Raw genomic sequence first — 144,179 nt, forward strand, 5'->3', positions numbered from 1 at the left:
AGACAATTGATAGCAGCATTGACCACATCGGCCCAGTCACCGGGGGGAATGTCCCTGCTGGTGAGTTGCGATGCTGATAAAGCATTTGACCGTGTGTCGTGGTCACATCTGCTGAGAGTCCTTCACTGGCAGAGATTTGGAACTGATTTTGTTACATTTTTCTGCACCATCTATGCCTCTCCGGCCGCATTCCTCATAGTGAATGGAATGAACACTGATATTTTTATGTTGCATAGAGGCACGAAACAGGGATGCCCACTATCCCCACTTTTAATTGACCTTGCCTTGGATCCACTCATTAGACACTGTCACCTCAATACCACCTGGCGTGGGATTAAAATTGGTAATCAGGACCTTAAGGTCACGGCCTATGCCGATGACTTACTGCTATACTTCTCGAATCCCAAAGATGCGTTTCCTAGCTTATTGTCTCTGTTGACAGTTTTTGAATCAATTTCTGGGTTTAAGATCAACAAATCTAAAACTGAAGCTCTAGCCCTCCATCCCGGTGCAACTCACGACTGGAATGACCACTTCCCTTTTCGATGGGCAAAACAGACGATCACATATCTAGGCCTTAAAATACCCATTAACCCAGCTGATCTATATAGATACAACTTCCCACGAGTCATTGCACGCACCCTAGACGACTTCCAGACGTGGAAGCACTTACCCCTCTCATATTTAGGAAGATGTCAATTGATTAAAATGATCACCTTCCCGAGATTATTATATCCCATTCAAATGTTACCTTTACTGATATCTGAGACAGACCTGAAAATTCTCAACAGGGCCTTTAGTGAATTTATCTGGGCACATAAAAAACCTAGAATCTCGCTATTTAAGTTGTGCCAATTGCAAACGTTAGGCGGTGTTAACCTACCCTGCATCAGAAGTTATGTGCTAGCTGCAAATTATCGTTACGCAGTCGACTGGATACATGGGACGGAGGTCTTCGCTAACACCGGCTTGGAGCAGGCCTTTTGTCCTGACACCCCACTCGTTAGCTTGTTACACACACGTCCGTCCTCCTTCCCTCCTCAGATACAAAGTAACATCCTACTAATGTCAACATGCACAGCCTGGAGACAAGCACGTTCTAGGATGGGCGTCTCCAGCCATAACACCACCTTTCTCCCCTTATCACACAACCTAGATTTTCGCAGGACAACTATACACACCACGTTGGTTGCTCTGTCAAATCAAGACATTAGATCATTGTACCAGTTAATTGACCGAGACACCTATCAGATGTGCACATATACTACTCTTTGCGAGAGCTTTCCAGAGCTTCCAATCCCACTATTCGTATATTTTCAGATTCGTAGTTATCTCCATAAATCATTAGCCACAACGACAGTACAAGACAAAACTAACAATTTAGATGTCATTCTACAAGCCACACCTAGGGTTCACTATTCTACGGCCTTCCTTTATACATTTCTCAAAAAAATCATAGACTGGGAAACTACACAATCAGGAATGACCAAATGGGCAGTGGACTTCCCAACTATTACCACATCTGACATGCTTACAGCATTTAATAAAATCAACAAAACTCTCGTCAGCATCATATGCTGAAATGAACTACCAAATATTGCATCGCTCCTATATTACACCGAAATTACGATTCCAAATGGGCACGGCTCCTGACTCCAAATGCTTTAAATGCGGAGCGCCTGAAGCAGATATATATCACTGTTTATGGAGCTGCCCTGAAGTCCTCAAGTTTTGGGGTTTAGTACAAATCTTTGTCAAAAATAAATTGCATATCGACAGAGCCGGCCCTAACCAATATGATGCCCTAGGCAAGATTTTGGCTGGTGCCCCCTAGCACCACCGCTGGTTCTGCCTCTGACCTTGCACCTCTTTCCCAGCACCATCACCCCTCACCCATAGCAGTCCTTGTACCCCCTATATTTTAAATAGGAACAGTTCGCACATTTGACGCACAGCCCAAAAAGGGGCATCTTCTTGCTGAGAAGGGGCATGACCACACAATAGTAACCCCAATTCCAATTACGCCACACAGTACTGCAACTTTATTCACATTTTATCTTGCGATAGTGTCCATAATTCATATTACATCCCACAGTAGTATCACTTTACCTTATAAACGTTACTCCTCACAGTAGAGCCCCTTATTCACATTACATCACACTGAATTGCTCCTTATTCACATTACACCACACCTTATTGCTCTTTATTCACATTAGACAACACAGTAGTGACACCTTAGACACATAATGCCACACATTAGTAATGCATTTATACACAATTCCACACAGTATTGCCCCTTACACATATGAGACACATTAATGTCCTTATAAACATAATGCACCTTACACATTGACAACTTTATTAATGCCCTTTTACACATAATGTCCCTTACACATATGCCACACATTATTAATGCCCTTATACACATGACACACATAGTGCCCCCTACACATTTGCTGCACATTATTAGTGCCCCTATACACATAATGACACACATACAGTAGTACCCTGTTACACATATGCCGCACATTATTAATGCCCTTATACACATAATGATACACATAGTGCCCTTTACACATATGTTGCACATTATTAATGCATTTTTACATGACACACATAATGCTCCTTACACATATTCCGAACACTACTGCACAACCAACCCACTCACATGCACACAGCACTCACACTTCCACTAACACTGTGACCTCTGCCTCTGCTTGGATACAGATGTGTCCTCACAAATCTTGCATCAATGCTAACGTTGGGCACCTTTTTTTTATGAAAATGCATCTTATTTGCATTGCTATGTGGCTAGGATGCACAAGCAGCTTCTGCTGATTAAACTGATATGCAGCATGCCTATATACTGTGTGAGACTGTGGCTGTATCTGCATATGAAATGCTACATACAGAATATAGGCATGCTGCATATCATTTTAATCAGCAGAAGCTGCTGATGCCCCTAGGCATATCAAATGCCCTAGGCAATTGCCTAGTTTGCCTATGCCTAAGGCCGGCTCTGCATATCGATGTGGTGGCCACCCCTGATTGGGCTATTTGGGACGTCCACTGTCAATCTTCAACACCTAAGCTGTCCCTTGGCCAGCGCAGGTTGTTGACCAAAATAGCAGCTGCAAGCAAAAAGGCTATCCTGTCACAATGGATAGCTACTGATTCATTGTCCCTAGCTTTGTTATTGCCAAGGTTTTCATACCTATTCCATATGGAGTGGCTTGAGATGTCAATTGATAAAGAACGTATAATTGAAAAATTATTTGATATTTGGCTCCCTTATGTACAAATGCTCGATGATGCTATTAAGATCCCCCTTCGACAGACTATAAAACATACTACCTGGTATAATCTTGAATTGCTCATCCTAGGTCACTCCCCTTTCAAGGAACTGTGAAACTGAAATGGTTTGTAACTTTTTTCTTCCTTTGCCTGACCAATGATGTTTAATTTTCCATTATGCCATGATGATTCGCTGTTGTCAAATTAAGCTGTTGTATACTGTAATGTATGCTTATTTTTTGTGGATGTCCAATAAAATATAAAAAAAAAAAAAAAATAGAAGTGTTTATAGTTTTTTAAATATATACATATGTAAAAATAAGTATATATATATATATATATATATATGTGCAATGGAAGGCGGCACTCAGAGGCTGTCATCAGGTGAAAAACATGTGCTTTAAAGCACATGTTTTTCACCTGATGACAGCCTCTGAGTGCCGCCTTCCATTGCACATACATTGAGCTTTCACAGCCTAAGGAGGGCACCGGAGCAGGTACCCAGCAGGGACGAGGAGTGCCGGACCTTTTTGCACAGTGTATATGTATATATATATATATATATATATATATATATATATATATATATATATATATATATATATATGGAGAAAGATTGGCGGCACTCTCAGGACTTAGTAAGCAAAGAAATTATGAAGGCAATTGCAGCCTATCGGTCATCAACGTTTCAGTTTTATTATAAAAACTTTCGTCAGGATACAACACAAAAATAAACACATACCTTTTATAGAGTGAAAACCCTCACAATGTGGACTCGTGGTTCCGAGGCTGCGGCTGGGGTCGATGACGTCACACCAAGTGCGACGGGTGCCGGGACCGCACCGGATTCCCGTAAGCCGTTGCCAGGAGTCCTTACAAAAACAGAAACACAAACCCATGTGGAAAAAAACACAAAACATATATACATAGACATAGAATCAAAAATAAAAAAACAGGAGAATCCTTAGCAGGGTGTGATGATGGTACTGAACAACTTGTAACATGAAACACACTTCTTTGAGAACAAGCCGAGAACATATCTCAACAAGAGCGGTATCTAGTCTGTCTAACCACAGTGCAAGTTTCCGTATAGGTTAGACATAACCATGGCTGAACTCAATGCTCCACATGCATTTGTATAACAATTATGAGGCCCTCAAAAGGGTGGGTTGCGCCAATGTAAATGAATACAAAACATACATGTGGAATAACCGCAACATAATGAAACTGTGTCAATGCTAAAGTAAAAGAAGGTTACTCGATAACTGTTTGCATGGCATAATCGAAACTATACAATAAAAGTTGTTCCCACACAAAAATATAAATGGCAAAGGACTGATAGTGAGTCTGGAGCATACCAAATATTGATACTAAGCCCTTCATAAGAGTGACAACAGATGTTAGGTGACAATGACAACTGATTGGTAAAGCAACTCAGACCAAATTACATATAGCAATTCCATGAAATGTACTCATTTAACCCAGCTGGTGATACAGTGTTTAATCTGTGTATCCAGTGGGTTTCTAGACGTAAGAGCTGTTTCGCTCTGTTTCCCCCTCTGATATTAATTGGCACATGGTCAATAATCTTGTATTTGAGTGAAGATAAATTATGTTTAGACATTTTAAAATGTCTTGCCACTGGTTGATCTTGGTTTGCCCCTTCCAGGGCTTGTCTTATGGCCATTCGATGTGTGGCCATTCTTTCTTTGAACATACAGGTGGTTTTACCTATATAGAGCAATCCGCATGGGCATCGGATATAGTAAATGACAAATCTGGTGCTGCAGGTAAGGATGTGTTTTATAGGGATGCGAATCCCCGTGTGTGGGTGATTGAAATCTTTGCCGGTCTCCATATAGCTGCAGGTTATACAGCCTGTGCATCTATAGCAACCCGGCTTGCAACTCAAAAAGTGTGACTGATGTGTGCTGCTGGTGGTGGAGATGTCATTTTTAACCAGAATATCCTTTAAATTTTTGTTCCTAGTGAAACTAGGTAAGATGCTTGTTTTTTTAGCAAACTGGAGATCAGGATCTAGAGCTATTGTTGGCCACAATTGTTTTGCTTTCCTAGAAATCGAAGTACTGGGCAGATGGTATTGCTGCACAAACACCTGTTTATTCTGTAATGCGGTTCTGGATATGGTTGGCGCTAACAGTTGTGCCCTGGGGAGAGCTAATGCTTTCCTTTTAGCCTGCTGTAAATCTGCATGTTTGTACCCCCGTTGCATGAATTGTATAATCATGGCATCTATATCTGCAACAGCTTTGTCTTGTGCATCTGAGATTCTGCACACTCGCAAGAATTGTGAGTATGGCAGGCCTTTGATGCATGCTGGTGGATGTTGGCTATGTGCATGCAGATAGGTATTTCTATCTGTGGGCTTCTTGTATAGGCCAGTATGTATAACGCCTTGCTCAAGTGATATGTTCACATCAAAATAGTGAACCTCTGTTTCACTTATGTCCCAAGTAAATTTAATTGTAGGGTCCAAGGTGTTGATGTGCAACAACTGTGATTCTAACTGCGACTTGGTGCCTGTCCAAATTAGCAGAAGGTCATCTATGTAACGGATTATCCAAAGTAGATTATCCGTAATTTCTCTATTAGAGAAAATTAAATCTTGTTCTACTTTGAACATATAGATGTTCGCAAACGACGGAGCCACGCAAGATTCCATTGCGCAGCCCTGCCGTTGGCGGTACCATCTATTGTCGAAAAGAAAGTAGTTACGTTTTAGAGTGAGATCTAGTAAAGTCAGAAAGAAAGACAAATCTGGTCCTGTGTATAGCTCATTATCAGTTAGGAAAGATCTGACAGCTTGAATGCCCAAATCATGCGGAATGTTAGTGTATAGTGAAACTACATCTAACGTGCAAAGTATGCTATGCTCTGGAACTGGTGAGACCGAGATCAATTTATTGATCAAGGTAGTGGTGTCTTTCAAGAACATTTTATGTGACTGTATGAGGGGCTGAAGGTAATGATCCAAATACTGAGAGATCTTATAATAAATGGAATCCCTTGCCGATATAATGGGACGGCCCGGAGGGTGTTCTGGATTTTTATGTAGTTTGGGGATAGTGTACAAAACCGGGGCAATTGGAAAATCTTGTGTCAAATTACGGCTGAGCTGGTCAGTGATAATACCTGTAGAAACAGCTTGTTTCAGGATTATCCAGTTCAGTCTTATATAGTTGTGTCGGGTCTCCCTGCAATGCTTCATATACATTCGAGTCCTGTAATTGTGAATAAATTTCACTTTTGTAGTCAGATAAATTTTGTACCACAATACCGCCTCCCTTGTCCTCGGGGCGGATAATTAAATTAGAGTCCTTTTTCAGATTTTGTAGAGCTTGTCGTTCATCCTTAGTTAAATTATTAAAGACAACAGAGTTCTTTTTGATGTATGTTTCCACAGATCGATCTAAAGTTTTTGAGAAACATTTAATTGACTGGTTGGTCGAGGTAGGATCAAATCTTGATTTCATCTTTATACAGGCTGGAATCTCATTGCATTTGGGATGCACATCTGGCGGTGCTTTTTCAAAGTACTCTTTAATACGTAAAGAACGTGCAAACTTATACGAATCAATTTTCCATTGTTGATCATTAAATCGTCCAGATGGAACATAGGACAAACCTTTACTTAGTACTGACATTTCGGCTGTACTAAGTACGCGGTTGGATAAGTTAAATACAGATGTTATTTGTGACCTATTTGCTTCTTTGACTCGGTCCCTCTGCCCCTGCCCGCCTCGCCTCGTGCGGGTACGGTTTTGCCCTCGCGCTGAGCGCATGTGCTTACCCCTAAAGGGGGTTTACCTGTAGTGGCAGAGCTGCTTTCTTCAATTTCGCTCTGAGAGGCGTATTCTCCGCTTGATGTATCTGTATCCAAAGGTCTAAAACGTCTACGGGGTTGTCTGAACCGGGGTCTTGAATTGCCTCCTGGATTTTGTGCCCAAGCATACACGTTACATTCCTGGTAGTCTCGTTGCACCTTTGTCAGTTTTTCTCTTTTGTATTTCACCAAGTTTCGTTTGTAGGTATCTACTTGTTCTCCTAATTTGGATAGCCAGTCAGTATCAGTGTCCTGTACCAGTTTATCCTTGTGTGTGGATTCAAAAGTAGTAATTTTTGCCTTAATTAGATTCAATTCTCTTGAGGATTCCTCTATAACAAGTAGAATTAAATCGTAGCTGCACTTATGTAGTACAGCTACCCACCTTCTACAAAATTCAGGGTTATACTTCCCTATGGTGGGAATATTTTTCACCCGGAATCCTCTTGGGATTTGTTTCGTACGGTGATAATCCGTAAGTGTTACCCCATGCATAAAATAATCGACCTCCTTTTTCTTTAGACGAAGTAGTTCATGATACAGCTGTTCGGTTGGCAAATCTCCGCCAGAGGTCTGGAAGTCTTCCTTGAAGTATATGTTATTCGCTTCTATATCGGAGAAGCTGAGGGTCTCCCCATGTGGTAGTGTGATATTTCTAAAACCACTTGCTTCCGAGCTGGTGTTCTCCTGTGATATCGCCCAAACGTGAAGAACAAACTTGTGCAAAATCCCTGTAGACAATTCTGTCTGTGCAGTGGAGTCTTGACTGTAAGTAAAAAGCAGTAGACGGTGCCTTGCCTTGTGCCCGTATCCGGGAGCGGTCCAAACCGATCCAGTTGCGGGAACAGATATGTAGGTGCTGCAGTGGCCGGCACTCAGTCTGCAGTATGGTACTGGCCTTGGTGCCCTCCTTACCACTCAAAGTGGAATTAGATATGGAGAAAGATTGGCGGCACTCTCAGGTCTTAGTAAGCAAAGAAATTATGAAGGCAATTGCAGCCTATCGGTCATCAACGTTTCAGTTTTATTATAAAAACTTTCGTCGGGATACAACACAAAAATAAACATACCTTTATAGAGTGAAAACCCTCACAATGTGGACTCGTGGTCCCGAGGCTGCGGCTGGGGTCGATGACGTCACACCAAGTGCGACGGGTGCCGGGACCGCACCGGATTCCCGTAAGCCGTTGCCAGGAGACCTTACAAAAACAGAAACACAAACCCATGTGGAAAAAACACAAAACATATATACATAGACATAGAATCAAAAATAAAAAAACAGGAGAATCCTTAGCAGGGTGTGATGATGGTACTGAACAACTTGTAACATGAAACACACTTCTTTGAGAACAAGCCGAGAACATATCTCAACAAGAACGGTATCTAATCTGTCTAACCACAGTGCAAGTTTCCGTATAGGTTAGACATAACCATGGCTGAACTCAATGCTCCACATGCATTTGTATAACAATTATGAGGCGCTCAAAAGGGTGTGTTGCGCCAATGTAAATTAATACAAAACATACATGTGGAATAACCGCAACATAATGAAACTGTGTCAATGCTAAAGTAAAACCTTCACTTGGTGTGACGTCATCGACCACGAGTCCACATTGTGAGGGTTTTCACTCTATAAAGGTATGTGTTTATTTTTGTGTTGTATCCTGATGAAAGTTTTTATAATAAAACTGAAACGTTGATGACCGATAGGCTGCAATTGCCTTCATAATTTCTTTGCTTACTAAGTCCTGAGAGTGCCGCCAATCTTTCTCCATATCTAATTTCACTTTGAGTGGTAAGAAGGGCACCAAGGCCAGTACCATACTGCAGACTGAGTGCCGGCCACTGCAGCATCTAATATATATATATATATATATATCGTCAAAATGTATAAGTGTGCGCTCATGTGGATCAAATATAATCTGTAGTAAAATATTAAAATATTTTCTTATAATTTTAAAATATTTTCACATGCATTCCTCACAAACGTGGGTGGCAGCTGATAAATTATGGCGATTAGAATGTGTAAAAAATAGAAGTAATAAGCGCCTAATAATGCCCAGAAAATGACGGTGGGGACATAGAATGAAATTTAGTGAAACAAATGGGACAAGTACTTATCTCAGACAGGAATCTTCGGTCCTCAGACCAATATCATCACAGTGATATGCAAAAGAGAAAAAGAAACCAATAGTGTGTACCGTTTAAACCTATATGTACTTATAGCATTTTTCTACTTAGTGAGTGTTAATTGGAAATGCTCCCAGAATATCACACTCCACAATAGCGTAGTAGAAAGATAATTTTTCACATTTAATTAAGTACATAAAATATATCCACGGTTTAAAACGAGCAGGTATCGCACGTACAAGAAACAAATTATATAGAAGCTTATCTGTCCATAAAAATAGGGTCCAGGATATCTCCCTTCACATTTACTTTAGTACATAAATTAAACCATGGTTTAAAACGAGCAGGTATCACACGTACAAGAAACAATTGATATAAAAGCTTATCTGTCCATCAAAAGAGGGTCCAGGGTAACTCCCGACGCGTTTCGTCCCAATGCAAAGGACTTGATGAAGTCCTTTGCATTGGGATGAAACGCGTAATTCTCTGGGCATTATTAGGCGCTGATTACTTCTATTTTTTACATATATATATATATATATGTATATATATATATATATATATATATATATATATATATATATATATATATATATAGCAAATGCAAGCACTCGGCACTCCTGAATGGAAATAGCACTATTCAAACTGCCCAGTGCCCATAACAGCAAAAATAAGCAGCACTCGTGGGTCTTACTTATATGAATCAACAGGCTATTATCCTGGAAAGTGTGTGTGTGTGTGTGTGTGTGTGTATATATATATATATATATATATATATATATACACACAAACTTCTAGGCAGGTGTGTAAAAAATGCTTTAAAAAATAGAAGTGTCAATAGTTTTTTGTTTTTTTATTGACTAACATAATGAAAAGTGAATGAATAGAAGAGATCTAAATCAAATCAATATTTGGTGTGACCACCCTTTGCTTTCAAAATAGCATCAATTCTTCTAGGTACATTTGCGCAAAGTCATGGATTTTGTAGGATTATAGTCAGGTCTATAATTAATCAATCATACAGAACAGATGATAATGATCATCATTAACTGAAACAGAAACAGCTGTGTAGCAGGTTTAAACTGGACGAGGAACAGCCAAACTCTGCTACAAAGGTGAGGTTGTGGAAAACCTTTTCATCTCACAGGTCATACACCATGGCAAGCTTGAGAACAGCACAAGACACAAGGTAGTTATACTGCATCAGCAAGATCTCTTCCAGGCAAAAATGTCAAAGCAGACTGGGGTTACAAGATGTGCTGTTCAAGCTCTTTTGAAGAAGCACAAAGAAACGGGAAACGTTGAGGATCGCAGATGCAGTGGTCCTCCAAGGAAACAGTGCGTCAGAAAAAAGACATCATGCTTACTTCCCTTCGAAATCGGAAGATGTTCAGCAGTGCCATCAGCTCAGAACTGGCAGAAACCAGTTGAACACAGGTACACCCATCTACTGACTGGAGAAGTTTGGCCAGAAGTTGTCTTCAATTGTGACCAAATAGCCATACCATCGACATGGAAACAAGGCCAAGTGACTCAACTATGCATGAAAACATAGGAATTGAGGTGCAGAAAAATGGCAACAGGTGCTCTGGACTGTTCAGTAAAATGTTTTAATATTTGACTGTGACAGTAGGGAGTTTGTTCGCTGAAGGGCAACAGTGAAGCATGGTGGAGGTTCCTTGCAAGTTTAGGACTGCATTTCAGCAAATGGAGTTGGAGATTTGGTCAGTATTAATGGTGTCCTCAATGCTGAGAAATACAGGCAGGTACTTATCCATCATGCAATACCATCAGGGAGGCATCTGAATTTATTCTGCAGCAGGGCAACGACCCCAAATATACAGCCAATGTCATTAAGAACTATCTTCAGCCTAAAGAAGAACAAGGAGTCCTGGAAGTGATGATATGGCCCCCACAGCGCCCTGATCTCAACATCATTGAGTCTGTCTGGGAAGAGACAGAAGGATTTGAGCAAGCCTACATCCACAGAAGAACTGTGGTTAGTTCTCCAAAATGTTTGTAACAACCTCCTTGCCAAGTTCCTTTAAACACTGTGCGCAAGTGTACCTAGCAAAATGCTGTTTTGAAGGCAAAGGGTGGTCAAACCAAATATTGATTTGATTTAGATTTTTATAATACTCATTCACTTTGCATTTTGTTAATTAATAAAAATAAACTATTAACACTTCTATTTTTGAAAGCATTCTTACGTTGCAGCATTTTTTCCACACCTGCCTAAAACTTTTGCATAGTATTGTATATAATATAGGGGGTCATTCCGAGTTGTTCGCTCGCAAGCTGCTTTTAGCAGCATTGCACACGCTAAGCCGCCGCCTACTGGGAGTGAATCTTAGCATAGTAAAATTGCGAACGAAAGATTAGCAGAATTGCGAATAGACACTTCTTAGCAGTTTCTAAGTAGCTCCATACTTACTCGGCATCTGCGATCAGTTCAGTGCTTATCGTTACTGGTTTGACGTCACAAACACACCCAGCGTTCGCCCAGACACTCCTCCGTTTCTCCAGCCACTCCCGCGTTTTTCCCAGAAACGGTAGCGTTTTTTCGCAAACACACCCATAAAACGGCCAGTTTTTGCCCAGAAACGCCCACTTCCTGTCAATCACCCTACGATCACCAGAACGAAGAAAAAACCTCGTAATGCCGTGAGTAAAATACCTAACTGCATAGCAAATTTACTTGGCGCAGTCGCACTGCGGACATTGCGCATGCACATTAGGGACTAATCGCTCCGTTGCGAGAAAAAAATAACGAGCGAACAACTCGGAATGACCCCCATAGTTCACAGGTGTAATATGTTGCATACTGTGCACACCTGCAATGGATGTAGGGTATATGTAAACAAAGTAAATTAGTTTGGGACTATACAAAGGAGCAAATACATTAACTTCCATAACCACAGGACATACTAGTGTAACTTTTATGAGTTCATACCTCATCAGTGTTTTTTTTTATAACTTATTGCTGGGCATGGTGGCATCATCAAGGTTTATTTATTGGGTGCTAAAGATTCTGTATCACTGACCACTCACCATCAGAATGTGTGATGCATTAATACAATAAGTGATACATGAAGTACAGTAACACATTCACACTAGCACAGATACAATTCCATACGTTTGCGTGAGCAAACAGTATTCAGTTTGTGACAATGGTCATATGAACGAGACAGACATGAGCTCTGGGGTGCAAGGGACCCTGCCATAACAATCTGGTGATTATATTTTACCAGGATTCCCTCCTTTTTTTGTCTCCTATTGTCTGGTAGGGACTACAGATTCAATATCCGTTATTTAGCGTAGTCTGTCTGTATGCCATTACTCTTTCATTCAACAAAGACTTGGATTTCCTTTGTTCCCTTATGTTATTACACGGTTTCCCCACAAGAGGGGGTCAAAGATCTTAATGGAATGAAATCTCTTTATCTTTCTTAAGTCATTTGTTATTTTTGCCCACTGAAAAGTTTGTGTGCAAGCCAATTAGAAAAGGAGCAGAAAATATTTGCCTTTATATTAATTACATAATCAATAGTATATCGGTCTAGCTCTGTGTCTGTAAGTTTCTTCACTTAAAGAACACTCTGATTAGAGAATTGGTGCTTATTATGCTACTTTTGTATTGGATTTGTTTGTGGCTACCATGAGTCTAACATTTCCCTGGGTAGTCCCCTGAAACCTTAAACTGTGTGCTTATGTTTCTAGTATTCCATGTTACTGCACCCTTATTCATGCAAGAAATGTGTATATGTTACTGCGTCTGTTTTCATTTCATTTGGGACTTTTTAAAAGAAGTACCGGTATACAATGGATTTCAAGGCCCAAACATTTTGAATATAAAGAAGTGTCACTGTTTATAATTTCAAAATAGTACTAATTATTTGGATATTTTACATTTGTCTGAATTGTTTAATGACTTTTTCATAGACCTATGTCCCCAGCACACAGACTTACCCCTCCCTTATAGACTAAGCCAGTGGTTTTCAAACTTTTCTGAATCACTGCACCCTAGAGTATCAGAATTTATTTCATGGCACCCCTAGTCCAAATGTTTCTTACTGAGAAATTTAGAAATAAATATTACATTAAGTAAATTGTGTTTATATGTTATTTCTAGGTTCAGTTGTGTGATGAGGGACAAGATTTGCTTCTGTTTGTCCACATATGTTATGATTGAAAGCCACCAGCACTGGTTTTGCCTATTACATTGACCATAAATAATTTGTCTTGGTCCTGGAGCACCAATCAAAAGCACATCTGCAAGTTTCCCAAGGCACCCCAGGGTGTCACGGCACACAGTTTGAGAACCACTGGACTAAATGCCAGTACTCACTGGCAGATGTGGTTAGAGAACCGCTCCGCACACATCTCTCCCCCCGCTCAGCACAGCGCGATGTGTGCTGAGTGTGCGGAGGGGGCGCTCATTTCACCCAGCGGGTGAAGTGAGCGACCTGCTAGATTGGCCTGCATGCAGGCTAATCTAGCACCAGCGATAGCGATGCGCTGGGCTGCGCATCGCTATCGCTGTGTGGGGTACACACGGAGAGATCACTGCTTAAAATCTAAGCAATCTAGTCAGATTGCTTAGATTTTAAGCAGCGATCGCTCCGTGAGTACCCCCCTTAAGTGATCAAGAAAATAATCCTCTTTCCTTTTGCTACCTAAACCTTCATCTCCTTCACTGTGGTATTCTTTTGCAGTCAGTGACTGTGAACCAGTCTGCTGCCCCCATCAGTGGGAGCATAGGTTATGCCAGCGCAGGTTTTATAGTTACAGGGATTATATTCGCCAAAAAAAAAGTGACGTTATTGACTGACATATACAGTATTAGTGTTTATATCCTGGTATGTGTGTACTTTTGAATGCATTGTGTAGGATAGTGCAGACCCCTTGTGAAGGACGCCCTATAAATAAAGAATAACATTTGCTGTAAAACTGTTGCAAATTGAATCATGTTCGTAAATTAGCACAGTGTTACACTGTACGGGGGAAAAATACATGAGAGTAAAGGGCCCTACACATTAGGCTATATAACGGAACAATATGAACGTTCTCGTTCATATCGTTGGTGCCAGGTCGCTTATGCATGAAGGCCAATATGGACAATCTCGTCATATTAGCATGCAGGGCTTTGGAGTCGGAAGACGGTGGGAGTGAAGAAACTTCACTCCCGCCCGCCGCCAGTATTTGCTGTCGGTGGGTCGCCTAATGTGTAGGGGGCATTAGGAGTATTTTATAGTGCACAAATTACAAGTTTGCAGACCTGTCTAGCCTGATATTTGTGGCGGTGATGTTGCTGGGACCTATGTCTCTGACTGGAGTTTACACTATACTTGCAGTGGGTGTGGATTATAGGGTCAACAGTAACTAGGTCGACCGCTATTGGTCGACAGTGACTAGGTCGACACCTGAAATAGGTCAAAATGGTCATTAGGTTGACATGGAAAAAGGTCAACATGCGGTTTTTAAAAAAAAATTGGTGACGTTTTCTTCGTAAAGTGACAAGGAATCCCAATTAGTACACTGTGTCCCCTCGCTTTGCTCGCCATCCTTCAGGCAAGGTTACTATTCCCAATCGTAGCTCTCGTGGATCATAAAGTATGAAAAAATTAAAACAATGTGAAAAATGTATGTTGACCTAGTGACCATGTCGACCTATAGCGTGTGTCGACCTAATGCAGGTCAACCAATGGTGGTCGACCTAAGTGTGGTCGACTTAAAGACCGGATACCACCTCTTCTAACATCACTGCTTGATCTATTGATTCATTCATTATCATTCAGCTTTCCAGTATTCCCTGGCGTGGTGTAGTTTGGCCATGTTTATTGCTTTGCATATGACAGGTCTATAGTTAAAGATGTATTACCCGCATGCTGCTCTCTCCCCAGTGTACAGTGATACTGAGTATTGATTTGATGATACACCATATCTCCCCGTGTTGTGTATATAGCAGTATTGATTGCCAGGAGTAGTATAGCGGCAGCAGTAGCCGGAGTTGTACACGTTGCGCTTCCCCCGGCGCACTCGGGGAACTGAGCCCTCGGCAGCAGCAGCAGCGAAAGTTTTGGTTTCTTTCCAAGTCACGTGGTCCAGGGTCTTTCTCACTCGCGACCAATCAGAGGCGGCGGACGGGTGCCGGGCGGGTTCAATCCCCCGTTCCCAGCTCTGTGTTCTCTTAAAGAGCCGCGGCGGGCGCGGGTGACGTGAGGAGCTCGGGGAGTAAGGGAGAGGGAAAGTGTACGCGGAGGCTGCATGGGGACAGAGACCTCCAGGCCCGACGCCGAGCGCAGAGCAGCGGGGGCGGCGGTGGCAGCTGAAGGAGGGGGCCGAGCCGGGTGGATGTGGCAGAGTGGGGAGCGGGGCATGTGCTCCGTGTAACGGGACGGTGTACGCGCTGTCTCCGAGCACCGGCAGTAGCTGCGGGGAGGACGGAGATCGGTGCAGCCCTGCAGAGAGAGGGCGACCCCGCTGCCGCCGCCGGCATTACGCAGCCCTACTCCCCAGGGATGGCCGGCCGCAGCCGCCGCTCCTGGCTCAGCGTGCTCCTAGGGCTGGTGCTCGGCTTCCTGCTGGCATCCCGGCTCATCCTGCCCCGGGCCGTGGAGCTGCACCGGTACAGCCGGCGGAGAGGAGGCGGGGGCCGGGGCGCAGCCGGGGGGCAGAGGGGCGGCTGCGGGGTTCAGCCTGGGCTGAGGACTGACTTACACGCGCCCTTCCTGGGAGCCCTGGAGCCGGGCAGCGACGATGACCTGCGCCGGGATAATAACTTCCTCTATGTGGGCGTGATGACCGCGCAGAAGTACCTGCAGAGCCGGGCGGTGGCCGCTTACAGGTGAGAGCCCCCCTCCCTGTGCCAGTCACCCCCATGCCAGCCTGGCACAGCAGCGGGGGACACCCGGCACAGCCTCACTCATTGCATAGAGCAGTGTTACTGGCGGCGTGTCCATGGGCTGCTCTGTGGCCATTCTCCCCAGTATGTGGCTGTGTAGTGAGTGTGGGCAGGCAGGGTGCCCCTGGGTCTGGGTGCTGGGTGAGGAGGATAGGGTGATCTTAGGCTGCTGCTTTCTTGCTTCTATAAATCCCTGTCTTCCTCAGTGTGTGCAGCTTAGGATCTTGCTCAGTGCCGGTGTACTGTGGAAACCCTAATTCTTGTCATGTAATGATGTAGCTGGCTGGTTATTTCTATAGCATATTGATCTGTCTGTTCTTGATTATGCCATTCCTTCTAATTGTAGTCATTTTAAACTAATGGAGTCCTGATGTAAGGCATAGTGTATTCTGGTATTTCATACATTTGAGGGATTTAGTTGTGTTTAAAGGAGTTTTGTTTGAGTCCCTTTTTTTCCTTTTGTTTTTGTTGTTTGTTTTCCCCCCAGATGTACTGGTACTTCATGACAAATATGCTCTAAGGGCCTATGTGCAAAGCTACTGTCTTGGAATAGTGCAATGCTTTTTAGTTATGTCAGCTGTGATAGATTTTCACCTTCAGAGAATCCTGTTGTAGACCTATTTGGCTACTTCCATTACCCTTGAATGTGACAACACGCAAACCTGGTTCTCTGCATTGTTTCGCCTTCTGTAGAGCTAATGTATAGATTTAAGAGCTATGGGGATAGGGTGACACATCTGTTTGCTCTGAAGGTGGAGTACTCCTTTTGAATACAATTTCTCTTCAATTCTAAGCAGTGTCCAAATACAGTTGTGTTGCTAAATGCTTGAGTCAATGCCATGTAGCCGCTTGGGCTATTGTAACAAAGGAGCTCTTCATGAGGTCCAGCGTGTAAGCAGATTTTGTTTGCATATGCAGATTTTATTGCTTTCTGCATATAAATTCTCTGGCCTGCACGAGTTTTGCTTTGAAGGTACCTTGATGTAATATGGCCGAGAAACTTTGTTTTATTGACCTGGTTTATGTAAATTTTTCTATACTGCCTCCAAGTGCCTTGCTCAGCAGCTAACACTTGCTTGTTTCAATCCTTTAATTGGCAAATTTCTTGTTTGGTAGCACACTAAACTAAAACAGTTGGTTTTTATTAGGGGATGTATTTAGGAAGGATTCAATCCGCCTCATGTGAGCCATTTCCTCTTGGGAGGACAGTTTAGCCAAGCACAAGGGCGCTCAGGCAGACCCCTTCTTGAATGAACAACTCTAGAAGCTTAACTGACCTTCAATGATAGACGAAGATGGATGCAATGTGCCGTTCCGGATGGGCACTTCGCACCCACTTGCATTGCAGGTTTTCCCTTGCACCCTGCAGGGAAAACTTGCCATGTTGGCATTATTGTAAGTGGCTGGTGTGTTCACAGCCAGGCACTGCCACAGTGTCTTGCAGAACCTTTCTTTGAACTGAAAATCCCACAAACTAGTCTGTGTATTAACAACAATGTAAAAAAGGCAAACACTGGTTTAATAACCAACCACTAACTCCCTGTACCAAGACTTCCTGGAGCTGTTGTAAATTATTATGTGAACCCTCTTGTACGATGCAGATGCAGGTGTAACGGAAGATATCTACTGCATACATAGGTGACCTATTCTTGTGATCATGCAAACACTGTATTCTGACAGCTACTTAAACATCACTGCAATTGTAATTACTTTGAGTTCAAGGATTATCTCGGGCTGTTTAAACAAGTATTGAAGCACTTATCAAGTATATTGTATTTGTTTGATGCGTTACTGATACCATGGTGGTTTGAGATTGAAGGGACAATACTTCTGCCAATTTCTGATTGATCTATTGTGTAATAGATGAGCATCATCAGTGTCCCCTTCAGATGATAAATGATCTGTGCTTTCGGATGTGACTTTGTTTTTTGCCTGATGTTGCAGTTTAAAGATGTGATCAAAAGCCAATTTAAAGTTACCTGCAATTGTTTGTGATTACATTTTTACCTGTATGGATGTTTAGTTTGGGTTGGGCATGGAATCCTGGTGGTCCGAATACAGACGCCGGGATCCTGGCCGCCAGAATGCCGGCAGCAGGGCGCGCACAAGAAAGTCCCTTGCCCCATGTGTGTTGTGGACACCCACGAGTGGAAATAGCCCTGGCGCAGCTGTCGGCATTTTTGGCAGTTGGGATACTGGCGTCTATATTCTGACTGGCGGGATCCCGACTGCCGGGATATTAACTACATCCCTTTTGGTTCCATGCTATTTAACTTGAACTGCTGTACTTTGTGAGCGCTACAGTTGTTATATTATGGAAAGCTTTTGGCTTGTATTTGGTTAGTTGAGGTAATGGAGAAATGCCAGGTCCATGCTGGGTTGAACCCAGGTCAGGCCCTGTTTACACAAACTCTTCAACCTTAGGTTATTCCCAGTTGCAGTTTGTAGTGCACCCGTGTTTCGTCTTCTGACCTCTACCAGCGCTCGGCAGTGACATATCTAAGCACTGGTGATCCCGCTCTGTGTGTAGAGGTACTGGTGACGGATGACCCTGGTCACCCGTTTACACATTGCAGTCTTAAGGTGCCCATACACCTAAAGATTTCTCTTCCAATCTGGCTGGTTGGAACGGAAATGTGATATTGGGGTTGATTCAATTCAGCAACCATTGAATAGCGCTGGGAATTAGCTCCCGGCGCTATTCAATACAGCGACGAGTTACCCTCAATTGTCGGGAATTCTTCTCTCAGCCCCGGGGGGGTGAGAGAAGAAAACCGACAAAAGAGCGTCCGGTTCTGCCGGGAATCAGCATCGCCGCGGGTAGTTAAGTCAGAGAATTCTCATTCTCCCGACAAAACAACCTGTTAAGTCCAAGAGAACGGGCATTCTCCGACTTAACTTTAGCTGAATTGAATAGCGTCAGGAGCTAATTCCTGGCGCTATTCAACTGTTGCTGAATTGAATCGATCCCAATGGATGGGAGCAAATGACAGCTGACCATTTGAAATAGTCAACTGTCATCTGCTCCCATCCATGTCATTTGCTCCCATCCATTACCAGATTTTTGTGCCAGCCAGATTGGAAGATAAATCTTTAGGTGTATGGGCACCTTTTACCTGGGTCCAAACTTGCTCGCTACCGATGTTGAATTCCCAGGTCACTTTGAGACCCTTTTCCGCTGACGCAGGTTATTGCGGCAGTTGAAAACTGGTATGAGTCAAGTTTTTAATCTTCATATTATTCTGTTAAGCCGTATGTTTTATCTGAAGTAATTGGTACTTTAGTCAATGAGCCAGGCTCCCTCCAGTTGTTTTGCATGGCACAATTGTTCATGGTCACTACTTTAGATACATATGACTTTTTAAAATACATGTCACTTCATATTCTCAATACATATATAGTTACTTGACTCCAAGACAGGGAAGTTGTGATATTAAATGTATCATTAAGTTGAACCTTGTTCAGTGCACAGGTGATATGGAATGGGTTGCATGCTCTTAATAGTGTGTTCCATTAGTATACTTTTTTTTTTCTATTGTCGTACTGTTTCCGTCCAGTATGCACTACCTTCTGGTGTAATGTAGCCCCCTACCTCCTAGCTGAAGCAATATTTCCTTCTGCTCCTCTTGCTCAACAACCGTTTGTTGATTGGTCCTCCAAGGAATGTACTGATGTACTGTGCACTGCCACCATTTGTCACCTGCATACTTAGTAGTGCAGCTTCGAAGCTGGAACTCGTTACACTTGAAACGGATGTGAAATGTTGTAGTGGTTTATGTTGCTACTACAAATACTCTTAACTGCAAGCCTTTCTTATGCTTCAAGCATGTACCCCATCCCCCACGAAATAAGGGCCACATAACTCCTGAACTGGTTCTCTGCCTGCAGGCTACTATGACAGTTGGTTTAGAGCCTTCAGTGAAAATTGGAGAGGAATGTTCTGACCTACACGGTAGCGTTCCTTTACCTCTACAGGCGGTGACTAATTGTAAAGTCAAATGCATCTTTTTACATGTGTGATTGCAGGAATTCCATCAGCAATATATATAGTTATAATGTATTACAACTACCTTTAAACAAGATGACCAACATTTGCTGGATAATTGCCTTGTCTCTGATTATGGAAATACATAATGGAGCAATGGGTGTGTCTTGGATCAATTCATTGGGCCCGATTCAGTGCAGCGCTTATTGCATTGCACTGGGAAGGAGGTCCCCGGAGCAATTCAATTCAGCGCACTGTCATATCAAAGAATGCTGGTTCTTGCGCCTTAAACATTGTTTAGTAGCGACAACCGTCATTCTCGGACTAAAGTGCATGACGTGATGCTGTTTCTGCTGCACCGGGAAGAAATCCTCTAGTCGGCATAACATTGCAATGAATTGAATAGCTCTGGGAGCTCCTTCCCAGGCACTATGCAGTTCACGCTAAATTGAATCGAGCTAATTTTATCTGCATGTAACTATGGTGTCAAAATTGACGCAAGTACAAGTCTCCAATTTTGGATTGCTCAATTCCCAGAGCAACCAGTTAGTGATCAGCCCCTGGTTTTCATTGACTGTTAATGACATTTTGTAAATTTAATTTCTAGCTATGCTGAGGTTATCTGGCCTGTAAATCCCCCTTTTTTTTTTCTTTTTTTCTTTTTTTCTTTTTTTCTTCTCCATTTTAAATGGAGACATCCATATAATAAAAAACATTTTTTATGCTTTTTCAGAACGTGGTCCCAGTCCATCCCGGGAAAGGTGGAATATTTCTCAAGTGAGGGCTCTGACACATCCATACAAATTCCAATTATAGCACTGCAAGGTGTCGATGATTCTTACCCACCACAAAAGAAGTCCTTTATGATGCTAAAGTATATGCATGATCATTACCTGGATCAGTACGAGTGGTTCATGAGAGCAGATGATGACGTCTATATAAAAGGTGACCGCCTAGAAAGCTTCCTGCGCAGACTCAACAGCAGTGAACCATTGTTCTTGGGGCAGACTGGCCTGGGTACTACAGAAGAGATGGGTAAACTGGCACTAGAACCAGGTGAAAACTTTTGCATGGGAGGCCCTGGTGTCATCATGAGTAGAGAGGTCCTTCGAAGAATGGTGCCGCACATCGGAGAGTGTCTACAACAGATGTACACCACCCACGAGGATGTGGAAATTGGCAGATGTGTCCGAAGGTTTGCAGGGGTGCAGTGTGTATGGTCGTATGAGGTAAGAGCTGCCTTCAGTTCATTCTATGTAGTTACATTTCATTAAAGAGATGTAAAAGACATTCAGCTGCAGTTATGAACTCTTGTGAACAGGGGATGAGGAGGGCTGGGTGTTCAGTAAGGCACAAGAGCCTTATGGGGGCCTAAATGGATGGCATAGACTGATGTGTGAATGGGCAAATATTCTCTGTACAGCGCTGCGGAATGTGTGTGCGCTATATAAATAACTGGTAATAAATAAATATAGTTTAATAGCTACATGTGCTAATTGTATGAAAAAAGGCAAAGTATAAGGAACTATTACTTTAAAACAAAACTCTGACGTGATTGGTCAACATATGCAACTTTATGTATATGCATCAGTCTGGCAATTTTATTATGTTACCAATGTCTAACTCATCCACACGTTTAGTTGTTCCAAGAATCTGAAGGTGAAAGAAAGTATACTCTGGTGATTTTCAGACAGTATACCCTATTCAGGTCTCTTATCAGATTTTTTTGTTTTTGTTTTTTTTTCCCTCCTCAGAATATTACTATTTTAAAGCAATCCCACCAAATGATAGATCCACATGTGAGACTTATCTCCAACACAATGGAAATTGGGAAGAAGACACTGATTCCTGAGGGGATGATGTGCCGCATATAGAGTAATTCAGTTGCTCCCAAACTCTAGGGCAGATGTATTAACCTGGAGAAGGCAGTGATAAGTGCAAGGTGATAAACGCACCAGCCAATCAGCTCCAATATGCATATTGACAGGAGCTGACTGGCTGGTGCATTTATCACCTTGCGCTTATGACTGGTTTATAACTTCCTTATGCCTTCTACAGGTTAATACATCTGCTCCTCTGTTCTCAAGGCGTCCTAATAGTCCAGGATTTAATGACAGATGGCTTAATTAGTACTGCAGACAGTTTGATTTAACCATCTCTGCTCAAGCACGTGGATATTCTTAAAACCTGGACTGTTAAGGTGCCTTGATGGGTGTAGTATGGTATGCCGGCGGCCGGGCTCCCGGCGACCAGCATACCAGCGCCGGGAGCCCGACCGCCGGCATACCGACAGTGTGGCGAGCGCAAAGGAGCCCCTTGCGGGCTCGCCACGTTGCGGGCACGATGGCGCGCTACGCTATTTATTCTCCCTCCAGGGGGGGTCGTGGACCCCCACAAGGGAGAATAGCTGTATGTATGCCGGGTGACGGGATCCCGGCGCCGGTATACTGTGTGCCAGGATCCCGACATTCGGCATACTGAAAACCACCCGCCTTGATGACAGAGTTTGGATTAATTTTTAGGCATTCTCTTTAATAAGCACACAACATTTTGCCAATCTTTGCCCATTTCACTCCTGCGTCCTACTTCCATTTTAGTTCTTGGTCTGTCTTCCTCAGGTATTTCATATGTGCTCAAGCAGTTAATAGAAGTACTTATAAAGAGGAGTGAGTGATTCAAGGGTGCATTGTGTATAGATTGATGTGGCCAGTGTATGTGTGTGTATAGATAGAGATATGTGTGTGTGTGTGTGTGTATTTCTGTATTTGTAAGAAGCAGGAATTGGTGAGTGTACCACATAGAGCACACCATTGTTGATGTGAGGCATAGGATATGTTTTTAAGTCTGAAATTTACACTGTCAGTCATATTAAAAGTAAAATATGCCTTGTTCTGCTTTTAATATTTTCATTCTAGATTTCAGGGTTAAACATGCCAGGAAGCAAGCTACTGCTTAGTAAATTTACCTGTTAGATGTCCCAGATGAACTGCATGGAACTTTGAGTTCTATTTGGTTGTAGTCTACGTACGGTCACTTGGTTTCCTTTGTTAGCTATGTAACATAGAAAAGAATTGCATTGTTATGTTTATCTTATAAGAAGTATTCATACTGTAGCTTTAGCTGTAAAAAGATATGGGGTTATGACTCTTTGATGTTGGATTAGTTTGACGTGACTTGTATGGATGCATATCTCTTCTCCCATACCAGCCACACATGGAGTGCCCCAATGGCATAATGGGTTATTGGTTCTATTCATAACCTGCCATCCTTTTGGTTTATCTAGTATTCACGCTAGGCTGTTCTAGCACTCTGATTTTAAAGAGTAAAAGGTGCCTTGCCGTTTTAGTGTGGTGGGGTTTTTTTTTTTTTTTTTTTGTTTTTTTTCCTTTTCCTTTCTCACCCATTAGCTTGAGAGGGCCTTGTCATGAGAATATGGAGTGCTGGGCCAAATTACAATCCTTTCTCATTACGGGCTCCCCTATCTCTGAGACAGTGATATCTTGTGACTGTTTCCAGTCCGGTCTGCGGGAAATGAATAAGATATGAAGATGGATCATCCTTTCCACGAGTTTCAACAAATCCTCTCATAAGGATAAAGAGACTTATTGCTGTAGGCAGCTAATTAGAGCACTACTCTGTTTCCAAACTGAGGGCAATGATTGCTAGTTGCTTTTTGTTCAGTCTAATTATTTCTTTAAAGCTAGTGAGAGAGTCAACTCGTACAAATGAGCAGTGCTTGCATGAAGTTCTGCTGGGACTTTTATGTCTGTTATACCCCTTTTCAACCTACGAGCACGGGTCGCAGCCGGGAGCCTGACACGGGTGCTACCCGGCTGCGGCCCGTGCTCAGACCCCTTTCCCATTGCGCTCACCAACCTGGCATATTGCCGGCTTGGTGACGCTGCTAGTGACGCGGCAGGGTCAGCACTGGGAGATCACATGATCTCCCAGCGTTCCCTTCCATACAGTGTAAACTGGAGCGCGACACTGCTTTCGTTTACACTACAACCCTACCCGGATCATTCCCATGTCCTACCCAGGTATTTACCCAGGTAGGATTCACGGGTCACTTGATCCGGGTTTTTGCGGGGGGACCCTTTTCCATTTGCAAAAAACACGGGTAAATATGCGCCCCCGTGTTTTTTGAGCTAGTGGAAAAGGGGTATTAGTAATGCCACTCCAGTCGAGTGTGGGACACTTTACATTGTAATTTTACTTGGATTCTCAAGTCCTCACAACCCCAAACAATTTGTTTTTCCATTTCTCCTTACAGAACCGCAAGTGCAATAATAAGATCCACCTGTGGGTCTTATAAAATGTATCTGAGTAATGAGTACACCTGTGTACCTGCTAGGTGACCTGGAAAACCTGAACTGTTTGGGGGCCTGAGTTTGAGAACCACTGTAATATCGGGTTATTTGTTTTGGGAGTATACAGATAATTTCCCTTTCACATACCAGTGTCCATTTGATCTACCAGTAATCAATATTTCGCACAATAATATAATAGTTGTTGTTTATTATTATGGGTTTGTTTTTTGTTTTTTTAAGAAAATCCTTTATTTCATCTGATATATGTTTGTATTCTAGTATTGCTGAATTATCACGAGACACTTCCTGTGTTGCTACTCACTTTCAGGCAGGATTTCACAAGCTCTACTGCATATCTTGTATTAATTCTTAACTTACATGGCACATTTACAGCATCATAATGGCTAATGAGCATTCCGGATTACACGTCACTAAGGATTAGGTCAGAGAAGGCTAATCTGCCTCGGGAAAGGGCTATGAAGGTTTGTTTTTCTTAATGGAGAGTCAGAAATATAGGTAAAGTCCTCATTTATTAAGGAGGAGCTGACCAAACACAATGGAATGTGTGTGATAGTTATGTAATATATTATCTATCTTTAACTTATCAGTAGCTGCTGTTACAATATGAAATACTGTATGATGTTGCCTGGGAAGCTAGCATTCCGAAAATGATCTTAATTCCTGCCACAAATCTGAGCTGAGTGTACTGGATATGCTGGTCACTGTTATTAATGTGAGGTGTGCTGGTTTCGCCTCATATCTACTATCACATGCAGCCTAACACAATACTTCCTATACGTTGTATGGGTCAGTCCATCCCTGCTTACTGTTGTCTCTGTGACCTTCAGGGTCCCACGTTTAGTAAAAGAATTATTGCCAGCTTAGTGCCAGCCTGACCTATTATCCTGGGAAGCTCTCTTCCTGCAAGCTCCAGCTTATCCACGGTGTTGCAGAAGGAACCTGTCTTCTGTCCATCTGCAGAAGCCTGGGAAACACTGGCTAAATATTGTCAGGAAGTTGGAGATTATCATCTTGACACCATGGAGAGTGAAAGCCTATAAGTGTGTGGGGGCTGTGGAAGTGTCTGAACAGTTGGTGAGCCTTTATTGCTATGTACAGTATGAGGACCTCTGTAGAAGTCTAAGCTGCTGCGGTAACCCTTTATTTGGCATTACTGTTTGCAGTGACCAGTCCATGATGACTTGTGCTAGAGCATGCCGGGTGTTGTTTGAATAGCTGGCTGTAGCTTGTGCTTTGTGCACCTCTGACCAGTGCTAGTTTTTGTGGCTTAGACAAGTAGCCAGTTGCGTGTTGTATGTTTGGTATGATAAAGAAAACCTTTTTTTTTTTTTATTTGTATTTTATTTTTTTTCTTCCTTAAAGGATACAGTGAAAAGCGCAACACCGTGTCTCACTACCTGAAGGATTGGGGTAAAGGCAAACTCTGAATTCCACACCTCCCCAATACAGCTTGGTCTCTTTATTGGCCTGCTGGGGGTACTACTTGCAGGCAGAGCCTTCTTAGGCTGGTGTGTGACTGCACGCCACCTAGGCCCTAATGCACCAAACTGATTGGCGGACAGTCCCCTCTGTACACGGACAGTGGTGGAGTTGCTGAGGCAGTTGACAATACTTGAAGAAAGGGTAACTTGCGCCCTAGCTGCAGCTCGGCACCGACACTCTCGAGCACTACTCCTTGAACAATATGTATAACCAAACAATAGAGTGGTCCACAAGCGCCGCTAGAAAAGACAAATGCCAGTTCCGAAAGATCCGTTTGAATGTCCTAATGTAGAAGACTTTAAACAGAAGAATGGGAGATCACATCAGTTAGACCATACTTAATACTATCTTCATACAGTGGACTGGTATCTCAGGACTGACCTTTTTTCAATAAAATGCGTGCAACAAAAGGTTTCTTTAAATCCTTATGTGCAGTTACAACAGATATGGAATGGACGTCTTGTTATCCCTTATGGACGACACTCGCCTAAACACCTCTCCCTATGTTCCTTGAAAGGTTTCTTTTCCGTGCCTCCAGTTTGGGATTAGGATTAAGACTCTCGTCCACCACCATGTGTAGTTCAGATGATAAATTGCAAAAAGTTTTTATCCAAACAAAGGATATTTATTGTAAAATATAAATGATAAAAATACATCCATGGAAATACTTAACTATCAACATAAAAAATGGGGTCCCCACAGGCTAATGGTTTGTTCCCTCGTACTGACCACTTTATTGTTTGGTTATACATATTGCTGAGGCAGTTGTCTACTTTTACTGCTAATTGTGCATATCTTATAGCAGGTCTTTATAACCTGTCTCCAGTTGCCTGTTTCAAAAGTGAAAAGGCATGCTTGGTCTTGTAGTTCCAACACGGCAAGCTATAGGTTGCCTTTCTGTGCTTTGGTGAGTAACTAACTTGTTCTGTTGTGTATTACACACTTCTTATCTCATATGTCACTCTGTCGTGTTAGTGTGTCTGTTTTGTTCCTGTGACCTTGGTAACATTGGCTCAGTGACTAGAGGAAACTCATACTCTTTATAGGTGGTATTTATTTTACTGTAGATTCATCTGCAGATATTCTGACATCACGGTCATTTGCTAACGTGAGGGTCGCCGAACTGCTTACTTAGCAGTTATAAAATAAAGCAGTGCAACACAGGAACCGTAATATCACAAATAGAAGACTCTTGCTTGTCATTACCTGTTTTAATAGGATTTCTGGCATTTCCCTCATTTTAGACAGTCTGTAAAGTAAAAAAATAATAATTCAGAGCACGGTAAAGTAAGACAACACTTTGGGTCCCAGCTTTATTCTGTGAGCTTGAGCAAGGAGCTTTATATAGTATATATAGAATCCTGTGTACAGCGCTGTGTGGAAATTGGCAGAGTGATCTGAAGCTACTGCTTTCACCGTCCATGTCACGTCATCCTTTCTTAACAGGATTAACATGAGTTGACAAATATTTGCGCTATCACGTCTCTAGAATGCCTTGGGTTATGTTTTGCTACCTTGTTATGTTCATTTGAAGTTTTTATAAAAGGTGAGATTTAATTAGTGTTTAACTTATTACCAGTTATTTATATAGCGCACACATTCCACAGCACTTTACAGAGAATATTTGGCCATTCACATCAGTCACTGCCCAGTGGAGCTTGCAATCTATATTACCTATCACATGTACATGCGCACACACATTCATGCTAGGGTTCGTTTTTGTAGGAGTCAACCTACCAGTATGCCCCAATGGTAGAGATCCATACACTTAATCTGTAGCCCAAGATCTTAGGTATTGAATGTCTAAAAGGTATACGTTTAATTTGCCGGCCCCGGTAAATTTATTATTATTATTATTATTATTATTATTACATTTTATTTATAAGTCTCCACAAGTGTGTTGCAGGGCCGTACAGGGAAACCAAACTTAGCATTACAGTAAATAAATCACAATACTAGAGTACAGGTAACAAAGAGCACCACAATTCTCAATACATAATACAGCTTAGATGTAAGTAGCGAGGGAGTCATCATCGTACTTGGGCTGGCCGCCATAGATGGAGATGAGCCTTTACCAGCAGGAGAAAAAGCGGGTAAAGATGGTCGCTGAGTAGGAGAAAGCTGCGAGTGAAATGTGTCGAAGAGGGCTTTGACAACAGGAGGAAAGAGGGCCCTGCTCTGAAGAGCTAACAATCTAGTGGGAAGGGGCTACAGACAGATGACATGAGGTGCAAGCAAGCGAGAGGTGGCCTGATGGCAGTATGTAAGCAAAACAGATGTTCAAGGCAGGGGGATGGAGGAGCAGCCTCAGGACATTAAATCATACTGAACCCGTCTAAAATACTTGCGTTAGGAAGTGGTGGAAATGTAAGGTACAATTGCTAGGCACTGGGGTCTCTTCACAGTGCACCATGATCTCCTTTAGAGGAGACAGGGGCTGAATGTGAGTTTTGTTTGACCAACAGTGATTTAGTGACTAAGATTTACTGCTATTTGTGTTTTGTGCAAACCAATTAAACCCCCCTTTCAGCATTGTACCACTCATCGCCAGACATTAGAGGAGATGTGGTACTCTTCTGGGTTTCATATGGTCTTATAAGGATTGTTAAACTTGATGCAGTTTAAATAAGCATTAAAATGTTTCATGGCCGAGTGTCTAAATCCGTTGCTGAGGATTGACGGGATTTAATGGTCTAAGTCCCTGTGTAGGTACTTGTGACCATTCCGTGCCCCCTTCCCAGCACAAATGCAGAATTTATTTCCGCTTCTGGCAACAAGAATTTACAAAACTAGACCAAGACTAATCCATAGTTAATTAAACTGCCTTGAATTATAGAACTAATCCCCATAGATGGCCGCTTGGAGATGTTTGAGCACATATGTATACTTCAGCAGCGACCAGTGAGGTGTATGTAAATGCAGTATTTTATCCTTTCTCCTGCTATTGGCAGGTCTGGAAAATGGAACGATTAATCGCTCAGTATATCAGGCTTATAAAATGGATCTAGTTTTTCAAGTTCTTCTGCTCATGATTTACTTTTAAAGGCCTGTTTGAGATTTTACAGCTTAAAGAAATACATTTATAAGAAAACACTGTCAGGGATATTTCATCAACGCATTGAAAATGTGGTTCTGCTTCATTTGGGGTGCAGGATCGCTCAAGTAACTCTGCAAATTGTCCACAGCAAGCGGGCATGTGTGTTATACAGGGTCATCGATTTATGAATTGCTTGTAGACTAGAGCCGTGGCATCAGGACGGATGCTCCTCTGCTCACTGTAGGCAGCATCGTGTCTCTGCCAGTTATTTTATAACCATTTATAAATGGACTGGTAATAATCCTATACATTGACTTACACTATACAGCTTGATTTACAATAGAGCTTGGGACCATAATGGTTACTTTTGTTGGAAATGCGCATATGGGATGACAAGTGGCCTTGGAAGAACAAATTTTAGTTATTGCCTGGGGATATTCTGCAGTAGGAGCACTTGACTATTAAATGTGGTGCTCACATGTGCGCAGCTGAGCCAACAGCGTAGGTCAGGCGCAGGCTACTCAAACCTCTGTGCTGCAGGCCTAGAAAGCGTTGCATATGTATTATTATTAAACTGGTATTTTATTACACATTTGCTTTTTCTACAATTCATGTAAAATGTTTGACTGTTTCGCCATTTGCTAATAAATGATATCACGTTCCCTCTAACAATATCCGCAATTGCCAGATAATCTGTGGAATGCTGCAAATGTATTACTTAAAGGGTTTGATCACTAAGTTTTTAGGAATAAATCTTGGCTGTAAGGCACGAGGGGCATATAATTGTGGGGCAGATGTATTAAGCCTGGAGAAGTGATAAAGCAGTGATAAGTGCATGGTCATAATGCACCAGCCAATCAGCTTAAATATGTAAATTTACAGTTAGAAGCTGGTTCGGTATCACCTTGCACTTATCACTGCTTTGTCACTTCTTTATGCCTTCTCCAGGTTTAATACATCTGCCCCCTATATCTTGTGTGGCTAGCACAACAGTCTATGGGGCAGATGTATTTACCTGTAGAAGGCATAAGGAAGTGATAAACCAGTGATAAGTGCAAGGTGATAAATGCACCAGCCAATTGGCTCCAATATGTAAATTAACAGGAGCTGATTGGCTGGTGCATTTATCACTTCCTTATGCCTTCTCCAGCTTAATACATCTGCCCCTATGTACTGTAGCTGCTTTGTTTTGGAAGTTGCATGGGTTATCCCTGTAGCTCTCTGTTTTATTCTACTGCTTTTGATTGTGTTGCAAGATCTGTAGATGTGTTTGTTGAAGGGCCCTTTCCGAAGGCTTAAGGTGCATACACACGATATGATATGCACTTAACTTTCCTTACGATTTTGACTATATAGTCAAAATTGTTAAGAAAGTTAGTGCATATCGCACCATGTGTACTTAGCTTGCAATGCTGATGCGTGGTCCCGCGGGATCGGCATCGCAAGAAAAAAATAGACTCTGCAGGCAGCCCAACATTGACTTTATTCCGGCCCTGTCGAATAGTCAATGTCTGGCTGTGCAGCACATCGCACCTTGTGTACACAGCTTGAGAGCCTATAAGTAACCACTAACTGTTGTAGAAGACTTGTGTATCAATTTTTTATTTTTTTTTTATTTTTTTACCCCTGATTACAAGGCTATGGGTGGAATTCAATTTACCGCAATCAGACTTTTTACCATTATCTCAGTTATTGCAAAAAAGCAACTTATAGTGTATATGACCGCTCCCACGATTCATATTCCATTGCAAATTTGTTAAATCTGCTTGTACATGAAAACAAGGCAGACTTAGAAGTAAGTCCCTTAGTGGTCATAAGATTTTGGGTACTAAAATTGGGTCAAATAGCTGTTGCATGCATTTAAAAAAATGTAGTATTATTATTTTAATAATAATAAAAATAATAATAAAAATAATAGTAATAATCAAAATAATAATAAAAATTAATAATATAAATAAAATAATAATATTTTTTTTATGTTTTATTATTTTTTTTAAATGCAGGCAACAGCCGTTTGACCCAATTTTAGTACCCAAAATCTTATAACCACTTTCAGAAACCTTCCAATAAATAAAAAGAACATTATTCCTCCCTGCAAGCCTAAACACTCATAGCACCCCAATATACCTGTCCCATACCTTGTACCCCTAATTCAATCATCTTTATTTTTTGACACCCAAAATGACATGTCATTATTGGGCAGCTAAAAATTATTATAAAAAAAACTTCTAAGTGCTTAATTAGGCATTCAGAGGGTTGTCCCCAGAGTTCTGAACCAAATCCTGACGTTTTTACATTTGTACATATTTTTTTTTTTTTTTAGATGGGTATTTTCACCAAGCTTATCACCTGCTCAGAGGTGGTAAACTGACTTTTGCAGTAAACCTATGGAGAATTATTGTGGACAATTGAATAGGGGCTGATCGCGGGTCACAAAATCACAAATTTTTTTTTTTTTGATTTTTTTTCAGTGGAAACATCCTTTCGTGGCTAATTGAATTCCCTTGTGTTTGACAAGTACATAATTTTTATTTTTCCTGCATTTTTAACATTGATTTTCTGTTCTAGTGTGCATTTTTTAGAGAACTGATTGACCTTTTGAGCTCTCCGTTGACCCTACGGCAGCTGACTGCCATATAAATGGACTTGATATGCAGCTAGACTGCCAGCAGGACTTTACATAACAATCCGTTTGATCTGCTTATGTGCAGCCACAATGGTCTGATATTGATGTTCCAATAAAGTGTCATGACTAATGTCCTTTTTTACTAGAGAGGGTTTCATCATCTCTGAGGTTCTGAAGTCACTGGCTTCCTGAAGTTCCATTTGGAGTTGACTTCTGTCATACACAATAAAGGCACCCACAGTAGACTGCCTTTTATCAGTCTTCAGTTGCACTACATGACAGTACATGTGTAACTTCTTACTGGTGGTGACACATGCAGTGTGATTTATTTCTATCCCTTATACTTGTCTTTCCTTAGTAGCACTCCACAAGGGTAAAGGTGTTCTATTTTGCATTATTTTTAGATAATTAGCTGTACATGCTATTAATATCTCTGTGGTCCAAGTACAAGAATCCTGTCTCTCTCTTGCTGAAAGCCCTACAGACCGGAGTTGCTTGCGGCTAGATTTTATGGCCATACGGATAACTGGAGAATGCTAGAAATCAAATGAGGTGAAGTTCAGATGGGCAGAGCTTGATGGGCAGCACTCTTACACTGTAGGGTAGACTGAAATGGCCTGTGTATTAATGAGGGTGTGCTGTAGAAAGTACTTCTTCCACCATGTCTGGCCTATCTTCCTTCTCTTTGGGAAAAGTCCTCTGGTAAAAGGTTTGGTTTTCTTTTCCGTTAGGTCTCTCTGCCCCGGCGTTCTTTCTTCCAGCAGTGTTTTTTTTAACAAAATGTTGTTAGTTTTAAATAGGCTTTTTTTTTTTTTTTATTGCATTCTTTAGAAGTGTAACAGGCTCATCTCTTTATCTTCTACTTGTTACAGTAGCTTCACAATTGCTTCTACCTTTTTCCCCATGCTAGAAAACCTATGGGAATAGGCAATAAGGTCTTGCGTGATCTTATTCATAACAAAACTGCAGGAATACGGTTATTTGTCGGCGCACCGTGCCTGCAATGCTTTTGTGTATTCCTTGCTATTTGCTAATGCTGCTTCTGGTAAGTATGGCTTGACAAGAATGTGCACAAAGGAGAGGTTAAGGGAGCATGACTGGGAGCGTAGTGTTAGAATGTGGCATTTGATTTACCACTTGCTGACTCAAGACTCACACACAAGTGTGGAACAAGGTGAGCTATGAATAACCACGTTTATTCCCCTCTATTTGGAGGGGATCTCTCCACCCCCACCTACCAAAGTTTTAGTCGTACTTCGTGTTCTTGTGTATCGGGAAGAGACCTAATTCTAGGACTAAAACACAAAACTGCCTGTCTTGCACTTTGACTCTCTCATTATTCCCATTTCTTAAACTTTTTTTTTATTTAACATGGTCTGATGGGAAACATTTGTCCTATTGTAATTATTCTTTGTTTTTTTTGTCTTGTATTTGGCTGTTTATATGCAACTGTATAATTTGGTGAAGAGAAGCCGCTATTTTTTTTTTTTCTTCCTGTATACACTAAAGAGTTAAAAGCCTGCCCAACTTCTCTATTAGCATTACAGTGTGGATGTAGTTGGCATCTGCAGAACTTGACTGAGAGCCGACCCACTGCAATCCGAGGTCGACTTAACCAAAGTCTCAATGCCAAGGTTCCCTATTATCAATTGTTCTGCTTTATAATAAGTTTATGCTGCAAAATAAACCTACTCGAATTCTGCCAGTCATGGAGGGCACTTAGTGACTGTTTATGCTGTTCACTGCACACAGGCAGTCACTGGACAAAGTCACTTGCTGATGCCATCTGTGCAGTTCAATTTCCCCTTTTGTAAATGTTAGGGCTTTGTTAAATAGGTCATAGGTTATACTGTAAAATGGTAAATGCTATACAATGGAAGTTGGCATTCAGGACTCGGCCCATAACTCTCCTCTGCCACTCTATCTGACTGCACCTATGGGGTAGCTGCTATTCTGTGCCTGAAACTGTTAAACCAGTGTCCATTAATAAGAGTCATTCAGTCCCAAAGTCTCTCCTTCAGCTGTAAGAGGATATCGCTCAGGATATGGTTTGGGAAGGGGGGTGAATAAAGCCCTCCCATGCATTTACAAAGCTCACATTGTTCAGACCTATTGCCAGCCCCCTGCTCAGCGCTAGCTTCAGCGCTCTCTAGGAGGGGATATTGAATCCAAGTTTTCTCTATCGTCCTAAGTGGATGCTGGGGTTCCTGAAAGGACCATGGGGAATAGCGGCTCCGCAGGAGACAGGGCACAAAAAAGTAAAGCTTTTACCAGATCAGGTGGTGTGCACTGGCTCCTCCCCCTATGACCCTCCTCCAGACTCCAGTTAGATTTTGTGCCCGAACGAGAAGGGTGCAATCTAGGTGGCTCTCCTAAAGAGCTGCTTAGAGAAAGTTTAGCTTAGGTTTTTTACTTTACAGTGAGTCCTGCTGGCAACAGGATCACTGCAACGAGGGACTTAGGGGAGAAGTAGTGAACTCACCTGCGTGCAGAGTGGATTTGCTGCTTGGCTACTGGACACTAGCTCCAGAGGGACGATCACAGGTACAGCCTGGATGGTCACCGGAGCCGCGCCGCCGGCCCCCTTGCAGACGCTGAAGAGAGAAGAGGTCCAAAATCGGCGGCTGAAGACTCCTGAGTCTTCATAAAGGTAGCGCACAGCACTGCAGCTGTGCGCCATTTTCCTCTCAGCACACTTCACACAACAGTCACTGAGGGTGCAGAGCGCTGGGGGGGGCGCTCTGAGAGGCAAATAAAAACCTTATTAGAGGCAAAAAATACCTCACATATAGCCCACAGAGGCTATATGGAGATATTTAACCCCTGCCTAACTTCAAAAATAGCGGGAGACGAGCCCGCCGGAAAAGGGGCGGGGCCTATCTCCTCAGCACACAGCGCCATTTTCTCTCACAGAAAAGCTGGAGAGAAGGCTCCCAGGCTCTCCCCTGCACTGCACTACAGAAACAGGGTTAAAACAGAGAGGGGGGGCACTGATTTTGGCGATATTGTATATATATAAAAGATGCTATAAGGGAGAAACACTTATATAAGGTTGTCCCTATATAATTATAGCGTTTTTGGTGTGTGCTGGCAGACTCTCCCTCTGTCTCCCCAAAGGGCTAGTGGGTCCTGTCCTCTGTCAGAGCATTCCCGGTGTGTGTGCTGTGTGTCGGTACGTGTGTGTCGACATGTATGAGGACGATGTTGGTGAGGAGGCGGAGAAATTGCCTGTAATGGTGATGTCACTCTCTAGGGAGTCGACACCGGAATGGATGGCTTATTTAGAGAATTACGTGAGAATGTCAACACGCTGCAAGGTCGGTTGACGACATGAGACGGCCGACAATCTATTAGGACCGGTCCAGGCGTCTCAGAAACACCGTCAGGGGTTTTAAAAACGCCCATTTACCTCAGTCGGTCGACACAGACACAGACACGGACACTGAATACAGTGTCGACGGTGAATAAACAAACGTATTTCTCATTAGGGCCACACGTTAAGGGCAATGAAGGAGGTGTTACGTGTTTCTGATACTACAAGTACCACAAGAAAGGGTATTATGTGGGAGTGGAAAAAACTACCTGTAGTTTTTCCTGAATCAGATAAAATAAATTGAAGTGTGTGATGATGCGTAGGGTTACCCCGATAGCAAATATTGGCGTTATACCCTTTCCCGCCAGAAATTAGGGTACGTTGGGAAACACCCCTTAGGGTGATAAGGCGCTCACACGCTTATCAAGTGGCGTTACCGTCTCCAGATACGGCCGCCCTCAAGGAGCCAGCTGATAGGAAGCTAGAAAAATATCCTAAAAAGTATATACACACATACGGTGGTTATACTGCGACCAGCGATCGCCATCAGCCTGGAGATGCAGTGCTGGGTTGGCTTGGTCGGATTCCCTGACTGAAAATATTTTATTCATGTAGAGCATTTAATAGGATGCATTCTATATATATGTATGTGAGATGCACAGAGGGATATTTGCTCTCTGGCATCAAGATAAGTGCGTTGTCCATATCTCCCAGAAGATGTCAGGGACACGACAGTGGTCAGGTGATACAGATCCCATACGGCAGATGGAAGTATTGCTGTATAAAGGGAAGGAGTTATTTGGGGGTCGGTCCATCGGACCTGGGGACCACAGCAACAGCTGGGAAATCCAACCTTTTTTACCCCAAGTTACATCTCAGCTAAAAAAGACACCGTCTTTTCAGCCTCAATCTTTCCTTTCCCATGAGGGCATGCAGGCAAAAGGCCAGTCATATCTGCCCAGACATAGAGGTAAGGGAAGTAGACTGCAGCAGGCAGCCCTTTCCCAGGAAAAGAAGCCCTCCACCGCGTCTGCCAAGTCCTCAGCATGACGCTGGGGCCGTGCAAGCGGACTCAAGGTGGGGGGGTAGTCTCAAGAGTCTCAGGGCGCAGTGGGATCACTCGCAAGTTGACCCCTAGATCGTACGAGTATTATCCCAGGGGTAAAGATTGGAGAGTCGAGACATCTTCTCCTCGCAGGTTCCTGAAGTCTGCTTTACCAGCGGCTCCCTCCGACAGGGAGGCAGCATTGGAAACAATTCACAAGCTGTATATCCAGCAGGTGATAATCAAAGTACCCCTCCTACGACAAGGAAAAGGGTATTATTTTTCCACACTATATTGTGGTACTGAAGCCAGACGGCTTGGTGACACATAGTCTAAATCTAAAATGTTTTGAACACTTACATAAAAGGTTCAAATCGAGATAAAGTCACTCAGAGCAGTGATAGCGAACCGGAAAAAAGGGGACTATATGGTGTCCCTGGACATCAAGGATTACCTCCATGTCCAAATTTTGTCCTTCTCATCAAGGGTACCTCTGGTTCGTGGTACAGAACTGTCAATATCAGTTTCAGACGATGCCGTTTGAATTATCCACGGCACCCCGGGCCTTTTTACCAAGGTAATGGCCGAAAAGATGTTTCTTCAAAGAAAAAAGGCATCTAAATTATCCCTTACTTGCACGACCTAAAAAGGGCAAGTTCCAGAGAACAGTTGGAGGTCGGAAGAGCACTATCTAAAGTAGTTCTTCGACGGCACGACTGGATTCTAAATATTCCAAGAATCGCAGCTGTTTTCCGACGATACGTCTGCTGTTCCTAGGGATGATTCTGGACACGGTTCAGAAAAAGGTTTTTCTTCCCGAGGAAAAAGCCAAGGAGTTATCCGACCTGTCAGGAACCTCCTAAAACCAGGAAAGGTGTCTGTACATCAATGCACAAGAGTCCTGGGAAAAATGGTGGCTTTTTACGAAGCAATTCCATTCGGCAGATTCCATGCAAGAATTTTCCAAAGGGATCTGTTGGACAAATGGTCAGGGTCGCATCCTCAGATGCACCTGCGAATAACCCTGTCGCCAAGGACAAGGGTATATCTTCTGTGGTGGTTGCAAAAGGCTCATCTATTGGAGGGCCGCAGATTCGGCATACAGGATTTGATCCTGGTGACCACGGACGCCAGCCTGAGAGGTTGGGGAGCAGTCACACAAGGAAGAAACTTCCAGGGGGTATGGACGAACCTGGAAAAGTCTCTTCACATAAACATTCTGGTACTAAGAGCAATCTAAAATGCTCTAAGCCAGGCGGAACCACTCCTGCAAGGAAAACCGGTGTTGATTCAGTCGGACAACATCACGGCGGTCGCCCATGTAAACAGACAGGGCGGCACAAGAAGCAGGAGTGCAATGGCAGAAGCTGCCAAGATTCTTCGCTGGGCGGAGAATCACGTAATAGCACTGTCAGCAGTGTTCTTCCCGGGCGTGGACAACTGGGAAGCAGACTTCCTCAGCAGACACGATATTCACCCGGGAGAGGGGGGTCTTCATCCAGAAGTCTTCCACATGCTAATAAACTGTTGGGAAAGACCAATGGTAGACATGATGGCGTCTCGCCTCAACAAGAAACTGGACAAGTATTGCGCCAGGTCAAGAGATCCACAGGCAATAGCTGTGGACGCACTGGTAACACCTTGGGTGTACAAATCAGTATATGTGTTTCCTCCTCTGCCTCTCATACCAAAGGTATTGAAGATTATACGGTGAGGAGGAGTAAGAACAATACTAGTGGCTCCGGATTGGCCAAGAAGGACTTGGTACCCGGAACTTCAAGAGTTGGTCACGGACGACCCGTGCCCTCTACTTCTGAGAAGGGACCTGCTACAACAGGGTCCCTGTCTCTTTCAAGACTTACCGCGGCTGCGTTTGACGGCATGGCGGTTGAACGCCAGATCCTAAAAGGGAAAGGCATTCCAGAAGAAGTCATTCCTACCTTGATTACGGCAAGGAAGGAAGTCACCGCGAAACATTATCACCGCATTTGGCGAAAATATGTCGCGTGGTGCGAGGATCGGAGTGTTCCGACGGAGGAATTTCAACTGGGTCGTTTCCTACATTTCCTACAATCAGGATTGTCTATGGGTCTCAAATTGAGATCTATTAAGGTTCAAATTTCGGCCCTGTCAATATTCTTCCAAAAAGAATTGGCCTCAGTTCCTGAGGTACAGACTTTTGTTAAAGGAGTACTGCATATACAGCCTCCTGTGGTGCCTCCGGTGGCACCGTGGGATCTAAATGTAGTTTTAGATTTCCTCAAATCCCATTGGTTTGAACCATTGAAAAAGGTGGATTTTAAATATCTCACATGGAAAGTGACTATGTTACTGGCCCTGGCTTCCGCCAGGAGAGTATCTGAATTGGCGGCTTTATCTTATAAAAGCCCTTATCTAATCTTCCATTCGGATAGGGCAGAACTGAGGACTCGTCCGCATTTTCTCCCTAAGGTGGTATCAGCGTTTCACCTGAACCAACCTATTGTGGTGCCTGCGGCCACTGGCGACTTGGAGGACTCCACGTTGTTGGACGTTGTCAGAGCCTTAAAAATATACATTTCAAGGACGGCTGAAGTCAGAAAATCTGACTCGCTGTTGATACTATATGCACCCAACAAGTTGGGTGCCCCTGCTTCTAAGCAGACGATTGCTCGTTGGATTTGTAACACAATTCAACTTGCTCATTCTGTGGCAGGCCTGCCACAGCCTAAATCTGTTAAGGCCCATTCCACAAGGAAGGTGGGCTCATCTTGGGCGGCTGCCCGAGGGGTCTCGGCATTACAATTCTGTCGAGCAGCTACGTGGTCGGGGGAAAACACGTTTGTAAAATTCTACAAATTTGATACCCTGGCAAAAGAGGACTTGGAATTCTCTCATTCGGTGCTGCAGAGTCATCCGCACTCTCCCGCCCGTTTGGGAGCTTTGGTATAATCCCCATGGTCCTTTCAGGAACCCCAGCATCCACTTAGGACGATAGAGAAAATAAGAATTTACTTACCGATAATTCTATTTCTCGGAGTCCGTAGTGGATGCTGGGCGCCCATCCCAAGTGCGGATTATCTGCAATACTGTACATAGTTATTGTTAACAAATTCGGGTTATATTGTTAAGGAGCCATCTTTAAGAGGCTCTTTCTGTTATCATACTGTTAACTGGGTTTAGATCACAAGTTGTACGGTGTGATTGGTGTGGCTGGTATGAGTCTTACCCGGGATTCAAATTGCCTCCCTTATTGTGTACGCTCGTCCGGGCACAGTACCTAACTGGAGTCTGGAGGAGGGTCATAGGGGGAGGAGCCAGTGCACACCACCTGATCTGGTAAAAGCTTTACTTTTTTGTGCCCTGTCTCCTGCGGAGCCGCTATTCCCCATGGTCCTTTCAGGAACCCCAGCATCCACTACGGACTCCGAGAAATAGAATTATCGGTAAGTAAATTCTTATTATCTTGTGATAAGTGATCGGTTACAGAAGCATTTTCTGCACAATGGCTCAGTCACAGAACCAAAAAAAAAACACCTTCCGCTTCCATTTAACTTGGAGTAAAAGGCACATTGTCATCTTCAGGACTTATCTAAAGGATTCTTTTTATTCAGGAAGTGAATCCTAGTTGCTGTGAGATGCACACGATCCCCAGGAACCTTACTGAAGGCTGTCTTTCTGCATGCAAACCTGATCACGCACCCTATGCAATAGGAGTTTCTGCATCCATGGATGCTCACTACTAGAAAAGTCTTATTTAGGTGGCCATCCACTACTCAGACTTGTCTGAACTGCAGATAGCATCAGATTTCTCTTGAACTCTCCCGGGAGTGTCCCAGGAATCGGATCAGACCCTGGCTTTAATTTTCATTACATTCACTTCAGATATATCTGATGCAATATATCATGTGCCAGATCGCATCAGATATATCTGATGCACACATGCTACATGCGATTGATCTGATGCTGCTGCTGCCGCTGTTCCCCCTCTTGGTGGGTGGGAGTGGCCAGGGAGATGCCAGTCAAGTGATGCTTCAGATGAATCTGATCAGATACATCTGAAGTAAAAAAAAAAACAATCCGATGTGCACCTGTTTTCTTCAGATTCAGATAAATAGTTGGGGCAGCCTCAGAGATCTGTAGTTCAGACATATCTGACACGGGAGTGAGCATTGGATCGGAAGAGCCATCCAATGTGACACTTTTCTTCAGATATGACGGTCAGATGCATCGAAATCTGAAGAAAACTGCCCAAATCTGACTAGTGGATGGGGGCCTTTACTCTGCCTTTTACCTCTCTCTCTATCTGTATATAATGTAATATAAAGTGAGTAGCTTGTCACTCCGCTCAACAGATACCTCTAATTAGGGTGCCAGAGAAGTCTATTGCATATGGCAGAGCTTCTCAAATGCGGTCCTCAAGGTACCCCAGCGCTCCAGGTTGTAGGTATATTTATGGCTCGGCACAGATGGCTAAATTAACTAAGGTGCTAATTGAGTCACTACTCCACCCCTTGATGGGAGAATAAATTAGCGTGGGCTTGCCACTGTGCCCGAAGAGTGGCGAGCTCTTCGGGCACGGTGGCAAGCCCACACATTTATTCTCCGATCAAGTGGTGAGGTGGACCACCCCCAAAGTGGGGATTACGGGCCCATGAGGGGACATGCTGCGCTTGCTGCCGGGATTCCGTCATCGGTCTTATGACTAAATCCGTCTTGAGTCAACATGTGACAGTCCAGTTTAGGCGAGTTCTTTCATGACTGCATGACCAGGAATGGGAGGGGTGACGTCACTGAACGATATTGTATGCACTTTATTTTTAATTCTGCAGCTGGAGAAATTTCAAGGGATCTTTTCTTCAAAGTCGTCTAGTGTGTACAAACTTTTTTTTTTTTTTTTATAGAATTGTCCTCATGTACTGACTGTGTGTGTATGTATATAGATAGAGTATTATTACTCAAACATTGCCCCTGATATCCCGTCTCTAGTGAGTTGAGATTGTAGGTGGCAATATTCATTTGATGCCCCCTATTGCGCCCATTAGTGTCTGGGTTAGCTGTATAAAGCTAAGTGGCGCTATCGCGAAAAGTGGAGTTTTGGCGTCCAAACAGATCACATTTCAGCTCGCCACCCCCAGTGGGTGCGAGCTGAAATGTAGTCGCCGGCAGCCAATCGTGCCTGACCAGAGCTACATTTAAATATCTCCAATCAGTGCCATCTAGTGGCTGCCGGGCAAAAAATCATTTGAATCTCGCCTGTAGGGTGTTGGTCTTATTTTTATGAAAACTAGATTTAAAAGAATGTCTAGTGCTTTTACACTGGTTCTATTTCTAGATTCATATCACCCCCAACACTTACTTGTAAAAGTGTATTTACCACATTTTATTGCAGGCTGAACGTTTTTAGTTGAATGCAAGATTGTGACGTTCTGTCAGTGTTTAGTCATGTAAATGTAATAAGCTAGCAATAAAGTTACATTAGTTTTTAAGTTGATTACACTGTCGCCAATTTTAATTTTTTACTTTAACAAGTAGCAAGGTGTTGCTTTGCCTCGCTGCTCACTGCATCATGTGACATTGGTTGCCGTGGTGCTGACATTCACATGACACTGGAAAATCTGCGGATTTAATCATTGGTAGTAGCAGTCGAAAGAAATCAAAGGGGTTGATTCAGTTTAGCGCAATGTAAATAGCAAGTAGGAGTTCCCAGAGCTATTCAATTTAGCGTGCTATATCCGAGAATGCCAGTACTCGTGCTTTTAAACCGGGTGTTTAGTCACAAAAACAGGCATTCTCTGACTTGAGTGCTTGCAGCGATATTAGTCCCACGCTGAGGCTCAAAACAGCATAGAGGACCTAGTTTTGTCAGATTTGTGCTCGCATCTCAGGAAGGGTGCAATGAAAAACCTTGTAGTCGGGCTTTACAGCGTGCTGAGTTGATAGACTCCAGATTCCTGCTGCTTATTTATATGGTGGGTGAGAGTGCTTATAAATGGTGTGGTGTGTGTGTTTTTTTTTTTTTATCAATTTGCTTTACAACCGTTCTGTTGGCTCCATAATATTGTGACTTGTATTAACCACTGTCTCTCTCTTTACTTGACGAACCTTCATGCCATCTTTGGGTGCACCTGGACACAAAAGCTCTCCTATTTGTGAATAATCACAGATCCCATATCTAAACTACTGTGGCACGGATTTGATCAATTGCTTTTGCAGTTTAGTAGTGTGGTAGTTTGTTTGTATTTTGTTTTTTTTTCCTTTTCATTGCAGAATGAGTCGAGTATCTGTTTTGTAAGGTGTTTCATGCTTGTTTGACAGAAGCTTGGACTATTTTTATTGTGTGCAACGTCTGCCTATACTAGAGGGTGGTGTTTCTGCCCTCACAGCAATCAGCTACTCGGTGAGCTTTAAAGTGGAAGTGGTTTTTACATGTGGGCATGGTTTAAAAGACAACAATATTGAAATTGCTAAAGTCCTGATGTGAAAGTCTAAACTAATGTTCTATTCTGCTGGCACGTGTTCTGTACAATGAATTCTACACAAGTTTGTGATCACCTCTCATCCTCGTGTGTCAGGCAGCAGATTAGTAGTACAGGTTGAGTCTCCCTTATCCAAAATGCTTGGGACCAGAGGTATTTTGGATATGGGATTTTTCCGTATTTTGGAATAATTGCATACCATAATGAGATATCATGGTGATGGGACCTAAATCTAAGCACAGAATGCATTTATGTTACATATACACCTTATACACACAGCCTGAAGGTAATTTTAGTCAATATTTTTTATAATTTTGTGCATTAAACAAAGTGTGTCTACATTCACACAATTCATTTATGTTTCATATACACCTTATACACACAGCCTGAAGGTCATTTAATACAATATTTTTAATAACTTTGTGTATTAAACAAAGTTTGTGTACATTGAGCCATCAAAAAACAAAGGTTTCACTATCTCACTCTCACTCAAAAAAGTCCGTATTTCGGAATATTCCGTATTTCGGAATATTTGGATATGGGATACTCAACCTGTATTATTAGGTGTCACAGCTTTAGAGGGGTGCATTTTGGTTCCGGTACGAATGGTAGACCGTCATTATGTCGACCACTATTGGTCGACATTGACATGGTCAGCACATGAAAATGGTCGACACACGAAAAGGTTGACATCGAATTTATTTATTTTTTAAACTGTTTTTTTTTCCCCCATAGCAAGACCAGGAACCCCAATTAGTGTACCTCATCCCCTTGCATGGCTCGCCATGCTGCGAGCAAGGTGCCTTGCTGCGCTCTGCACAGGTTCCCAATCCTAGTCCACATGGATGGTGGAGTATGAAAAATCTATCATTTTAAAAAAAAAATGTCCACCTATTCATAGGTCGACCTGTCATGTGTCGACCAGTAGTAGTCTACCTAATGACTATCGACATACCATGCTCGACCATCCAAACGGATACCGTGCATTTTACATAAAAGGAAGGCCTCCCCTTGGTGTATACAGCCTATCAATCGTTCTATTTAGTAGATGAAACTGTTTGATATGAACGACCTAAAGCATAGCTAAGATAGATATGTTGTTGTTTTTTTCTAATAAAATTTGAGACAGTCACAATGGCAGAAGCCTATGAAACGCCTACATTCTTTAATAAATATTTGAATACAAAACAAAAGTGCCCATCAAGATGTGACCTTACATAATGACAAGTATTTTAATAAAGCGGAAAGAGGATCAGAATAAGTAGAAGGTGCGGAAGCCCGTAGTGAGGAAAAAGGATTGAAATTCAGAAACAAAAGGAAGGAGATATCTTAGTCATATTTTTAATTTTTTATACTATAAACCTTTTATTATAATACTTCTGCTATAGTGCTTATATAGGGATTGTTTAAGCCTTGTTTATATAAGTTGATGAGACTTTATTGTGCTTTAATAGTATCTTGTAAAATGGATCAATGTAAGCCCCTGATAAATCAATTAATTCAGGGTTAAATGCATCTTTTATGTGTTACTTCCCTGTTCTATCAGAGCAGCCTCTGCTGGAATGTCACCACTTCTCCTTATCTGTGTAACTATAGCAGGTTGCAATCAAGCTTTGCAAACCAGTATAATAGGCAATGGGGTCAATTCAATTTGCCGACAGTTGAATAGCGCCGGGAATTGGCTCCCGGCGCTATTCAATACAGCGCCATGTGACACTTAATTGTTGGGAATTGATCGGAGCTGTTAAGATGCCAGATAATACTTTCTAACACACATTGTACTCTTGTAGGCTAAGCTGTTGATTGGTGCGTGGTTACTTCTGTTTCCGGTCTTAATTTTCTTGCCTGTGTGTGTATATAATACAATTTTGTATGTGTGGATTATACGGGCAAGATTCAATTGTTAGCTTCGCCAGTAGCCAATAGATGGTGCCCAATGGCGCTATCCAATTGTTTGTTTCTTCAGGAGCATTCAGCTGCTGGCGCCGGCATTTCAGCTCACCTCTCAATTAGGGGCATAACTGAACTGCCTGCCTGTAGATAGGTGATTTCATTTGTTTTCCCACTAGATGGCGCCTAATGGATCAATTCAGGTGCGAGTGCCACGTGGAACCCATTTCTTCTTGCAGCCTTCTGAGGTGGCGATAAGAAATGTGCGCAAAGTCCATTGTTTGGTGCCCTAACATAGGTACATAGACCTTAAAATTCCCCATTTGTATTTATTTATTTCTCTGACGTCCTAGTGGATGCTGGGGACTCCGTAAGGACCATGGGGAATAGACGGCTCCGCAGGAGACTGGGCACATCTAAAGAAAGATTTAGGTCTATCTGGTGTGCACTGGCTCCTCCCCCTATGACCCTCCTCCAAGCCTCAGTTAGGTTTTTGTGCCCGGCCGAGAAGGGTGCAATCTAGGTGGCTCTCCTAAAGAGCTGCTTAGAGTAAAAGTTTTGTTAGGTTTTTTATTTTCAGTGAGTCCTGCTGGCAACAGGCTCACTGCAACGAGGGACTTAGGGGAGAAGAAGTGAACTCGCCTGCGTGCAGGATGGATTGGCTTCTTAGGCTACTGGACACTAGCTCCAGAGGGACGATCACAGGTACAGCCTGGATGGGTCACCGGAGCCGCGCCGCCGACCCCCTTGCAGATGCTGAAGAGAGAAGAGGTCCAGAAATCGGCGGCTGAAGACTTCTCAGTCTTCATGAGGTAGCGCACAGCACTGCAGCTGTGCGCCATTGCTCTCAGCACACTTCACACCAACGGTCACTGAGGGTGCAGGGCGCTTGGGGGGGCGCCCTGGGCAGCAATGAAAGTACCTATGCTGGCTAAAAATACATCACATATAGCCCCTGGGGCTATATGGATGTATTTAACCCCTGCCAGGTTGTCAGAAAAACGGGAGAAGAAGCCCGCCGAAAAGGGGGCGGGGCCTATTCTCCTCAGCACACAGCGCCATTTTCCTACACAGCTCCGCTGCTAGGAAGGCTCCCAGGCTCTCCCCTGCACTACAGAAACAGGGTTAAAACAGAGAGGGGGGGCACTTATTTGGCGATATTATTATATATTAAGATGCTATAAGGGAAAACACTTATATAAGGTTGTCCCTGTATAATATAGCGTTTTGGTGTGTGCTGGCAAACTCTCCCTCTGTCTCCCCAAAGGGCTAGTGGGGTCCTGTCCTCTATCAGAGCATTCCCTGTGTGTGTGCTGTGTGTCGGTACGTGTGTGTCGATATGTATGAGGACGATGTTGGTGAGGAGGCGGAGCAATTGCCTGTAATGGTGATGTCACTCTCTAGGGAGTCGACACCGGAATGGATGGCTTATTTAGGGAATTACGTGATAATGTCAACACGCTGCAAGGTCGGTTGACGACATGAGACGGCCGGCAAACCAATTAGTACCTGTCCAGGCGTCTCAAACACCGTCAGGGGCTTTAAAACGCCCATTTACCTCAGTCGGTCGACACAGACACGGACACTGACTCCAGTGTCGACGGTGAAGAAACAAACGTATTTTCCATTTGGGCCACACGTTACATGTTAAGGGCAATGAAGGAGGTGTTACATATTTCTGATACTACAAGTACCACAAAAGAGGGTATTATGTGGGGTGTGAAAAAACTACCTGTAGTTTTTCCTGAATCAGATAAATGAAATGAAGTGTGTGATGATGCGTGGGTTTCCCCCGATAGAAAATTATTGGCGTTATACCCTTTCCCGCCAGAAGTTAGGGCGCGTTGGGAAACACCCCTTAGGGTGGATAAGGCGCTCACACGCTTATCAAAACAAGTGGCGTTACCGTCTCCAGATACGGCCGCCCTCAAGGAGCCAGCTGATAGGAGGCTGGAAAATATCCTAAAAAGTATATACACACATACTGGTGTTATACTGCGACCAGCGATCGCCTCAGCCTGGATGTGCAGCGCTGGGGTGGCTTGGTCGGATTCCCTGACTGAAAATATTGATACCCTTGACAGGGACAGTATTTTATTGACTATAGAGCATTTAAAGGATGCATTTCTATATATGCGAGATGCACAGAGGGATATTTGCACTCTGGCATCAAGAGTAAGTGCGATGTCCATATCTGCCAGAAGATGTTTATGGACACGACAGTGGTCAGGTGATGCAGATTCCAAACGGCACATGGAAGTATAGCCGTATAAAGGGGAGGAGTTATTTGGGGTCGGTCCATCGGACCTGGTGGCCACGGCAACAGCTGGAAAATCCACCTTTTTTACCCCAAGTCACATCTCAGCAGAAAAAGACACCGTCTTTTCAGCCTCAGTCCTTTCGTCCCCATAAGGGCAAGCAGGCAAAAGGCCAGTCATATCTGCCCAGGGATAGAGGAAAGGGAAGAAGACTGCAGCAGGCAGCCCATTCCCAGGAACAGAAGCCCTCCACCGCTTTTGCCGAGTCCTCAGCATGACGCTGGGGCCGTACAAGCGGACTCTGGTGCGGTGGGGGGTCGTCTCAAGAGTTTCAGCGCGCAGTGGGCTCACTCGCAAGTGGACCCCTGGATCCTACAAGTAGTATCCCAGGGGTACAGATTGGGAATTCGAGACGTCTCCCCCTCGCAGGTTCCTGATGTCTGCTTTACCAACGTCTCCCTCCGACAGGGAGGCAGTATTGGAAACAATTCACAAGCTGTATTCCCAGCAGGTGATAATCAAAGTACCCCTCCTACAACAAGGAAAGGGGTATTATTCCACACTATATTGTGGTACTGAAGCCAGACGGCTCGGTGAGACCTATTCTAAATCTGAAATATTTGAACACTTACATACAAAGGTTCAAATCAAGATGGAGTCACTCAGAGCAGTGATAGCGAACCAGGAAGAAGGGAACTATATGGTGTCCCTGGACATCAAGGATGCTTACCTCCATGTCCCAATTTGCCCTTCTCACCAAGGGTACCTCAGGTTCGTGGTACAAAACTGTCACTATCAGTTTCAGACGCTGCCGTTTGGATTGTCCACGGCACCCCGGGTCTTTACCAAGGTAATGGCCGAAATGATGATTCTTCTTCAAAGAAAAGGCGTCTTAATTATCCCTTACTTGGACGATCTCCTGATAAGGGCAAGGTCCAGAGAACAGTTGGAGGTCGGAGTAGCACTATCTCAAGTAGTTCTACGACAGCACGGGTGGATTCTAAATATTCCAAAATCGCTGCTGTCTCCGACGACACGTCTGCTGTTCCTAGGGATGATTCTGGACACAGTCCAGAAAAAGGTGTTTCTCCCGGAGGAGAAAGCCAGGGAGTTATCCGAGCTAGTCAGGAACCTCCTAAAACCAGGAAAAGTGTCAGTGCATCATTGCACAAGGGTCCTGGGAAAAATGGTGGCTTCTTACGAAGCGATTCCATTCGGCAGATTTCACGCAAGAACTTTTCAGTGGGATCTGCTGGACAAATGGTCCGGATCGCATCTTCAGATGCATCAGCGGATAACCCTGTCTCCAAGGACAAGGGTGTCTCTTCTGTGGTGGCTGCAGAGTGCTCATCTACTAAAGGGCCACAGATTCGGCATTCAGGACTGGGTCCTGGTGACCACGGATGCCAGCCTGAAAGGCTGGGGAGCAGTCACACAAGGAAAAAATTTCCAGGGAGTGTGATCAAGTCTGGAGACTTCTCTCCACATAAATATACTGGAGCTAAGAACAATTTACAATGCTCTAAGCTTAGCAAGACCTCTGCTTCAAGGTCAGCCGGTATTGATCCAGTGGGACAACATCACGGCAGTCGCCCACGTAAACAGACAGGGCGGCACAAGAAGCAGGAGGGCAATGGCAGAAACTGCAAGGATTCTTCGCTGGGCGGAAAATCATGTGATAGCACTGTCAGCAGTGTTCATTCCGGGAGTGGACAACTGGGAAGCAGACTTCCTCAGCACGACCTCCACCCGGGAGAGTGGGGACTTCATCGGGAAGTCTTCCACATGATTGTGAACCGTTGGGAAAGACCAAAGGTGGACATGATGGCGTCCCGCCTGAACAAAAAACTGGACAGGTATTGCGCCATGTCAAGAGACCCTCAGGCAATAGCTGTGGACGTTCTGGTAACACCGTGGGTGTACCAGTCTGTGTATGTGTTCCCTCCTCTGCTTCTCATACCTAAGGTACTGAGAATTATAAGACGTAGAGGAGTAAGAACTATACTCGTGGCTCCGGATTGGCCAAGAAGGACTTGGTACCCGGAACTTCAAGAGATGCTCACAGAGGACTCGTGGCCTCTGCCGCTAAGAAGGGACTTGCTTCAGCAAGTACCATGTCTGTTCCAAGACTTACCGCGGCTGCGTTTGACGGCATGGCGGTTGAACGCCGGATCCTAAGGGAAAAAGGCATTCCGGAAGAGGTCATTCCTACCCTGGTCAAAGCCAGGAAGGAGGTGACCGCACAACATTATCACCACATGTGGCGAAAATATGTTGCGTGGTGAGAGGCCAGGAAGGCCCCACGAAGAAATTTCAACTCGGTCGATTCCTGCATTTCCTGCAAACAGGAGTGTCTATGGGCCTCAAATTGGGGTCCATTAAGGTTCAAATTTCGGCCCTGTCGATTTTCTTCCAGAAAGAATTGGCTTCAGTTCCTGTTGTTTGTCAAGGGAGTACTGCATATACAACCCCCTTTTGTGCCTCCAGTGGCACTGTGGGATCTCAACGTAGTTCTGGGATTCCTCAAATCACATTGGTTTAAACCGCTCAAATCTGTGGATTTGAAATATCTCACATGGAAAGTGACCATGATGTTGGCCCTGGCCTCGGCCAGGCGAGTGTCAGAATTGGCGGCTTTGTCTCACAAAAGCCCATATCTGATTGTCCATTCGGACAGGGCAGAGCTGCGGACTCGTCCCCAGTTTCTCCCTAAGGTGGTGTCAGCGTTTCACCTGAACCAGCTTATTGTGGTACCTGCGGCTACTAGGGACTTGGAGGACTCCAAGTTGCTAGATGTTGTCAGGGCCCTGAAAATATAGGTTTCCAGGACGGCTGGAGTCAGGAAAACTGACTTGCTGTTATCCTGTATGCACCCAACAAACTGGGTGCTCTTGCTTCTAAGCAGACGATTGCTAGTTGGATGTGTAGTACAATTCAGCTTGCACATTCTGTGGCAGGCCTGCCACAGCCAAAATATGTAAATGCCCATTCCACAAGGAAGTGGGCTCATCTTGGGCGGCTGCCCGAGGGGTCTCGGCTTTACAACTTTGCCGAGCTGCTACTTGGTCAGGGGCACACCCTGGCTGAGGAGGACCTGGAGTTCTCTCACTCGGTGCTGCAGAGTCATCCGCACTCTCCCGCCCGTTTGGGAGCTTTGGTATAATCCCCATGGTCCTGACGGAGTCCCCAGCATCCACTTAGGACGTCAGAGAAAATAAGAATTTACTTACTGATAATTCTATTTCTCGTAGTCCGTAGTGGATGCTGGGCGCCCATCCCAAGTGCGGATTGTCTGCAATACTTGTACATAGTTATTGTTACAAAATTCGGGTTATTATTGTTGTGAGCCATCTTTTCAGAGGCTCCGCTGTTATCATGCTGTTAACTGGGTTCAGATCACAGGTTGTACAGTGTGATTGGTGTGGCTGGTATGAGTCTTACCCGGGATTCAAAATCCTTCCTTATTGTGTACGCTCGTCCGGGCACAGTATCCTAACTGAGGCTTGGAGGAGGGTCATGGGGGAAGGAGCCAGTGCACACCACCTGATCCTAAAGCTTTTACTTTTGTGCCCTGTCTCCTGCGGAGCCGCTATCCCCATGGTCCTGACGGAGTCCCCAGCATCCACTACGGACTACGAGAAATAGAATTATCGGTAAGTAAATTCTTATTTTCTGTGCCCGGCTGAGCTGGATGCACACTAGGGGCTCTCCTGAGCTCCTAGGAAGAAAGTGTTTGTTAGGTTTTTTATTTTCAGTGAGACCTGCTGGCAACAGGCTCACTGCATCGAGGGACTAAGGGGAGAAGAAGCGAACCTACCTAAGTGGTGGTAGCTTGGGCTTCTTAGGCTACTGGACACCATTAGCTCCAGAGGGATCGAACGCAGGACCCGACCTCGTCGTCAGTTCCCGGAGCCGCGCCGCCGTCCCCCTTACAGAGCCAGAAGCAAGAAGGTGGTCCGGAAAATCGGCGGCTGAAGACTTCTGTCTTCTCCAAGGTAGCGCACAGCACTGCAGCTGTGCGCCATTGCTCCTCATGCACACCACACACTTCGGTCACTGATGGGTGCAGGGCGCTGGGGGGGGCGCCCTGAGCAGCAATACTGACACCTTGGCTGGCAAACTGGCACCATATATAGCCCCAGAGGCTATATAGGTGCTTTTTAACCCCTGCCAGAATCCATAAAAATGCGGGAGAAAGTCCGCGAAAAAGGGGCGGAGCTATCTCCTTTAGCACACTGGCGCCATTTTTCCCTCACAGCTCCGTTGGAGGGAAGCTCCCTGGCTCTCCCCTGCAGTCAATACTACAGAAAGGGTTAAAAAGAGAGGGGGGGGCACAATTTAGGCGCAGTATACAATATATATAGGCAGCTATAAGGGAAAACACTCTTATATGTGATATATAGCGCCCTGGTGTGTGCTGGCATACTCTCCCTCTGTCTCCCCAAAGGGCTTTGTGGGGTCCTGTCCTCTATCAGAGCATTCCCGGTGTGTGTGCTGTGTGTCGGTACGGCTGTGTCGACATGTATGAGGAGGATAATGATGTGGAGGCGGAGCGAATGCCTGTAAATGTGATGTCACCCCCTGCGGGATCGACACCGGTGTGGTTGGACTTATGGAAGGATTACGTAAAAGTGTCAACTCCTTACACAAAAGGTCGACGACACAGAACAGCCGGCTACTCAGCTTGTGCCTGTTCCAGTGTCTCAAATGTCATGGGGGGCTCTAAAAACGCCCGCTACCTCAGATGGCAGAAACAGATGTCGACACGGATACCGACTCCAGTGTCGACGACGATGAGACTAGTGTACCCTCCAAAGAGGTCCACCCGTTACATGATTGAGGCAATGAAAAATGTATTACACATTTATGATAATACCCCAGGTACCACATAAGAGGGTATTATGTTTGGTGAGAGAAAACTACCAGTAGTTTTTCCTGCATCTGAGAAAATAAAATGAGGTGTGTGAGGAAGCGTGGTCTTCCCCCGGTAAGAAATTGATAATTTCTAAATGGTAATTGGCAGCGTACCCTTTCCCGCCAGAGGATAGGTCACGTTGGGAAAGCTTACACGCTTATCAGAAAAGGTGGCACTACCGTCTCCGGATACGGCCGCCCTGAAGGAACCTGCTGATAAAAAGCAGGGGGTTACCCTAAAAGATATAGTCACGCACTCGGGCATTATATTGCGACCGGCCATTGCTTCGGCATGGATGTGCAGTGCTCCCGCTGCGTGGTCAGATTCCCTGTCGGAAAATTACTATGGATAGGGACAATATTTTGCTGACAATAGAGCATATAAAAGACGTGGTCTTATACATGCGTGATGCACAGAGGGATATTTGCCGGCTGGCATCAAAAATAAGCGCTAGGTCCATTGCCGCCAGACGGGGGTTATGGACTCGGCAATGGTCAGGCGATGCTGACTCGAATCGGCACATGGAAGTTTTGCCCTATAAGGGGGTAAAACTGTTTGGGGATGGTCTTTCAGACCTCGTTTCCACAGCTACTGCTGGGAAATCGACTTTTTTGCCACAGGCTACCCCACAACAAAAGAAAGCACCGTATCATCAAGTACAGTCCTTTCGGCCCCAGAAAAGCAAGAGGGCTAGAGGCTCATCCTTTCTGCCGAGAGGCAAAGGTAGAGGAAAAAGCTGCAGCACACAGCTAGTTCCCAAGAGCAGAAGTCCTCCCTGCGTCCGGTAAGTCCACAGCATGACGCTGGGGCTGCTCAGGCGGACCCGGGTACGGTGGGGGCCCGTCTCAGAAATTTCAGCGCCCAGTGTGCTCTCACATGGATCCCTGGGTTCTTCAAATAGTATCTCAGGGGTACAGGCTGTAGTTCGAGACGTTCTTCCCCCCGCCGTTTCCTAAAATCTGCCTTACCGGCACCTCCCTCTGCCAGGGAGGCGGTGTTGGTGGCTATTCAACACTATAATCACAACAAGTGATTGTCAAGGTGCCCCTCCTTCAGCAAGGAAGGGGTTACTATTCCACAATGGTTGTGGTACCGAAACAGAACGGATTCGGTGAGACCCATCTTAAAATTAAAATACTTGAACTTTTATATCAGAAGATTCAAGTTCAAGATGGAATCGCTCAGGGCGGTTATTACGAGCCTGGACGAGGGGGATTACAGGGTCTCCCTGGACATCAAGGATGCGTACCTGCATGTCCCCATTTACCCTCCTCACCAGGAGTACCTCAGATGTGTGGTACAGGACTGTCACTATCAGTTCCAGACGCTGCCGTTGGAGTTGTCCACGGCACCGAAGGTCTTTACCAAGGTAATGGCCGAAATGATGATACTCCTTCGCAAGGAGGAAGTTTTTATTATCCCGTACTTGGACGATCTCCTGATAAAGGCGAGGTCCAAAGAACAGTTGGTAGTGGGGGTAGCACTCTCTCGGGAAGTGCTACAACAGCACGACTGGATTATCAATATTCCAAAGTCACAGCTGGTCCCGACGACACGTCTTCTGTTCCTGGAAATTATTCTGGACACAGACCAGAAAAGGGTGTTTCTTCCAGTGGAAGCACACGAGTCCTGGAAAAAATGGTAGCTTCGTACGAAGCATAATTCCATTCGGAAGGTTCCACGTAAGGACGTTCCAGTGGGACCTGTGGGACAAATGGTCCGGGTCCCATCTACAGATACAACAGCGGATAACCCTGTCGGCAAGAAACAGGTTGTCGCTGCTGTGGTGGCTGCAGAGGGCTCATCTACTAGAGGGCCGCAGATTCGGAATACAGGACTGGGTCCTGTTGACCACGGAGGCCAGCCTTCGGGGCTGGGGTGCAGTCACACAGGGAAGAAATTTCCAAGGAGATTTCGCTTCACATAAATATTCTGGAGCTAAGGGCCATTTACAATGCCCTATGCCAAGCAAGGCCCCTGCTTCAGAACCAGCCGGTACTGATCCAATCAGACAATATCACGGCGGTCGCCCATGTAAACAGACAGGGCGGCACAAGAAGCAGGATGGCGATGGCAGAAGCCACAAGGATTCTCCGATGGGCGACCTACACCCGGGAGAATGGGGACTTCTTCCAGAAGTTTTCCAAATGCGGGTAAACCGTTGGGAATGACCACGGGTGGACATGATGGCGTCCCGCCTCAACAAAAAGTTAAGATATTGCGCCAGGTCAAGGGACCCTCAGGCGATCGCTGTGGACGCTCTAGTGACACCGTGGGTGTACCAGTCGGTTTATGTGTTTCCTCCTCTACCTCTCATACCCAAGGTACTGAGAATAATAAGAATGCGAGGAGTGAAAACCATACTCGTGGTTCCGGATTGGCCAAGAAGAGCTTGGTACCCGGAACTTCAAGAGATGCTGGCAGAGGACCCTTGGCCTCTGCCGCTCAGACAAGACCTGCTGCAGCAGGGACCCTGTCTGTTCCAAGACTTACCGTGGCTGCGTTTGACGGCATGGCGGTTGAACACCGGATCCTAAAGGAAAAGGGTATTCCGGAGGAAGTCATCCCTACCCTGATCAAAGCCAGGAAGGATGTCACCGCAAGACATTATTACCGCATTTGGCGGAAATATGTTGCTTGGTGTGAGGCCATGAAGGCCCCGAAGGAGGAATTTCAACTGGGTCGATTCCTACACTTCCTGCAAGCAGGGGTGACGTTGGGCCTCAAATTGGGGTCTATCAAGGTCCAGATTTCGGCTCTCGATTTTCTTCCAGAAAGAACTGGCTTCACTGCCTGAAGTTCAGACTTTTGTCAAAGGAGTTCTGCATATTCAGCCTCCTTTTGTGCCCCCAGTAGCACCTTGGGATCTCAATGTGGTTTTGGCATTCCTGAAATCACATTGGTTCGAACCACTTAAGACTGTGGAATTGAAATATCTCACGTGGAAAGTGGTCGTACTGTTGGCCCTGGCTTCGGCCAGGCGGGTTTCAGAATTGGCTGCTTTGTCTTGAAAAAGCCCTTATCTGATTTTCCAGATGGATAGGGCAGAATTGAGGACTGTCCTCAGTTTCTCCCGAAGGTGGTCTCAGCTTTTCACTTAAACCAACCTATTGTGGTGCCTGCGGCTACTAGGGACTTGGAGGATTCCAAGTTCCTGAAAGTAGTCAGGGCCCTGAAAATTTATGTTTCCAGGACGGCTGGAGTCAGAAAAACTGACTCGCTGTTTATCCTGTATGCACCCAACAAGCTGGGTGCTCCTGCTTCTAAGCAGTCTATTGCGCGCTGGATTTGTAGCACTATTCAGCTGGCGCATTCTGCGGTAGGATTACCGCAGCCTAAATCAATAAAAGCCCATTCCACAAGGAAGGTGGGCTCATCTTGGGCGGCTGCCTGAGGGGTCTCGGCTTTACAACTTTGCCGAGCAGCTACTTGGTCAGGGGCAAACACGTTTGCAAAATTCTATAAATTTGATACCCTGGCTGAGGAGGACCTGGAGTTCTCTCATTCGGTGCTGCAGAGTCATCCGCACTCTCCCGCCCGTTTGGGAGCTTTGGTATAATCCCCATGGTCCTTACGGAGTCCCCAGCATCCACTAGGACGTCAGAGAAAATAAGATTTTACTCACCGGTAAATCTATTTCTCGTAGTCCGTAGTGGATGCTGGGCGCCCATCCCAAGTGCGGATTGTCTGCAATACTTGTACATAGTTATTGTTACAAAAATCGGGTTTTGTTGTGAGCCATCTCTTCAGAGGCTCCAATTGTTATCATACTGTTAACCGGGGTTCCTATCACGTGTTATATGGTGTGATTGGTGTGGCTGGTATGAGTCTTACCCGGGATTCAAATATCCTTCCTTATTGTGTCAACTCTTCCGGGCACAGTTCCTAACTGAGGCTTGGAGGAGGGTCATAGGGGGAGGAGCCAGTGCACACCAGATAGACCTAAATCTTTCTTTAGATGTGCCCAGTCTCCTGCGGAGCCGTCTATTCCCCATGGTCCTTACGGAGTCCCCAGCATCCACTACGGACTACGAGAAATAGATTTACCGGTGAGTAAAATCTTATTTTTTCTGAACCCTATATTCCAGAATTCTTAGCTATAGTATAATGAAGTTTTAGACTACTGAGAAACAGGCAATGCCAAGTATTACCCAAATCCTTCTCCATGTAAGGATTCCTGGGCTGCTGGTTGCCAAGTCTGCTGACTGGCTGGCACACTGATAAGTAATGTAGAGCTTTTTTTTTACTTTCATCATTGTTCAGGGAGAGTTTAATCCAGCAGTGTATAAAGCGTTCATTCTAATTGATCAAGATTACACTCTAAGCTCTGTAGCTGTGCAGATCATGCGGTCTGGGTGATCTGCGTAACAAGGAGCCAGTTCATATAATGTATGCGTGCCAGGTAAGTGATAGTCGTATGAACATTGTATCTCCTCTGAAAGTAACTTAGGCTTGGTTAATATATCATGTTCCTGACTCTCTTTCTATCCAAGGAACATATTGGTATAAGACTTGCCTATGCACTTTGTAATGTAAACGTGGCCTGATGACCTGCCATAGCTGCCCACATATTCCGTCCTGAGCGCCGGTGCAGGCCATCATACACACCCCTGCACTTACCACTCATAGGGTGGGGTGCAAGAAGTAGTAGTAGTAGGCCACAAGTGTTTCGCAGCGCCGTACAAAGGACAGTACAGGGAGACAAACTTAGCATTACAGTAAATAACAAAAATAGAGTACAGGTAACAAGGAGCACCACAAATTCTCAAGACATAATACAGCTAAGATGTGAATTGCAAGTGAGTGATTATCGTACTATTAGGGGCTGGTGGCCATAGATTGAGATGAGCCTTTACCAGTAGGAGAAAATGTGGGTCAAGATGGTCGCTGAGTAGGAGAGAGCTGCGAGTGAAATGTGTCGAAGAGGGCTTAAGGTGGGTACACTGGCCGGTATATCGGCGGTTCTCTTGAACTGCTGATATATCGCCGGTCCGTCGGCCAGTGTGTGGGCGATATGTCTGTGAACTCCGTTGTTCAGACGTATCGCGTCGGCCCTGCTGCACAGCCGACGGCCAATATATCTACCGATATATTGGCGCGTCGCTGTGTGTATACGGACACATGCTGCGGCGGCCGGCGGTGATTGACAGCTGAATTGGGTGGGCGTGTGTACACGGCCACCCAGTTCATGACGTCAGTCCCCGACGGATTGGGCAGTGTGTATGCACAGCACACTGCCTGATCTGTCCATAGATATATGTGCCGATCAATTAATCTGCATATATATCTACCAGTGTGTACCTACCTTTAAGATAACTAGAGGAAAGAGGGCCCTGCTCTGAAGAGCTAACAATGTTGTGGGAAGGGGCGACAGACAGATGACATGAGGTGCAGGGAAGCGGGAGGTAGCCTGGTGGCAGTATGTAAGCAAAGTTGAGATGTTCAAGGCATGAGGCAGGGGGATGGAGGAGCGGCCTCAGGACTAGGTTATGCATCGGAAGGGTACGCTTTGATAGGTGGGTTTTTAGTGCCCGTTTTGAAGCTTTGCAAGGTAGGGGAGAGTCTAATGGAGAGGGGGAGTGCATTTCACTGAAGGGGTGCAGCACAGGCATAGTCTTGAACTCGAGCATGGGAAGCAGTGACCAGAGCGGGGTACACAACTGCAATTACCACTCATAGGGGTCGATTCACTGACTGTTGAATAGCGCCGAGAATTAGCTCCCAGTGCTATTCAATACAGTGACAAGTGACCTTCAATTGTTGGGAATTCTTCTCTCAACCCCAGGGGCTGAGAGAGGAAATCCGACAAAAGTGCGGCCGGCGCAAGGCTGATTCTGTCGGGAATCAGCATCGCAGCGGGGAGTTAAGTCTGAGAATGCCCGTTCTCCCGACAATTCAACCTGTTAAGTCCGCGAGAACGGGCCTTCGCCGACTTAACTTGAGCTGAATTGAATAGCGACAGGAGCTAATTCCCAGCGCCATTCAACTGTCAGTGAATTGAATCGACCCTATAGGGTAGTAGTCAGGTTTTGAAACCCTGTGATAGTGTAGGACCTGCATGAAGGTGGGCTACTTTGGCGATCGGTTTGCAGGCTTCCGTGCATTGGCCAATCCACTAACTAAAGCCCCATCATTTGTTTATTGAAGTGTTGAGGATAAGTGAGCTTACTTGGGTGAGTGCTGGTTTATGTATGTATATGTGTAATATGTTTTTCTTTGGTGTAGTGTGTGTGTGTGTTTGTGTGTTTTAAGAGTATAGCCTGCCATTGTATATAAAACTTGTGTACAAGATCCCAGCTGCTTGAGTGCCCTGTCTTTGGAAGCTGCTTATGGACAATCCATGTTGCTAAGTAGTTAAAACATTGAATTTTGTAAATTGCCGATCTGGAGTCCCTGCACTTCAGAAACAGAGCAGGCTCACAAGCTTGTATTTATATTGCGGAACTGTCAGTTTGTGTTCCTGAAAGTCTTCTTTGACTGCGGATCTGAGTAGTTGTGCTAAAACATACAAGTTTGTGTTTACAAAGAAGCTCTTTTCCATGGAGCAGCTCCCTGGCTGTGAGCCTTCCCTGGCCATTTAGCATGAAATGAGTATATAGGAAAAGAGATTTGTAGATCATGACAGTGACTGAGCACCACCTGTCTCTGTCCGTCTACTACTGCACTACATAGCTGAGCAAACGCTGGCTCTCTTCATAAAGGAATTTCTCATTTCCCCAGAGTTCTTCACATTTAGTAAAGCAGTGTAGCTTATTTTATTTCTTTTAAGGTAGTAGCCTCTTGATGGCCTATTCATTGCTCTTGTACGCCCTTTGATTTTACATGTAATCCATGGTTTGACAGTATAGAATGAAGCTTGTTTGCTTCTATGCAGCTTTAGGCCCTTTCCCCACTGGAAGCAGAAAACGTTTGAGTACTATTGCTAGCTGTCCCATGTGCACTGATATTTGAATAGTTGTGTTTTTTTTTTTTTTTTTTTTTTTTTTTTTAAATCTACTTATTTATTTACAGTTTCTTATATAGCGCAGCATATTCCGTTGCGCTCATTTGTTTGCATTGTGCTCCTATGTGCATACACCTAGCGATATAGTAAACTGTATCACCAATGTTCCGCCTCCTGAGTGATATTGGGGTCGATTCAATTCGGCAACTTATGAATAGCGCCGGGAATTAGCTCCCGACGCTATTCAATTCAGCTCCAGTTAAGTCGGCGATGGCCCGCTCTCGCCGACTAAACAGGTTGAATTTTCGGGAGAACGGGCATTCTCCGACTTAACTCCCCGTCGCGAGGCTGATTCCCGACCGAATCAGCCTCGCGCCGGCCGCGAGGCAGCACTTTTGTCGGGTTTCTTCTCTCATCCCCCGGGGATGAGAGAAGAATTCCCGACAATTGCGGGTAACTAGCAGCTAAATTGAATAGCGTCGGGAGCGAATTCCCGGCACTATTCATAAGTTGCTGAATTGAATCGACACCATAGTTCACTAAATCGCCCTGTGTGTATGCAGCCAACAACGAGCGATGCTTGGCTCCGCGAGTCATTAACGTCCCTCGGTCTCGGCCGTGCATCCAGCTCCATTTTGACTCCTCATCCAAAGCTACATGCTTTAGCTAGCCGAAGTGCTTGATGTCACTGATATCGCTAGCGATATTGCTCGGTGTATGCCTGCCGTCCAGCGGCCGGGAGGGGATATCGCTCACCGAGCACAACGCCTAGTGTGTCTCATAGATTTGGAGTCCTTACACTTCAGGACCCAAGCAGACTCACAAGCTTGTTTTTATAATCTAGAACGGTCATGTGTTCCTGTAAGTCCCCCTTGACTGAGGATAAACCTACCTCCCACCCTGGATTGAGTGCAAGCACTGATCAGCTGACGCATGCCGAAATGTCACAGGTGTTCAGAGCATTAGCAATGGGTTATCAACCATAGCTATTTCCACAATAAAAAGGGGATGTGATTCTATAAACTAAAGCGCATTTAGTATACATTCTATACAGTAAGGCTAGTCTATGTAAAATGACTAAAATAACTGTTTTGAAAGAATATTTTGAGCTAATACAATTCAGTGGCCACACTGTCCATTTTGGAATTGCACACTGTGCTCACCAAATTTTCCCATTTTTATTTTTTCTTCTTCCTCGTACAATATCGCGGCAGAAGGGATGCCGGCTTTCACTATACCGACAGCAGCATCCCGCCTGCTGGAATTGACTCAGCGCATCCCCTCGCCACAGGTTCTATTCCCACTGAGTTGGTGGCATGGGAATACTGGGCGGGTATCTGGATCCGGCATCTGTTTCCTTAACGTCGGGATCCCAACATCCGGTATATTGACTGCATGCCGCCCCCCCAATTAGAGGCGTGTAAGATAATCAGTGTTGGGTGATATTATAATGTGCGCATCTATACGACCGGACATCCTGCAGAATTTAATCCGCACCTATACATGGTATAGTTAATGCTGTAAATTAGTGGATAGTTTAGTCAACTAGTTAGACGGGTAATTGTGTGTGAAACTCAATTGGAGATCATGAGGGCGATATTCAATTGTCTGATTGCGCCCATAGAAGTTGGGTTTAGCCGCTAAATGCAGCCAAAGTACTGTTTGGGCACCCAAATGTGTCACTTTTAATGCATTTCAGCTTGCCACCCCCTGGGGGTGTGAGCTGAAATGCAGACCCTGGCAGCTATTGCCCCACAACTGAACTACAATTGAATTGCACCATCTAATGGCTGTCAGCGGGAAGACACTTGAGTCTCGTCCATTGTGTTATTGTGTTACCAGTAATAGTATAATATAGGGCTGCAAGTATTTTCCAGAAGTGGGCCATACACACTGTCAAGTCACATTATTGTGATCACCTACCTTTGACATCGGCAGCACATAGCCCATGAAGTTAGTCACTTGTCGTGCACTGGCATGGTGGGTATATAAGGTGTGCAATAGGCTATTTGCAGACATCACTTGTTGCTGTCATGAGTAAAAGGCGCACTTTATTAGCGTTGTGAAAAGGGATGATTATTTGCTTTCGGGCCAAGTGTGGCAGTATTTCTGAAACTGCGCAGCTTGTGAACTGTTCGTGTGCTGCTGTGGTGAAGGTGTATAGTGACTGGACAAAAGACACCATTGCAAATAACCGACGTGGAAACTGCAGAGCACCACATGCCATTGATGCGAGAGGTAAATGTTTGCTACGAAGGTGCTTGAGGGCTGACCGATGCGCTACAGTGGAGCAGTTCACCGTCAAAATTAACATGGGGGCTACCAGACGTGTGTCTAAAATCACAATTCTGCCCGTCTAGCTGCTGTCCGTGCTGCACGGCGGTTACTCTGTCTATTAGCTGGTGGTCCTAGTAATGTGACTCGACCGTCCGTGTAGGTTAAAAACTACATTCATTACATAATTGTGCACCAGATAATAGGTCTTGCAGGGTAGACAGGCCATATTTGCCTGGTGTCCCCACCTTTTGGATCTGGGCACAATTTGAAAATATTCATGCAGCACAACCTTATTTTCCGAGATGATTTCCCAGTTACTGTGCTCAATAGCTTTAAGATATGACACAGGAAATACATTTCACAGCTGAAGTACAGTCTGTGAATCAGCACAACAAAAGTTATTTTCTTTTTCCCTTCTTTTACTTTGGAAAATACTTCTAGATATTCGCTGTCTGGGAATGAAGTGTTTGCTGGCACTCATGTCATAGAAATACATTAAGCAGTTTACCGTCCTGCTTGAAAGGTTTCATAATCTTAAATCTACTTCCTGGCAGCTGATATATCAGGAGATTTGTGTCTGAAGCAGATTGGGTGACTAATGATTGTGCTTTATCTGCACCGCATGTGTGTGTGTGTGTGTGTGTGTGATGTCCTTCTTTTTCCATCGTAAAATTGCAACCGTGCCTGAAAAGAATAAAAGATCTCTGAATTGTTAAATTCATGAAGATATATGGAAAATGTAACTAGCAGTCCTTGACCAACCAATAGGATGTTTGTGCCCACAATCTCTAACGCAATGTGGACTTCTGTAGGTTTAAAATGCAGGAAGGACTTGTGTTAAGAGTTAGTACAAGTTCTGCAAAGATTTGTTCAGATGTAAATCTGACTAGTATACATAGGTTTCTTCCACTTGGCCAATTAGTCTGCCTTCTGCATGTGTCTGGAAACCTGGTTCGCTTGTGGAATGTAGCGATTACTGAAGACAAATATGCAGTTCCATCTCATACAGGGGTTGACTGAAATTTCTTTTAGAATCCAGTGGTGTTTAGTTGTATTTTATTCAGTTTGCTGAGGGTGACTGTCTTGTGGGTGTTTTTGTGGTACTAGTAAGGAAGGGGATAACACTTTGCAGCTACATCCCTTTTGCTGTTCACCAGTACCGTGTACAGTGATTCTTCCCTTCCTCCTCTTTGCTCAGCTTCATAGTTTCTAAAGTGATCACAAGTCTGTTAATGTTTCTTGGCCTTATCCCTCTGACCGCTTCCAAGATCCTGAGATTCAAACTGCTGATGCCTTGGGATTTGTCTGACAGGCTGCAGCCAGATTAATGGCCCGTGGTGTCACAGCACTGATACTGGAGGGGGAGCTGTGCTTATCTGAACACTTATCATGCTAGTGACACATGCAGCTTTATTATAGTATAATTATAGTATGTGAAGTATGTGTGACACTCTAATGGCTCTTAATGCAGACCACATGAAGTACTGAAATGTAAAGGGAGCTCCTAATGTGAGCAGGCAGAGTTCAAGGATCAAATTGAGAAGTTCTAGACTAGAGACTTGTACAATGACTACTCAGATTGTCTTCTCTCATGGGTTCAAGAGTATTTGAACGTATAAATGATGTTCACAGTGCTAGGTGGGGGGGGGGGGTTGTCATCCGCGGAGCAGGGTAGGTCAGAGGAGTCAGCAGGAGACACTGACAGCCGACACATGCCGGAGCTCTGCCCACCCTCTTTCTATGTCTCACTGTCTGCTTGTAGCTGTGCAGCAGGGTTACTTCTGTCCTGCAGCACCACTCTCTGCCCCTGCTATTGCAGCATCTCTCTGCTCCAGCTGCTGCAGCACCTTTTTCTGCCCCAGGTGCTGCAGCACCTATCTCTGACTCGGCTGCTGCAGCACCTTTTTTGTGTCTCAGGTGCTGCAGCACCCATCTCTGGCCCAGACTGCTGTTGCAGCACCTCTGTCTGCACAAGAAGCTGCAGAGTAACATTTATAAGCGGCTCTACTATGGCATAACCTCCCCTATATTTCTCTAACGTCCTAGTGGATGCTGGGGACTCCGTAAGGACCATGGGGAATAGACGGGCTCTGCAGGAGACATGGGCACTTTAAGAAAGAATTTAGATTCTGGTGTGCTCTGGCTCCTCCTTCTATGTCCCTCCTCCAGACCTCAGTTTGAATCTGTGCCCGGACGAGCTGGGTGCTGTTCAGTGAGCTCTCCTAAGCTTGCTGTAAGCAAGTATTGTTAGGTTTTTTTATTTTCAGGGAGCTCTGCTGGCAACAGACTCCCTGCATCGTGGGACTGAGGGGAGAGAAGCGGCCCTACTCTCTGCTTCTTAGGCTACTGGACACGATTAGCTCCAGAGGGATCGTACACAGGATCTCACCCTCGTCGTCCGATCCCAGAGCCGCGCCGCCGTCCCTCTCGCAGAGCCGGAAGACAGAAGCCGGGTGAAAGAAGCAAGAAGACTTCGAAATCGGCGGCAGAAGACTCCAGTCTTCACTGAGGTAGCGCACAGCACTGCAGCTGTGCGCCATTGCTCCCGCACACACCCACATTCTCCGGTCACTGTAAGGGTGCAGGGGGAGGCGGAGGGCACCCTGGGCAGCAATTAGGACCTCTTTGGCAAAACTTTGCATATATACAGTTGGGCACTGTATATATGTATGAGCCCCCGCCAAAAAATTGTATATTAAAGCGGGACAGAAGCCCGCCGCTGAGGGGGCGGGGCTTCTTCCTCAGCACTCACCAGCATATTTTTTTCTCCACAGCTCCGCTGAGAGGAAGCTCCCCGGGCTCTCCCCTGCAGATACACGGTAGAAGAGGGTAAAAAGAGAGGGGGGGCACATAATTTGGCGCAAAATTCAATATAACAGCGACTACTGGGTTAACATTCCCTGTGTGTGTGGTGTCGGTACGCTTGTGTCGACATGTTTGAGGAAGGCTATGTGGAAACAGAGCGTGAGCAAATGAATGTGGTGTCTCCGCCGACACCTGATTGGATGGATATGTGGAAGGTTTTAAATGATAATGTTAATTCCTTGCATAAAAGGTTGGATAAAGCTGATGAAACCTTAGGACAGTCAGGGTTTCAGCCCGTGCCTGATCCTATGTCGCAGAGGCAGTCAGGGTCTCAGAAGCGCCCACTATCCCAAATTGTTGACACAGATACCGACATGGATTCTGACTCCAGTGTCGATTACGATGATGCAAAGTTACAGCCTAAATTGGCTAAATCCATCCGTTATAGGATTATAGCAATTAAGGATGTGTTGCACATCACAGAGGAAACCCCAGTCCCTGACAAGAGGGTTCATATGTATGGGGAAAAAAGGCAGATGGTGACCTTCCCCCCCTTCACACGAGCTAAATGAGTTATGTGAAAAGGCTTGGGAATCTCCGGATTTCCAAACGGATGCTTATGGCGTATCCTTTCCCGCCAACGGACAGGTTACGCTGGGAATCCTCCCCTAGGGTGAACAAAGCTTTGACACGCTTATCCAAGAGGGTAGCCCTGCCGTCACAGGATACGGCCACCCTAAAAGATGCTGCGGATAGAAAGCAAGAGGGTACCCTGAAGTCCATTTATACACATTCAGGTACCTTACTAAGGCCGGCAATTGCGTCGGCCTGGGTGTGTAGTGCTGTAGCAGCATGGACGGATACCTTATCTGAGGAACTTGATACCTTAGACAAGGATACTATATTAATGACCCTGGGGCATATAAAAGACGCTGTCCTATATATGAGAGATGCTCAAAGAGACATTAGCCTACTGGGCTCTAGAATAAATGCTATGTCGATTTCTGCCAGAAGGGTCCTGTGGACTCGGCAATGGACAGGTGATGCCGACTCAAAAAGGCACATGGAGGTTTTACCTTACAAGGGTGAGGAATTGTTTGGGGAGGGTCTCTCGGACCTGGTCTCCACAGCTGCTGCTGGAAAGTCAAATTTTTTGCCATATGTTTCCTCACAACCTAAGAAAGCACCGTATTACCAAATGCAGTCCTTTCGATCACAAAAAGGCAAGAAAGTCCGAGGGGCGTCCTTTCTTGGCAGGGGCAGAGGAAAGAAGCTGCACAACACAGCTAGTTCCCAGGAACAGAAGTCTTCCCCGGCCTCTACAAAATCCACCGCATGACGCTGGGGCTCCACAGGCGGAGCTAGGCCCGCGTCTCCGAAATTTCAGCCACAAGTGGGTTCACTCCCAGTTGGATCCCTGGGCAATAGAGATTGTGTCTCAGGGATACAAGCTGGAATTCGAAGAGATGCTCCCTCACCGATACCTCAAATCGGCCCTGCCAGCTTCCCCCCACAAGAGGGAAATAGTGTTAACTGCAATTCACAAATTGTATCTTCAACAGGTGGTGGTCAAGGTTACCCTCCTTCAACAAGGAAAGGGTTATTATTCAACCATGTTTGTGGTACCGAAACGGTTCGGTCAGACCCATATTGAATTTAAAATCCCTGAACATATACCTGAAAAGGTTCAAGTTCAAGATGGAATCGCTCAGAGCGGTCATCGCAAGCCTGGAAAGGGGGGATTTTATGGTGTCTCTGGACATAAAGGATGCATATCTTCATGTCCCCATTTATCCACCTCATCAGGCGTACCTCAGATTTGTGGTACAGGATTGTAATTACCAATTTCAGACATTGCCGTTTGGTCTCTCCACGGCACCGAGAATATTTACCAAGGTAATGGCGGAAATGATGGTACTCCTGCGGAAGCAAGGGGTCACAATTATCCCTTAATTGGACGATCTCATAAAGGCGAGGTCAAGAGAGCAGTTGCTGATCGGCGTAGCACGCTATCTGGAAGTGTTACGACAACACGGCTGGATTCTAAATATTCCAAAGTCGCAGTTGATTCCTACGACTCGTCTGCCTTTCCTGGGCATGATTCTGGACACAGACCAGAAGAGGGTTTATCTCCCGATGGAGAAGGCTCAGGAACTCATGACACTGGTCAGAAACCTATTGAAACCAAAACAGGTGTCGGTGCATCACTGCACGCGAGTCCTGGGAAAGATGGTGGCATCATACGAGGCCATTCCCTTCGGCAGGTTCCATGCGAGGACCTTTCAATGGGATCTACTGGACAAATGGTCCGGATCACATCTTCAGATGCATCGGTTAATCACCCTATCCCCCAGGGCCAGGGTGTCTCTCCTGTGCTGGCTGCAGAGTGCTCACCTCCTCGAGGGCCGCAGATTCGGCATTCAGGACTGGGTCCTGGTGACCACGGATGCAAGCCTCCGGGGGTGGGGGGCAGTCACACAGGGAAGAAATTTCCAAGGTCTGTGGTGAAGTCAGGATACTTGCCTCCACATCAACATCCTGGAACTAAGGGCCATATACAACGCCCTACGCCAAGAGGAGTCCCTACTTCGCGACCAACCGGTTCTGATTCAGTCAGACAACATCACCGCAGTGGCGATTGTAGAAGCCACCAGAATTCTTCGCTGGGCGGAGAATCACGTAAGCGCACTGTCAGCAGTGTTCATCCCGGGAGTGGACAACTGGGAAGCAGACTTCCTCAGCAGGCACGACCTCCACCCGGGAGAATGGGGACTTCATCAAGAAGTCTTCACGCAGGTTGCAAGTCGGTGGGAACTGCCACAGGTGGACATGATGGCATCCCGCCTCAACAAAAAGCTACAGAAGTATTGCGCCAGGTCAAGAGACCCTCAGGCTATAGCTGTGGACGCACTGGTGACGCTGTGGGTGTTCCAGTCGGTCTATGTATTTCCTCCTCTTCCTCTCATACCCAAGGTGCTGAGAATCATAAGAAAAAGAGGAGTGAGAACAATACTCATTGTTCCGGATTGGCCAAGAAGGACTTGGTATCCAGATCTGCAAGAAATGCTCACAGAGGACCCGTGGCCTCTGCCTCTAAGACAGGACTTGTTGCAACAGGGGCCCTGTCTGTTCCAAGACTTACCGCAGCTGCGTTTGACGGCATGGCGGTTGAACGCCGGATCCTAGCAGAAAAAGGCATTCCGGATGAGGTCATTCCTACGCTGATAACGGCTAGGAAGGACGTGACGGCTCAACATTATCACCGTATATGGCGAAAATAGGTTGCTTGGTGTGAGGCCAGGAATGCCCCTATGGAGGAATTCCAGCTGGGCCGTTTCCTTCACTTCCTACAGGCGGGAGTGACTTTGGGCCTAAAATTGGGTTCCATTAAGGTCCAGATTTCGGCCCTATCCATTTTCTTTCAAAAAGAACTGGCTTCTCTGCCTGAAGTTCAGACGTTTGTAAAGGGAGTGCTGCATATTCAGCCCCTTTTGTGCCACCAGTGGCACCTTTGGATCTTACCGTGGTGTTGAGTTTCCTGAAATCACACTGGTTTGGACCACTCAAGACGGTGGAATTGAAATATCTCACGTGGAAGGTGGTCATGCTACTAGCCTTGGCTTCGGCTAGGCGTGTGTCAGAATTGGCGGCTTTGTCGCATAAAAGCCCTTATCTGGTTTTCCATGCGGATAGAGCAGAATTGCGGACCCGCCCACAATTTCTGCCGAAAGTGGTTTCATCCTTTCATATAAACCAACCTATTGTGGTGCCTGTGGCTACTACTGACTTGGAGGATTCCGAGTTACTGGATGTGGTCAGGGCTTTGAAGGTTTATGTAGCCAGAACGGCTAGGGTCAGGAAAACAGAATCTTTGTTTATCCTGTATGCTTCCAACAAGCTTGGGGCGCCTGCTTCAAAGCAGACTATTGCTCGCTGGATCTGTAACACTATTCAGCAGGCTCATTCTGCGGCTAGATTGCCGCTGCCTAAATCAGTTAAGGCCCATTCCACAAGGAAGGTGGGCTCTTCTTGGGCGGCTGCCCGAGGGGTCTCGGCATTACAACTTTGCCGAGCGGCTACTTGGTCAGGTTCAAACACCTTTGCAAAGTTCTACAAGTTTGATACCCTGGCTGCGGAGGACCTTGTGTTTGCTCATTCGGTGCTGCAGAGTCGTCCGCACTCTCCCGCCCGTTTGGGAGCTTTGGTATAATCCCCATGGTCCTTACGGAGTCCCCAGCATCCACTAGGACGTTAGAGAAAATAAGATTTTAATTACCGTTAAATCTATTTCTCGTAGTCCTTAGTGGATGTTGGGCGCCCGTCCCAAGTGCGGACTTCTTCTGCAATGCTTGTATATAGTTATTGCTTAAATAAGGGTTATGTTATAATTGCGTCAGGGTTGAACTGATGCTCTGTTGTTGTTCATACTGTTGACTGGGTAAGTTTACCACAAGTTATACGGTGTGATTGGTGTGGCTGGTATGAGTCTTGCCCTGGATTTCCAAAATCTTTTCCTTGTACTGTCAGCTCTTCCGGGCACAGTTTCTCTAACTGAGGTCTGGAGGAGGGACATAGAGGGAGGAGCCAGAGCACACCAGAATCTAAATTCTTTCTTAAAGTGCCCATGTCTCCTGCGGAGCCCGTCTATTCCCCATGGTCCTTACGGAGTCCCCAGCATCCACTACGGACTACGAGAAATAGATTTACCGGTAAGTAAAATCTTATTTTTTTGTTGCTCCCCTTTGGCACGCACTGTCCCTGTTTTAAACATGATGGGCGCCCAAAAGAAACTTTCACCCTGAGATCCACAAGGTCTAGAACCGGCCCTGTCACCAATTTTGGTTTTTTTTCTTTTCAAATGTAACATGCACCCAATTCAGTTTAGGGGAGGGGGCGACGAAACATGCCCTTGCTCCGGTCACTATGGCACCTAGCTACGCCTCTGATAACAACTGACTGGGGGTTTATCTACTGGGGCATAACAACTGACTGGGGGCATATCTATTGGGGGCAGGCTCATTTTTAAGTTGATAATTTTTGTATGGCCCCGAAGGATTTTATATATACAAATGGCCCTTGGTAGAAAAAAGGTTCCCCACCCCTGTTTTAAAAGATCCCCAGGTGGAGCTAATTATGTCACTTGTGATTTTGTGAGGAGACCCGGAAAACATGAACTGTTTGGGGAAGTGTGGGTCAAGTTTGAGACCCTATGTCCTAGTAACATCAGTTGGTAGTGATTTACTCTTTGTACAGAGCCTGCATATTTAAAGTAGTTGTACATCTATCACTCTGTGGTCCTTTTTTCTATTTGGGAATCCTCTTTTCAATGACCACTGATTGAATAGACTGTTGTCCTTTTGGAGTATTACTGAGGAAATAGGTCTATGCTGAGAAAATACAGAGAAACAGTGATTTAGAAGCTGATATTTTTCTAATACAGAAGGTGCACCTGGATGAACCACTGTTTATTACTTAAGCTTATATGCATAGTAGTTAGATGACAGCTGTCTGCTCGATTAAACAAGCAAAGGAACAGTCAGCGGAGATTAATTGAATTGACCCCATAATGGGCCTAATTCAGACTTGCACGGCTACAGTCAGTTACTCAGACATCCGGGGTGGGGGGCGCCCAGCATAGGGCTAGTCCTTCCCACATGTCTAACCCTATTCCCCCGTCTCCCCCTCCCCGCACAAGTGTATAAAAGCATCATACAGTGGCGATACTTTTGTACTTGACGAGTAGCTCCCTACCTGCGCAGCTCCTGTGCGCTGGCAGGGAGCTACCAGACGCTGTCCATGTCGCAGCAGCGGTGTGTGATGTCACGCAGCCGCCGCAGCGCCCCCCCCCCCCCCCCATCCTGTTTTTGTCTAGGTAATTAACCCACTCTGAGGTATTACGTAGGCTGGGGCAGTGTATGAGGCAACAAATGATTAGTTGGCAGGGTAAAAAGCTAAACTCTAACCTGGTTTCACATTACCATTTAAGGGGAGATTCATTATGAAACCATTGAAATACATAGAATTTACTTTCAAGGTGAGAGGTCATTAGTCACTTTGGCTAATGGTGTCCAACTCTGTTTTCCAGTGTCTGTAGTTAAGATTTTCACATTGACACGAACATAATTGTAGTCCCAATTTATATGCTCACTCTGTGCTTTTAAACCATGTGCTTAATAAAAAGCTGATCCCAGAAATGTGGCTGCCAGAGCCTTGAGTTTATTTCTTCGATCCGGTCTCTGAACGTCCTTTGGCAGATCTGCATTACTGGCCTGGTCTCTCAGAGCAATGTGCTCAGGGAAGCAACTTATTTATTCATGGGCTGGTCAGCAGGCTGAGACATGCTCAGACACCAGTAATTAGCATTTCTCTATCGTCCTAGTGGATGCTGGGGTTCCTGAAAGGACCATGGGGAATAGCGGCTCCGCAGGAGACGGGGCACAAAAAGTAAAGCTTTAGGATCAGGTGGTGTGCACTGGCTACTCCCCCTATGACCCTCCTCCAAGCCTCAGTTAGATTTTTGTGCCCGGCCGAGAAGGGTGCAATCTAGGTGGCTCTCCTAAAGAGCTGCTTAGAAAAGTTTAGCTTAGGTTTTTTATTTTACAGTGAGTCCTGCTGGCAACAGGATCACTGCAACGAGGGACTTAGGGGAGAAGAAGTGAACTCACCTGCGTGCAGGATGGATTGGCTTCTTTGGCTACTGGACATTAGCTCCAGAGGGACGATCACAGGTACAGCCTGGATGGTCACCGGAGCCTCGCCGCCGGCCCCCTTGCAGATGCTGAAAAGAGAAGAAGGTCCAGAATCGGCGGCAGAAGACTCCTCAGTCTTCTTAAGGTAGCGCACAGCACTGCAGCTGTGCGCCATTGCTCTCAGCACACTTCACACGGCAGTCACTGAGGGTGCAGGGCGCTGGGAGGGGGGCGCCCTGGGAGGCAATGTAAACCTATTTTTTGGCAAAAAATACCTCCACATATAGCCTCCGGGGGCTATATGGAGTTATTTAACCCCTGCCAGAATCCGTTGAAGAGCGGGAGACGAGCCCGCCGAAAAAGGGGCGGGGCCTATCTCCTCAGCACACAGCGCCATTTTCCCTCACAGAAAGGCTGGAGGGAAGGCTCCCAGGCTCTCCACTGCACTACAGAAACAGGGTTAAAACAGAGAGGGGGGGCACTAATTTGGCGTTAGAAATATATAAAAAGATGCTATAAGGGAAAACACTTATATAAGGTTGTCCCTATATAATTATAGCGTTTTTGGTGTGTGCTGGCAAACTCTCCCTCTGTCTCTCCAAAGGGCTAGTGGGTCCTGTCCTCTATCAGAGCATTCCCTGTGTGTGTGCTGTGTGTCGGTACGTGTGTGTCGACATGTATGAGGACGATGTTGGTGAGGAGGCGGAGCAATTGCCTGTAATGGTGATGTCACTCTCTAGGGAGTTGACACCGGAATGGATGGCTTATTTAGGGAATTACGTGATAATGTCAACACGCTGCAAGGTCGGTTGACGACAGGAGACGGCCGACAAACAATTAGTACCGGTCCAGACGTCTCAAAAACACCGTCAGGGGTTTTAAAACGCCCGTTTACCTTAGTCGGTCGACACAGACACGGACACTGAATCCAGTGTCGACGGTGAATAAACAAACATATTCCTTATTAGGGCCACACGTTAAGGGCAATGAAGGTGGTGTTACATATTTCTGATACTACAAGTACCACAAAAGAGGGTATTATGTGGGATGTGAAAACTACCTGTAGTTTTTCCTGAATCAGATAAATTAAATGAAGTGTGTGATGATGCGTGGGTTCCCCCCGATAGAAAATTATTGGCGGTATACCCTTTCCCGCCAGAAGTTAGGGCGCGTTGGGAAACACCCCTTAGGGTGGATAAGGCGCTCACACGCTTATCAAAACAAGTGGCGGTACCGTCTATAGATAGGGCCGTCCTCAAGGAGCCAGCTGACAGGAGGCTGGAAAATATCATATAAAAGTATATACACACATACTGGTGTTATACTGCGACCAGCGATCGCCTCAGCCTGGATGTGCAGAGCTGGGGTGGCTTGGTCGGATTCCCTGACTAAAAATATTGATACCCTTGACAGGGACAGTATTTTATTGACTATAGAGCATTTAAATATTGCCGTATAAAGGAAGAGGAGTTATTTGGGGTCGGTCCATCGGACCTGGTGGCCACGGCAACTGCTGGAAAATCCACCGTTTTTACCCTAAGTCACATCTCTGCAGAAAAAGACACCGTCTTTTCAGCCTCAGTCCTTTCGTCCCTATAAGAGTCATATTTGCCCAGGGATAGAGGAAAGGGAAGAAGACTGCAGCAGGCAGCCCATTCCCAGGAACAGAAGCCTTCCACCGCTTCTGCCAAGCTCTCAGCATGACGCTGGGACCGTACAGGACCCCTGGATCCTACAAGTAGTATCCCAGGGGTACAGATTGGAATGTCGAAACGTTTCCCCCTCGCAGGCTCCTGAAGTCTGCTTTACCAAGGTATCCCTCCGACAAGGAGGCAGTATGGGAAAAAATTCACAAGCTGTATTCCCAGCAGGTGATAATCAAATTACCCCTCCTACAACAAGGAAAGGGGTATTATTCCACACTATATTGTGGTACTGAAGCCAGAAGGCTAGGTGAGACCTATTCTAAATCTAAAAAAAATTTGAACACTTACAAAGGTTCAAATCAAGATGGAGTCACTCAGAGCAGTGATAACGAACCAGGAAGAAGGGGACTATATAGTGTCCCGGGACATCAGGGATGCTTACCTCCATGTCCCAAATTTGCCCTTCTCACTAAGGGTACCTCAGGTTCGTGGTATAGAACTGTCACTGTCAGTTTCAGACGCTGCCGTTTGGATTGTCCAAGGCACCCCGGGTCTTTACCAAGGTAATGGCCGAAATGATGATTCTTCTTCGAAGAAAAGGCGTCTTAATTACCCCTTACTTGGACGATCTCCTGATAAGGGCAAAGTCCAGGGAACAGTTGGAGGTCGGAATAGCACTATCTCGGATACTGCTACAACAGCACGGATGGATTCTAAATATTCCAAAATCGCAGCTGATCCTGACGACACGTCTGCTGTGCCTAGGGATGATTCTGGACACAGTCCAGAAAAAGGTGTTTCTCCCGGAAGAGAAAGCCAGGGAGTTATCCGAGCTAGTCAAGAACCTCCTAAAACCAGGAAAAGTGTCAGTGCATCATTGCACAAGGGTCCTGGTAAAAATGGTGGCTTCCTACGAAGCAATTCCATTCGGCAGATTTCACGCAAGAACTTTTCAGTGGGATCTGCTGGACAAATGGTCCGGATCGCATCTTCAGATGCATCAGCGGATAACCCTATATCCAAGGACAAGGGTGTCTCTCCTGTGGTGGTTACAGAGTGCTCATCTTCTAGAGGGCCGCAGATTCGGCATTCAGGATTGGATGCTGGTGACCACGGAGGCCAGCCCGAGAGGCTGGGGAGCAGTCACACAAGGAAAAAATTTCCAGGGAGTGTGATCAAGTCTGGAGACTTTTCTCCACATAAATATACTGGAGCTAAGGGTAAATTTATAATGCTCTAAGCTTAGCAAGACCTCTGCTTCAAGGTCAGCCGGTATTGATCCAGTGGGAAAAACATCACGGCAGTTGCCCACGTAAACGGACAGGGCGGCACAAGAAGCAGGAGGGCAATGGCAAAAACTGCAAGGACTTTTCGCTGGGCGGAAAATCATGTGATAGCACTGTCAGCAGTGTTTCATTCCGGGAGTGGAAACTGGGAAGCAGACTTCCTCAGCAGGCACGACCTCCACCCGGGAGAGTGGAAACTTCATCGGGAAGTTTTTCCACATGATTGTGAACCGTTGGGAAATACCAAAGGTGGACATGATGGCGTCCCGTCTGAACAAAAAACGGGACAGGTATTGCGCCAGGTCAAGAGACCCTCAGGCAATAGCTGTGGACGTTCTGGTAACACCGTGGGTGTACCAGTCGGTGTATGTGTTCCCTCCTCTGCTTCTCATACCTAAGGTACTGAGAATTATAAGACGTAGAGGAGTAAGAACTATACTCATGGCTCCGGATTGGCCAAGAAGGACTTGGTACCCGGAACTTCAAGAGATGCTCACAGAGGACTTATGGCCTCTGCCGCTAAGAAGGGACTTGCTTCAGCAAGTACCATGTCTGTTCCAAGACTTACCGCAGCTGCGTTTGACGGCATGGCGGTGGAACGCCGGATCCTAAGGGAAAAAGGCATTCCGGAAGAGGTCATTCCTACCCTGGTCAAAGCCAGGAAGGAGGTGACCGCACAACATTATCACCACATGTGGCGAAAATATGTTGCGTGGTGTGAGGCCAGGAAGGCCCCACGAAGAAATTTCAACTCTGTCGATTCCTGCATTTCCTGCAAACAGTGTCTATGGGCCTCAAATTGGGGCCCATTAAGGTTCAAATTTCGGCCCTGTCGATTTTCTTCCAGAAAGAATTGGCTTCAGTTCCTGAAGTCCAGAAGTTTGTCAAGGGAGTATTGCATATACAACCCCCTTTTGTGCCTCCAGTGGCACTGTGGGATCTCAACGTAGTTCTGGGATTCCTCAAATCACATTGGTTTAAAACCAGTCAAATCTGTGGATTTGAAGCATCTCACATAAAGTGACCATGCTCTTGGCTCTGGCCTGGGCCAGGCGAGTGTCAAATTGGTGGGTTTTTTCTCAAAAAAGCCCATATCTATTTGTCCATTCGGACAGGGCAGAGCTGCGGACTCGTCCCCAGTTCTCTCCCTAAGGTGGTGTCAGTGTTTCACCTGAACCAGCTTATTGTGGTGCCTTGCGCCTACTAGGGACTTGGAGGACTCCAAGTTGCTGGATGTTGTCAGGGCCCTGAAAGTATAGGTTCCAGGACGGCTGGAGTCAGGAAAACTGACTTGCTGTTATCCTGTATGCACCCAACAAACTGGGTGCTCTTGCTTCTAAGCAGACTTTTGCTAGTTGGATGTGTAATACAATTCAGCTTGCACATTCTGTGGCAGGCCTGCCACAGCCAAAATATGTAAATGCCCATTCCACAAGGAAGGTGGGCTCATCTTGGGCGGCTGCCCGAGGGGTCTCGGCTTTACAACTTTGCCGAGCGGCTATTTAGTCAGGGGCAAACACGTTTGTAAAATCCTACAAATTTGATACCCTGGCTAAGGAGGACCTGGAGTTCTCTCATTCGGTGCTGCAGAGTCATCCGCACTCTCCCGCCCATTTGGGAGCTTTGGTATAATCCCCATGGTCCTTTCAGGAACCCCAGCATCCACTAGGACGATAGAGAAAATAAGAATTTACTTACCGATAATTCTATTTCTCGGAGTCCGTAGTGGATGCTGGGCGCCCATCCCAAGTGCGGATTATCTGCATTACTTGTACATAGTTACAAAAATCGGGTTATTATTGTTGTGAGCCATCTTTTCAGAGGCTCCGCTGTTATCATACTGTTAACTGGGTTCAGATCACAGGTTGTACAGTGTGATTGGTGTGGCTGGTATGAGTCTTACCCGGGATTCAAAATCCTTCCTTATTGTGTACGCTCGTCCGGGCACAGTATCCTAACTGAGGCTTGGAGGAGGGTCATAGGGGGAGGAGCCAGTGCACACCACCTGATCCTAAAGCTTTACTTTTTGTGCCCTGTCTCCTGCGGAGCCGCTATTCCCCATGGTCCTTTCAGGAACCCCAGCATCCACTACGGACTCCGAGAAATAGAATTATCGGTAAGTAAATTCTTATTTTTCATTCTGTCATTTGGAAGCTAATATTTTTCTTATACAGATGGTGCACCTGGATGCACCACTGTGACTATCCCTTCAGCTTGCGTACGCTGTGGTTAGACGACAGCTGGCTGCGCAGAGAACAAGCAAAGGAACAGTCGGTGGAGATGCAGATGATTGCTGGTGAATTGGTCCCTGGAGAGCCACTTCTGCAAGACAAAGGGAATCGGATGTTGTGTACCTGCTTTGATAGCTGGAAGATTATTTTTTTTTTTCCTCTTACGTCCAAGAGGATGCTGGGGACTCTGTAAGGACCATGGGGTGTAGACGGGCTCCACAGGGGACATGGGCACTCAAGATAGGGGGGGGCACTGGCTCCTCCCTCTGTGCCCCTCCTCCAGACCTCAGTTAGATTTTGTGCCCAGAGGAGATTGGGTGCATTACAGAGGAGCTCTCCAGAGTTTCTCTGAAAGAATTTTGTTAGGTTTTTTATTTTCAGGGAGCACTGCTGGCACCAGGCTCCCTGCATCGTGGGACTGAGGAGAGAGAAGCAGACCTACTTAAATGATAGGCTCTGCTTCTTAGGCTACTGGACACCATTAGCTCCAGAGGGAGTCGGAACGCAGGTCTCTCCTAGCTGTTCGTCCCAGAGCCGCGCCGCCGTCCTCCTCACAGAGCCGGAAGATAGAAGCCGGGTGAGTATAAGAAGAAAGAAGACTTCAGATCTTCACTGAGGTAACGCGCAGCGGTAACGCTGCGTGCCATTGCTCCCGAACAACACACACACGGCAGGCACTGTAAGGGTGCGGGGCGCAGGGGGGACGCCCTGGGCAGCAATTAAACCTCTAATCTGGCAAAAGCAGAGCATATATGGGCTCTACAACATATATAGAGAAGCCCTGCCAGTTTTTGAAGTAAATCGAGCGAGACCGAAGCCCGCCGCTGAGGGGGCGGAGCTTGTTCCTCAGCACTCACCGGCGCCATTTTCTCCACAGCACACGCTGAGAAGCTGCTCCCCGGACTCTCCCCTGCTGAACACGGTGACAGAGGGTTTGGAAAGAGGGGGGCACATCATTTGGCGCAGTATAATATTAAAAGCGCCATCTCCCTGGGTCATTGGTGCTGGGTGTGTGCTGGCATACTCTCTCTCTGTCGCTCCAAAGGGCCTTGTGGGGGAACGGTCTCCAGATGCAGAATTCCCTGTGTGTGTGGTGTCTGTACGCGTGTGTCGACATGTCTGAAGCGGAAGGCTCTTCTAGGGAGGAGGTGGAGCAAATGTGTGTGGTGTCTCCGTCGGCAACGCCGAAACCTGACTGGCTGGATATGTGGAATGTGTTAAATGCAAATTATTATTATTATCCTTTATTTATATGGCGCCACAAGGGTTCCGCAGCGCCCAATTACAGAGTACATGAATAATCAAACTGGAAAACAGCAACTTACAGTTGATGACAGTATAGGACAAGTACAGGGTAAATAAACATAGTTGCATCAGCAGATGACACTGGAATAAGTATCAGGTGGCAGAAGACTGCTGGAGTTGATGCAGTTGAAGATTATTAAAGTAAGAAAGGATAAACACATGAGGGAAGAGGGCCCTGCTCGTGAGAGCTTACATTCAAATGTAAGTTTATTACACAAAAGGTTGGACAAAGCTGAGTCCAGGGAGTGTACAGGGAGCCAAACCCTGCCTCTCACTATGTCGCAGGGACCTTCTGGGTCTCAGAAGCGCCCACTATCCCAAACAGTTGACACTGATACCGACACGGATTCTGACTCCAGTGTCTACTACGATGATGCAAAGTTGCAGCCAAAATTGGCTAAAAGTTTTCATTATATGATCATTGCAATAAAAGAGGTGTTGCATATTACAGATGACCCCTCTGTCCCTGACACGAGGGTGCGCATGTATAAGGAAAAGAAACCTGAGGTAACTTTTCCCTCTTCTCACGAGCTGAACAAATTATTTGAAAAGGCTTGGGAATCTCCAGACAAAAAGCTGCAGATTCCAATTTGAAAAAACTCTTGCGCTATAGTTATATAATTACAAGTTCTTTGAGGAAGCCCCTGTGGGAGGAGCGAAACGCGTCAGAAGTTGATTCTGTTGGACCCCAGCTGAAGTTAGACCCATATCACGAACTGGCTGCAGCATTCTTCTGCCTGGAATTTGTTTTCATACAAAGAGGAGCCGCTGACCGGTGCCTGCAAACGGCACGTAGAGGTGGATACTCGTGGAGCATCGCGACTGAGCAGGTTAAATCACAGCGGGCGCCATTGCAGGTGCCTTTATTTCCCGCAGCTCCAAGCCACTGCGGTGGTCGTCGGGATGCATTTGTGCTGATACCACTTGCTCACATCTCACGTAAAGTTTCCGGTTACAAAAAGCTCATATCCATTCTATTGTTACATGTTGGATCTTCACATCATAAAGATCTTTGATACAAAGTGACTATCCATTGGGAACAATTAATATATGGGTCTTACCAGCAGCCACACTTGATTCAAAACATTCTTTGACCTCATTAAGCCATATAGCTATAGAGCTTGTTTTTTTACACGTCTGTGCACAGAGTATGCTTAAGTCCACCTCCATGTATTAGAAAGTATACATATTTGTTATTATTTTTTGATGTTTTAAAGACCGGTCTTGTTTTATTATATGATTTATACAATAGTAAATATATTTTGAATTTATCAGGAGTTTGTCATTCTTGTCAGCCATATCTTGTAATTATATAACTATAGCGCAAGAGTTTTTTCAAATTGGAGTTTTGTGGTTAATTGCACTTGGGTGGTCCAGTGTAATTTATTTGACCTGTGAACCCCAGGTCATTAACTTTTTGCAGCTGAGTTTTACTATATTCAAAATGTTATTTAACAGAAAATACTATTAGCGCCCGATATAAAGAGGTTTTTTTGAAAAAGCTGCAGATTCCCAAAAGGATTCTTATGGCATATCCGTTCCCGACTAAGGACAGGATACGGTGGGAATCCTCCCCGAGGGTGGATAAGGCGTTGACTTGCTTATCTAAAAAGGTAGCGCTGCCATCTCAAGATACGGCAATCCTCAAGGATCCTGCTGATCGCAAGCAGGAGATTACCTTGAAGTCTATTTACACGCATACTAGTACCCTACTCAGACCGGCAATAGTGTCGGCGTGGGTTTGTAGCGCTGTAGCAGCGTGGACAGATACCTTATCTGCTTATATAGACACGCTGGATAAGGAAACCATTTTATTGACACTGGGTCATATTAAAGATGCTGTCCTGTATATGAGAGATGCTCAGAGAGACATTGGCCTACTGAGTTCCAAAGCCAACGCTATGGCGATTTTGGCTAGATGAGCCTTATGGACCCGACAATGGACGGGCGATGCCGACTCGAAGAGGCATATGGAGGTTTTACCTTACAAGGGTGAGGAATTATTTGGGGAAGGTCTCACGGACCCACGGCTAGGGCAGGTAAATCAACTTTTTTGCCTTATGTTTCCTCACAGCCTAAGAAAGCACCACATTATCAGATGCAGTCCTTTCGGTCGCATAAACCCAAGAGAGTTCGGGGATCTTCCTTTCTTGCCAGAGGTAAGGGAAAGGGGAAAAAGCTGCCAACCACAGCTAGTTCCCAGGAATAGAAGTCCTCCCCGGCCTCTACAAAATCCACCGCAAGTCGCTGGGGCTCCACTGAGGGAGTCCGTCTTCGACTTTTCAGCGACGTCCGGGTTCACTCACAGGTGGATCCCTGGGCAATAGAAATTGTTTCCCAGGGTTACAAGCTGGAATTCGAAGAGGTGCCCCCTCGCTGGTTTTTCAAATCGGCTCTACCGACTTCTCCCTTAGAGAGGGAGGTAGTGTTAAATGCAATTCAAAAATTGTGTCTTCAGCAAGTGGTGGGGTATTACTCAACCCTGTTTGTAGTCCCGAAACCGGACGGTTCGGTCAGGCCCATTTTGAATTTAAAATCCTTTAAACCTTTACTTAAAAAGGTTCAAGTTCAAGATGGAGTTGCTCAGAGCGGTCATAGCCAGCCTGGAAGGGGGGGGATTATATGGTGTCCCTGGACATAAAGGACGCATACCTTCATGTCCCCATATATCCCCCTCATCAAGCGTTCCTGAGGTTTGCAGTACAGGATTGTCATTACCAATTTCAGACGTTGCCGTTTGGGCTTTCCACGGCCCCAAGAATTTTCACAAAGGTAATGGCGGAAATGATGGTGCTCCTGTGCAAGCAGGGGGTCACAATTTATCCCGTACTTGGACGATCTCCTAATAAAAGCGAGATCGAGAGAACAGTTGCTGAACAGCGTATCACTCTCCCTGAGCGTGTTGCAACAGCACGACTGGATTCTCAATATTCCGAAGTCACAGTTGGCTCCAACGACTTGCTTGCCTTTCTTAGGCATGGTTCTGGATACAGACCAGAAAAAAGTTTATCTTCCGACGGAAAAGGCCAAAGGACTCGTGTCGTTGGTCAAGGACCTCTTGAAGCCAAAAAGGGTGTCGGTGCATCACTGCACTCGAGTTCTGGGAAAGATGGTGGCGACTTACGAGGCCATTCCATTCGGCAGGTTCCATGCGAGAACGTTTCAATGGGACCTTCTGGACAAGTGGTCCGGGTCCCATCTACAGATTCATCATATGATCACCCTGTCCGCCAAGACCAGGGTATCTCTCCTGTGGTGGCTGCAGAGTGCTCACCTTCTGGAGGGTCGCAGATTCGGCATTCAGGACTGGGTTCTGGTAACCACGGACGCAAGCCTCCGAGGTTGGGGAGCAGTTAAACAGGGAAGAAGCTTCCAGGGTCTCTGGTTGAGCCAGGAGGCTTGTCTTCACATCAACGTACTGGAATTGAGGGCCATATACAACGGCCTTTGTCAAGTGGAGTCTTTCCTTTGCGACCTACCGGTTCTGATTCAGTCAGACAACATCACCGCAGTGGCTCATGTAAACCGCAAAGGCGGAACAAAGAGCAGGGTGGCAATGGCAGAAGCCACCAGGATACTTCGCTGGGCGGAAAATCATGTAAGCACTCTGACAGCGGTCTTCATTCCGGGAGTGGACAACTGGGAAGCAGACTTCCTCTGCAGACACAATCTACATCCAGGAGAGTGGGGACTTCATCAGGAAGTCTTCGCAGAGATTGCAAGTCAGTGGGGACTGCCTCAGATAAACATGATGGCATCACGCCTCAACAAAAAGCTACCGAGGTATTGCGCCAGGTCAAGGGACCCTCAGGCGGTAGCAGTGGACGCCCTGGTGACACCGTGGGTGTTCCAGTCGGTCTATGTGTTTCCTCCTCTTCCTCATCTCCAAGATATTGAGTCATAAGACGAAGAGGAGTACAGACAATTCTCATTGTTCCAGATTGGCCTCGAAGGGCCTGGTATCCGGATCTGCAGGAAATGCTCTCAGAAGATCCGTGGCCTCTTCCTCTCAGAGAGGACCTGTTGCGACAGGGGCCCTGTCTGTTCCAAGACTTACCGCGGCTGCGTTTGACGGCATGGCGGTTGAACGCCGGATCCTAGCGGAAAAGGGCATTCCGGATTAAGTTATTCCTACTCTAATAAAGGCTAGGAAGGACGTGACTGCAAAACATTATCACCGTATTTGGAGGAAGTATGTTTCTTGGTGTGAGTCCAGGAATGCTCCTCCGGAGGAATTCCATCTGGGCCGTTTCCTTCACTTCCTACAGACTGGAGTGAATTTGGGCCTAAAGTTAGGCTCCATTAAGGTTCAGATTTCAGCCCTATCCATTTTCTTTCAAAAGGAATTGGCTTCTCTTCCAGAAGTCCAGACTTTCGTGAAAGGGGTGCTGCATATCCAGCCTCCTTTAGGGCCTCCGGTGGCACCATGGGACCTTAACGTGGTGTTACGGTTTCTTAAGTCTCATTGGTTTGAACCTCTTCAAACTGTTGAATTGAAGTATCTCACTTGGAAAGTGGTCATGTTATTGGCTTTGGCTTCGGCACGGCGAGTGTTGGAGTTGGCGGCTTTGTCTCACAAAAGCCCTTATCTGATTTTTCATGTGGATAGACCTGAGTTGCGGACTCGTCCTCAGTTTCTGCCTAAGGTGGTTTTCTTCTTTTCATATGAACCAACATATTGTGGTGCCGGTGGCTACTAGGGACGTGGAGGATTCAGAGTCCCTGGATGTGGTCAGGGCATTGAAAATTTATGTGGCCAGAACGGCTCGGGTTAGGAAAACAGAGGCCCTGTTTATCCTGTATGCAGCCAACAAAGTTGGCGCTCCTGCGTCTAAGCAGACTATTGCTCGCTGGATCTGTAACACGATTCATCAGGCTCATTCTACGGCTGGATTGCCGTTACTAAATTCGGTAAAGGCCCATTCCACTAGGAAGGTGGGCTCTTCTTGGGCGGCTGCCCGAGGCGTCTCGGCTTTACAACTTTGCCGAGCGGCGACTTGGTCGGGTTCAAACACATTTGCTAAATTCTACAAGTTTGATACCCTGGCTGATGAGGACCTAATGTTTGCTCATTCGGTGCTGCAGAGTCATCCGCACTCTCCCGCCCGTTTTGGAGCTTTGGTATAATCCCCATGGTCCTTACGGAGTCCCCAGCATCCTCTAGGACGTAAGAGGAAATAAGATTTTAAACCTACCGGTAAATCTTTTTCTCCTAGTCTGTAGAGGATGCTGGGCGCCCGTCACAGTGCGGACAACATCCTGCAAGACTTGTATATAGTTTTTACTTACATAAGGGTTATGTTTTCAGTTTGGATCAGTTTTGGACTGATACTGGCTTTTGTTTCATACTGTTGACTGGTTCGTGTATCCCATGTTATACGGTGTGAATGGTATGGCTGGTATGAATCTTGCCCTTGGATTTCCAAAATCCTTTCCTCGTACTATCCGTCTCCTCTGGGCACAGTTTCTCTAACTGAGGTCTGGAGGAGGGGCACAGAGGGAGGAGCCAGTGCACACCCATACCTAAAGTTCTTTTTTAGGGCCCATGTCTCCTGCGGAGCCCGTCTATTCCCCATGGTCCTTACGGAGTCCCCAGCATCCTCTACGGACTAGGAGAAAAAGATTTACCGGTAGGTTTAAAATCTTATTTAATGTAGTATTGTCATAAAGTTGCTATAGAGAGGTCACCACGATGCCATCCTACTTGGGAGAGAGGAGAGTTCTGACTATCAAGAATTCCACAGTACAGTGTCTGAATTTAGACCCTGAAAGTGTAACCACCTGGACCCCAACCTGAGTTCCCTACCACTTAAACGCCTAAAGGGGTGTGTGGCCAGGGAACTTTGGTGTTTGTTGGCATATTTACTGACTGGACTGGTCTTTAGGATATGTCAAGTGTGCAGTAATATCTACTAATAAAAGTAGTGGAATGAACCACATTCTACTATATATCTTCATGTCTAAGTCCATAGTTAGTCCTGGCAGTCCAGGTTTTCTATCTTGTGGAATGTTAATTTTAGGACAGAACACTGCAAGCACCAGTCTGGTTGTCCTCCCACAATTCAGAAGAGTACAAATGAGAGACTGAATGGGTTGTGTGAATTGGTGTACGAAACCTCAGACCCAGCTGCTTGGCTGGAAGTTTCTATTTTCAGTGTGCAATCCACTCTCCAATTATAAGCCTCAGCCCTAATTGTATGTGGCAAGCGACAGATGGTTTGGAGCAAGAGATAGCAAGCGTTTATGACAACAGCCGTGGCACCTCCATTATTTGCAATGTGCTATTTTACAGTTCGTTACGGATGCATTTCAAAGTAGAGAGCACTCCTGGGTAGAATGTTAGTTGGGTGCCAGTAACCACTTGAATAAAATAGGATTTATTTTTTTCAAAGCCAAATATCCTATATGCTGGACATACAGGTATAGATAAAATGCCTGTCAGACCAACTTATATTGTGGCCATAAATGGAGTTCAGTGGGGACCCCTGGGGAGGAGACCTTTCCCAGTCTCTTCCCATGTTAAGGAACAGGTGAATATCAGGTTGGTAGCGCATACCCTGCTCGATGCCGCAGACTTTCAACTTCAAAATATATCGCATCAGATGGACATGCTGGACAAACAATATTTGAGTCCAAGGCAAGAAATGAAAGTTAAAAAAGGACAGAGTAGGGGTCAGCTTTTAATTGACTAGACTAAACTTATGCCTGAAACCGTCAGTAAGGGGTAATTTTATAGTTTCAGTGATGGTACCTTTTGAATTCATATTGCAGAAAAAAAAAATGCATGTATAATGCACACACTATATTCCATAGATTATACACACACAAATGGGATTATGCAGTTAAATTCATGTTATGAGTGCTGTTTATCATGAACTTTTATTCATGTGCTGCCAACCTGATATTTACCTGTTCCTTAACATGGGAAGAGACTGGGAAAGGTCTCCTCCCCAGGGGTCCCCACTGAACTCCATTTATGGCCACAATATAAGTTGATCTGACAGGCATTTTATCTATACCTGTATGTCCAGCATATAGGAGATTTAGCTTTGAAAAAAATATTCCTATTTCTCTGACGTCCTAAGTGGATGCTGGGGACTCCGTAAGGACCATGGGGAATAGCGGCTCCGCAGGAGACAGGGCACAAAAGTAAAAGCTTTAGGATCAGGTGGTGTGCACTGGCTCCTCCCCCTATGACCCTCCTCCAAGCCTCAGTTAGGTTTTTGTGCCCGGCCGAGAAGGGTGCAATCTAGGTGGCTCTCCTAAAGAGCTGCTTAGAGTAAAAGTTTTGTTAGGTTTTTTTATTTTCAGTGAGTCCTGCTGGCAACAGGCTCACTGCAACGAGGGACTTAGGGGAGAAGAAGTGAACTCACCTGCGTGCAGGATGGATTGGCTTCTTAGGCTACTGGACACTAGCTCCAGAGGGACGATCACAGGTACAGCCTGGATGGGTCACCGGAGCCGCGCCGCCGACCCCCTTGCAGATGCTGAAGAGAGAAGAGGTCCAGAAATCGGCGGCTGAAGACTTCCCAGTCTTCTTAAGGTAGCGCACAGCACGGCAGCTGTGCGCCATTGCTCTCAGCACACTTCACACCAACGGTCACTGAGGGTGCAGGGCGCTGGGGGGGGCGCCCTGGGCAGCAATGAAAGTACCTATGCTGGCTAAAAATACATCACATATAGCCTCTGGGGCTATATGGATGTATTTAACCCCTGCCAGGTTGTCAGAAAAACGGGAGAAGAAGCCCGCCGAAAAGGGGGTGGGGCCTATTCTCCTCAGCACACAGCGCCATTTTCCTACACAGCTCCGCTGCTAGGAAGGCTCCCAGGCTCTCCCCTGCACTGCACTACAGAAACAGGGTTAAAACAGAGAGGGGGGGCACTTATTTGGTGATATTATTATATATTAAGATGCTATAAGGGAAAACACTTATATAAGGTTGTTCCCTGTATAATTATAGCGTTTTGGTGTGTGCTGGCAAACTCTCCCTCTGTCTCCCCAAAGGGCTAGTGGGGTCCTGTCCTCTATCAGAGCATTCCCTGTGTGTGTGCTGTGTGTCGGTACGTGTGTGTCGACATGTATGAGGACGATGTTGGTGAGGAGGCGGAGCAATTGCCTGTAATGGTGATGTCACTCTCTAGGGAGTCGACACCGGAATGGATGGCTTATTTAGGGAATTACGTGATAATGTCAACACGCTGCAAGGTCGGTTGACGACATGAGACTGCCGGCAAACCAATTAGTACCTGTCCAGGCGTCTCAAACACCGTCAGGGGCTTTAAAACGCCCATTTACCTCAGTCGGTCGACACAGACACGGACACTGACTCCAGTGTCGACGGTGAAGAAACAAACGTATTTTCCATTAGGGACACACGTTACATGTTAAGGGCAATGAAGGAGTTGTTACATATTTCTGATACTACAAGTACCACAAAAAAGGGTATTATGTGGGGGTGTGAAAAAACTACCTGTAGTTTTTCCTGAATCAGATAAATTAAATAAAGTGTGTGATGATGCGTGGGTTTCCCCCGATAGAAAATTATTGGCGTTATACCCTTTCCCGCCAGAAGTTAGGGCGTGTTGGGAAACACCCCTTAGGGTGGATAAGGCGCTCACACGCTTATCAAAACAAGTGGCGTTACCGTCTCCAGATACGGCCGCCCTCAAGGAGCCAGCTGATAGGAGGCTGGAAAATATCCTAAAAAGTATATACACACATACTGGTGTTATACTGCGACCAGCGATCGCCTCAGCCTGGATGTGCAGCGCTGGGGTGGCTTGGTCGGATTCCCTGACTGAAAATATTGATACCCTTGACAGGGACAGTATTTTATTGACTATAGAGCATTTAAAGGATGCATTTCTATATATGCGAGATGCACAGAGGAATATTTGCACTCTGGCATCAAGAGTAAGTGCGATGTCCATATCTGCCATAAGATGTTTATGGACACGACAGTGGTCAGGTGATGCAGATTCCAAACGGCACATGGAAGTATTGCCGTATAAAGGGGAGGAGTTATTTGGGGTCGGTCCATCGGACCTGGTGGCCACGGCAACAGCTGGAAAATCCACCCTTTTTACTAGTGATGAGCGGATTCGGTTTTACTCGGTTTTACTCGGTTCTCAAAACGGCATCTTATTGGCTCACGGATGTCACGTGTTTTGGATAGCCAATAAGATGCCGTTTTGAGAACCGAGTAAAACCGAGTAAAACCGAACCTCGCTCATCACTACTTTTTACCCCAAGTCACATCTCAGCAGAAAAAGACACCGTCTTTTCAGCCTCAGTCCTTTCGTCCCCATAAGGGCAAGCGGGCAAAAGGCCAGTCATATCTGCCCAGGGGTAGAGGAAAGGGAAGAAGACTGCAGCAGGCAGCCCCTTCCCAGGAACTCACTCGCAAGTGGACCCCTGGATCCTACAAGTAGTATCCCAGGGGTACAGATTGGAGATTCGAGACGTCTCCCCCTCGCAGGTTCCTGAAGTCTGCTTTACCAACGTCTCCCTCCGACAGGGAGGCAGTATTGGAAACAATTTCACAAGCTGTATTCCCAGCAGGTGATAATCAAGGTACCCCTCCTACAACAAGGAAAGGGGTATTATTCCACACTATTTGTGGTACTGAAGCCAGACGGCTCGGTGAGACCTATTCTAAATCTGAAATCTTTGAACACTTACATACAAAGGTTCAAATCAAGATGGAGTCACTCAGAGCAGTGATAGCGAACCAGGAAGAAGGGGACTATATGGTGTCCCTGGACATCAAGGATGCTTACCTCCATGTCCCAATTTGCCCTTCTCACCAAGGGTACCTCAGGTTCGTGGTACAGAACTGTCACTATCAGTTTCAGACGCTGCCGTTTGGATTGTCCGCGGCACCCCGGGTCTTTACCAAGGTAATGGCCGAAATGATGATTCTTCTTCAAAGAAAAGGCGTCTTAATTATCCCTTACTTGGACGATCTCCTGATAAGGGCAAGGTCCAGAGAACAGTTGGAGGTCGGAGTAGCACTATCTCAAGTAGTTCTACGACCGCACGGGTGGATTCTAAATATTCCAAAATCGCAGCTGATTCCGACGACACGTCTGCTGTTCCTAGGGATGATTCTGGACACAGTCCAGAAAAAGGTGTTTCTCCCGGAGGAGAAAGCCAGGGAGTTATCCGAGCTAGTCAGAAAACCTCCTAAAACCAGGCCAAGTGTCAGTGCATCAATGCACAAGAGTCCTGGGAAAAATGGTGGCTTCTTACCAAGCGATTCCATTCGGCAGATTTCACGCAAGAATTTTTCAGTGGGATCTGCTGGACGAATGGTCCGGATCGCATCTTCAGATGCATCAGCGGATAATCCTGTCTCCAAGGACAAGGGTGTCTCTTCTGTGGTGGCTGCAGAGTGCTCATCTACTAGAGGGCAGCACATTCGGCATTCAGGACTGGGTTCTGGTGACCACGGAAGCCAGCCTGAGAGGCTGGGGAGCAGTCACACAGGGAAGAAATTTCCAAGGAGTGTGGTCAAGTCTGGAGACTTCTCTCCACATAAATATACTGCAGCTAAGGGCAATTTACAATGCTCTGAGCCTAGGAAGACCTCTGCTTCAAAGTCAACAGGTGCTGATCCAGTCGGACAACATCACGGCAGTCGCCCACGTAAACAGACAGGGCGGCACAAGAAGCAGGAGGGCAATGGCAGCAAGGATTCTTCGCTGGGCGAAAAATCATGTGATAACACTGTCAGCGGTGTTCATTCCGGGAGTGGACAACTGGGAAGCAGACTTCCTCAGCAGGAACGACCTCCACCCGGGAGAGTGGGGACTTCATCTGGAAGTCTTCCACATGATTGTGAACCGTTGGGAAAGACCAAAGGTGGACATGATGGCGTCCAGTATGAACAAAAAACTGGACAGGTATTGCGCCAGGTCAAGTGACCCTCAGGCAATAGCTGGGACGCTCTGGTAACACCGTGGGTGTACCAGTCTGTGTATGTGTTCCCTCCTCTGCCTCTCATACCCAAGGTACTGAGAATTATAAGACGGAGAGGAGTAAGAACTATACTCGTGGCTCCGGATTGGCCAAGAAGGACTTGGTACCCGGAACTTCAAGAGATACTAAGAAGGGACTTGCTTCAGCAAGGATCATGTCTGTTCCAAGACTTACCGCGGCTGCGTTTGACGGCATGGCGGTTGAACGCCGGATCCTAAGGGAAAAAGGCATTCCGGAAGAGGTCATCCCTACCCTGGTCAGAGCCAGGAAGGAGGTGACCGCACAACATTATCACCGCATTTGGCGAAAATATGTTGCATGGTGTGAGGCCAGGAAGGCCCCCACGGAGGAATTTCAACTCGGTCGATTCCTGCATTTCCTACAAACAGGAGTGTCTATGGGCCTCAAAATGTGGGTCCATTAAGGTTCAAATTTCGGCCCTGTCAATTTTCTTCCAGAAAGAATTGGCTTCAGTTCCTGAAGTCCAGAAGTTTGTCAAGGGAGTACTGCATATACAACCCCCTTTTGTGCCTCCAGTGGCACTGTGGGATCTCAACGTAGTTCTGGGATTCCTAAAATCACATTGGTTTAAACCGCTCAAATCTGTGGATTTGAAATATCTCACATGGAAAGTGACCATGCTGTTGGCCCTGGCCTCGGCCAGGCGAGTGTCAGAATTGGCGGCTTTGTCTCACAAAAGCCCATATCTGATTGTCCATTCGGACAGGGCAGAGCTGCGGACTCGTCCCCAGTTTCTCCCTAAGGTGGTGTCAGCGTTTCACCTGAACCAGCTTATTGTGGTACCTGCGGCTACTAGGGACTTGGAGGACTCCAAGTTGCTAGATGTTGTCAGGGCCCTGAAAATATAGATTTCCAGGACGGCTGGAGTCTGGAAAACTGACTTGCTGTTATCCTGTATGCACCCAACAAACTGGGTGCTCTTGCTTCTAAGCAGACGATTGCTAGTTGGATGTGTAGTACAATTCAGCTTGCACATTCTGTGGCAGGCCTGCCACAGCCAAAATATGTAAATGCCCATTCCACAAGGAAGGTGGGCTCATCTTGGGCGGCTGCCCGAGGGGTCTCGGCTTTACAACTTTGCCGAGATGCTACTTGGTCAGGGGCAAACACGTTTGAAAAATTCTACAAATTTGATACCCTGGCTGAGGAGGACCTGGAGTTCTCTCATTCGGTGCTGCAGAGTCATCCGCACTCTCCCGCCCGTTTGGGAGCTTTGGTATAATCCCCATGGTCCTTACGGAGTCCCCAGCATCCACTTAGGACGTCAGAGAAAATAAGAATTTACTTACCGATAATTCTATTTCTCGTAGTCCGTAGTGGATGCTGGGCGCCCATCCCAAGTGCGGATTGTCTGCAATACTTGTACATAGTTATTGTTACAAAAATCGGGTTATTATTGTTGTGAGCCATCTTTTCAGAGGCTCCGCTGTTATCATGCTGTTAACTGGGTTCAGATCACAGGTTGTACAGTGTGGCTGGTATGAGTCTTACCCGGGATTCAAAATCCTTCCTTATTGTGTACGCTCGTCCGGGCACAGTATCCTAACTGAGGCTTGGAGGAGGGTCATAGGGGGAGGAGCCAGTGCACACCACCTGATCCTAAAGCTTTTACTTTTGTGCCCTGTCTCCTGCGGAGCCGCTATTCCCCATGGTCCTTACGGAGTCCCCAGCATCCACTACGGACTACGAGAAATAGTATTATCGGTAAGTAAATTCTTATTTTTTGTTTACTTACTAATGAACAAATTTTATGTACCGCAAGTGGTACTTCTGTCTTTAAAAAGAGGAACTTCCAACCTCCTTCGACAACCACAGTGGAGGCTTTAAGCTCAGTTTGTTTAAAATTTGGAGGGAAATTTTACTGATGGTAAAATATAAATAAATCTCTCTTCACACTTCTACTTAGGGGAGAGCTTTGATTGTTTTAATGTGCACCATCACACCTGTTTGTTTTTCACTGTAGATGAGATGAAATATAATTGTGCCCATTCTTATTTTTTTGCTTTGATTGCGCCCAACCCCTCTAAACTATTGGGGAGAATATACCAGAAAATATTCCAGACTTATTGCACATTTCTGCTTGTTCCCTCATGGTGGGGAGAGCAGTCATAATGGGTGCCTGTGGTATTAACACAATCACCTTTCTAAACATGTGATACTGAATAAGATGTGTCTGGCAGAGGTTGTTCATATATTATCAATCATGACCTATTTTAATGACCATTTGGTAACAGTGGGGGTAATTCCAAGTTGATCGCAGCAGGATTTTTGATAGCAATTGGGCAAAACCATGTGCACTGCAGTGGAGGCAGATATAACATGTGCAGAAAGAGTTAGATTTGGGTGGGTTATTTTATTTCTGTGCAGGGTAAATACTGGCTGCTTTATTTTTACACTGCAAATTAGATTGCAGATTGAACCACACCCAAATCTAACTCTCTCTGCACATATTATATCTGCCTCCCCTGCAGTGCACATGGTTTTGCCCAATTGCTAACAAAAATCCTGCTGCAATCGACTTGGAATTACCCCCAGTGTTCAAGTGGAACAGGTTTGTTGAATCTGGCCACTTATTTTTCCTTAAGATCTATCTTAATTTTTACATAACTCAATTGTAATATCCTGCATTTCTTTTCATATCCTGCAGACTTTTATTTAAGAAAATTTGAGTGGTAGCCTTTTCCCCTTCTGAGAGATGCAAACTGCTAAAGGGCATTGTTCAGTATAAAGAATCTTCCATATTGTAACCAGACGGTCAGCTGCAGTATTTCCATTTGTATGGAAGAATGTTTCCTTCTGCTTTTCATCTGGTCACTAGTGCCATCTTCAAAGCACCCTGCTGTATTGTACAGTACCTGCCCTCTTGCAAACACTGGGTTACTGCTTTCCTAGTGGTCTGTGCTCATGGTATGCTGTGTATGTGCTGCAGAAATTCTGCCTAGTGTTTTTGATGTAACTTCAGGTCCTAGTGCCGTAATAGACAGTTCTTTATATTTTCGGAGGGGGATGCAAAAGCTATGCCTCTGCTGACAGAGGATACACCTCTTCATCTATATACTGTAGATATAATAAACAAGACCACTTGAAAGGAGGTGTGGGGTGGGTGGGGGGGGTAGAACCTTCCTGGTACTACAGGACAGGGATTATTTTAGATTGACAGCTGACAAACCACTCCCAAGAGTTTGATGCCATACTTGCTATCGGCTTTGTAAGGGTTAAAGCATGAAACGTATGTACAGATACATGTATTAAGCTGAAATGGTATGCTCTTCGTCAACCAGTGACCCATTCAATTCCTCACCTGAACCCTCTGGCACTTTCTCTTCATTTTGATCCCACAAATGAAGATGAAGTATCAACACTCTTCTCATCCTGCTACTCTACTACCTCTCCTCTTGATCCTATACCATTACAAAGAAGTAAAGCTCTGTCTCTAGTGCTTATCCCAACCTTAACTAACATCTGTAATCTCTCTCTACTGATATCGTTCCTTCACTGTTCAGGCATGCACTGATTACTCCCATTCTGAAAAAAACAAAATTCTGACCCTAACACTCTCTCAAACTATCGTCCCATCTCTCAGCTCCCATGTCTCTCCAAGCTACTTGAGAAACTTGCCTACACTCACCTCACACACTGAGTTAACTCGTATAACTTATTGGACCCACATCAATCAGGCTTTCGCTCCCAACACTCCACAGAGACAGCACTGATTAAACTAGTGAATGATCTGGTCACTGCAAAGTCTAAAGGCCATTACTCACTATTTATTCTTCTAGATCTCTCTGCTGCTTTTGACACTGACCACTCTCTCTTCTCATACAAATACTGCAATCCCTAGGTCTTCATGACACAGCCCTCTCTTGGTTCCTATCCTACCTATCTAATCGCTCTTTCAGTGTCCGTTTCTCTGAATCCACCTCCTCTTCGCTACCTCTTTCAGTTGGAGTACCGCAGGGCTCAGTCTTAGGTCCTCTGCTTTTCTCAATCTATACCTCATCTCTTGGGAAACTAATCAGCTCTTTTGGATTTCAGTATCATCTGTATGCAGATACTCAAATCTACCTATCCTCCCCAGATTTGTCACCATCTGTATTGGTCAGGGTCACTGAATGCGCCTCTGCCATTTCATCTTGGATGTCATCTCGCCACCTAAAACTTAACATTTCCAAAACATAGTTAACTGCTATTGGCCGGTGGAAATATAATTACCAACCTGATATTTCTATCACTGTTGCGAACTCTACAATCAGCCCTACACATCAAGCTCGCTGCCTAGGTGTCATACTTGACTCAGAATTGTCCTTTACTCCCCACATTCAATCTGTCTCAAAATCATGTTACATGCATCTAAGAAACCTATCAACTGCTGAAACCCTAATCCATGCTCTCATTATCTCCCGCATTGATTATTGCAATAGTCTTCTTACTGGTCTTACTAAGAAGAGACTCTCACCATTACAATCCATTCTGAATTCAGCTGCGAGGCTAATTCCTCGTTAGACGCTGATAGTCTGCAGACCCACTTTGTCAGTCCCTCCATTGGTTACCTGTATTCTACCGTATTCAATATAAAATACTGTTATTTACACACAAGGCTGTTAACAATACTACACAAACATACATCACTTCACTTATCTCAGAATATCTCCCAACCTGGCTCCTTCGTTCTTCACAAGATCTACATCTCTCATCCACACTCATTACTTGCTCCCATGCATGATTACAGGACTTTCTTCGGGCTGCACCCGCTCTGTGGAATGCCCTACCACATACAATAAGACTCTCCTCTAATCTTCAAACCTTCAAGCGTTCCCTGAAAACTCACCTATTCAGACAAGCTTATCAAATTCCAGAACCACTCACATTACCTTCATAGCTTTCCTATCCAAGTATACCCTCACAGTACAGTCCACCCCCCCACATATTTTCTTTCTTCACTCTCCTTTCCCCTGAATCTGGTTCATCACTGCTGTGATGTGATATCATGCAGCCCACAAGGAACCTTTACAATCTGGTGAACTGTGCAATAGCTAGCACCTTTCCTTGTGTATCAATTCCTATTTCCCCATAGATTGTAAGCTTGCGAGTAGGGCCCTCCTCCCTCTAGGACGTTTTTTTTACTCTGTTTTGTTTTCTAATTGTGTCCAGTTGTAAAGCGCAACGGAATTTGCTGCGCTATATAAGAAACTGTTAATAAATAAATTAACTTTGCCAATTCACTGAGCACATGTGAACAAATTATGAAGAAAGCACCTGAACGGTGTTGTGCTTTAGTTCTATTTTAGGGGTTCACTATGGTATGCCGGCGGTCGGGCTCCCGGCGACATACCGACAGTGTGGCGAGCGCAAATGAGCCCCTTGCGGGCTCGCCACGCTACGGGCACGGTTCTCCCTCCAGGGGGGTCGTGAACCCCCACGAGGGAGAATAAGTGTCGGTATGCCGGCTGTCGGGATCCCAGCGCCGGTATACTGTGCGCCGGGATCCCGTCAGTCGGCATACTGAAGACCACCCCTATTTTAGTACTGTCTGTAACAGTGTTGTATGTGACTTGGAATATGTATTAACTTATTATGTTTAACAACTCTTTAAAAAGCTGTGCTTGTCACCTGGGTTATATAACCCATTTTTATTGCATTATTACACTTGCTGTGTGCTGATAATCTGTGTACTGATAAGCTGTGTACTCCACTCCTGACCTTGCATCGTAAGCACTTCCTGGAATAAGCGATCTGATTGAACATGTGGGAACGAGACCTTTTTATAGATCATTAGTTCTTTGTATACAAGTACTGCATGCACTAATAAGAACATACAGCTAAACCTATTGCAAATTAATTACTGGCAATGTGCTGCAGCATGTTACTGCCAATTACTGTATCCCAACATTGCAAATCGTCCTGTGCCACACCTGTTTGATGTGATGACCATGTTCTGGGACTCGGGCACTGTTACTTATCGACATTTCCAACATGGCAATTTCACAAGGTGCATAAGATCCTAACAATGTTACAAGTGGTTAATGTAGGATTTGGTCACCCTTGGATCTCCCTGTGCCACGTATGCATCCAAAACTCTACACAACTGTTCTACAGCTGAGCAGACTTAAGTGGTTCTCGTTGGCTGTAATGTGGGAATGGCTTGTGGTTGGGCTGGGGCAAGAACGCAGGCTCTTCCGCCTTCAGAAAGAGAAACGTTTAAATCCTTTTATTCTTAATTATGTATATTTAAATGCTCCATTTTGTGGGATCTTCAGAAAGGGTTCTGTGTAACATCCTGCCAAGCTCAAGCAACTAGGTGACATCTTTCACTTCAGTGCCACATCATCTGTCTCCTCTCCTTTTGCGTTTTTCCTGGTTACATTGCGCCATTGCTCTTGCTGTATTACCATGGATTGGAGACGGGCAGCATCACCAGTGACTATTATAAATGGATGTTTTCACCCATACCAGTGACGGCTTAAAATGTCCTTTATCTTCTATTAAGCTTTTTCCTAATGTAACTGTAATATAGCCACTAGTGGTGTTTATATAGCTATAAGTTTACATAGTAGGATAAAGTTTGTGGAATGTACACTTCAATCCGCTCACTGTGGGATAGTGCCGTTACGCAGTTTTATTTCATTTTTATTCTTCAAATATATACTGTATATGTACGTAAATGATTTTGCCTTATCTTGCATAGAGATCAGGGAGGGTGTTTGTTCATTTGCCAAATAGAATGGGCTATATTGGATGTTTTTGCACTCCCCTGTCCTTATTGTTTTGCTTTTGAAAGCCTGCTAAAGAAGCAAGTACGGTGTGCCTGCACTGCCATGACACCAGAGCGGGCCTCCTGTTTTTATCTAATCCTATATTTAGCAGACTGCTATTTACGTTGTTTGTGTTCTCGAGTTTAGCTCTGGGCAGCTCAAGAGCCGATCACCCCCGGCGGGCCCCTTTTTGTGTCTTATTCATTATTGCTATCTAAACCACTAGCCTAATTAGACCGGAATACATATGGCTTCCCGGCAGATAGGATACTGGCCGTCATTATTCCTACAGCATCCTGGCCGCCAGAATGCAGCCAACGGGGCGAGCGCCGAGAGTCCCCTGGTGAGCTTGCTGCACTCGCCACGCTGTGGGCACGGTGGCTCGCTGCGCTCGTCACAGGCTCTAGTCCCACTCTGTGGGTGTCACAGACACCCATGAGTGGGAATAAGCCCCTGTGAGCTGGTATGCTGGTGGGATTCCAGCGTCTGTATCCTGAACGCTGGGATCCCGACAGCCATCAAATTGATTGAGAACCATTGGTCTAATGGGAGGCAAACTGTGTGCTGTGGCTCCCTGGGCTTCCTTGGAACACTTGCAGGGGTGCCTTGGATTGGTGGGACCAATTCAAATTATGGTGAAATTAATAGGCAAAACCCAGTGCTGACGGCTGTCTGTCTATCGTAAAAAAAAAATCAAGTGTGGACAAACGGAAGCAAATCTTATTTATCTTGTGGAGATATATATGTATATTTTAGGATAAATTTGTTTCTTTTTGAATTTTAGTTCAGTGTTCTATTTTACTGTGCCGAAGCTTAACATCCTCAAACATTAAAGTTCCCATATTCCCTTAGTTTTGATTCCTGTAAAGATGCTTCCATTGGGAGTCTGTTATCCCCTGTGTTCACATGGCTCCCTATGGGTGCGCCAATTTCCTACCAAGGTACAAAAATATTCGAGTAGTTGAACTGAAATTCTATTTAGAAGTGCCACTTTGTGTAGTAGCTGATAAATTCTGAATGTGAAGTGCGATGTAAAAAATGTTTGCGATATTGAAGGTGATTGAAAAATACACTTTAAAATGGACCATTGTCTTGCGATGTATTGGACTGCAAGCTATGGTTTCCAGTCATCTTGGCCAGTGTCACAAACCGCAATGGCCTTTTTAATCATCAAGCTTTATGGCCAGACTGTGCAACTCTGACACTTGTATTTGTATATTGCTATTGTATTCTGCATATGTGAATAGCACCTAAGTTTGGAGACTTATGTTTAGTGTAGTAACTGAGATATTGTAAGCCTAGGGTAGCTGTTCCTTGCCCATGCCACCTGAAATAACCTCCTGAAACATGAATAATGCCTGTAGAACGTCTGACGCACACTACATTACTTTGCAGCTTTGTAGCAGCTGTGCAAGGGCCTCTGTTGGCTTTGGCAGAACTGTACAGGTGCCCCCTCCCTGTCCTTAACTGTATACAAATCTGCATGCCTCCACCTTCATGAACAGTCCCTACCCTTGTTCAGATCATTGCAGGCTTACAGCAGCAAAGGCCAAACCTATCACTATAGTTCAGGAACTCTGTCACAATCCTCTGTACGAGTTTCCACTTGTATTGTTTTGGGTTGTGCCATTTTATTTATGTGTGTTCAAAAGTGCAAATTTAGCTTGCAACAGTGTAATTGCATGGTAGGCTTGACATGAGTTATGGTGATAGAATACCCGTTTCAGGCACTCTGATACTTGTTGCATTAAGCAGTTAGAAAACGCCAATTGTAGTGGTTCTAATCGGACTTTTTACAGACCCTTTTTTTTTTTTTTTTTTTGTGTAATGTGCAGGAAAGGAAATGTTCATGTTCTATGTTTCTGCGCCCCTCCTTCCTTTTAAAAGGTTTGCCTTATCCAGTGTATGCTTTTTCCCCCCAATCCTGCAACCCTACATAATGCTACCTGGCAACGTAAAGGTACTACCTACAGTTGGTAAGGGAGGGGTGGCAGTGACTAATTTTGGCTTGCATACATTTATACCCCTTTTAGACTGACAATAGCCGGGTGCTTCCCAGGTGCGACCCGGCTTGAGACCCCTTCAGACTTGCAGCCCGACCCGGCATATTACCGGGTTGGTGACATCACCGCTGACGCTACTGGAGGCGGTGCTTGGAGATAAGCATCTCCAAGCACCGCCTCCTCCTATGCAGAGAACGGGTGCTGGATCCCCTTGACCCTTCATACCCATTCACACTGCACCGCATCCCGGGACAATCCCGGATTCAACCCTGGTCGACACCTGGGATGAAATGTCGGGACACTCGTCCCGGGATATTCTTACAGAACCCTTTCACACTGAGCAAATTCCTGGGTTGATGTGTGCATGTGCAATAACTCGGGAAATTTTTGTCAGTCTGAAAGGGGTATAAGAGGAAATGTTATCTGGGAAGACAAAAGAACATTAGGGTCTCAAATGGGATATGTATAGCAGGGATGGTCGCAGAACAAATAACTTATTTTGGTAGAAAAGTGTATGTATGTATGTATGTATGTATGTATTTATGTATGTTCGTTCATAAATCCACTTTAACTATAGCCGGTGATATTGAGCTTCTGCTTGCCCTCCCTCCAAAACGGGTTACATTTTATAAACTTATCCTTCATGAAGGCTGCTACCTAACCCTGGATAATTCTTTTATTCAAACCAAGAGAGAATTGTCAGTTTCCAGCCAGAGATGAGTCTGAACTGGTCCTTTAATAAGGCACCACACATTGCCCGTACTTATCCATTGATAACCTGCTGAACGCTGCCTTGTTCACTAAATCTGCTACACTGGAGTCTGACTCTGCAGTACAATCTCTGACTGTGATGAAATCCTTTGGGACAATCTCCAGGCAGGATGCCAAATTCCCTATAAACCGGGCCTTATTTTTAAGCCCGTTTTTCCCGATGCACTCTACTCTCCCTGGCAAAAGTTTGTCTTCCTTAAAACTCAGAAATGCAACACACGCTCTTTTAGTCGGGCTTTTGGAAAGCCGCCAATGTCGTCCACAACAGCTGTACCGCAAACATCCAGCTTCTAATGGACTAGGGAACTTTAGAGCATTTAAGGCGTTAACAGGTCTTGGGTAAACAGAAGTGGCAGAAGGTTGCGTGTCTTCCTGTGGATGAAGTCTGTGCACTGTGAAATGGCAGGAAAAATAAATGAATGTATTCAAATTCTTTGCCTCTAATTTGTAGCGCCAACAGAATGCATAGATGCTAAACTTCCAGTATTGAGATGTAAGAATCTTAAGGTGGGTACACACTGGTCGATATATATCGCGGGTCCGTCGGCCAGTGTGTTCGGGCGATATGTCTGTGAACTCCGTCATTCAGACATATCGCGTCGGCCCTGCAGCACAGCCAACGGTCAATATATCTACCGATATATTGGCGCATCGCTGTGTGTGTACGGGCGACCAGCCGGCCGTCCGTACACGTGCTGCGGCGGCCGTCGGTGATTGACAGCTGAACTGGGCGGGCATGTGTACACGCCCGCCCAGTTCATAACGTCAGTCCCCGATGCATCGGGCAGTGTGTATGCACAACACACTTCCCGATCCGTCCATAGATATATCTGTCGATCAATTGATCGGCAGATATATCTATCAGTGTTTACCCACCTTTACACTATAAACATATTTATGAATTATCAGTACTTTATGCAGTGTACTGTATAAAATGTATATTTGGATCAGTTGGTTTACAGTGCTGTTTGGTTTTTATGCATTTGACATGCAGACACATTCCTGCTTTCCTTAGTGTCGAAAAATGTAAATTTTATTGTGTGTGTGTGTGTTTTTTTGTTTTTTTTCTTGGCCTTTGGTGTCTTGCAATCTTTGAAAAGCATGCTCTGTCAGTAACTAGCCCAAGTCTCAATTTATATATAAATGTGTGTTGGGTTTTTTGTTTTTTTTTGTTTTTCCCTGTAAGCATATTCTGAGAAACTCATACAAATTCCTTACATTCCTGCTGAAGCTGAGCATTTGTAAATATATTGAATATTACGGAGGGGTTATGTTGTGGGGTTTTGTTTGTTTTCCCCTCTCCCAGTGTCCAAAATGATTTGGTTGTTAGAGGGACTGGGGGGTAAACCAGGGTATATAGTTCATTTTTGGCATTGTTAATTTGTTAGTGGAGTTGCACCCTTTTTTTTTTTTTTTTTTATGGCACTTGTAAAATTTAAAATTGTGAGTAGGATTCTAGATGAGCAGCCCTTTCACACGAATTGGTAGCAAAATTAATCTCTAGTGTTTTCAATGATCTTTGCTTTTTTTGGGGTAAATGAGGGGTGTGGGAGGGAATTACTGCACCCTAAATTAGGTGTTAAAGGATTTGCTTCAGAAATAATTTTTTTTTTATTCTCTTCTATCTTTCCTACGCAGATGCAGCAGTTGTTTTATGAGAACTACGAGCAAAACAAAAAGGGTTATATTCGGGACCTGCGGAACAGCAAGATTCACAGAGCCATCACTTTACACCCGAACAAGAGTCCTCCATACCAATATCGACTGCACAGTTACATGCTGAGCCGCAAGATAGCAGAGCTGCGTTACCGCACAATTCAGCTCCACCGAGAGATTGTCCTGATGAGCAAGTACAGCAACACAGAGGTTCGCAAGGACGATCTACAACTGGGAATTGCGCCGTCTTTTATGCGGTTCCAACCACGCCAACGGGAGGAGATCCTAGAGTGGGAATTTCTGACCGGCAAGTATTTGTATTCAGCTGCTGATGGGCAACCTCCTAGACGTGGGATGGATGCGTCACAAAAAGTAGCTCTTGATGACATAGTCATGCAAGTCATGGAAATGATTAATGCCAATGCCAAAACTCGTGGACGTATTATTGACTTTAAAGAGATCCAGTATGGATACCGCAGACTCAATCCCATGTATGGAGCAGAATACGTTCTAGACCTGCTCCTGCTATACAAAAAGCACAAAGGCAAGAAAATGACTGTACCAGTGAGGAGACATGCCTACCTCCAACAAACATTCAGCAAGATTCAGTTCATGGAACATGAAGAGATTGATGCTAAAGAGTTGGCTAATAGAATAAACCAGGATTCGGGATCCTTATCTTTCCTCTCAAACTCGCTTAAGATGTTTGTTCCTTTTCAGCTCACTGCCTCAAGGGTTGAACACAAAGAACCCAAAGAAAAGAAGGTCAGCATATTGGTTCCATTGTCTGGTCGCTTTGAAATGTTTAGTAGGTTCATGGCTAACTTTGAAAAGACTTGCCTCATTCCCAACCAAAATGTGAAGCTGGTTATTTTGCTTTTCAATTCTGATGCCAACACTGAGACAGAAAAACAAGTAGACCTCATGAGAGATTATCGTGTTAAATATCCAAAGGCGGATCTGCAAGTCTTACCTGTGAGCGGGGAGTTCTCCAGAGCTTTGGCCTTGGAAGTTGGATCATCTCAGTTTAGCAATGACTCTTTGCTTTTCTTTTGTGATGTGGATTTGGTGTTTACCACAGAGTTCCTTCAGCGCTGTAGGGCCAACACCATTCTAGGGCAGCAAATATATTTTCCAATTATATTCAGCCAGTATGATCCAAAAATTGTTTATGCTGGACAGGTTCCCAGCGACAACCATTATGCATTCACACAGAAGACTGGTTTCTGGAGGAACTATGGCTTTGGAATTACCTGTGTTCACAAAGGAGACCTTATACGTGCTGGAGGCTTTGATGTCTCTATTCAGGGATGGGGACTAGAGGATGTGGACCTTTTTAATAAAGTGGTACAAAGCGGTTTAAAGACTTTTAGAAGTGAAGAAGTGGGTGTGGTCCACATACACCATCCAGTGTTTTGCGACCCCAATCTTGATCCTAAACAGTACAAAATGTGTTTGGGATCCAAAGCTTCTACTTACGGTTCCACCCAGCGGTTAGCTGAACTATGGCTTGAGAAAAATGACCCTACATTTGGTAAAGCCATTCATACAAATGAGACTGTGAGGACATCCTGATAAGCCAGCGCAGCTGGCATTTTTAAGACTCCTTTTCATAGCCATCTAATTTATTTTTTCAAATGTTTTTTGTTATTTTTGTTTTTTATCATAGTTATGATGTGACAGTCTTTAGAAAGGTCTGTCTTATGAAGAGCTGACTGAGCTTTTCGGACAAAAACAAATGTGATCAGTATTTGCCTTTTAGCCATTGCAATATGACAACTTGAAGTATCGTTATGATCAAATCCCTGTGTTCTCACATTCCATGAAGTCTGGTCTTCAATTCTATCCCCACCACACCTATTGCAAACAAGGTAATGTGGCCGGTAGACACTGCACTGTACCTGGCACATCCACAATTTGTTTGCCCTGATACTGGCCCTTCATATTTGTAACATTGTTACAAATCTTCTTTTGGAACTTTTAATTATTTATTAGGTCTGGAGAGAAGAAGCAGACTTTATTTGGAACAAAGCATTCCTTTTTATTTTTAACGTTAGGATCTTTTTGATTGCACTCTGGCAATTGTATGGAAAGTCTAATTTCTTTTTGATTGGTCATTTTAATGCATTTGAGTGGTTCTTCCTTTTTGTAGTGTTTGTGTGTTTTTGTTTTTGTATTTTTTTTTTTTTTTTGTTCTTAAAAGCCTCCTAAAAATAAATAAAATGTCTATCAAATAAGTAGCAAAAAATGTAAAGATTAGGTTTTTTTGGTAAGGCCATTTGTTCCTTTTCCTTAATTTACAGGTTTTTATAGTGTGTGTGTGTGTGGTTTTTTCTGTTTTTTTTTTTTTTTGTTTTTTTTAGTTACGTCCCAATTTTATTTTCTTGGTTCATAACTTATTGTAGGGCTACATAGTGTGTATCGTACCTTTTAAAGAGGACAATTGGCAGTGCCCATAAACATGCCATCAGCTTCTAGTTATTTTAACTAGTACATTTTATGATAACCTGTTCTGGTTGCTATGGGTAACTTATTGTCCCCTTTTTAGAAGGTTTGATTTCCTCACAGTAGATAGTTCTGTGCGTGTGTGCACACACTCCTGTACTGTTGAAGGGATACTTGACCACGTGTGCCAGTGTTGATTCCAATTCTAGGATTGCCATGGTACACTGCAGGGTCTGTATGTTACAGCCCCATGATGTGTCCTTGTTTATACTGGAATCCTGCCACTAAAGCAGCTTCTGATTTTGTTCCTCCCGCTGCCCCCGCCCACCCCACCCCACCTCCCCTGTTTTTTTTTTCAAATTTGTTTATTTGGACCAAATATTTGCACATACCCAACAAATCAGGTTTCTGTCTACATTTTAAAATAGTTTTTTACAAGTGCCTTACCTCCTGTGTTAAACGGACAGCTGCCTATCCAGACCATGTAAGGACCAATTCACCAGGTATCTGTTACCAACATGAGGAATGTACCCTAGAATCATGTTAGTAGGTAACTTCAAAGTGTTAGTTCAAACTTTTGTTTTCTCTTCAGAAATTCTGCTAGATGTCTCAGTGCCTTACGTGCCCTTCTCTTCTTCTGCAAGGGGGCTGTGCAGTGGATACAAGGCACTGAACCGTTGTACCAAATACATCTTATAAACTCTCGGATCAGAGTTCTGTGTCTTCAGGTTTCATCCTTCCATTCAGTCTCCTGTTTGTTGGGTTGGGAGATTAGTGCGCTACGGACTGTTTTAAATTATTTGGTTTTGTCTTTTTGTTGAATCCCTCCCCAAAGATGACGTTTTGATTACATAAAATGTTTAATAAAATGTTCAATAAAAAGAGTCTCAATTTGTTTTTAAAATAAATAGAAGCACATCTCAGAAATTTGGTTGTACAGGTCTTCCTGTCAGCTCTTAAATAATGCTGTACGTATTTGCTTTTCATGTGTAACACAGGGCTCTAAACACGTGGTTTTGATGCCTTCAGCTCTGCTCCATTCATTGGTTTATATGCAAACCTGAAATGCTGGATACACAGGGGAAGTAGTTAGTTTCCTGGCGGTCAGGATACAAATGCCAGAATCCTGACAGCCAAGGGAATCCCGGCGATCGGAATCCCCACTTGGAGGTGGTATAAATTAGTGGGCCAGAAGTGTGGCAAGTGCAGCGCGCTCGCCGTCGGGATTCTGGCGTCGGTCTTTTGACCGCCAGGATTCCCGACCGTCAGGATCCCATACTGACTCTATACACAGACCTCACTGACATCGATTATAAGCACTGGTTGGATAGTATCATTTGTTTTCCCCGTTATTAAATGGTCACAATGTGAGTTGCAGTTCTGCATTTGAGAGTTAGGGGCAAAGCAAGATGAAAGGATACCATACAAACCACTGTATTTCACCATTTAGCAGGTGAGGTTAACTTAAAATAGTAATCAGTCTTCTCCCACTCTAACAGAAACGCCTGTATTATTGGTTATTGTTGCAGCTAGTCTACAAAACTGGTAAAAGAAAATCTAAATTTAATTATTTTTTTTATTTTTTTTTTTTCCATTGAAACAGTTTAAATATTGGTGCTGCCTGTATAGATAATAACTTGCTATGGAAGCATTTGTAAGTCTGCTTGTTCAGTACAATTGCCACAGTTTCTCTCTTCCCCATATTGTCTATATGGGGAGATTGCCTAGTGGTAACTGAACTGGTGTTTAGCCTCAGTAGAGTAGGGACAGGTCGGAGGTATAACTGAAATTTGTTGATATAATGTATGCCTTTGCTAGTGCTATATTAAACTCATTAATCAAAGGTAATGTTTTGAACTTGGTGTACACCTAAATACAAATTGCTGGGTGCAGTATAGTCTGTAGCAATTATTTTAGACTTTACAATGTTAAAGGTAAAAATGTACTGTAAATATGTACCTGCATGGAATTGGGCAGCACCAGGCACACCCCCACTGATGAGTCTCCCATCAATGTTGGACGAGAAGTGTTGTGGCCTGGGTAAGCTTAGGGCCAGAGCGGTTTGATGTACTAGTATATTAACTTTTATTAACCTAATTTCCCAAAAACTTTTACTTTGATATTTATCTGCAGCTTATCCGAAGAATAAATATAGGGTGACGCAAGTTTTCTTTCACATTGGAGGAGAAAAATACATTTGGTAGCGTCAGTAGCTGTTCAGGAAACCACAGGCTGATTCCCATGCTAGCTGCTTGCAATTTACTGGCGTCGAGGTGGGCTCTTGGGAATCCCTGGTTTGATCACACGTCAACACAGATTAATTGTATAAACCATGTCCAAAAACTTGCAAGCCAAACACATGCAGCTGAAAGCATTAGCACTAACTGCTAGAGCACAAAACAGAATGGGATTTATTTTAACCTGCGTTAAAATGCAGGTCAGGGTGAATGTCTGGATAATCAAGCCAAACAAATCATAGCTCATTAGTGTGTACAATAGGCCTGGCCAACCGGTGGCTCTCCAGCTGTTGTGAAACTACACATCCCAGCATCCCCTTCCACAGTTCTAGCGTTCCCTAATGGCAAAACTGTGGCAGGGCATGCTGGGACTTGTAGTTTTAAAACAGCTGGAGAGCCACAGGTTGGCCAGGACTAGTGTAGAAATATAGCTTTTTTTTTTTTTTTGTTGTACTTGGTGGTAGTTATTGACACATTACTGAATACTACAGATACATTTACATCAGATTTTTTGTAAAGGCACTTGTGATGTGATCAATCTACTTCTATATTAAATCATTTTCAAATATCTTACTGCAATATGTCAGTCACTGTCATGATGGGATACTTTGACTTATGCACTCTATGATAATACATAAGGTACACTTTATGTAATAAGGAGTGGCTGCAGTCACAGGACTGCATACTTGTCCATATATATATATTGTACAAACTTTCTAGAATGCCACAAATTGTAAAACTGCCACGTTGCCTTGGTTTAGTAAAAAAAAATGCTTAGTTTAATGCCCTCCTTATTTGAAAAAGAAAATGTGCCGCTCACAAAGACTTGTATAGCAGTCAGAATGCATTATCCAAATGCACTATAAAATACATTGTTAAACCTCATAGAAAGTGATGCCATATTTCTGTATGGTTAGTACTTTGCACTGGTTCCTTTTTTATTTACAAATAAGGGAGACCTTGGTATCGTAATTGAAACATGTAGGCTGTTAGGTAAACTTTTAAAGTATAAATTAATTTTGTCTGCAGATTTACAAAAAAAAAAAAAAAAAGGACAAATGCTGCTTTCACTATTCCAACCCCTGTGCTGTAGAATCTCAGCTTTACCCAGATGAAAGCTATTCCTCCAACAATAGGCCTTGGTGGGTTTACTTGTCACTGGTTTAGGCCTCAAATTTCAAATGCTGTGTGGTGCAAACCTAATCAGAAACACCATGCCAACAGAAGTGTGGCAGTGGCTGCATTATATGGGGATGCACGGGTTTAATACTTACGCAAGCAGAATTTTTCCACAGTGGTTTGTATTTAAAGTAAATTTCTCTATGTCCTAGAGGATACTGGGGTACCCTCTATGCTCCTCCTACCAGACTCTGTTTAGAAAATGTGCCCGGAGGAGCTGGTCACGCTTATGGAAGCTCCTGAAGAGTTTTCTACATTTATTTTGTTTATTTTCAGACAGGGCTGGTTGGCATTAGCCTGCCTGCTTCGTGGGACTTGGGCTAGGGGGGACGGCCCAACCTCTTGAATGGTTAATGGCCCCGTTCCCCGCTGCCAGGACACTGAGCTCCTGAGGAAACTATTCGCAAGCCCCACCACGACGAGCATACAGTCCTACAGAACGCCAACACACCTAACAGAGCCAGAAGAGTGGGGAGTACTAAGCTGGCGTCCCAACTAGCAGGTCGCCGGCCATTATGGTGGTAAGAGGGTATGGAGATGCACGGCTTCTAACGGGCGGAATGCATCTCCAGACACAAAGGATACAGCTGCGTCTCAGTACACTGTACACAGTACCCACACTGGCAAAAACAGCCTTAAAACTGTTTTCTCTCCATTTTAAGCACCAGATTACCTCAGCCAGTATAAAAAAAGCGGGAAGACCGTGCGCCATTGAAGGGGCGGGGCCTTCACTATGAGAGAATCCAGCAGCTCACCGGCGCCATTTTCCCTCTGCAGTTTACACAGACGATGACTGACAGGGACGCACAGCTCCACCGGAGAGACTCCAGATTACCTCAGCGGTACCAGGGGGTCATAGCACGCTAAGAATCGCTCCACCCCTGCTAAGTCCCCTATCGGTTTACTTAGTCTGCGACCTGGCTAAGCTTGGCATTAACGATAAGGGCGCGGTGGGGGCTGGCTCGAAATAACTGTCTCCATGAAGGGCTCTTTGTGGGTTAATTGTGCTTAACCTTTGCCTGTGTGTGCTGTCATATTTACATTGTCAGGCAAAGAGTGTGTTTCTTGTACAGCGGAGTGTCCCTTTTCACCAGTGGGCTCACTACTGGGTACTCAGAATAGCGTGGCTGAACCGGATTGGGTCACTTCCATTAAGGGACTGATCTCAAATAGTTCTACAAAGCTATCCCACAATGAGAAAGAGACGCAATACTTTAGAAATACTGTGGATGAGTTTATGAATAGAGACTCAGTCCGTCCCCAAACCAGCGTCTCAATCCCCTCCCATTTGTCCGCAGAAACTATCTCTGGCCCATATCCTGCAGTCTAACTCTGACGGGTTAGACATGGAGGGTGAGTTGGATTTGGAGGGGGGGGGATGCTACTCTATCACAGGGAATTAAAGCTCTTATAGAGCTATCGGAGATGTTCTGCAAATTCCAAATAAGGTGTCGGAGGAGTGTGAGGAATCTTATTTTAATGTAGAAAAGACGTCCTCAGTTACTTTTCCTGCGTCAAAGGTATTGAATACCCTATTTGAAGAACCGTGGGTTAATCATAAGAAATTTCAAATCCCTAAAAGGTTGCTCTCATCTTTTCCTTTTCCCATAGGGGATAGAAAAAAATGGGAAAATCCATAGATAGTGGAAACATCAGTCTTTAGGGCAGGCATTCCCAACCGCGGTCCTCAAGGCACACCAACAGTGCAGGTTTTTGTGATATCCAGGCTTCAGCACAGATGGTTAAATCAAAATAACTGAGCTACTAATTAAGTCACCTGTGTTCAAGCCTGGATATCACTAAAACCAGGACTGTTAGTGTGCCTTGAGGACCGTGGTTGGGAATGCCTGCTCTAGGGTGTCACGTAAAATTGTATTGCCTGTCCCTGGTGCAGCCTCCCTAAAAGATATGGCTGATCATAAAATTGAGACTATTCGCACCACCACTATGGCAGTGTCAGCACGCAGGTGCTCGTGGCTACGCCAGTGGACTGCTGATGCGGACTCCAGGAATGGTGCGGAAGGCCTACCATTCACAGGAGAGGCCTTCTTTGGAGATGAACTAGACAAATGGATCTCCACAGCTACTGCGGATAAGTCTACGTTGTTCCTTCCGCAGCTCCCCCAGCCAAGAAAGCTTATTCCGCTTCAAATTTACAGTTCTTCGGACAGCCAAGTTTTAAGGGAAAATCCAGAGGCGCTTCTTCATCTTCCAGAGGTGCGCAAGGTAAATCACGCAAACCACCAGCTGCATGTGCTCAGGAGCAGAGATCAGGCTCTGCTTCCTCAAAGCCTTAAGCATGATGGACAACCAGGCATGGAGGGCTGTTAGGGGGGAGCCCGACTACAATTCTTAAGTCACATCTGTTTAAGTTCGTGCTGGGATCCCTGGGTCATAGATCTTATTTCCCAGGGATACAGACTGGAGTTCCAGACCTCCCACCTCACAGATTCTATAAATCAGGCTTACCAGCTTCACAAGAGGCAAGTATAACTTTACAGCAGGCCATCCAAAAACTGGTAGACTCAAGTCATTGTTCCTGTTCCACCTCATCTACACAACAAGCGATACTATTCCAACTTGTTTAGTAGTACCGAAACCGTACGGTTCAGTACGACCAATTCTGAACCTCAAGTCCTTGAATCCGTTCTTAAGTGTTCAAGTTTAAGATGGAGTCTCTGAGAGCTGTGATCTCAGGTCTGGAGGAGGGGGAATTCCTTGTGTCTCTGGATATCAAGGATTCGTACCTTCACATTCCGATCTGGCCGCCTCATTAGTTTTATCTATGGTTTGCACTACAGGACTGTCACTACCAGTTCCAGGCCCTGCCATTTGGTCTCCACGGCAGTGGTTTCCAACCTTAATTGGGGTGTGAGCTACTTTTGGGGGAAAAAAACCTCTGAAAGAGCTATCCCCTCCCCCCCCCCCCAATGCGTGCGCATTCCTGTGGGTGTGGGCTCGCAACAGTAGTACCCCCCACAGTGCCAGATACACAAGTAATGCCCCCCGCAGTGTCAGATACACAAGTAATGCCCGCCCCCCCCCCCCCCCCCCCCCCCCCCGCAGTGTCAGATTACCCGCTGACCTCTCCGACAACGCAGCCATTTAAAATATGGAGTGGACCGCCAGCCAATCAGGAGCCCGTGAGCTCTTATTGGCCGGCGGTCCGCACTATATTTTCAAATGGGTGCGCGGTTGGAGATGTCAGCAGTGCAACTGCGGGTACTTCAGAGCGGGGAGAGACGCTGTGGCCGCCGATAGCTACCTAGGAAGCGGTGCCGAGCTACCAGTCGCTCGCTGCTCCATGGTACCGAGGGTGTTCACCAAAGTGATGGCAGAGATGATGATTCTCCTTCGCAAGCAGGGAGTGAACATAATTCCGTTCCTGGACGATCTTCTGATAAAGGCACCGTCCAGGGAGAGGTTGCTGGACAGCATAGCCCTCTCAACCAAACTTCTCCAGGATCACGTGTGGATTCTGAACCTTTGGAAATCTCACCTAGAGCCAACACAGAGGCTCCCATTCCTGGGAATGATTCTGGACATGGAGTCGCAGAAAGTGTTCCTTCTGTTGGAAAAGGCATTGGTAATCCAGTCGATGGTTCGGGATGTCCTGAAGCCAACCCGGATATTGGTGCTTCTATGCATTCGACTTCTGGGGAAAATGGTGGCCTCTTATGAGGTGCTTCAATACGGAAGGTCTCGCGCAAGACCCTTCCAGCTCGATCTGTTGGACAAATGGTCCGGATCGCATCTTCACATGCGCCAAAGGATCAGTCTGTCGCCAAAAGCCAGGATGGATCTCACTTCTGTGGCGGCTACAGATTTCTCACCTCATCGAGGTTCGGAATTCAGGACTGGATCCTGTTAACCACGGACGCAAGCCTCAGAGGTTGGGGAGTAGTCACCCAGGGGGTGCAGTTTCAAGGAAGATGGTCAAGTGAGGAAGTCACCCTTCCAATCAACATTCTGAAACTCTGGGCCATGTACAACGCCCTTCTGTAGGCCTCTTATCTTCAGGATAGAGCCATTCAGGTCCAGTTGGACAGTGTGACGTACATAAACCGACAAGGCGGAGCGAAAAGCAGAGCAGCAATGTCAGAGGTGTCAAAAATTCTCCTCTGGGCAGAAAAAAACGCTGTGGCATTGTCGGCCATCTTCATTCCGGGAGTAGACAACTGGGAAGCAGACTTCCTCAGCAGACACAACCTGCACCCGGGGGAGTGGGGCCTTCACCCAGATGTGTTCAGTGCTTGACACGTCGGTGGGGATATCCACACATCGACATGATGGCTTCTCGTCTCAACAAGAAGCTCAAGCGGTATTGTTCCAGGTCGAGAGACCCACAGGCAGTGGCGGTGGACGCTCTGACGACTCCATGGGTCTTTCAGGTGGTGTACGTGTTTCCTCCACTTCCTCTGATCCCAAGAATTCTCAAAAGAATAAAAAGGGAAAAGGTTCAAGCAATTCTCATTGCTCCGGACTGGCCAAGATGGACCTGGTACGTGGACCTCCTGGAGATGCTCCTCAAAGATCTGTGGCCTCTACCTCTTCGCGAGGATTTTCTGCAACAGGGGCTGTTCGTCTATCAGGCTTTACCACGGCTACGTTTGACTGCATGGAAGTTGAACGGCTGATTCTAGCCAGAAGATGGATCCCTAACAAAGTTATCCCGACTATGATCCAAACCAGGAAGGGGGTAATGTCTAGACATTACCACTGTGTTTGGAAGAAATACGTCTCTTGGTGTGAAGGCAGAAAATATTCTGCTGTGGGATTTCACTTGGGACATTTCCTTCTTTTTCTGCAGGCAGGTGTGGATGTGGACCTACGGCTGGGCTTCATAAAAGTCCAGATTTTGGCCTTGTCCATTTTCTTTCAAATACTACTGGCTTCTCTCCCTGAGGTCCAGACCTTTTTGAAAGGCAACTTTTGGGATCTCAATTTGGTGCTGCAGTTCCTCCAGTCAGACTGGTTTGAACAGTTACAGGAGGTTGACGTAAAGTACCTTACGTGGAAGACTGTCACACTCTTGGCCTTGGCTTCAGCAAGACGTGTGTCAGAGCTAGGGGCGTTGTCTCACAAGAGTCCCTACTTAATTTTTCATGAGGACAGAGCTGAACTCAGAACTCATCAGCAATTTCTTCCTAAAGTGGTGTCCGCTTTTCAAATCAACCAACCTATTGTGGCTCCGGCTGTTACGGACACGTCTGCTACTTCAAAGTCTTTGGATGTTGTGAGAGCTTTGAAGGTGTATGTAAAGAGAACAGCTCGTCATAGGAAGTCCGACTTGCTGTTCATTCTATATGATCCCAATAAAATTGGGTGTCCTGCTTCAAAGCAGACAATTGCACGCTGGTTCAGGTTCACTATCCAGCATACTTATTCCAGGGCAGGTTTGCTGGTTCCAAAATCTGTACAGGCCCACTCTACTAGGTCAGTGGGTTCTTCCTGGGCGGCTCGTTTTTACAGCTCTGCCGAGTGGCTACTTGGTCTGGTTTGAACATGTTTGCTAAGTTCTAGAAGTTCGATACTTTGACCAAACCGAAGGTCCTCAGAGGCCAATCAGTTTTGCAGGAACCTCAGCTCTCTCCCCACCCGGTTTGAGAGCTTTGGTACATCCCCATGGTATTAAATGGAACCCCAGTATCCTCTAGGACGTAAGAGAAAATAGGATTTTAATTATCTACCAGTAAATCCTTTTTCTTGTAGTCCGTAGAGGATACTGGGCCCCCACCCGGTGCTTCGTTCTTCCTGCACGGTTACTTGTATTGTTGGTTCAGCTGTAGCTGTTCCTGTTTAAAGTTGGGTTAGCATAGCTTTCCACTGTTTGTGTGCGCTGGTTCGGAATCTCACCACCATCTTTCTATCCTTCTCTCAAAGTATGTCCGTCTCCTGAGGCACAGTTGCCTAGACTGAGTCTGGTAGGAGTGGCATAGAGGGAGGATTCAGCCCACACAATCAAATTCTTAAAGTGCCCATGGCTCCTAGTGGACCTGTCTACACCCCATGGTACTAAATGGAACCCCAGTATCCTCTACGGACTACGAGAAAAGGATTTACCGGTAGTTAATTAAAATAACCTCTTCCTTCTTGTACGGAAGGGTGTGCAGGTGTGTTGTTCTCGCCTGTTTATGGCTCTCTATGATGCTCCTGCCTTGAACTTTGGAAAAACAACTGATTTGCCTGAGCCAGGAGCCGGGGATATATGGACGGGCCCGTTGCATGTTGGGAGGCTGAAAGCTTTGACCGATTAGTGCAAATCCTCTGTTGCGTCGTCATATTCCAATGTTATCCTGTGGACTTAGGAGAAATACCGTTATCAATGGAAGTTCTTACCATAACGAATATATATCATTAGTTGAGGTTAGCTAGCTTATAGGCTTATGCATATTGTGTGTATAATAAATAAATCTAATAAAATAATAAATATTTCAAGCTTTTTGCTTTTGACATGCATCATGAATGTGTAAATTCCTTAGATGTGTAGAGACTGCGAACGAAAAAGCACCCCCAGAAGGTGTGTGAGGTGACTCCCTTCTCTTATAGTGTGTGAGAAATTTCCCAAGCTGTCCTACAAAATAGATGTGACACAGTCATGCCACTAAGTTTTCAAGGAAAATAAATTTATTTGACTATTTGTGCTTCACACACCATGGCAGCTATCTATGGATAGGTTGTACCCAAGCAAAACATGAAACAGAGTGAGGGTTACATATAATTAACAACAAGTGAATAGAATTGCAACAAGAATTCATACTGAGTAACTGAAATATTTTTCCTTCTAAAACGGGCACTGCTGAAAATTCTCACATCCTAGAGTTGGGGGGGCCTGGTAAAAAGTGTAGTGGGGGGTGGGGCAATTAATTTGTTCTGGACGCTCATTAAGTATAGCATTTGTCACTCACTAATAGTTTGCCAACTATTCGTGGTGAAATCCAATCTAAAGTTGTGGTGCATAAACCACAGACTTTTTGCACATTTCTTGTCGTCACCTCAGGAGGCTGCAAGTAGAAATGTGCTGTGTTAGCACCTGCAAAGAGCAACAATTTAGTTGCTCAGTCAGGGTCCGGGGTCGGGAAGGGGTGCTGGGATTGTAGTACCAGGCCCAGACAGAGAGGGGGCTCACCTCTGCAGCTGCAAATGAGGATATCTGTATAGAAATGTCCTCAACAAAATGGCCACTGCTGTGGAGGAGACAAAAAAAATTACAATATGGACAAACAAATATATAGGAACACAAGGAATCTTGTTAACGTAAGTGAGAGAGAAGGCAACATTATGTCTGCAGGATCATGACAGACCAAGTAGCACACTGGGATACTGGTTGACAGCGGTGAGGTAGGGCTACGCTATCTATATGTGTGAAAGGGAGGTGGCTTGGGCAGGGCTGAGGTATAGGTGTGTGATACTCCTCTTGATGTATTGAATTATGTGTACCTTACTGGGTAAGGATGGATCGTTCTGCACTCTTGGTTTCCTTTGTCTACTTCCACCAAAGAGGTAAGGAGGATGGTCCAGGATATAAATTATACTTTATCGTGGGAATTATTTCTTTATTCAAGGAAATATTACATGTATTATAGGTAAATGAGGTAATCAATTACACATGTATAGCTTCACCAATTACAACAGTTACAAATGTAAGTGTTCACAATAATGTGTGTGTATAATATGTCTCACAGTACAAGTATAAATAAATATTCGTCAGGAACTACTTAAGCAAACAATGTATCATTACATTGCAACAGATATGAGACAATTAGTGAAATATGACAATATGTATTAAATAACCCTTTGTTAGAGGATTCAACTTTCCCTTTCCTATTAACTTGTGATGTCTATATAGGTATCTCTCTCTTTAGTCCTCTAGAAGATTAATATTGCACAATATTAGTTCCCTTAGAAGGAGTTTCACCTACTGCCCATGTATTCTTCATTCTTTGGTGCACATGTTGATTGTGATTTTTTATTTTTATTTTGGTAGGTATTTACTAAAGTTGAGTATTATCGGTAACCGAGATGGGGACCACTTTAAAGGTGATTTGCTGACGCGTGCATAACGTTTATATATAGAAGATATCTATATCGCTGACTGACCCTTGTTTAGGTAGATATAGTTACTCTTTGTAGAGCGCTGCTTGTTCCCATTTCACGATGTGGAATTAATAAATAAATATATATATATATATATATATATATATATATAATCACAAAACTCCCTTTCTGCGCTAATTAAACTCCGAGTACTAGGGTAGGGATATTTTTCAATAATTTGAACCGGCTGCCTTATTCCACTAGGTTCCCTGTTAAGGGGGATCAAACCAATAGATATACAGTAATAGTGTAATTGGCGCCTTGGGGCTGTTATAACACCCTTAATTATACAATAGAGCATAGATTCTCAAACTCTGTCCTCAGGACCCCACACAGTGCATGTTTTGCAGGTAACCCCACGGGTGTATTAATTACTCACTGACACATTTTAAAAGGTCCGCAGGTGGAGTTAATTATTTCACTTGTCATTCTGTGAGACCTGGAAAACATGCACTGTGTGGGGTCCTGAGGACCGAGTTTGAGAACCTGTGCAATAGAGTGACACAATGTCCAAATATAATCTTATTTAAAAAAAGCAATCAGTAGGTTCCAATATACAAATTTATAAAAAAAAATAAAAATCTGAAACTGTAATGGTATAAATGTTCATAAAACGTTCCATCCAGCATTAACATCCAGTGGCGGTCTACATAAGAGCAAGTGTACAGCTATTTCTTTCACAAACTCATTCTAAGATTGTAGACTGGAGGTCCCATCACAACAAGACTGATAATCCAACGTGTTTCGTCTCTCACAGAGACTTCATCAGGGGTATTTCTCATTTGAGTAGTTAACCTCAAAAGTCAGTAGATACGATTGCTCTGGGACACTTATATCGGTTAAAAATGAATCATCTAATGAATAGTACCACAAGACTTGTGATATTAGGACACACAGTACAAGATATTTGTGGTACAATACCATAAAGTCCATCAATTGAATCTGACTCCCTGAGTATCACATGCAGAGTTTTGAAATTGACCAGGTTGGAAATGATAGGAATCATTTGTCGATTCTGAGTCCATAAATATCACACTCTTCTCTTCCATGACTGGCCAGGCATTTTTGGCTATGAGTTTATATTGGGTGATTAATTTTTTACCGATGTAAGTGTCCCAGAGCAGACTTTCAGACTTAGGGGCATTGTTCTGTCACCCTCCTTTTCTTATATTTCCTCCAGATAGAGGGGTTCTCAGAACCAAATCTGGTTATCTCCCTAAGGTGGTGTCTAAATTCCACCTTAATGAATAAATTGTAGTCCCAGCTTTCCAAGGGCCAGACCTTTCTGTGGGAGATGCATCGTTGGACGTAGTCTGTGCTTTTAAGGCTCTACGTGGATCGTACCAGTACCATCAGAAAAACACTCTTTGTTCTCTACGGATTTCACGTGAGGATGGCCTGCTGAGAAGCAGACAGTGGTGAGGTGGCTTCAGATGCATATTTCAGAAGCATATTCTCAAGCTGATCTCCCTATTCCGGCTAATGTCTCTGCTCACTCTACTCGTAAGGTCGGCCCCTCATGGGCAGCACAATGTGGTGCTTCTGCTGAACAGATATGTAGGGTTTTCCATGAACACATTCATTAGACATTATGCCTTTGATACCTTTGCCTCTCAGTATGCTGCATTTGGGTGAAGGTTTGTCCTGTCCAATCAGGAGCGTCCCCTCCACTAAAATTGCTCTGGGACATCCCAATGTTTATCCTGTGGATAATCTGTGGACCCTGCAGGAGAAATACACAGTTATGGTAGACTTACTGTCGATAACGTTATTTCTCCTAAAACATGTTGACACACACGTACTGACACTCCCACACACACTGGGATATACAATTATGGGGACAGCCCCCCAATAAGGCCCTTTGGAGAGACAGAGAGAGAGAGTATGCCAGCACACACACAGCGCCACTGGACACTGGAATAAAATCCCAGACTGTACAGCGCTCTTTTATAGAATAAATAATACACTTACTGCGCCAATTAAATGTCCCCCCCCCCCCCTCTTTTTTGCCCTCTGTACTTGCTCAGCAGGGGAGAGTCCGGGACAAGCTTCTCTGCAGCTTGCTGTGGAGAAAAATGGCGCTGGTTAGTGCTCAACGGCGGGCTTCGGTCCCGCTCAAATTCTTTATACTGGCTGGGGGGTTTCAATATAGTGCCTCCGCAGTATCTAATATATTAGCCAGTGTCCCTTGAGGTGAATATTGCTTCCCAGGGCGCCCCCCCCCTGCGCCCTGCACCCGTACAGTGCCTTCTGTGTGTGTATGTGTGGGAGCAATGGCGCGCAGCGCTACCGCTGCGCGGTACCTCAGTGAAGATCTGCCGCCTGTGAAGTCTTCTTTCTTCTTATACTCACCCGGCTTCTATCTTCCGGCTCTGTGAGGAGGACGGCGGCGCGGCTTCGGGACAAACAGCGAGGACGACACCTGTGTTCCGACCCTCTGGAGCTAATGGTGTCCAGTAGCCTAAGAAGCAGAGCCTATCTGTTAAGTAGGTCTGCTTCTCTCCCCTCAGTCCCACGATGCAGGGAGCCTGTTGCCAGCAGTGCTCCCTGAAAATAAAAAACCTAACAAAATGTCTTTTCAGAGAAACTCGGTAGAGCTCCACTGCAGTGCATCCAGTCTCCTCTGGGCACAGGATCTAACTGAGGTCTGGAGGAAGGGCATAGAGGGAGGAACCAGTGCACACACATCTAAAGTCTTTAGAGTGCCCATGTCTCCTGCGGAGCCCGTCTATACCCCATGGTCCTTACGGAGTCCCCAGCATCCTCTACGGACTAGGAGAAAAAGATTTACCGGTAGGTTTAAAATCTTATTTTCTCCTAAGTCCACAGTATCCACAGGGATCCCACCCTGATGCACCTGATTTGAGGATCCTTACACCTCCTAACCTCTTCCTTCTTGTACGGAAATGTGTGCATTTGTGTTCTTCTTGCCTGATTCGGGCTTTCTATGATGCTCCTGCCTTGAGCTTTGAAAAAACAACAACAACTGAATTGCTTGATTCAGGAGGCGGGGATATAGGGGACTGGCCCGTTGCATTCTGGAAGGCCAAAAGCTTTTGATCATTGGTGCGAATCCGCTGAAGCTACCTCATATCCCAATGTTTATCCTGTGGATACTGTGGACTTAGGAGTCGAAATGTAGTTACCAACGGTAAGTCTGCCATAACTACGTATTTTTCTATGGGTCCCTAGCTTTTTTCATACATTGCTTCCCTTAAGAATTCAATATTAGCAGTACTTTTCCTTTAAAGGGGGTATTCCTTTACTCCAACCCCGCTATCCTGTCCTCCCTCGAGACTTTCATCTCTGCTCTTTCCACTATGACTTGTCCCAACGAAGCAGCCTCCTTCCATAACTCTTCCCTTACCGCTGCTCTCGACTCTGCTGCCTCCCTCTCCTCTGTCCGCCTCCACCACTCCAAGCCCTAACCCTGGCACACCAAACTAACACGATTCCTACAAAAATATTCATGCTCCGCAGAACGCTCCTGGAGGAAATCTCGCTCTCTGGCGGACTTCCTCCTTTTCAAGTTTATTCTCTCCTCCTACAACTCTGCTCTTTCTCTCGCCAAGCAATCCTTTTTGTAAGTACTCATCTCTTCTCAGTCCTCCAGTCCACGCCGTCTCTGAAACTTTCAACACTCTCCGCCCCCCTCCTCCTCCCCTACCATCCTCCATCACTTGCACGGACTTTGCCTCCTTCTTCATCTCCAAAATTGAGGATATCCAACATGACATCTCCCGTCACCCCTTTGCTGCCCCCATCATCCTTGCCCTCCATCTATCCCACCCTGTCCTGCTTCCATTTCACCTAAGACAAGGAAGTCCACTCCCTCATCTTATCCCCCACCCTCAACCTGTCCCCAGGACCCCCTCCCCTTCTGTCTTCTCCGCTCCCTCTCCCCCACTGCCTGCTCCCACCTTGGTCACCTCTTTAACCTATTACTCTCTACCGGCATCTTTCCCTCGCCATTCAAATATGCTCTGGTCTCACCTATTCTCAAAGAAACCAACCTCGACCCTTCATCACTCACTAGCTACCGCCCCATCTCTCTTCTCCCATTCGCCTCCAAACTACTTGAACAACTGGTCTACAGCCGTCTCACAAGCTACCTCTCTGACAACTCCATCCTTGCTCCACTACAATCTGGCTTTCGCCCATTCCACTCCACCGAGACTGCCCTGGTGAAAGTCACCAATGACCTGCTTTCGGCCAAATCGAGGGGCCACTTCTCCCTGCTCATTCTTCTGGACCACTCTGCTACCTTTGACACCGTGGATCATCCTTTCCTCCTCCGCACACTCCAAAACATTGACCTCTCTAGCACCGTCCTTGACTGGTTTACCTCTTACTCACTAACCATTCCTTCTCTGTGTCTGCCTCCGGCACCACCTCACACCCTTCCATCCTTCCTGTTGGTGTCCCTCAGGGTTTTGTCCTAGACCCCCTTCTGTTCTCCCTGTACACCTCTTCCCTGGGTGCGCTCATTAACTCCTTTGGCCTTCAATACCACCTCTATGCTGATGACACACAACTCTACCTCTCCTCATCTGATCTGTCCCCTGTCAAGTTTCCAGCTGCCTCTCCTCCATCTCCTCCTGGATGTCTGAGCACTCTCTGAAGCTCAACATGGACAAAACTGAACTCATTATCTTTCCCCCAGCCAGAGCAACACCCCCTACCAATATCTCTATCACTGTTGACAACACCATCATCTCCCATGTTCCCCAACTCCACTGCCTGGGCATCACTCTTGACTCATCCCTCTCCTTTGCATCCCACATCCATGCTCTGGCGCAATCCTGTCGGTTCCAGCTATGCAACATTGCTCACATCAGGACATTTCTCTCCCATAGTGCAGCTAAACTTATCATCCACCCACTGGTCATCTCACGACTCGACTACTGCAATGTTCTCCTCACTGGTCTCACTTGCTCCCATCTTGCTCCCCTCCAATCTGTCCTGAACTCCGCAGTTAGGCTTATCTTCTTCTCCCGCCGCTCCACATCTGCCACTCCCCTTCGACAAAATCTACACTGGTTCCCATTCCCCTACAGAATCCTCTTCAAACTCCTCACCCTCGCATACAAGGCCATCTCTAATTCCACTGCTCCCTACATCCTCAACCTCCTCTCGCTTCATACACCCTCCTGCCCACTACGCTCGGCCAATGACCGTCGCCTCTCCTCTGCCCTGGTCACTGCTACCCAGGCACGAGTTCAAGATTTTGACCGTGCTGCACCCCTTCAGTGGAATGCGCTCTCCTGCTCCATTAGACTCTCCCCGACCTTGCAAAGCTTCAAACGGGCACGGAAAACCCACCTATTAATCAAAGCGTACCCTTCCGATGCATAACCTAGTCCTGAGGCCGCTCCTCCATCCCCCTGCCTCATGCCTTGAACATCTCTGCTTTGCTTACATACTGCCATCAGGCTACCTCCTGCTTGCTTGCACCTCATGTCATCTGTCTGTCGCCCCTTCCCACTAGATTGTTAGCTTTTCAGAGCTGGGCTCTCTTTCATATTGTTGTCAAAGCCCTCTATTCGACACATTTCACTCGCAGCTCTCCTACTCAGAGATGAGCCTTTACCAGCAGGAGAAAAAGCAGGTAAAGATGGTCGCTATCTATGGCCCCAAGTAGTACGATGATTACTCCCTCGCTACTTACATCTTAGCTGTATTATGTTTTGAGAATTGTGCTCTTTGTTACCTATGCTCTGTTATTTATTTACTGTAATGCGAAGTGTTGTCTCCCTGTACTGTCCTTTGTACGGCGCTGCAAAACACTTGTGGCGCCCTATAATTGAAATGTAATAATAATATTTAGTCTTCTACCTCAGCAGGTACTTAAAGCTGTCAGTTGCTGAAGTGCTACAGCTTTCTCTGACAGACTCCTTAACCACTGTACTGGCAGTTCCCCCCCCCCCCCCCCCCCCCCGCCCCCGAAAACTGTTCCGAAATTGCAGAGGGGGCTTTATGAGTGAATTAGGTGAAGAACATGTATTTAAACTTATGCAAAACAATTTTCATTAACAAAAATAGAGGGTTTTTTTCCGTGCGCATATATTCAGTGATCGGGAAGGGGGCTGCTCGGGGAGTGCTGGGCACGCCCCCAAAATGCTGAACATGGGTCTGTGATGCTCGGCCATGCTCACTCGGCCAAGGCCATGCCCTCCCACACTAAGCCACGCCTCTCTTCGGGTTGCTGCGCAGGAGTCCCTCTTCCTCCTTCGTCAAAGTTGGGAGGTATGCAATAGGAATGTGCTATACACATCTTGTAAACCTGCAGTAAGGAAGTCTGCTTTCTCTAGTACATGGGGGGTCATTCTGACCCGATCGCACGCTGCGGTTTATTGCAGCAGAGCGATCGGGTCAGAACTGTGCATGTGACGGCACATGCCAGACGGCCAAAGGTCGTAGCTGCAGTACGATCGCCTCTGCCTGATTGACAGGCAGAGGCAGTCACTGGGCGGGGGGGGGATGAAACTGCAGCGGCTGCGTGATGTCACACTCAGCCGCTGCGGGCCGGGGAGCGATGAGTAGCTCCCGGCCAGTACGCTAAAGCTGTGCTGGCCAGGAGCTACTCCTAAAGTGTAAAAGCATTGCCGCTGTGCTATGCTTTTGCACTTTTGCTGGGGGGGCCGGCACTGACATGCGGGGCGGGATAGCTCTGTGCTGGGTGTTCCCCTGCATGTCTATGGACATGATCGTAGCCCTGCAAAATTCTGCAGCGCTACGATCAACTCGGAATGACCCCCAATGGAGAGTGAACTGTTCTCATCCCAAACAGAAATTACTTGTGTTAAACAATTAGTTCAGATTGAGAGCTTTTTGACAGTCTCCTGGTGATTCTGTTTTTTTACCTACCAGCAAAACTTCTATAAGAATGTGCCCTACTTAGGAACAGGAAAAATTAATTTAAGTACACTGCTCAAAAAAAATAAAGGGAACACTAAAATAACACATCCTAGATCTGAATGAATGAAATATTCTTATTAAATACTTTGTTCTTTACATAGTTGAATGTGCTGACAACAAAATCACACAAAAATGATCAATGGAAATCAAATTTATTAACCCATGGAGGTCTAGATTTGGAGTCACACTCAAAATTAAAGTGAAAAAAACATACTACAGGCTGATCCATGTAATGTCCTTAAAACAAGTCAAAATGAGGCTCAGTAGTGTGTGTGGCCTCCCTACAATGCCTGGGCATGCTCCTGATGAGGTGGCGGATGGTCTCCTGAGAGATCTCCTCCCAGACCTGGATTAAAGCATCCGCCAACTCCTGGACAGTCTGGTGGATGGAGCGAGACATGATGTTCCAGATGTGCTCAATTGGATTCAGTTCTGGGGAACGGGCGGGCCAGTCCATAGCATCAATGCCTTTGTCTTGCAGGAACTGCTGACACACTCCAGCCACATGAGGTCTAGCATTGTCTTGCATTAGGAGGAACCCAGGGCCAACCGCACCAGCATATGGTCTCACAAGGGGTCTAAGGATCTCATCTCGGTACCTAATGGCAGTCAGGCTACCTCTGGCGAGCACATGGAGGGCTATGCGGCCCCCAAAGAAATGCCACCCCACACCATTACTAACCCAGTGCCAAACTGGTCATGCTGGAGGATGTTGCAGGCAGCAGAACGTTCTCCTTAGCGTCTCCAGACTGTCACGTCTGTCACATGTGCTCAGTGAGAACCTGCTTTCATCTGTGAAGAGCACAGGGCGCCAGTGGCGAATTTGCCAATATTGGTGTTCTCTGGCAAATGCCAAACGTCCTGCACGATGTTGGGCTGTAAGCACAACCCCCACCTGTGGACGTCGGGCCCTCATGGAGTCTGTTTCTGATCGTTTGAGTAGACACATGCACATTTGTGGCTTGCTGGAGGTCATTTTGCAGGGCTCTGGCAGTGCTCCTCCTGTTCCTCCTTGCACAAAGGCGGAGGTAGCGGTCCTGCTGCTGGGTTGTTGCCCTCCTGCGGCCTCCTCCACGTCTCCTGATGTACTGGCCTGTCTCCTGGTAGCGCCTCCATGCTCTGGACACTACACTGACAGACGCAGCAAACCTTCTTGCCACAGCTCGCATTGATGTGCCATCCTGGATGAGCTGCACTACCTGAGCCACTTGTGTGGGTTGTAGACTCCGTCTCATGCTACCACTAGAGTGAAAGCACCGCCAGCTTTCAAAAGTGACCAAAACATCAGCCAGAAAGCATAGGAGCTTGAGAAGTGGTCTGTCACCACCTGCAGAACAACTCCTTTATTGGGGGTGTCTTGCTAATTGCCTATAATTTCCACCTGTTGTCTATTCCATTTGCACAACAGCATGTCTTGCTAATTGCCTATAATTTCCACCTGTTGTCTATTCCATTTGCACAACAGCATGTGAAATTGATTGTCAATCAGTGTTGCTTCCTAAGTGGACAGTTTGATTTCACAGAAGTGTGATTAACTTGGAGTTACATTGTGTTGTTAAAGTGTTCCCTTTATTTTTTTTGAGCAGTGTAGTTTGTAAACCAGGTATATCAAACTCAAATTCCCAATTGGGGCGAATAAGCAAGGTCTAAGTCTTGTGTGGACCGCAAGAAAGTAAATTCTTATATGCAATTTTGAAAGGCTTATTAGAAAACCAACAAAAAAAGTATAATCAAACAGAGCTCAAGTATCGGAAAGAAAACAATTATAATAGAGTGAGCTGGGAGCTGTTATTCCCCCTCATATATCACTCTGCGGTCCCCTCTCTTTTATAAAACTATCAGTGTGCGCCAGTAAAATGTGTCACTTCCAGCCCCCCTCTGTCCCTCCAGTCCAGCCACATGCCCCCTGGTGTCCTTCTTGCTCCTTGTATCCTCTCCAGCCACAAGCCCAATGTGCCTCCTGTGCCAGCCTCCTCCAATTTTCGTTGAGAGATGGTTTTTCTATCCAGATTCCAGGAGAATCCTCTTGCAATTAGGGCAGCTGGGTACACAGGGCAGTCAGGCATACCCACATACAGGGCGTGATGGCTTCATTGCTAATGGCACTGAGCAGGCGGGATGTGGCGGGGGGAAGAGCTTTGCAAAGGCAGCCAGGCATGCGCATCTCTATCAGCCGTGGACATTTTACCATCTCTATCACTATCTTCTCACACATTTGCAGAACGATGAATGCTGCCTGATCGGAGATAAGCTCTGAGCACAGTAGACGGACCAACAGTAACTCATCCGATGGTGGTGGGCCGCATTCCATTGTTTTAAAAAAAGTAAACTTGGGCCGCATAAGTATGCGTTGTGGGCCGCATGAGGACCAGCGAGTCTGACACGTCTGTTGTAAACTGCTTTGTAATGCCTCTGTCTCTACTGGTATAATCATTATTATTATTATCCTTTATTTATATAGCGCCACAAGGGATCCGCAGCGCCCAGTTACAGAGTACATAAACAAATAAGCAAAACAAGAAAACAAGGGAATATAGGACAAGTACAGGGTATATAAACATATCTGCATCATCAGTCGACTGATAAGTATTAGTGTAGCAGAAAACCGAGGGATTTGGTGCCTTCGAAGGGAGCATGGAGTAGAAGATGGTTTAAGTAGGAGAAGGAAGGGTACATGAGGGAAGAGGGCCCTGCTCGTGAGAGCTTACATTCTAATCATCTTAGAGTTGATTGAAAGTATGGGGTCTATGTACTAAGCCTTGGAGAGAGATAAAGTGGACAAAGATAAAGCATCTGCCAATCAGCTCCTAACTGCCATCTTACATGATGTGTTTGAAGATTGACAGGAGCTGATTGGTTCATACTTTATCGCTGTCTGTTCAAATTCCTGCTGCCACAAGACTCTGGTGACTGGTTTAAACACTGTGATAGCTTTAGCCCCAGTTTGCCTTGCCTGACTGTGCAGGATGGAACAAATGTCAGTCTGAATATGGGCCCTCATTCCGAGTCGTTCGCTCGGTATTTTTCATCGCATCGCAGTGAAATTCCGCTTAGTACGCATGCGCAATATTCGCACTGCGACTGCGCCAAGTAATTTTACAATGGAGATAGTATTTTTACTCACTGCTTTTTCATCGCTCCGGCGATCGTAGTGTGATTGACAGGAAATGGGTGTTACTGGGCGGAAACAGGCCGTTTTATGGGCGTGCGGGAAAAAACGCTACCGTTTCCGGAAAAAACGCAGGAGTGGCCGGGGAAACGGAGGAGTGTCTGGGCGAACGCTGGGTGTGTTTGTGATGTCAAACCAGGAACGACAAGCACTGAACTGATCGCAGATGCCGAGTAAGTGTGGAGCTACTCTGAAACTGCTAAGTAGTTTGTAATCGCAATATTGCGAATACATCGTTCGCAATTTTAAGATGCTAAGATACACTCCCAGTAGGCGGCGGCTTAGCGTGAGCAACTCTGCTAAAATCGCCTTGCGAACGATCAACTCGGAATGAGGGCCATGGGACCTTATTCAGGTTTGTTAGCAAACCAAAAAGGCAAGCAACTGGGCAAAAAGCAATTTCAGCGTGATCGCAGAATTTGTTGATGCTTCATGCTGGCACAGCCTGACTGCGACCGCAGGAGGCCTGCCGCCATCTTTGTGAACTGGGCTAAACCATGTTGCACTGCAGGTGGGGCAGATGAGATCTAAATTGCAGTGTAAAAATAAAGCAGCAAGTATTTACCCTGCACAGAAACAATATAACCCACACAAATCTAAATCTCTCTGCACATGTTACATCTGCTCCCAGCCCCCTCCCACCCCCACCCTTGAAGTGCAACATGGTTTTGTCCAGTTGCTTGATTTTTTGGTTTGCTTACAAACCTGAATAACCCCCAGGGTCCAACCAAACTGACGGAAATGTTTTGAAGTGCTGGAGAGAACTTCATTCAGTAAGGATTGCAGATTCTGCTTATTAGCAGAATTTGCAATCCTTTTGATCGCATACTGGGGGTTGCCCATCGCAGGGCAAAGCCGCCCAGCATGCTACCTGCCGCCTCCACCTGCGACCATACTGGAAGTATGGTCGTACCACAATTTCAGCGTGATTGCAGAGTTTGTTGATGCCTCCTTCCGGCGCAGCCTGACTGTGACCGCAGGAAGCCCACCGCCATCTTTGTGATCGCAGTGGCTGCATGTGACGTCACGTTGCCGCCCCGATCAAGCCCACGCCCCTCCCCCCGTTCGTCTGCCGCCGCCTCCTTTTCCCAGACACCGTTCCCGCAATGCTCCGTCTCTGCCTAGGAATCGGAGTGTTGCTGCCCCGTGAATGCCTCTGCGGGCACATGTGCAGGGCATGCGTTTTGTGATCCAACCTGAATGAGGACCTAAAAATCCTCTTTTTCCGAATCCTCTAAGGGTCCCTAAGGAGTAGATCTTGGAGAGAAGGCTGGGGTCTAGTCTCAAGTTTGTTTTTTAAACATTTACGACTTCAGCATTAAATGGTCTTGGTTCTTTTCTAATTTCTCCTAATTTATTGATTAATGATTAGTACAGTTCAGTAAGATGATCCTGGGCCTTGCTGGTACCTGTGGAAGCAGGCTGTGCATCGTGTAGGGCAACACAGTGAGCTGGGTCTCTCCTGTCCTAATACTGTATATTATGTCCTACTTCATAACAAACCTATCCTACATAGATGACAGCACCCAGGAAATGTATGCGATTAGGAGGCTGAGTAGAGGTTTATCACATGCTGTAAAAACCGATGTGATAAAATAGGTCAACATTCAAAATATGGACATGAACGGGAGGTGGACATGTCAAATGTCGACATGTCAACCATGCGGATTTATGTAGTGGAGGCGAATATGTGTAACTTTAATCATAGCTTAAACCTAATATCGACGAAAAATTGTCAACATTATGTTACTGTATGTTGATATTCTGTGGTTATGGACATATTGAATGTTTACATTCTTGTGCCGACACTATGAACATAGACCACACAAATGCAATGATGGGTTTTATCAGTTTGTTTCCCCTCAGCAGGCAGTGCAAGAATTAATATAAATATGACTTAATCACAAAAGGGTGCTAAAATAGTTTTTATGATAAAGTACACCATAGAAAGGGGCTTACCAAGGGTCCATACTCTTTGGCTTTTTAGGAGTGAGCCTAGGCTCCATAATGCAAACTACCTCCTCTATGAAGCAGAGTTTCAACATGCACACAACGTGGTCAGCAACCAGTGGTCAGTACAGATGAGTGCCCTGAAGTTACTTCCTATAGATGTGTGATCAGTGGGAAAAGAGAACCGCATCTCCAGGCTGTGTTGCTGCTTAGAAGTAGCAACTACTGTCCCTGCTTGCACACCTGGAGGGACCATCTGGACATCCTAGGAACAAGTAAGCCACTATGAGAATGCACACACAAACACCTCCATTAAGAGCCAGGAAACCGACACCAAAGGGAAGAGTTACACTTTATACATTCCAAGGGTATTTTTCTTCCCTGGCCTACTTATTACGGTGTTAACCCAGTCATAGATGGCTGCCATGGCGTTTGAAAAAGAAATTCTATATCTTATTTAATACTAGTTTTGGTAACCTCAACATAATTGTTTTCACAGTGCACTGTGATCTATAAATAATGAATAAGTAACATTCTACTATGCCAATCTTTTACATTTCACAATGCCGATACAGTCAGTCAGTCTGTGTGTAATTTAAGTATATATATATTGAAAACTGATTTATTTATTTTTATATTCTGACCGCACACTAGCGCTGTTCTTTAGTAGACAAACTGGATGAGACATGGGGGGTCATTCCGAGTTGATCGCACGCTGTCGATTTTCGCAGCTCAGCGATCAGGTTACTACTGCGCATGCGTATGCACCGCAATGCGCACGCGCGTCGTGCGGGTACAAACCGCATCGTTGCTGTGCATTGCTTCTAGCGACGAATCCATTCACACAACCGATCGCAAGGAGATTGACAGAAAGAGGGCGTTTATAGGAGTGGTAGAGAAAACGCAGGCGTTTGCAGGGCGGGTGTCTGACGTCAATTCCGGGACCGGACAGGCTGAAGTGATCGCAAGGGCTGAGTAAGTTCAGACCTACTCAGAAACTGCAAAAAAACTTTTTCATCCCGCTCGTCTGCACATGCGATCGAACACTTGATAAGCAAAAATACACTCCCCTGTGGGCGGCAACTATATGTTTGCACGGCTGCAAAAAGTTAGCTAGCGAGCAATCAACTCGGAATGACCCCCATGGTGGGAGTTAAGCAAAAAAAAAAAAAAAAAAGTAACTGCACCTTGAGAAAACCACGTAGCACTGCAGTCGGGGCAGATTTAGAATGTGCAGACATTTAGGTTTCAGAAGGGTGTGTCCAAACTCAATTCTAAATTGCAGTGAAAAAAATAAAGCTGTACTGGATGTGTGGGCTACATGCAAAATCAGCCAATTTTTAACCTGCATGCAAAATAAATAACTGCATTTGCACCATCTGCAATCAGTGGCGTGAGTTTGTCCCAGTTGCCCGAAGGCAAGAAAAATATTGGTGCCCCCCATACACTTATATTTATAGAGAGAGAGACAGAGACAACAGATCCGGCACTCATCAGTAAATAGCTGCTGGTATACGTGCTCCGGTGCCCTCCTTCCAGACCTTACGGACTATATATGCAGTGGAGATCAGTAGTGGCGGCAGTCAGGAGACGAATAAGTACTTATTTGTCTCCTGAGTGCCGCCACTACTGATCTCCACTATGGGGGTAATTCCAAGTTGATCGCAGCAGGATTTTTGATAGCAACTGGGCAAAACCATGTGCACTGCAGGGGAGGCAGATATAACATGTGCAGAGAGAGTTAAGGTCCATACACACTTAACGATATAATGAGCGACGACGCTCATTTTCCCCCTCCTTGAGCGACGTCGCTCATTATATCGTTAAGTGTGTATGCCGCCAGCGACGACCGATGCGCGGCCCCGCGGGTCGGCAACGATCGTCGCTGTCGGTAGGGCATGCATGAAGGATGTGGACTGTCGTCCACGACCTTCATGCAGGGCTGGCGGGGGCGTGACGTCACTGAGCAATATGAGCGGTCATATCGCTCAGTGCGTACAGGCGGCCGCCGACCGGCCGGCCCGGGAGGGGGAAACGTTAGACGATGTCGCTCACAGAGCGACATCGTCTAATGTGTATGGGCCTTTAGATTTGGGTGGGGTGTGTTCAATTTGCAATCTAATTTGCAGTGTAAAAATAAAGCAGCCAGTATTTACCCTGCACAGAAATAAAATAACCCACCCAAATCTAACTCTCTCTGCACATGTTATATCTGCATCCCCTGCAGTGCACATGGTTTTGCCCAGTTGCTATCAAAAATCCTGCTGCCGCTCACAATGCTGATTATTTCTCTGACAATTAATTTGCAAGTGACATATCCAGGATTAGAACCCACAACCTATTACACTGGAAACATGCACCTTACTGATGGAGATATCTGCTCTTGCATAGGAAGTATGAGAATTCTAACTACAGTATATGAAGTTACTTGTAATTGTCTGAGAAATAATTTCATATAGTTAGAATTCTCATGCTTCCTTTATAGGGGAAATAGCTTCATCAGTAAGGTGCCTGCTTCCAGTGTATCTATAATAAAGAGGGTGTGATTTGTAAGGTGTAGTGACTAGTGGGGAAGTCGGCTACGGAAGAGGTACCGGCTGCTGTCATTTAACTTAATTGATTAATGTCGCTGAACACATGTAACAGGAGGAGAGGTGCCCCCCTTCAAAGCAGGAGCCCGGCGGCAGCTGACTCCGTTGCCTCCCAGAGTTCTGCCCAGGCTTGCCTACCCTCCCGCATTCAGCGGGAGGCTCCCGATTTTTAGGTGAGCCTCCCGCTGCCCCAGAATCCTTGACAGCCCTCCCGGTTTGTAAAGGCTCTGAATAAAGATGTGGATTGCGCATGCGCGAGTCCGGAGCAGTCGGGGGGCGGGGCCAGCACAGGAGACTTCATACCTAGCTCGCCACCGCAGGGTTGTGTGTAGCAGCGGCCGTCATGAACACTGCAGCAGGCCTCTGCTTCTCTGTGGCCTGCCCCTCCCACTACTCTCAGGGCTGCAGCGTCTGTGTGAGGATCAGCCCAGCAGCAGCAGTAGCTTCCTCTTCCTGCTCCTCGCCTCTCACTGGGGGTCTCTGCATGTGCTGCCTCCCACACTGTCCCGGGTCAGCCTTTACAGGAAGAATCAAGGTAACCAGGTGGGTGCTGGGGTTATCCTGGGGGAATGGAGGCTGTGTGTAATATAATCTGATGTACTCTGTAATCTAGTAATGGGTCCAATTGGGGGGAGGAGAGGAGGGAGACCTGTGTATAATTCACATTAGTGTGGTACTAGCTGTAATATGAGGGTGGGGGGGTGTCTATGTGCTGTATACTATAAATAATGTGATGTGGGGGAGGGTATCCGTGTCTGCTGTGTTTAATGTAATGTACTGGGTGTAATATGGGGGTGGGGGGCTGCGTACTGTATGCCAGTGGAGGAGGAGGGGGTGGAGGAGGGAGCCGCAGCAGCGCTATGTAATTGGTAATTGGTGGAGGTGCTGCTGCTCCGTTCCCTCTCCTTTACCATAGGCTGTCTTCCGCCGTTGTGAATGCTGGGATGCGCTTCCCAACATTCACAGCGGCGGAGGGCAGCCTATGGTAAAGGAGAGGGAACGCAGCAGCAGCACCTCCACCAATTACATAGTGCTGCTGCGGCTCCTGAGTCCCCCTCCCTCCTCCTCCTTCCCCCCTGCCAGAAGCTGCACGAGGAGCCTGAGCCAGCAGAAACAGTAAGTATATCTATTCTATCTATCTATCTATCTATCTATCTATCTATCTATCTATCTATCCTGTCTGCCGTATTGTGTAAAAAAGGGGATGCTGTTTGCCGTAATGTGTAAAAAGGGGGACGCTGTTTGCTGCAATGTGTAAAAAAGGGGACGCTGTTTGCCGCAATGTGTAAAAAAGGGGATGCTGTTTGCCGTAATGTGTAAAAAAAAAAAAGGGGGACGCTATTTGCCGTAATGTGTAAAAAGGGAGACGCTGTTTGCCGTAATGTGTAAAAAAGGGGATGCTGTTTGCCGTAATGTGTAAAAAAGGGGACGCTATTTGCCGTAATGTGTAAAAAGGGGGACGCTGTCTGCCGTAATGTGTGAAAAAGGGGACGCTGGTTGCCGTAATGTGTAAAAAAGGGGACGCTGTCTGCCGTAATGTGTAAAAAAGGGGACGCTGTCTGCCGTAATGTGTAAAAAAGGGGATGCTGTCTGCCGTAATGTGTAAAAAAGGGGATGCTGTCTGCCGTAATGTGTAAAAAGGGGACGCTGTCTGCCGTAATGTGTAAAAAGGGGGACTGTCTGCTGTAATGTGTAAAAGGGGCTCTACCTGGTGTAGTGGCACTACTGTGCAGCGTAATTTGAATAATGGAGACTACTGTGCACCGTAGTATGAATTGGTATTATTTTGTGGCCATGCCCCTTCCCCATGAAGCCACACCCCTATATATTTTCTCATCTCTTCTCACAAATTTACACGGTATATAGTGTACCTATGTTAGTGCTCTTTTTTTCTTTTTTTTTTGCTGCTTTTAGTACTACTGTATAATTTTCATTTGCTATTGCAGGACACTCCCCTGAGTGGCAATAAATATGCCCATAGGTAGAGCTAGACACGCCTTTTGGGCGGAGCATGACACACCCCTTAACGTCACAATCAGCTCCCACTTGGAATCTCCCTGAAACTAGTTTTCAAAAGTAGGCAAGTATGGTTCTGCCTCTGCCTGCAATGCAATGTGGTTTGTCCAAGTGCAAAGTTACTTTCTCTTTTGCCTTATTTCCATCTAAGAATCAGGCCCTATGATGGGAATTCAGTTACGGGTGAATGATTTCGCCGGGGTGAATAAACGGGTAGCAGTCACACTTTATGGTAGCCCGATCTCACACAAAACGGTTACAGTTCCTTTATGAGTATGGTGTAATACTAGCGTACAGAATTTACCTTGTATCCATGATTTATGGTTGCATTGAGTGTCTGCTAATGAGTGTACATACTTTACTGAAACCAGATTTGTGTCTCTCTTCCTTTTTTGTCCTTTCTTATACGACCTTTGATGTTTTACTGATATTTCCACAAAGCGAGTGATCTGTGTCACTGATTTATGATTCTTACTAGCGGCAATGTTAATGTTTCATAGTTCTTGGTCTTAAACAAAGAGCACTGCAGGGCAGATGGGAGATGTGGAAATTTTGTGTTTATTAGTTCACCTTCTTAATCTTACATTTCTCCAGCATGTTACATACAGTGTTAACACTATAGGACTACCAGTACTAGATGATGACCTTTGCTAACGTGCGTAGAGGTTCCATGCCAAGCTCGCAGCTTAAGACAGTGAGACAGAAATAAAATTAGACAAAAGGCAAAATGTCAATGTCTTATACAAGAATCTCCAACCGTCTGGCAGAGCAGGTTCCACGGGTCGATGTTTCTTCACTGATGGTGGTGTAAGGGACATTTCATTTTTTACAGCAGATCCTGATAGTCAGGGTCTGTGCTGGAGTCTGTTACTGGGTAAAACCAAATTGTTGGATTTTATTTTTTGTGTGTGTGTTTTTTTACTACAAAGTTACATGACCAATTTGCTTTTTTTGCAGAACAAAAACTTAGAGAACATTTATATCTGAACATCTGTTAAAAAATTCTACACAAAATCCTATACTGAAACTACACTTTTTGCCAATGATTGCATTACTACATAAAAGCATCCTCAACACTTAGACGCGGATGCTTAGAAAATATGAAGCACATCAAAGTGCGCTGATGTTAGCGAGTACCGCATGAGAATCTTGCTTTCATTTGCTAAGCTGCACTAGAAAAACAACAGGTCACCTTTTTTCATAAATGCCCTCAATTGTTGGCAAATTGTTATACATATAGACTAGTCGTGTTGGCATCAAAGTGGGAGATCCTGCAAGTCGTAGGTCTAATGCCCCATACACACTAGACGAGAAAGTAAAAGATATCGCTCAGAAGGGCCAATCTGACCAATAACTTTTACTATCTTGTCAAGTGTGTACACTCAATTTCATTTCTCTTATGTCCTAGAGGATACTGGGGTTCCATTTAGTACCATGGGGTATAGACGGGTCCACTAGGAGCCATGGGCACTTTAAGAATTTGATAGTGCGGGCTGGCTCCTCCCTCTATGCTCCTCCTACTAGACTCAGATTAGAAAATGTGCCCGGAGGATATGGTCACCCTTATGGAAGCTCCTGAAGAGTTTTCTACAGTTATTTTATATGTTTGTTATTTTCAGGGAGGGCTAATTGGCACCAGCCTGCCTGCGTCGTGTGACTTAGGGGGGGAAAGGCCCAACCTCTTGAAGGGTTAATGGTTCCGTTCCCTGCTGACAGGACACTTAGCGCCTGAGGGAACTATTCGCAAGCCCCACCACGGCGAGCGTACATTCCCACAGTATGCCGCCACCCCTAACAGAGCCAGAAGAAAGAAGAGTGGTGAGTACTAAGCCGGCGCCCTGACTAGCAGGTCCCCAGCCATTATGACGGCATGAGGGAACGTAGACGCACGGCTTCTAACCGGGGCGGAATGCGTCTCCAGACACAGTACACAGCTGCGTCTCAGTACACTGTACAGTACCCACACTGGCAAAAACAGCCTTAAAATGTTTTTCTCTCCATTTTAAGCACCAGATTACCTCAGCCAGTATAAAAAAAGCTGGAAGACCGCACGCCATTGAAGGGGCGGGGCCTTCACTATGAGTGGATCCAGCAGCTCACCAGAGCCATTTTCCCTCTGCAGTGGACACAGGTGGTGACTGACAGGGACGCGCAGCTCCTCCGGAGAGACTCCAGATTACCTCAGCGGTACCAGGGGGTCATAGCAGGGGGGAGCGATTATTAGTGTACTAAGTCCCCTATCAGGGTACTCAGACTGCGACCCGGCTAAGCTTGGCATTAGCGATAAGGGCGCGGTGGGGGCTGGCACCAAGTAACTCTGTGTCTCCCTGAAGGGCTCTTTGTGGGTTAATTGTGCTTAACCTTTTCCTGTGTGTGTGTGTGTACTGTCACATTTACATTATGTCAGGCAAAGGGTGTGTTTCTTGCACAGCGGAGTGTTCCTCTTCACAAGGGAGCTCACTACTGGGTACTCAGGGCAGTGCACCTTCCCAGAATAGCGGGGCTGATCCGGAGTGGGTTAATTCCATTAAGGGAATGATCTCAAATATTTCTACAAAGCTATCTCGCAATGAGAAAGAGACGCAATACTTATGACAGACTGTGGATCAATTTCCTGATAAGGTGTCAGAGGAGTGTGAGGAATCTTATTTTAACGTAAAAAGTCCTCAGTCACTTTTCCTGCGTCAAAGGAATTGAATACCCGGTTTAAAGAACCGTGGGTTAATCCTGATAAGAAATTTCAAATCCCTAAAAGGTTGCGCTCATCTTTTCCTTTTCCTCTAGAGCAGGGCTGGCCAAACCAGTCCTCGAGATCTACCAACAATTCACATTTTCAGACCACCTAGCTGTTGCACAGGTGTAGTCATTACTAATTAAGATGTGCTGCATTCATTCCTAACTGACAATTGTACAGATCTCCAGGAGGCCTGGAAAACATGAACTGTTGGTAGATCTTGAGGACCGGTTTGGCCAGCCCTGCTCTAGAGGATAGGAAAAAATGGGAAAATCCATCGATAGTGGACGCATCAGTCTCTAGGCTGTCACGTAAAATTGTATTGCCTGTCCCTGGTGCAGCCTCCCTAAAATATACGGCTGATCGTAAAATTGAGACTACACTCAAATCATTGTACACAGCAGCTAGGGTGGCCCAAAGACCCACTATTGCATGTGCGTGGATCACAGAAGCCATTACTAAATGGTCTCGTAACCTAATTGAGGGGTAAGATTCCTGGTTTAGAGGGGATGTTGTTTTACTCCTACAGCATATACAGAACTATGCAAACTTTGTTGTGGAAGCCATAAAAGAGATTGGTTTGCTTAATGCACGCACCACTGCTATGGCAGTGTCAGCATGCAGGAGATTGTGGCTATGCCAGTGGACTGCTGATGCGGACTCCAGGAAAGGTGTGGAAGGCCTGCCATTCACAGGAGAGGCCTTGTTTGGAGACGGACAAAACAAATGGATCTCCAAAGCTACTGCGGGTAAGTCTACGTATCTTCCTTCCGCAGCTCCCCCAGCCAGGAAAGCTTATTCAGCTTCAAATTTACAGTCATTACGGACAGCCAAGTTTAAAGGAAAATCCAGAGGTGCTTCTACATTTTCCAGAGGTGCAAGAGGTAAACCACGCAAACCAGCAACAGCAGATGCTCAGGAACAGAGCTCAGGCTCTGCTTCCTCAAAGCCTTCAGCATAACAGTGGACCGCGATGCCTGGAAGGCTGTCAGATGGGAGCCCGACTACAATTCTTCAGTCACATCTGGTCAAGTTCGTGCCGGGATCCCTGGGTCAGAGATTTTTTTTCCCCAGGGCTACAGACTGGAGTTCCAAGACCTCACACCTCACTGATTCTTCAAATCAGGCTTACCAGCTTCACAAGAGGCAAGTATAACTTTACAGCAGGCCATCCAAAAACTGGTACAGACTCAAGTCATTGTTCCAGTTCCACCTCATCTGCACAACAAGGGGTATATTCCAACTTGTTTGTAGTACCGAAGCCGGATGGTTTGGTACGACCAATTCTGAACCTCAAGTCCTTGAATCCGTTCTTAAAAGTGTTTAAGTTCAAGATGGAGTCTCTGAGAGTGGTGATCTCAGGTCTGGAGGAAGGGGAATTCCTAGTGTCTCTGGATATCAAGGATGCGTACCTTCACATTCCGATCTGGCCAACTCATCAGGCTTATCTACGGTTTGCACTGCAGGACTGTCACTACCAGTTCCAGGTCCTGCCATTTGGTCTCTCCACGGAACTGAGGGTATTCACCAAAGTGATTGGCAGAGATGATGTTTCTCCTTCGCAAGCAGGGAGTGAACATAATTCCGTACCTGTATGACCTTCTAATAAAGACGCCGTCCAGGGAGAGGTTGCTAGACAGCATTGACCTCTCAACAAAACTTTTCGAGGATCACAGGTGGATTCTGAACCTTCTGAATTCTCACCTAGAGCCAACACGGAGGCTCCCATTCCTGGGAATGATACTGGACATGGAGTCGCAGAAAGTGTTCCTTCCGTTGGAAAAGGCATTGGTAATCCAGTCGATGGTTCAGGATGTCCTGAAGCCAACCCAGATATCGGTGCATCTGTGCATTTGCCCTCTGGGGAAAATGGTGGCCTCTTACGAGGCACTTCAATACAGAAGGTTTCATGCAAGACCCTTCCAGCTCGATCTGTTGGACAAATGGTCCTGATCGCATCTTCACATGCACCAGAGGATCCGTCTGTCGCCAAAAGCTAGAATCTCCCTTCTGTGGTTGCTACAGATTTCTCACCTCGTCGAGGGTCGGAGGTTCGGAATTCAGGACTGGATCCTGCTAACCACGGACGCAAGCCTCAGAGGTTGGGGAGCAGTCACCCAGGGGGTGCAGTTTCAAGGAAGATGGTCGAATCAGGATGCCACCCTTCCAATCAACATTATGGAACTCAGGGCCATATACAACGCCCTTCTGCAGGCCTCTTGTCTTCTTCACGATCGGGCCATTCAGGTCCAGTCAGATAATGTGACGGCAGTGATGTACATAAACCAACAGGGCGGACGGAAAAGCAGAGCAGCGATGTCAGAGGTGTCAAGAATTCTCCTCTGGGTGGAAAAAAAACGCTGTGGCGTTGTCAGCAGTCTTCATTCTGGGAGTAGACAACTAGGAAGCAGACTTCCTCAGCAGACACGACCTGCACCCGGGGGAGTGGGGCCTTCACCCGGAGGTGTTAAGGTGCTGTACACGTCAGTGGGGATATCCACACATTGACATGATGGCCTATCGTATCAACCAGAAGCTCAAGCTGTATTGTTCCAGGTCGAGAGATCCACAGGCAGTGGCGGTAGATGCTCTGATGACTCCATGGGTCTATCAGATGGTGTACGTGTTTCCTCCACTTCCTCTGATCCCAAGAATTCTCAAAAAAAATAAAATAATAATAAAAAGGGAAAAGGTTCAAGCAATACTCATTGCTCTGGACTGGCCAAGAAGGGCCTGGTACGCGGACCTTCTGGAGATGCTATTCGAGGATCTTCTGCAACAGGGCCTGTTCGTCTATCAGGACTTACCTTGGCTACGTTTGACGGCATGGAAGTTGAACGGCTGATTGTAGCCAGAAGAGGGATTCCTAACAAAGTTATCCCGACTATGATCCAGGCCAGGAAGGGGGTAATGTCTAAACATTACCACCGTATTTGGAAGAAATACGTCTCTTGGTGTGAGAGCAGAAAATACTCTGCTGTGGAATTTCACCTAGGACATTTTCTGCTTTTTCTGCAGGCAGGTGTGGATGTGGGCCTACGTCTGGGTTCCATAAAAGTCCAGATTTCGGCCTTGTCCATTTTCTTTCAAAATCAATTGGCTTCTCTCCCTGAGGTCCAGACCTTTTTGAAAGGTGTTCTGCGCATCCAACCTCCCTTTGTGCCTCCCACGGCACCTTGGGATCTCAATTTGGTACTGCAGTTCCTCCAATCAGACTGGTTTGACCCATTACGGGAGGTTGACGTAAAGTACCTTACGTGGAAGACTGTCAAACTGTTGGCCTTGGCTTCAGCAAGACGTGTGTCGGCATTGTCTCACAAGAGTCCCTACTTAATTTTTCATGAGGACAGAGCTGAACTCAGAATTCGTCAGCAAATTTCTTCCTAAGGTGGTGTCCGCGTTTCACATCAACCAACCTATTGCGGTTCCGGCTGTTACGGACACCTCTTCTACTTCAAAGTCTTTGGATGTTGTGAGGGCTTTGAAGGTGTATGTAAAGAGAACAGCTCGTCACAGGAAATCCGACTCATTATTCGTTCTATATGATCCCAATAAAATTGGGTGTCCTGCTTCAAAGCAGACAATTGCACGCTGGATCAGGCTCACTATCCAGCATGCTTATTCCACGGCAGGTTTGCCGGTTTCAAAATCTGTACAGGCCCACTCTACTAGGTCGGTGGGTTCTTCCTGGGTGGCTGCCCGGGGTGTCTCGGCTTTACATCTCTGCCGAGTGGCTACTTGGTCAGGTTCAAACACGTATGATAAGTTCTACAAGTTCGATACTTTGGCCTCTGAGGACCTTCAGTTTGGTCAATCAGTTCTGCAGGAATCTCAGCACTCTCCCACCCGGTTTGGGAGCTTTGGTACATCCCCATGGTACTAAATGGAACCCCAGTATCTTCTAGGACGTAAAAGAAAATAAGATTTTAATTACCTACCGGTAAATCCTTTTCTCATAGTCCGTAGAGGATACTGGGCGCCCGCCCGGTGCTTCGTTCTTTCTGCACTGTTACTTGGTTAAGTATTGTTGGTTCAGCTGTTGCTGTTCCTGTTTAAAGTTGGGTTAGCGTAGCTTTCCTCTGTTTGTATGTGCTGGTTCGAAATCTCACCACTATCTTATCTATCCTTCTCTCAAAGTATGTCCGTCTCCTCGGGCACAGTTTCCTAGACTGAGTCTGGTAGGAGGGGTATAGAGGGAGCAGCCAGCCCACACTATCAAATTCTTAAAGTGCCTATGGCTCCTAGTGGACCCGCCTATACCCCATGGTACTAAATGGAACCCCAGTATCCTCTATGGACTATGAGAAAAGGATTTACCGGTAGGTAATTAAAATCCTATTTAATGAAGCGCGCTCCCGCACATCGTTAATGACCCCCTCCCTTCTTTGAACAGTCCAGCCGAGGGAGGAGCTCGTTAACGATGGCTGCAGCATGGCCCCGCACCCGCTGTCGCACCCCCACCGTCACTCCCTTCACACTGGCATTGGCAAGTGTGTGTGCATTTGCCGATACCGGCACACCACTGGGTCCCTGCCGCCATCGCCAATATCGCCGGGTACACACATCGGCTAGTGGGGGTCATTCCGACCTGATTGCTTGCTGCAGTTTGTCGCAGTGCAGCGATCAGGTCGGAAATGCGCATGCGCCGGCACCGCAGTGCGCCGGCGCATGGCAGTCGTCGGTGCCCAGCGATCGCCTCTGAGACAGAGGCGGTCGCTGGGCGGGAGGGGTCCGGCGCGGTCCGGCCAACACAGGCTTGGCCGGACTGTTGGGGGGGCGTGGCGCGGCGGCAGCGACACACAACTCCCGGCCAGCCGCAGGAGCTGCGCTGGCCGGGAGTTACTCCATAGATACAAAGGCATCGCCTCGGTGCGATGCTTTTGTATTTGTGCGGGGGGGTGGGGGGCGGCACTGACATGCGGGGCGGTCTAGCCCTGTGCTGGGCATTTCCCCACATGTCTGGAAACATGATCGTAGCTGTGCTAAATTTAACACAGCTACGATCAACTCGGAATGACCCCCGGTGTTCATTCACACAGGTGTGCTTATTTGCACTCACAGCATGAAAGCTTATCGCAGGTTATCAGTACACACTTAGCAGGTCATGAATGCTGCTTGTTGCATTAATGGTCCCTCACGCATGCGGTAAATCTAATATTTGAAACTTTCTTATTTCTGTTCATGATGTTCTCTATTATAATGTACTTATCTATTTGTAGCAGCAGCTTACGTATTGATGATTTTCCATTGACGCTGGCATCCCAACATCTATGGAAATGCCAGCGCCGTGTCAAAGTCAGAAAAATATATCTATGCACACTGCCATATTTGCACCTCACACAGGTCTGCGCTGCGCATGCGTACGCTCTCCCGTGCATGCGCATACTCGCAGTCGCGGGCACCCGCAGGCGCACGGTATGCGCATTTACGGTAGAGTTTATGTGATCGTAGCGTGCGACTCAATCGTTACATATTTCCACTATATAATGTATTTTGTAGATCACGGTCCCTTTGATAGATTCTGAAAGTTTAGTTAATATAGCATGTTCCTGGACAGAGAGATCCCTCTTTGTTTGATACGAAGGGTCAGACAGGAGTAATACAGTGGTGTTTAGTATCCATCGGAAGAGAATTTAATTAGCAATATTCCGGTGTTGGTTTGAAGCAGATCAATCGCTCGTGCGAATAGTTATGGACATAAGAAGTTTATGAACATTTACTGTATTTGCACTTTATTACCCATGCGGCGGGAAACCCAGTTTCCCTCCCACCTGAGCTGTTGGAAATAGTCACAGCCCACCTGTATGAATCAACCTATGACCTTTTGTTATAGGGCGAGGAGGAATTCCTGTGTCCAATGAACAATGAGATTGTAGGGACCATTGAATTGTATTGTGTGTGGGGCATAAATAGAGAAGCCGATCACATCCAGCTCTCACTCTTCAACGGTTATCATTGCTGAAAATCGGGAGCTGGATGTCCAGAGGCGCATGCGATCGTTTCCTTTGTGCGTAAGTTTTCTCCGCAATCATATTGTCTTTCCTTGTTGTTGTGGGCCATATCTCTCTCTCTCTCTCTCTCTCTTCTCCCTTTTCTCTCTTAATCCCTTGAACGTAATAGTATTGTATTTCATGTATAGTTATCTGGTTAGGTGATCTATGTTATATTGTAGTGTATGACTTGTATTGTGTTAATTCTTTTGCAAGTATATCCGTTAATAAGGTTATACTAGGTTGCATCTACACCCTATCTCTACACTAAGGTTTTACAGCATATTACATTGTTTATGGTTTAGATATAAAGGTTTAACATTGTGAGCGTCTGCGCCGCTGGTGATCTCCTCGTGGTCTCAAGCGTTCGCATTCGCTATAGCGAATCATTACGGTAGTCGGCAGCCAATAGCGTGCCTGCCTGTGATCTCTTGGCCGTGAGCGAACGTGACGCTTGAGCGTCTCGACCACGGCTAAGCGATTGTTACGCAACGAGCGTACCCTTACGGTACTCCATACGTAAATAGTGTACAGTGTTCTTAGACCTCATAAAGGGTTTTGTATAAGATAAATATTTAGCTTTATCAATTGCGGGCTCGTCCTGTCCTTCACATATCTGCACTAGGTAATTTCAGCAGACATTATCCAGCAGCAAAGGGCGGGAGATCATATTCCTCGTAGTGCTGTTTGGATAAGCGTCTGCTTCTCTTAGTAAAGGGTGCTGAAGGAATCCGGGAACCGGAGGTAAGAACAACACGCTAGTCTCTTTTAAAACTGTTTATTTTTCTGTCTTGCGTACACACGCACGCACACATATATATCTGCATTTCTTTTTTTCATTTGTGTATTTTCGTATATCACTCTCCTGTTTGCCAGTTTTATAATTGATAAACGTACTAAGAGAGATTTGCCGCTATTTCATAGTTAAAGAGTAAAGGTAATACAGTTAAAGTATAGAAATACACAAAGCTCTACCTAAAGGTAAAAGGAGAGATTGGTGTGGTGTGCGGTAGATGATCGAGGATCATCTACATTGATAAAACGTGTTAGTTGTGTTACGGTGGACAAAGACTGGTGTACACGTGTCTCTAACAAAGGGAGAGACTCGCGTACGCAAAGGCCGACGCACGCAGCGTAAATTACGCAACGGAGCGTCTGGGTACGCCCACGTAACTCAAGTCACACGATAGTGTTGATTTTGAAGTAGCGCAACCAGCGATAAATAGCGCAACAGGCGATAAGTAGCGCAAATCTATTTTAAAATTCGAAATTTAAATTAATAGATCCTTCTCCTAATTTGTAACACATCTGGTCTAAAGAGAAATTTCTGCGCAGAAATAGAAATAGAAACAAAAGTGTACATGTGGTGAGTGAGTGTTTTTACATACATTTATACAATTTTGAGGTTGAACCAAAAGAAATCATCGAGTTCTCGTGAGGTACATACGTGTAAGTGACATGCACGGTGGCTAGGGAGGCATCCTTGGTTAAACATAAAATTTGAGCATTAGAGTGTAGCAGACCAGGAGGTCATACTGTAACAGACCAGGAGGTCAGACCAGGAGGTCGCATAACAGACCAGGAGGTCTAGGTACAGCAGACAAGGAAGTCCGCTATAGAGACAAGGCACAACACCAAAGAAGGGTTGGTGCAACACCCATATAGGCCATACAAGCTCGCTGAAGGAATTCGCAGCCGCAATTTTCGATTCCACTGGTCGCTCCGTACATAAGATTAGTTGCTTATGTGCTGAACGATTGTACCGCACGTAATTGTGTGCATTAGTAAACCTGACCGGTACTATTTGTGTACGAAGGTCATAAACGCTAGTTGTACATTCTAACGTGATTTGTGTAATTTTTTATTTTCTGAAGGGAAGTTCGCTGGTCACTCAGGAACTATCTAACGACCACACCTTTACTGGAAAGGGTTAATGCTCTTCGGATCACACTCGCATTTTCCAGTAAACTGAGGTTAATAGGGGCCCTGGGTCGAGTACGCCAGCACTATATCAGTGTGATCAGGTCGTATTGGTCGGCGTGGGCGAGTGAGTGAGGTGCTCGGTAAACTTCACCGTCAGCCTATCCTTGAATATTTTGGTTTTTTGTAAGGGTTCGCTGAAGACCCTGATATAAAGGTCAGAGGTAGAGCAAGCAACGCTTGCAAATTATGGGGGCCAGTTGTTCAGGAAGGGGGCGATCAACCTCGGTTCGGGTTGATTCCATAAACCGACCAGTCGGGTCGGCAAGGTACGTAATGTGTGAAAAGTACGGAAGTCACACAGAAGCTTTATGTGATGAATGGGAGAGAATGACAGTACATGACGGGGAGAAATTCCCAAGAGTAGGTAGCTTCAGCACAGAAGTGTTAACGAATTTAAGGAGAAGGATATGTCTCATTAAATCAGCAAAGAGACGAATCAAGCACTATGATTATTTGCAGTTGTGGCAACAGGAGGGTGACATACAGAGAGGATTGGCTCAGGCGGCGGGATCTGGCTCAATCAGAAAACTGATAGCCACGGCCCCACCGCCACCATACATATCAGGAGAGAAATTGGTTGCGGAGAATGACGCACTAAGGTGTAACACACAAACACTTAGCAACTGTGTAAATGTTAAAGATAATGTTAACCAATTAACCAATGCAAGTATTAACCCGTGCAAGTTGTACCCTGTTTTGAACTTTCCTCAGGAGTGTGATCAAGAGGACGAATCGGCAACAATTTCAGCGCTCTCTCTAGCAGCCACCATAGCAGAGACTACAGTAGGCACAGCTCCACCCCCGAGATTAGTAACAAAGGCCCCTAGCGGAGGGATAGGTGAGGTCGTATCAACGGGTAAGTACGGCACCATACACTATGCTGAAACTATTTCGCCACAAACTGCAGAATCTACACAGAATGAGGTTGTTAGAGTTAATTCTGTTAAGGTAATAGTAGTGCCAAATGGGAAAACGGACACTTCAGGAGTCACTCCTGTTAGGAACATCGCCATGTATAGCCCGTTTACCCGAATGGAATTAAGGACCATAGTGTCTGAATTCCCTGACCCTAGAAAAGATTTAGTTGCTAGCCAAAAATACATCAGAGACCTAGGAAACACTTTAGAGCCCAATAATAAAGATTGGCAAGTACTGCTAAGAGCTTGTTTACCCTCCAATGTTGACGCAACTCAATTTTTAGCTGACTGTGGATTAGATCAGGATGTACCTCTTACAGATGTGTACAATAAAGATAATGTAAAAAGAATAAGCTTACAGTTAAAGGAGTATTTCCCAGCGGTAGTTAAATGGAACAAGATATTCTCCATTAAACAAAAGGAGTCAGAAACAGCTGCAGAGTATTTTCACCGGGCATTATTAGAAATGGCAAAGTACACTGGCATAGAGGACATTAGGACCAATGCAAATCATCAAGAAGTAGCAGTATCGGTACTGATGGATGGTTTAAAAGAGTCATTAAAGACTAGGGTACAGACCACACAACCATGTTGGCGAGGTCTGTCTGTGGCTACTTTGAGAGAGGCTGCTATTGATCACGACCGGAATATCACCAGACACAGGGAGTCACAAGGTGATAAGTTAATGTCAGTAAGTATACAGGCCCTGACCACAAAACAGCCTGTGTTAGTATCACCAAACCCTGTGGGTAAGTCGAATGTGGTAACATGTTATTTTTGTCACAAACAGGGACACTTTGCACGAGACTGTAGATCGAGAAATGTACAAAAATCTTATCAACCCCCTAGACAACGACACGACACACGACATTGGGATCAGGGTCCACAGAGACGGAGTTATGAGCCACATACAGGGGAAACAAAAAGATACCCCCCGAACAGAGACTGGCACGCCTCTGGTAGTTCCCAGCTAACTCCATCACAAGTAGTTGCTGCTAGCGGGATTCAGGGAGGTCACCATACCCAATAGGGGTGTGGCCATACCTGTAATCTGCAGCCAGTAAAATTGATTGCAAACCTTGGGAGTGAACCTGAAATTGCAATCAATGTAGCTGGTAAATCATTAAACTTTCTTGTAGACACAGGGGCGGCCAAATCAGTGATAAATTCGACAGTGGGCATGAGAACCACTGGTAGGACAATTCCAGCCATAGGAGTAACAGGAGTAGTCCAGCATTACCCTGTTAGCAAGCCAGCCGAGATTACAATAGGGCCTTTACATACCAAGCATTCCTTTTTGCTGGCTGCATCGGCACCGACTAATCTCCTGGGAAGAGACTTACTGTGTAAAATGGGGTGCGTCATTTATTGTACTCCTGAAGGTGTATTCTTGGACATACCTGAGAATCACGCTCAGGAAGTGCGAGACATGTTAGACTCCCCGTCAAAATTAATGTCACATACCATTATGACAAATAGGACTCCATCCCAAGTAGAAGAAATGACATCTCAGATACCAGAGTCACTTTGGACTAAAGATGGACAGGACACTGGATTAATGGCAAACGTAGCTCCGGTAGTTGTACAAGTAAAAGATGGTAGGATAGCTCCAAAAATCCCACAGTACCCTCTGAAGCCAGAGGTGGAGTTAGGAGTTTACCCAGTTATAGAGCGCTTGCTACAACAGGGCATTCTGGTAAGAACGTCCAGCACTGCCAATAGTCCCATCTTCCCTGTGAAAAAGAGTGGGGGGAGGGGTTACAGGCTAGTGCAGGATCTAAGGGGGATTAATAAAATAGTTGAGAGTCAGTTCCCCGTAGTGCCAAATCCAGCTGTCATTCTAATGCAAATCCCTCCCACTGCGAAATTTTTCACTGTTATTGACCTCTGCTCCGCTTTCTTTTCGGTACCTCTACACCCTGACAGCCAATATTTGTTTGCATTCACATACAGAGGAGTCCAATACACATGGACTCGATTACCACAAGGATTCATAGATAGTCCAAGTATATTTTCCCAGGCTTTGCATGATTGTTTACAGTCTTTCCAACCAGTGAGTGGATCAGTATTAATACAGTACGTGGATGATCTACTACTGTGTTCTGATTCATTGGAAGCATCCCTGAAAGATACGAAACAGCTCCTGTTTCATCTTTCAGACACAGGACACAAGGTTTCCAAAGACAAGTTGCAATTATGCCAAACTAAGGTAAAATATTTGGGACACTGTCTAACACAAGGACTGAGACACCTGACCGCTGATAGAATTCAAGCAATTAGAGACATGACTCTGCCACAAACCCAACAACAGATCAGAACATTTTTAGGAATGTGTGGGTATTGCCGTAATTGGATCCCAGGGTTTTCCATTCTAGCGTTACCCTTGCAGGAAATGGTCTCCTCAAACAAACCTGATCGGATTTCGCATACAGACGAGTCTGAGACAGCATTTGAGAGACTTAAACAGTGCCTAACGCAGGCACCAGCATTAGGTATGCCAGACTATGGGAAACCCTTTGAGCTATACGGAACAGAAAGTGCTGGTTGCGCGGCAGGTGTACTAACCCAAAAGCACGGTGATGCCAGCAGGCCGGTAGCATACTACAGCGCTCAGCTAGATACGGTAGCGCGATCCCTCCCCACATGCTTGCGAAGCGTTGCTGCGATAGCATTGCTAGTAACGAAAAGCGAAGACGTCGTGCTAGGTCACAACCTCACAATTCATACACCACAGGCAGTGTCAGCCTTGTTAAATTCTGCCCAAACCAGACACGTCTCATCAGCGCGGTTTACAAGATGGGAATTGGCACTAATGGCCCCCGTAAACATCACCATAAGGAGATGCAGTGCATTAAATCCTGCAACATATCTCCCAGGTGTGCCTAGACAGGCACAAAGGGTGGAGGATGAGAGTGGTGGGGAAGGAGAATTTAATACAAAGGAAGACACACATGATTGTATGGAATATTTGACCCAAAATTTTACCGCAAGGCCTGACATCAGTGACAACCCACTGGAAGATGTAGATCTAACTTTCTACACGGACGGTAGTTGTCATAGACAGTCAGACTCGGG

General features: G+C 45.6%; 1 protein-coding gene across 1 annotated transcript; it reads left to right on the forward strand.

Moving 5' to 3' along the window:
* The first annotated feature begins 15,443 nt into the window (after window positions 1-15,443).
* CHSY1 (chondroitin sulfate synthase 1) lies at window positions 15,444-102,205 on the forward strand. The gene is made up of 3 exons (XM_063925659.1): window positions 15,444-16,115; window positions 20,891-21,386; window positions 98,861-102,205. Exons 1-3 carry the CDS (start codon window positions 15,790-15,792, stop codon window positions 100,451-100,453), a joined length of 2,415 nt encoding a protein of 804 aa, XP_063781729.1. The 5' UTR covers window positions 15,444-15,789; the 3' UTR covers window positions 100,454-102,205.
* The last annotated feature ends 41,974 nt before the right edge of the window (window positions 102,206-144,179 follow it).

Source organism: Pseudophryne corroboree, chromosome 6 (genome assembly GCF_028390025.1).
Source record: "Pseudophryne corroboree isolate aPseCor3 chromosome 6, aPseCor3.hap2, whole genome shotgun sequence".
NCBI lineage: Eukaryota > Metazoa > Chordata > Amphibia > Anura > Myobatrachidae > Pseudophryne > Pseudophryne corroboree.

Bases quoted from the DNA above. Each gene is read 5' to 3' on its own strand.
- CHSY1 (XM_063925659.1), top strand. From the start codon at position 15,790: ATGGCCGGCCGCAGCCGCCGCTCCTGGCTCAGCGTGCTCCTAGGGCTG. The intron at 16,116-20,890 runs GTGAGAGCCCCC...ATGCTTTTTCAG, and splicing joins CGGGCGGTGGCCGCTTACAG to AACGTGGTCCCAGTCCATCC. The intron at 21,387-98,860 runs GTAAGAGCTGCC...TTTCCTACGCAG, and splicing joins AGTGTGTATGGTCGTATGAG to ATGCAGCAGTTGTTTTATGA.